At 45.3% G+C, this 136,704-nt stretch overlaps 10 protein-coding genes, 2 long non-coding RNA genes and 1 pseudogene across 22 annotated transcripts; 9 read left to right on the top strand and 4 right to left on the bottom strand.

Moving 5' to 3' along the window:
* The first annotated feature begins 11,491 nt into the window (after positions 1-11,491).
* Positions 11,492-13,868, top strand: LOC112936386 (uncharacterized). Of its 7 annotated transcripts, XR_010735069.1 has the most exons (6): positions 11,519-11,778; positions 12,090-12,174; positions 12,506-12,573; positions 12,684-12,893; positions 12,968-13,034; positions 13,326-13,868. It is a non-coding gene; the product is annotated as an uncharacterized lncRNA (long non-coding RNA). The 7 variants fall into 7 exon arrangements; XR_010735063.1 differs by lacking the exon at positions 13,326-13,868 and having other exon boundaries at positions 11,492-11,778; positions 13,009-13,262; XR_010735068.1 differs by lacking the exon at positions 13,326-13,868 and having other exon boundaries at positions 12,514-12,609; positions 13,009-13,262.
* Positions 13,869-17,515: 3,647 nt separating this feature from the next.
* On the bottom strand, positions 17,516-20,159 carry LOC4347213 (PHD finger protein PERSISTENT TAPETAL CELL 1-like). The gene is made up of 3 exons (NM_001422775.1): positions 19,567-20,159; positions 19,186-19,492; positions 17,516-19,084 (listed from the first exon to the last, which is right to left on the bottom strand). Exons 1-3 carry the CDS (start codon positions 19,874-19,876, stop codon positions 17,662-17,664), a joined length of 2,040 nt encoding a protein of 679 aa, NP_001409704.1. The 5' UTR covers positions 19,877-20,159; the 3' UTR covers positions 17,516-17,661.
* A 970-nt stretch (positions 20,160-21,129) lies between these two features.
* LOC9269015 (uncharacterized) lies at positions 21,130-24,842 on the bottom strand. 2 transcript variants are annotated; one of them, NR_186494.1, is made up of 11 exons: positions 24,516-24,842; positions 24,336-24,423; positions 23,527-23,676; positions 23,251-23,382; positions 22,843-22,947; positions 22,714-22,752; positions 22,554-22,624; positions 22,272-22,331; positions 22,082-22,146; positions 21,657-21,747; positions 21,130-21,577 (listed from the first exon to the last, which is right to left on the bottom strand). NR_186494.1 is itself a non-coding variant. In NM_001422777.1 (11 exons), exons 1-11 carry the CDS (start codon positions 24,763-24,765, stop codon positions 21,533-21,535), a joined length of 1,140 nt encoding a protein of 379 aa, NP_001409706.1. In that variant the 5' UTR covers positions 24,766-24,842; the 3' UTR covers positions 21,130-21,532. The 2 variants fall into 2 exon arrangements, 1 of the variants encoding a protein (NP_001409706.1); NM_001422777.1 differs by having other exon boundaries at positions 22,554-22,628; positions 22,843-22,987.
* Positions 24,843-38,233: 13,391 nt separating this feature from the next.
* Positions 38,234-40,336, bottom strand: LOC9266552 (uncharacterized). The gene is made up of 4 exons (XM_015755820.3): positions 39,995-40,336; positions 39,840-39,913; positions 39,615-39,753; positions 38,234-39,038 (listed from the first exon to the last, which is right to left on the bottom strand). Exons 1-4 carry the CDS (start codon positions 40,233-40,235, stop codon positions 38,455-38,457), a joined length of 1,038 nt encoding a protein of 345 aa, XP_015611306.1. The 5' UTR covers positions 40,236-40,336; the 3' UTR covers positions 38,234-38,454.
* Positions 40,337-46,490: 6,154 nt separating this feature from the next.
* On the bottom strand, positions 46,491-51,773 carry LOC4347211 (probable potassium transporter 17). 2 transcript variants are annotated; one of them, NM_001422774.1, is made up of 8 exons: positions 51,259-51,773; positions 49,593-49,815; positions 48,841-49,083; positions 48,706-48,756; positions 48,346-48,606; positions 48,200-48,252; positions 47,756-48,125; positions 46,491-47,665 (listed from the first exon to the last, which is right to left on the bottom strand). In NM_001422774.1, exons 1-8 carry the CDS (start codon positions 51,334-51,336, stop codon positions 46,821-46,823), a joined length of 2,124 nt encoding a protein of 707 aa, NP_001409703.1. In that variant the 5' UTR covers positions 51,337-51,773; the 3' UTR covers positions 46,491-46,820. The 2 variants fall into 2 exon arrangements, with proteins under 2 accessions (NP_001409703.1, NP_001409702.1); NM_001422773.1 differs by lacking the exon at positions 51,259-51,773 and having other exon boundaries at positions 49,593-49,973.
* Positions 51,774-54,974: 3,201 nt separating this feature from the next.
* Positions 54,975-57,770, top strand: LOC4347210 (F-box only protein 8). 3 transcript variants are annotated; one of them, XR_010735187.1, is made up of 3 exons: positions 54,975-55,222; positions 55,649-57,401; positions 57,524-57,770. XR_010735187.1 is itself a non-coding variant. In XM_015795878.3 (2 exons), exon 2 carries the CDS (start codon positions 55,714-55,716, stop codon positions 56,854-56,856), a length of 1,143 nt encoding a protein of 380 aa, XP_015651364.1. In that variant the 5' UTR covers positions 54,975-55,222; positions 55,649-55,713; the 3' UTR covers positions 56,857-57,062. The 3 variants fall into 3 exon arrangements, 2 of the variants coding, with proteins under 2 accessions (XP_015651364.1, XP_066160465.1); XM_015795878.3 differs by lacking the exon at positions 57,524-57,770 and having other exon boundaries at positions 55,649-57,062; XM_066304368.1 differs by lacking the exon at positions 57,524-57,770 and having other exon boundaries at positions 55,359-57,062.
* A 4,787-nt stretch (positions 57,771-62,557) lies between these two features.
* Positions 62,558-64,943, top strand: LOC4347209 (uncharacterized). Its single transcript, XM_015755900.3, has 2 exons — positions 62,558-63,925; positions 64,488-64,943. The coding sequence occupies exon 1, from the start codon at positions 62,717-62,719 to the stop codon at positions 63,446-63,448; it is 732 nt and encodes a 243-aa protein (XP_015611386.1). The 5' UTR covers positions 62,558-62,716; the 3' UTR covers positions 63,449-63,925; positions 64,488-64,943.
* A 2,016-nt stretch (positions 64,944-66,959) lies between these two features.
* Positions 66,960-68,408, top strand: LOC107278889 (uncharacterized). Its single transcript, XR_001539798.3, has 2 exons — positions 66,960-67,765; positions 67,871-68,408. It is a non-coding gene; the product is annotated as an uncharacterized lncRNA (long non-coding RNA).
* Positions 68,409-70,427: 2,019 nt separating this feature from the next.
* LOC107278544 (protein QUIRKY-like) lies at positions 70,428-72,046 on the top strand (annotated as a pseudogene).
* A 4,037-nt stretch (positions 72,047-76,083) lies between these two features.
* On the top strand, positions 76,084-77,878 carry LOC107278055 (putative F-box protein At3g23260). The gene is made up of 2 exons (XM_015755862.3): positions 76,084-76,206; positions 76,580-77,878. Exon 2 carries the CDS (start codon positions 76,597-76,599, stop codon positions 77,710-77,712), a length of 1,116 nt encoding a protein of 371 aa, XP_015611348.1. The 5' UTR covers positions 76,084-76,206; positions 76,580-76,596; the 3' UTR covers positions 77,713-77,878.
* A 7,426-nt stretch (positions 77,879-85,304) lies between these two features.
* Positions 85,305-87,590, top strand: LOC4347208 (cytochrome P450 76M5-like). Its single transcript, XM_015755562.3, has 2 exons — positions 85,305-86,202; positions 86,632-87,590. Exons 1-2 carry the CDS (start codon positions 85,309-85,311, stop codon positions 87,253-87,255), a joined length of 1,518 nt encoding a protein of 505 aa, XP_015611048.1. The 5' UTR covers positions 85,305-85,308; the 3' UTR covers positions 87,256-87,590.
* Positions 87,591-92,411: 4,821 nt separating this feature from the next.
* LOC4347207 (cytochrome P450 76M5-like) lies at positions 92,412-95,201 on the top strand. The gene is made up of 2 exons (XM_015755175.3): positions 92,412-93,373; positions 94,328-95,201. The coding sequence occupies exons 1-2, from the start codon at positions 92,465-92,467 to the stop codon at positions 94,949-94,951; spliced, it is 1,533 nt and encodes a 510-aa protein (XP_015610661.1). The 5' UTR covers positions 92,412-92,464; the 3' UTR covers positions 94,952-95,201.
* A 34,716-nt stretch (positions 95,202-129,917) lies between these two features.
* Positions 129,918-131,839, top strand: LOC4347205 (homeobox-leucine zipper protein HOX11-like). The gene is made up of 4 exons (NM_001422772.1): positions 129,918-130,404; positions 130,489-130,829; positions 130,937-131,016; positions 131,120-131,839. The coding sequence occupies exons 1-4, from the start codon at positions 130,143-130,145 to the stop codon at positions 131,523-131,525; spliced, it is 1,089 nt and encodes a 362-aa protein (NP_001409701.1). The 5' UTR covers positions 129,918-130,142; the 3' UTR covers positions 131,526-131,839.
* The last annotated feature ends 4,865 nt before the right edge of the window (positions 131,840-136,704 follow it).

Here is a 136,704-nt window from a genome sequence, read left to right as displayed (position 1 = left end):
AGCAACAGCAGCTCGACGACGGCCTCCTCGACCCGTCCACACCGGTGCGGTCCAGCATCAGAGAAGGGAGAAGAGCTCAAGCCTGTCCCGTACCTCTCCGCGCCGCCGAACTGGGGAAGAAAGTCGCTGGTGGGAGGAAGAGAGAAAGGGTGGTGCGCCGCTGTGGGAGAGGACGAAGAAGGATGGGGGAGAGAGAGAGGGGGGGGGGGTCTCCACGCTGCCAGCCTGGGGCGGAGGGAGATAAGGGGGGTGGTGTGACTCGCCGCTACTCCGCTGTGGGAGGCTGTGAGAGTGTCATCCGAGTGAGAGATTGTGGGAGAGAGAAAGGGGAAGGGGTTTATATTCTTTTATGGATTTTAGGATGTTCATTGTAAACTTTAGGCTTTTATACAGATTGATAAAAAGTACGAGAACTGAAATTAAAATTGACATGGACTGAAATATAAAATTAAATACACTCGTAAAGCTACTTGTATTGGAGAATATAGATTTTGGACTTGTAATCCTAACTTATGTGGTATTCTGAGACTTCTCGTATAAGAATGACGCACCGTGAACGCCCTCCCAATTTACTAGCGCGCATCCCGCGAGACGGTAGGGGATCGATCGATAGTCCACCGCGCGCTCGCGACAGTACGGCCTGCGTATATATGTCCATTCTTTTCACGACTGGGCTTATGGCTACAGTTGGGTGGTGAGCACGTGGTGCACGTATCACTCTTGATCAGGCTAGGTTATCTATATATCCGTGATCAAGTTGCCGTTTAGACGTCAATCAAATGGAGTACTACAAGTCTACAACCAGTAAAAACACACCAGTAGTAGTACCAGGACATGCTGCGTGTAGGGCACAGCATCTTGCAAAAGCTGATGCATCGGTGAAAGCTTTTGCAGCACACGGTAGGTGAGCTCTTTCCTCTTTTATCCCCCAGCGACTGCCCCGCCCGCTGAGCCCCCTTTTGTCACCACTCCATCCGCTCGCGCGCGCGCCGCGAGACCGGGTAAAAGCGTATTGGTTTTTCGTTCGCTTTAACTTTTTTTTTTCTCCTTCACTAGTCAGTCAGTCACTCTGCTGTTTCGCTTGCCAATGCAATGCGTCGTCTCCTCTGGCCTGGCCTCCTCTCATTCATGTCTCTGACCTGACGCAGTGACGCGCCGGGGCCTCTCCTCGGTTGGACTCATCTCTCTCTCTCTGAACGATCCCTGCATATCATTCACCGCTCGCTTGGACTCACGTGAAGGGTGAGACAGCTACACGTGCCGCACTCACTGGGACACGCTCGAGTGGGTGGCGGGCCATCCTTTCCCAATCTCCTCTCCCCCCAGCTAATTTGTCTCGCTCTCGTGTTGCAAAGGTGGCAGCGTTTCACTCACTCTCTCTGTCAGTACGAGTACGAGTGTGTGTGTGTGTGTGGAGATGGCCGGGAATCAGACGTGAAAAGCGACGGGCTCTCCTCTCTCCGATGGCAACGTTCGCTGCGCGCGGTCTCCTCTGCCGTCGGCACGTGCTGGTACGTCGCCATAGGATTCGCCCAGTCGTCGTCGCGCGCGAGCGAGCGCGGTAGCCGAAGTGCCCGAAAAGCGATGGCGGCCGCGACGTTTTTTAGCCGGACGCAACGCAAGCCAGTAGTTCGCCTGATTGAAGACTGCCTGCCTGCCTCGCGTGCATTAATTCGACTGATGCGAGAACCAGTTGTGTGTCGCATGGCTAGCTTCTCGTTGAGATCAGTGAACAGCGATCAGTTGCTAGTACTGCTTAGAGATTCTCTCCGATGATATGACTATACATAGGGACGGATCCAGCGTGGGTGCTGGGAGGATTTAAGTCCCCCTACTGATCCGCCGGATCACCATTGGTAGAAGGAGAGATGAAGGAGGAAGAAAAGGGAGAATATAAAGAGTAGAAGTACTGAAGAAAGGAAGAATGAGATAAGTCCCCTCTTCAATCTGATTTCGGATCCGCCCCTGCACACACATAGAACAACACACTCAGGGGAACCAGGTCGGATTTGGAGTTCAGGTTTTACGATGATCTGGTCTGGCTAGCTTGGCCTCTGGTTTAGACGAACCTTGAGAATGCCGCGACCTTGGATTGATTTGGCCTCTGGCAACTGACCATGCATTTGCATGCATGACTGCTGAAATGTCAAGAGCATGCATGGACAACTGGCCCTAGAATTCAGGCCCCGTGTCAGGTCTCAACTCTACTCTCTTGTAAGCGCATACCAGCTCTGCGATGCCTATGTACTCTAGCCACAAACTATGCATCAACCAAAACACATCTATCACATGCATAGATTTTTGTTGGACGATCTGAATTTCATGTCCCTCTCCTGCCGGAAAGAGAAAACCACAGCTGCTAGCTGCTAGCAGCTGATCGATGCATGAGTGCCGGAACCACCACATTGATCATGCACAGTCTTCACAGTAGTAGAGGCGACCGATCATTGAGCAACATATATATCGATCGCGCCCACACTGAAACATGAGTGCAAAGGCAGGGAACAGAGTGGCATGCATCAGCTGCTGCTGCTACTACTACTACATAAAGCTATCGTCGCACTCGCACCTTTTATCACGATTGGTTCGTTTTCTTTCTCCAGAACATGGACCATATATGCATGAATTGAAGAAGAAAAACATTCATGCATCATGCACGTATGATTTCCTAGAATCAGAAGCCAATTCATGGGGTAGCTTTTGGTATGGCGTCAAAGATTCTTTCTTTCTTTCTTTCTCTGTGTTGTGTGCTACTCCTACGTGTTCTGTTCCAATTTCAACAGTCTACTCCTACTAAGCTTTACACGTATACTATTTCAGAGAGCTGACGTCTGTCGATCTCAGTTTACCGTGGTGCTAGCTTCTTGTACAGTATTGTATAGGTATACGTAGGTATAGTGAACTAGACACTAGATGGAGATACGCACAATCTCTTGAACTGTTGCAAGATCCATCCATCCAGCTATACGCTCCAGGGAAAAGACAACCTGTGGAGATTATGGGTACCCCATACCCACATGGCATGGTTATCCAACTAGTTATAGGGGATAACTTATATCTATGAAATATGTAACAGATCATGACTTGGGTATTACGTTTCTTTGTATATTATGGAACGGCCTAAAGTCCTGGTTTGATAAGATTGTAAAGTAGATTTAGGAAACCGATACCGTCTTGGTTAAGGTTTCTATCTTGTAACCCTGCCCCCCAACCTATATAAGGAGGGCAGGGAGCCCCCTCTAGGGGCATGAGACAACTAGATCGTCACATCTATAATACACCCGGCGGATTCAAATCCCCAAACAGGAGTAGGGTATTACCTCTCATCGAGAGGGCCTGAACCTGTCTAAATCCTTTGTTTCCACATCCATCCACTTTTAGGTCTCGTGCGCTACCCCGTTTTATTATTGCCGAATTCATGTTTCGACAGTTGGCGCGCCAGGTAGGGGTGCGTCGAGTTTCCCGTCGACGAGTGCGATGGAACTAATCTCCGGCGTCGCCGGATTCGTCAAGCATGTTCTTTTTGTCTCGGATTCAGTCCAGCCAAAGGGATTAGTCTCGGCGATTTCATCGATTTAATCTTTAATATCACTGGCTTTGCCGTTTCAGTAGTCAGATTGTTTTCTAACGGCAGATTAATTTCCTGTTATTCTCTTGATTTTGCATGCCGACTGAGATCAAGATCAATGGCTGTCATCTCGGTATGTCTGCCCAACACCTCGGGATCCCCAATGCACCATGTACAGAGGCCGATGTAATCCGACACGGGAGTGGCGCGGAACAATAGGCAGTGCTTACAGCTCGCACACGATCGAGATAGCCAGCCACCAGATCCACATGCATGTGTTGACCAATCGACATGCAAAATTTGATCATCCAGGACACCTCGTCGGAATCATGCATCAATTAATTCATCAAGCATGCTTTTATGTTCCAGACATACATACGCGGGCTTATATATATATATTTATGCTTGTGGTACTAATCAGATTAATCTGTTAATTGATCTATTTCGTATGTATCGGACCGGTTGATTCTGCTGCTGCCGACTAGTGTCCTCGCCTACACGGTTGGTTGGTCACACCAACGTGGTTAGGCATTCATGTCTTCACCAACCGGTTGGACTTCGCCACCGCCGACTGGTGTTTCCGCCTGCATGGCCGGCTTATTATGCCGCCGTTGTCGGGTGTCTACGACTTCACCGCCGGCCTGCCTTCGCCACCGCCGACTGGTGTCTCCGCCTACACGGCTGGCCTATTATGCCGCCGTTGTTGGGCATCCACGTCTTCACCGACCGGCTTGCCTTCGTCGCCGCCGACTGGTGTTTCCGCCTGCACGGCCGGCCTATTATATGCTGCCGTTGTTGGGCGTCCGTCGACTGGTGTCCTCACCTATACGGTTGGTTGGTCACACCACCGTACATGGGCGTCTACGTCTTCACCGACCGGCTGGCCTTCGCCGCCGCCGACTGGTGTTTCCGCCTGCACGGCTGGCCTATTATGCCGCCGCTTTTGGGCGTCTATGACTTCATCGCCGGCCTGCCTCTGCCGCCACTGACTGGTGTTTTCGCCTATACGGTTGGCGGACTTCGCCACCATTAATGGGCTTCATCATCTACACCACTGGCTTGGTTCCACTGGCGCCGACTGGTGTTTTTGTCACCATTGATGGATTGCTTCGTTCCCACATCGGCTACTTTTGCTGTCACCGAGGGAATACGACAAAGCTAAGTCATCATTTATTTTATTCTTTATATGATATTTTGCCTTTTCCTTTGCCTCACTACATCAACTGGTTCGCCGTTGACTAATGAGTCGGGGGCTACAGATGTTATATCATATTTTTTAAACAATTTTCATAATATTTATCTTGATTGCTTGCGACATATTCTTAGTACAAAAGTGCCTATCGAGTTATGGAGTTCCATCTTCCTATGCTTTCCGTTTGGTTTGCCAATGGATAGTTGCCTTTAGGCCGATTCCTAGCACCCGGGGGCTCGTTGGATGGACCGAGTAACGCAAGGTGCTAAGTATTATTCGGAATAAATCAAAAGCATAGAGATAAGATAATTTATTTTCTGCTCTTAATAATTGCAAAAGTACCTGAGTAGTAAACTCCGATCCGTGAAACTTTGTTCCATTAATGACGAACTCATGTCACTCATATGCATGTTTGGGAAGTGCTTAGGCCGACTCCCAGTGCTTGGTGGCTATGACTAGTCGGGCAGAGTGTTTAAACGTAATGAGTCATCTGCTCGGGGAAATCAAAATTAACAAGAGAAGAAATACGTATTTATAAACTGCTTGAATTTTTTTCGAGTATTATATTTACATCAGATACTACTCATCCTATATGTTTGTTCTGCAGGATCCAAATCCAGATATGCATAAAAGGGATTCATGGCTTTAAGCTTATCTCTTACGCTCCAGGAATGGATCAGTCAGAACATCACCACCGGCTCGCCGTCGTCGCCGCCGACTGGTGTCTTCGCCTATACGGTTGGTTGGTCACAACACCGTTGTCAGGCGTCTACATTTTCACCGCCGGTTTGCTTTCGCCGCCGCCGACTGGTGTCACCGTCTACACGGCTGGCCTATTATGCCGCTGTTGTTGGGCGTCTACCTCTTCACCGACTGGCCGCCTCGTCCGCCGCCGACTAGTGTTTCCGCCTGCACGCTGGCCTATTATGCCACCGTTGTTGGGCGTCTACGTCTTCACCGACCGGCCGCCTCGTCCGCCTCCGACTGGTGTTTCTGCCTGCACGCTGGCCTATTATGCCACCGTTGATGGGCGTCTACGTCTTCACCGACCGGCTTGCCTTCGCCGCCGCCGACTGGTGTCTCCGTCTGCACGGCTGGCCTATTATGCCGTCGTTGTTGGGCGTCTACGACTCCACCACCGGCCTGCCTCCATCGCCGCCGACTGGTGTTTCCGCCTGCACGCTGGCCTATTATGCCACCGTTGATGGGCGTCTACGTCTTCACCGACCGGCTTGCCTTCGCCGCCGCCGACTGGTGTCTCCGTCTGCACGGCTGGCCTATTATGCCGTCGTTGTTGGGCGTCTACGACTCCACCACCGGCCTGCCTCCATCGCCGCCGACTGGTGTTTCCGCCTGCACGGCTGGTCTATTATGCCGCCGTTGTTGGGCATCTACATCTTAATCGCCGGTCGTCTCGTCTGTTGCTGACTAGTGCCCTTACCTCTACGTCTGGTTTATACAGCTACCACTACTGATGGACATCATCATCTTCTGTCGCCGACTGATTATGCCGCCGCCGACTGGTGCTTTTATCTTCACAACTGCGCGTCTTCACTACCGGTTTGCTTCTGTTGCCGCCGACTTGTGTTCACTTCATTACGGCAATACAACTTTGTCATCATGGTGGAGCGACTTCATCTTTATTATCTTCGGCACCGGCAAACTCTATTGTTGCTACTTCGCAAGTTTTACTACTTCACCAACCACGACGTCTTTGTGAACCTCGACATCTCGGCATGCAATGCCATGTTATTTTACTACAACAAGTGGCTCTCCAATATTCAGGATTTCTACTTGGACATCTTCAACACATATCTTCAATCAAGCAATGACTATTCGACGACAAGAAGCTACAGTTCTCGACTCTATGTTCAGTTGTTTCCCAACTAATCAAAGAGTCGGGGGCTACACAAATACAAGGCTCAAAATTTGACAAATTTTATGTCAAGCTGAAGAAATCAATTCATCAACCCACGAGTCAACTCCAGGAGTCATTATCTTCATCTTTGCTTCGGAGCAGACATTCTACTTCAACAACTTCAAATATTTCGGTTTAGACGAGTTGGGCAACAACATCAACTCTCCTCCAAGTGAAGCATCTACAACAGTTATAACATTAATTTGATGGATTATTGTCACTGACATCATCACCAGCACCTCTGCTTCATCGACCCTGACATCTCTGCTGTTGCTAATGGATGATTATGTTTTCGCCGACTTATTATTTCACCTTCACGGTTGACCTACTATGCAAATGCTGATGAGCGTCTTTGTCATTATCATTGGTTGCTACACTGCTATTGGCTGGATCACCGACATCGTCATCTTCATCATGTCGGTTGCGTTTGTCGTCGTCAAGTATTTTCTTCATCTTCATGATTGGTGGATTTCGTCATCGCCTTTGATTTGCCTCGTCTGTCACCGACTGATTATTTCGCTGCCATAGCTACACAACTTTATCGCTGAGCGCCTTCATATTCATTGCTGGCTGATCTGACTGCTGCCGACTGGTTTCTTCGCCTCCACGGCTGTGCAACTTCATCACTTTTGATTGGTATCACTATCTTCACTACCACCAATATTTTTGCCACCTCTGCTGGGCAATATTATCTCTGTATTGGTCGTCTTGTCTCTATGCCAATTGCGTTAGCTACCATCAATGAACAATTGTGACTACGTGCTCAGGGGCTTACTAGCTCAAACACAAGTATCATACCTTCAATTTGGACTTGCTCTGGATACATGCAATATGGATTCATGATCATGGGTCTATTTTCTATGTTTAAAGACTGGACTATTTATTATTCCCCATAAGGGTTACAACCGAATACTTGCGCCAGTCGGGATTTAATTATTATATTTATTTTGGAGTATCCTATAAGGGATAATCACTCAGATCAGAAGCGATTGATATGAGCTACACTTGGTCTATATCACCCGTTCCAAATTTATTACTCGGAAGCATGTTACATGCGTCATCCTTTAAAGGGTGTCGAAGGCATATTTTTTGGCCTAGGCCTAATATGTCTGCAGCCCATATTTTCAGGTGTGGCATGTCACGTTCTTTTAGGGACTTAGGCACTTTTTGCTTAGGCCAAAGTGCGCGTGATCAAGTGCCCAATACCTTAAAATCCTTTTATACCGCAGTTACTCAACTTTTTAGGAGTTGGTACAATGCATCTTAAAAGGTGTCAAACAGTAAAGCTTTATATAGCTGGCCCGCTGACTTTTTTATATAGTCATGGTGCTGTTTGGGTTTTTAAGCAATTGATTGGATACAATATCATTGCTTTTTGCCACGTAAGTGTGCATTTTTATTGACCAATATTATGGCTTAGGCTGATTATATATTGTGGTCATTTTTCAGGCGGTTGGTAAATCCTTTATGAGTTTATTTACTCGGATTTTATACCACATATGCCATATATTTCCAGGTGTGGTGGAACCATGTGTCTTCTAGGGACTTAAGCACATATGTTAAAGCAGTGTGCGCATGGCGTATGCCCAATACTTTGGAAATTTCTTTATTCACAACATACAAGCTTCTTTATAGCTATTTTGCTATGTGAATTTTCAATGATGTAGCCAACTTTAGGTTACACTCATCATATTTTACAAAGCAGTCGGTATATCACTTGGATCATATTATTCAGGGATTCACACCGCATATGCTACATATTAATATTAAGTCGCTTGGTTGACTACAATTATCGAAACCACTCGGTGCATCTAGTCGATGCACCTGACTTTATTTTTTCAGCCCTCCACAGTCTTCTGATTTAGAAAAAGTACTCGGGAGATCATGGCGAAGATAATTGAAGCACTCGGCTTTGGAGTAATCTAGTTCGAGAGAAGATTATCTTTCTGACTGTGAAGGTCTCAGGGGCTACTGTGGAGATTATGGGTACCCCATACCCACATGGCATGGTTATCCAACTAGTTATAGGGGATAACTTATATCTATGAAATATGTAACAGATTATGACTTGGGTATTACGTTTCTTTGTATATTATGGAACGGCCTAAAGTCCTGGTTTGATAAGATTGTAAAGTAGATTTAGGAAACCGATACCGTCTTGGTTAAGGTTTCTATCTTGTAACCCTGCCCCCCAACCTATATAAGGAGGGCAGGGAGCCCCCTCTAGGGGCATGAGACAACTAGATCGTCACATCTATAATACACCCGGCGGATTCAAATCCCCAAACAGGAGTAGGGTATTACCTCTCATCGAGAGGGCCTGAACCTGTCTAAATCCTTTGTCTCCACATCCATCCACTTTTAGGTCTCGTGCGCTACCCCGTTTTATTATTGCCGAATTCATGTTTCGACACAACCTATCGCTATACTATGCATTTTAGGGGCTTTTTAGGGGGTATTTAGATTAAGGGTGTAAAGTTTTGGCGTGTTACATCAGATATTATATAGGGTGTCGGATAGGGTGTTTGGACACTAATAAAAAAACTAATTACAGAATCCGTTAGTAAACTGCGAGACGAATTTATTAAGCCTAATTAATCCATCATTAGCAAATATTCACTACTACAAAAAGACAAATATGTGTCGCCACTATAGGTGCCGGCACACCAAAAACCGGCACCTATAATGCCTTCCCCGCCCACGCGCCCACCCCCACGCACCACATATTCAAAAACCGGCACCTTTATGTTCAAATAGGTGCTGGTTTTTAAATAAAACCGGCACCTAAAACCTATGTCGGAGAAAGGTGCTAGTTCTAGACCCAAAACCGGCACCTTTTATATTCAATAGGTGCCGGTTTTTGGTCTAGAACCGGCACCTTTGTTCCGAAAGTGCTTTTCATGCCTCACACAAAGGTACCGGTTTTTTGGTCGAGAACCGGCACCTTTCTTCCAATAGTGCTTTTCATGTCCCACACAAAGGTGCCGGTTTTTGATCTAGAACCGGCACCTTTCCTCTAATAGTGCTTTTCATGTCCCACATAAAGGTGCCTTTTGGGAAGACAATTCTTTTTAGGGATAATTCTTTTTATCTCTTTTATGTCCATTGTTGGATGAAATGCTAAATTTGTGTTAATGTTTTCTTCCATCTACGTCATGGTTGTTAGTCAAATTAATGCTAGTCAAACTATGTTAAGGCCACGAAAATATCTATTGATAGCTTGATTTATTTCAAATTTATGTTAGGGTGCCCATCGATCCGCTAGAGGAGGTGGAAGCGGTTTTGCTCGATTTTTCTTAGGTTTTGGTTGAAGATTGAAGCCTACAAGGTAAATATTCATTATTTCTCACCCCGATTCACACCCGCTCGTTGAATTGAATTGCCATGTGGTAATACATGTAAAATGCACTAGTCATTTGTATGGATCCATTAGCCATTTGTAGATCTGTTCTCGGGTGTTATACTAAATTTGAATTAAGGTGATGTGGTTGTGTGCAAAAACCTCAATTTTATCGTAGGGTAAAATGGTCCTTCCTCGTTGTTTTTATTCTAATGTGCTGGTAAATTATGAAATCTTCATTGTTTTTTCCTTCACGGTTTGTAATAAACGATAATAATCGCAGGTACCCATTGGATATAATAGATCTAGAATGGATAACTACATCGGATCGTGACTATGTGGAGTATTTCAGGGGAGTAACGGCTCTCGTTGCTGCGGCCACCAGCACAAACTTAGTCGATGCACCGGAATATATTTGGTGTCCATGCCATGATTGCAAGAAAGACAGACAACTTCCGGCTCAACGGGTTCATTCACATCTCCTTACAAGGGGTTTTATGGACAACTTCCTTAGCGAGGAGGAGCAAGGTGAGGGAAGTGCTGGCAACTGTCATGGGCATGATGCGGATGTCGGCTGCGAGGAGGAGGAGGACCAAACATGTGTCGATCAGATGCTGCGTGACGGGGAGAGATTTGACACTGATGATAGGGAATATCACAAGTTCACAACTAGGGTGAAGGACTCCAAAACTCCAGTTTACAATGGATGTAAGACGGAGCACAGCAAGCTCCAAGTGGTCCTATCGCTGCTTCACCTGAAGGTGAGCAACGGATGTTCCGATAAGAGCTTCACTGAGTTGCTAGAGCTCTTGAAAGAAATTCTTCCTACGGACAATATCTTCCCACAACGAGCGCAATCTTCTGCCCCTCCCCCTCGGGACCAAGCCGCGAAGAAATTAGCTCCTAGGAAAAGAAAAACCAACTAGCTAGATTTATGTAAAAAAATGTATTTAATTAGTGTTTATGCATGAACTATGGAAGTGCACTTTATGTGTAATGCATTTGAATATTTATTATTATTATGGATTATATTTTATATTTTCTATTACAGGCTAGATATCTTGAGGACGAGAAACCCTTAAAATCATATGCTTACCCCATGTTGGAGGTAAAAAACAATCGCATTTATATTTTTGCACTTACGAATTCTTAGATATTGTAGACTTAGGAATTTTTCACGTACGATATTCGATAAATAAAAGTGGCGCTCGCTGGGCGGACGCCACGTAGGAGAGGAATAGTGCTGGGGTGGATTTTTTTTGCAAAAAAGTCCTTCGATTTTTATGTAACTAGAAAAAATGCCTGTGCGTTGCAACGGGTGAAGTCTATTTTAATCTTATTATTTTTATATGGTTTAGTTAAGATGAAATTCACTATGAGATGTCGCTTGGATATATATGTATATATATTTAGAAAATCATGAGATGCCGTTAGAAGTCCGATCGTCTTAAGGTTGCATGCGAGTTTTTTTAGCAGATTTCTTATATGATTCCTTTTGTTGCCGCCTCCCCCCCCCCCCTCGCGCCGCCGCCTCGCGCTACCACCGTCGGTCGCCGGCCCCCGCCACGACCCCTTCGTCAGCTACCGGATCCGGCGCCGTCCGTCACCACCGCCGTCGAAGAAAGCCCGTAGGCCGCCTGTGTCCTCTTGCCGCCCGATGTGACGAGGAGCTCGGCGGCGCCACACGGAGCTCAACCGATCCGCATCATCCGCGCCGCTTAAAGTGATTATGATTTGTGAATCAACGGATTTGAGATTTGGTAAGTGACCTCTCCCTCTCTCAAGTTCTCCTCAGCTCTTGATGATTTTGTTTGGATCTTTTATGTACTTTCTTCATCCACTAACACATGATGAGTCGAGTAGCTAGTATCTCCATGGCAATAGAACTAAGAAGTTCAAAAAAAATGTATGATCAATAATAGCCTTAACAAAGTGACCTCTAAGCAACAAATCTAATGTCCCAGGGGAAAAATTTTGTGATATTTTGAAGGAAATGCTATAGTGGTTAAATACTTAAATGTTCGCATGTTGAACTGTTAAAAACACTCATAACTTGATGATCTCTTGACAGAACCTAGACAAGGAAGGGCTCTTGGAGCAACTGCTACAGTGAGCTGCTCTACTGGTTAGTTGGTCACTTGGCCGTCACTTGTCAGGTAGTATGCACAACCTTTTGTGGTATATCATCTGCTTTATGTAAATTAGTTTGGCTCATTTTTACTAATGTTATAACTATGTGTGCCGCCTGACGGTGCAGCATTTAAAAGCTAACTTATACAGTGTGCTTTATCTCTGTTATAGCTTACCTCGGTTGTAAGTTCTGAATTTTGAGTGGTGTTGGTTAGAACAATTTATCTGTTGCAATATTAGCTTTTAAATGCTATTATTGATCATACAATATTTTTGAAATGTATTACGATTCATGTAAGTGCCTCCTAACATATGACCTGACATATGTTAGAATAAATCCATCTCTGTGTATATAAGTATCACAGAACTCTCCTGAGCGCGGTGTCTTCCCGGCGACGACAGCGTGGGTGATGACATCTCTCCTGGTGTGTCCCCGAAAATCTTGCGAGGCGTTCGGGGAGGTGCTAGTTACATGTATGTTACAAAATTAAGTTTTGTGATAGCTAATTGATATTGATTTTGTGGGTGGATGCAGCTGCGGCCTCGGTGCCGGTGAAGTGACCGCGCGCGTTGAGGGTGTTGGTGGCGCCGGGCAGCAGTGCCCTTCCTGCGCGGTGGACAAGTGCAAGGAGGTGCTGAGCAGGTGCCACGACTAGCACCGGTGGCACAAGGTGTGTGAGGCGCTCTCCAAGCTGCCCGTCGTTGTCGCCGATTGTGAGATGCTCTTCTGCCAACAGTGCATCAGGTAACCAATAGTTTGTCCAGATAGAAAACTAAATCTTGGTAATTGATCTTCAAGCTAAGTATGTTGGGGATAAGGAGGAGCAGAGGTGGCCTAAATCTGATGGACTTTTTGGCAGTTTGGGAAGCATTTGGGATATGGCAGGTAATTTACACAAGCATGAACCATAAAAGGCAGGGTTTCTCCTACATGATTGCATTAGCTCAAGTATCAAAAGTAATGGTGTAACTGCAATCTAAGTCTTACTGAGGCATATATGTGTGTTGCACTTATCAATTAACGTGTGACTGGGAGAGATCAACTTTACTGCTTGTTGTTGCATTTACATATCTTTCTGTCTACCTATTTATTATTTGATTTTGTGATTCTTCACATGTATTGGATGAAATTCACCGGCAACCTGCATCACTTTCACTTTCCATTGTCTCTGCCCAGGCTCCAGAATCCGTGGTTAATTCATTACCATGTAAGAGCTACAAAAAGCAGACAGCCCAATACAGTGATGACATGTAACAGTGAGATTCTTACCATTCAAATTTTATCATTTACTTGTTGTCACCTAGGGCCAAAAATAGTTCTGAGTGTCATTGAAGAAAGTCAAGTTCGCCACTACAAATGCATCACACTATTTGGGGGCTAATTATGCCTTCATGATATTATATCTATCATAGCGGGCTATCCTAAAGTTGAAAATCACAGCGAGATTCTATTATATAACAAGTTATTTGTTATTCTTACTGAAACTTGACATGATTTTTTTGGAGTGCATATCATGATGGCACCTGGATATGTGGATAACAAGTTAACAACATGGTGATAAACTATTAGAAGTTGAGGATGCCCTGTGGTGCTCAGCAGGAGCTTTGAGGCTCTATGAGTTACTTAGTAGGTCGCTAACCCTTAATGATATGAATGTGAATTATATACAAATGTATAGAATTTACATTTACAATTTTATGGACTTATGAATTTTAGACTTGTGAATTTATGACCTAAGGATATATGTGCAAATTAATGTTCACAATTTAGACATAGGAATTTTTCGACTTAAAAATTTTAGACTTACAATCTTTTGACTTAGGAATTTTAAACTAGGCATATTTTGAGTTAGGATATATATGAAAATGTTTAGGATTTAAAGATAGGAATTTTTGGATTTACGAATTTTGACTTAGACTTGTAGGTTTTTATATGTTGTGATGAATGGCTTATAGGTTTTTATTTGTTGTGGTGAATGTGAATGTGAATGAATATGCTATATGGATGTGGGGCTGTAGGGATGAATTTAGGTTTATATGGAATTGGGGTTGAATGGATGAATTTACTGCAATTATTTTTTTGACCCAACAAATAGGTGCCGGTTTTTAGGCTTGAACCGGCACTTATATGGTCCTAATAGGTGCCAGTTTTGACCTCAAAACCGGCACCTATTTGACAGCCACGTGGCAATTTGGCTTTGAACCGTCACCTATTAGGACCATATAGGTGCCGGTTTTGAACTTTTGAGTTCAAAACCGGCACCTATTTGACAGCCACGTGGCAATTTGGCTTACAACCGGCACCTATTAGGACCATATAGGTAATAGGTGCCGGTTCTAGAACCGGCACCGATGACAAGTATCATCAGTGCCGCCTCCTTTGTGCCGGTTCGGAAAACCGGCACCTATTAGGGTTTCCGAACCGGCACCTTTTACCCTTTCTATAGTAGTGATTTACTGTAGCATCACATGGTTAAATCATGGAACAATTAGGTTTAAAAGATCCGTTTCGCAAATTAGTCGCAATATGTGCAATTAGTTATTTTTTAGCCTATATTTAATACTTCATGCAGGTGTTCAAACGTTCGATGTGACAGTGTGAAAAATTTGGTGTGGGATCTAAACAGGGCCTTTAGATCCCCTAGCAAAATTTTACACACTGTCACATCGAATTTTTGGATACATGCATAGAGTATTAAATATAAAAAAAATAACTAATCACACAGATTGTGTGTAAATTGTGAGACGAATCTTTTAAGCCTAATTGCGCCATGATTTGACAATGTGGTGCTACAGTAAATATTTACTAATGACGGATTAATTATGCTTAATAAATTTGTCTCGCGGTTTACAGGCGAATTCTATAATTTATTTTATTATTAGACTACGTTTAATATTTTAAATATGTGTCCGTATATCTGATGTGACACGCCAAAATTTTACACCCCTAGATCTAAACACAGCCTTACTTGGAATCCAAGATAAACTCCACAGAAGCTAGCTATACTACACACTGCTATAGGCACAGAAGTGTACTGTACTCTGCCCGATTGAATCAGCCATGGAGCTACAGGTAAAAACTCTACTATAGGCATCAACTATCTCAACAAGAGCCAAAAGATCCTCCAATGGCAACAAGACAGCACAACGTACGTACCCCATCCTAGTTACTAGCAAACCATCGTCCATTACCTCATCGCTTTTGTAGCCTAGTTTAGCTTGGACCGGCTTTGTCCCGTCTGTGCCAGCAACGAGACAAAGACGATCTGCGGCCCCACCTGTCAGTGTCACCTCCGACGGACTAACGTCTACTGTACGGCTACACTACTTCTGGACTCCATGCATGGTCCTCACTCCTCCTAGCTTTGGCTAGCTTAGCTCTAGTGTGTGGTTCAGTGGATAGTGGGCGCCATGGATTATATACTCTGCGAGTGATAGCTCTACGCTGCCCACTCCTCTTCCACCTCGCCGGCCTCCACCGTGTGTAGGGCCCCGGCCGCACCCGGCGCCTCTCCGGCGATATTCCTCCGGCCATAACACGACGAGGAAGACGACCAAGTGGTGGCACGAAGCATTGGTCTGTTGGTGCCGTACTGCCCTAGTTGCAAGCACTCTCCAGTACACACCTCTCGTCAAGAGCTCTGTGAGTGACAGTGATGCTGTGATGGTGTGATACAGGCAAGGCAACACACTCATGCAGTCGGAGAAAATGACTGCAGGTTGTTGTCTTATCTTCTTTTGTGAGGCAGGGTTAATAATGCATGTGGACTGTGGAGGTGGCCAGTAATTAAAATTAATGTTGCTTTTGAATTAGTTAGTAAGAGCTTCAGAGAGTGTCCTGAACTAGGCAAAATGAGAGTGGCAAATGAGCACATTATTAGTCAGAAAACGGAGCAAAAGCAGTTAGTAGCTCCTCTTGCTGGCTTGCTTCCAAGATGCCGTTCTCTAGTCACTTCCACATCGATCTTCCTATCTTCACTCTGTTGCTAGCTTAAGCTACTTGCTCCCTTCCTTTTAGTTGATGAGTCCCTTTTTAGCCGAGCCACCAGACCATGTGCCCCTATCGCCCTCACACCATAGTGGTGGATCACCTCAACATGTCAGAGACAGATTAATGAAACAAAAAGAGACGGGAAAAAGATGGAGAGAGAAACAGGCATCTCATCAGGGTGAGTGAAAGAGCCCTAACAAAGGGGGCCTTCAGTCCTTGCAATGCAAAACTGCAAAAGAACAGAAAGAGAGAGGGGAAAAGAAAAGGCTAGCTAGGTTGTCTCACTAGGGACACAGGACAAATGGAGTCCCTCTACTGGCAGAGAGAGTGACAGTGAGAGAGATAAAAGCAAAACAACTTTCCTCCCTCTCTTTTCATTGCTTCAATGATAAGTCATTTGTTTCTTCTTGCTTTGTTCTTCTTCAGAACAATTCCCACTTCTTTGCTGTTGCAATGGTCAAAGTGTGCAGTATGTCACTATGTACTAGTCCCTTTTTCTACTGAAATTTCTACCTTCTTGCTAATCACTACTCAGCAGCCACTTGGCTTTTGGAAGAGATAAAATGGAGAATGATCTGTTCACTGTTCTAACAGTAAGGAAAGAAAGTGAGGATCTCAAATCTCAAGCATCTGAAAGGTAATTAAGCGTGCAAGCACGATGGGGAGCACATTGTTGCAGGTTCAGTTTAGCTTTTGCGTTGGTGGGCTAAAGCATGTTTCTTGCCATCAAAGCTAGACATGAATCATTCAGGATGTTAGTTGGATGCTTCCAACCAGAAACCATGGCTAGCTTCTCCCTTCTCCCATGGATGCATGCAAACGTGGAGTAGGAATAGGATAGTAGTAGCAGCAGCAGTGTCCACAGTGTAGGGAAGCCCCTTTCCTAAAAGGCCTTTCATGACACCACCAAGTGGGCCCCTCCAAGCAGGCCATGTGAATAGCTCATCTTTTGGTGGTCACTTGCCAGTTTAGTAGCACTGTTACCTGATAGGTACTTAACTTAGTCATTAGACATTAGGTGCAACCCTTAAGCTGGTCATCAAGCCTCTCCTGCTCTAAGCCACTGACATAATAATCACACAGTTGAAGAAAACTATCTTATGAAGATGAGTTGAACTTGGAAGCAATAAAATTCATGGGCACCTCATTTCAGGTAGGTTACATGGTCACGGCCCAGCCCATCATGGTATAGCCGTAATTCACCTCTAGGAGACCCATTTGTTAGAAGATGTTGTCCTGGGCTCCTGGCCTGATTGGGTGATTCTAACCATGGATCCTCCTGGGCTGGAATAAACAAACACCGGCCCACATTAAGTGGGCTCGATGGTTTTTCATATTCTTTTTTTTCTCTTGGGAGGAAAGTTGAGAAGTCTGAATTGATCTGAAGTTCACTTGGTTTTACCTTCGTTTTCATTTTGGTTTTGCCGAGAAAACAAATTGAATTCTCGATCACTTGTACTAGGTAGCATCATATATAGCAGCAGAGGCAGTAGTAGTAGCAGTAGCAGCAGCAGCATCACATCTAACAGTTGAAGGACGGGAACGACACGACGTCGTTGTCGCACCGGCTGCAGAGGAAGACGTGCGGCGCGTCCTCGGTGTCCGCGATCCCGGCGCACCGCGTGTGCTGCCACGCCTCGCAGATGTCGCAGCACGCCATGCGCTCGCCGTCGTCGTCCACCGCGCCGCACGCGCAGTCCACGACGCGCTCGCCGCCGCCGCTCCCCTCGCACACGGCCGCCGCCGCCGCCTCCTCCTTCCTCTCGTGGTCCTCCCCGTTTATCTGCTCGCCCACGCTCCCTTGCACCACGACGGCGCTTCCGACGTCGACCAGCCCGAGCACCGGGAGGCCCTCCTGGTCGGCGCCGACCCCGACGACGGAGTCCGCCGCGAAGCTCCTCAGGCCGAGGTACATCTCGCTGAACACCCTCTGCGCCTCCCACTTCAGCTCGCCCACCGTCGCGTGCGCCGGCAGGGTCACCGTCTCGTACGGTGGAGCTAGCTCCGGGCTCCCGTTGCTCACGAGCAGCGTGCAGCACAGGTTGATGTGGGGATGCCCGAATCCGCCACCGCCATTGCTGCTCGCCGCGGCTTGTCCTTCGTGGTAATCTTTGACGAAGTGCTTGATGTCCAGGACCATCCGCACCGCCACCGGGATCGCGCCGAACGCGCCGCCGGTGAGCGCCTGGCTGGGCTCCTTGAGCACGTGCCGGTACAGGTGCACCAGGTCCCTCATGAGCTGCGCACGCGTGAGCTGGAACCTCACCCTCATCTTGCCCTGCGCCGGCACGCCGCCGCCGGCGGCGACCGCCGGGAGCACGCTGGAGACGTCCTCGAGGCAGTACTCGAGCACCTTGGTCACCGGGTTCATGGTGCGGCGCACGACGTAGTTGCCGACGATGTGGTTGCCGAGGGACTTGAGCACGAAGTCGAGGAGGCCCGTGTCGCCGATGTAGGCGCGCGCCGCGTCGCGCACCTCCTGCCGCGTGACCCACCGCGCCGCCGGCTCGGCGCGGCGGAGCGCGTCCACGACGGCGCGCGCCGCCATGTCGACGCGCTTCGCCGACCACCGGCACGAGGCCTCCGACATGATGCCCCGGTAGTCCATGGCCGTGACGGAGGTGGCCGGCAGGCGGGCGCGCAGCTCGAGCATGAAGCGGAGGAGGTCGCCGAGGCTGAGCAGCTTGTGGCCGCTGATGGCCTGGTACTTGGTGACCACCATGGGGAGCTCCTGGCTGAAGCACGACAGGTGCGGCACCAGCACGCAGAGCGGCATGGAGCCGAGCACGTGCAGCGACTGCCGGTACGACGGCAGCGCGACGCCGTAGCTCGGCCGGCCGTACCTGTACCCCCACCGCCCGAACCACGTCTCGCCGTACGCGACGCCGTGCAGCAGCCTCAGCTCCATGTGGCCCTTCCTCGCCGTGTCCACCAGGCTCACCGTCCTTGCATACACCACACCATGCCCAAGCAAATGTTCTCACACGCAGCCCGACATCGTTGCATTGCTTGCATGCATGCACACGCACATGTATACTACTACTACCTTACGTGCAAGGCTGAGCAAATGCGGTCCCAGAGGTCCATGATCTGGTGGCCGGAGACGAAGTCGGAGCCGCCCTCGAGGCCGTGGAGGGCGACGAGGTGGCCGTAGCCGTTGAGGTGCACGACGCCGTGTAGCAGGTGGCCTCTGCTGGAGGCCGTCGTCGTCGTCCCTTTCGACGACGCTTTCTCCGCGCCACCGCCGCCGCCGTGGTTGATCGCGAAGCACAGGCCGTCGGCTTCCGCCGCCGATTCCCTCCTCGGCAGCAAGAAGTGATACCTCTTGCTGCATATCAGATGCCTCCCCCACCCTACAACACCATGGCATCGATCGGATCAATCCTATGTAAAGGTTGATTGATTAATTGTAGTTTGTTCGACGGACCAATATGGCGGCAGAGGTGGCACTGGCGGTGCGGCGAGGCGGCGACCTCCTCCTCGACGACGAAGAGCCTCACGACGGTGGGGGGGTGGCGGTGCAGCTCGAGCTGGAACGACCAGCACTTGGTCTCGCCGTGGACGCCGGCCTCCAGGTGCGCGAAGCCGAGCAGCGTCCTCACGTTGTCCCTGAAGCCGCCGGCGCCGGCGAAGTTCGCCGGGTAGCCGGGCTGGCAGAAGGCCTCGAACCGGAACAGCATCTCGCCGCGCTTCCGCCGCCGCGAGCTCCCCAGGCTGATCACCATCTTAGGCGCCATGGCCGGCCGGCCGGACGGCGAGCTAGCTAGTTGCTGCCAATCAACGTCGCCGAGAAGCTAGGCAGCTAGCTAGGAGACCATGTCGCCGTGCAGCGCTGCGATTTTAAGGTTAGCATTTGGAGGTCTCATTGGGCTTCTCACGCGTTAAGTGCCCGCGATTTAGAAAGCTTCGGCGATCTGGTGAAGGAATGTAAACAATGGGCCACCCTTCTAGACATGTCGCACACGATCACAAATTGGGTCCTCTCATCTGGGAATTTTGCGCAAAGGCACCTAGTGCATTTGGTACTTAAAAGGTACCAGGAGATGCCACATTTTGCAGTGTTACCACTTAGTATCTCTCTAGTGTTGAGGACCAGGAGGTATCACAAATTAACACTTAAGATTATGATACCTCCAAATACATAAGGACTGTAAAATTAATCAATCACCAATTGCACTAGCTATCTGAATTGTTACACAATCTAGTACTACATCCATTTCAGGTTATAAGAATTTCTAGTATTGCCCACATTCATATAGATGTTTAACGAATCTAGACACATTTATATACATTCATATAGATGTTAACGAATCTAGACACATTTATATAAATGTGTCTAGATTCGTTAACATCTATATGAATGTAGGCAATGAAGTCTTATAACCTGAAACGGAGGAAGTAGATATTAAGGGGTTGTTTGGTTCACTACCACAATTTGCCTCATCATGCCACAACTCAAGTTAGCCAGGTTTGACTTAGTTAGGCATTCGTTTGGTTGGTGCCACACTTTTAACAAGATTCCTTCACCATGATGTGGGTCCTACATGTCATTGGCACATAAAAGTGTGGCAAGTTTACTCTCCTATGGCTAAAGTGTGGCTTTAATTTTGTTGGCCACATGTTAGACATGTTAGCTAAATGAAGTATGGCAAGTTTTGGTAATGTGAGTATACCATACTTGTTGCGATTTTGAATAATGATATCTAGCCTGTACTGATAAATTAGTTGCTAGTGTTTTGATAAGGGGAATAAGCAGGGTGCAACATGCAAATTATGCCCTGGTGTTTACACGTAAGCATATCTGTAACATATGGCTGGGATAAGCATGGACTAATGTCAATGAAGTATGCCTTGCCTAACTGAATGTTAGGGGGGCAATAGTTTAAGATCAGGGGAACCGTTTTGTTGCATAATTAACTGGAGCAGAATGGAATGCATGGTCTACAACTTCGGGCCCTCGTGGAAGTGTGAAGTGGATGTATATTCATTCACAACTACCGCGTTTAGAGAGTAGGTGGCCCTAATGGTCATTGTGAGCTATTTCTTAAATACAATTACACCATTCTATAGTGGCAGTAAATTAATTTTTCCTGGAATGTATAACAAGCTCTCACTTAAGCAGCAGCCTTAAACCTTGGAGAATTCAAAAGCATAGATGATTTGTGTGTCATCTGTACCATCTATCCTACCTAGCATCTATCAATTGTTCTGTCATCTAACTTCTATGCATTTACATCAGCTGCACAACTTCTGTGAAAGTATGAACTTACTGTCCTCGAGTCCTCTTGGGAGAATTGCGCCAGCACTCAACCAAAAATGTTCTGCATGATCAGAATGTACACTATGGGCCCAGAATGCCCTGTTAGTCCAGACCAGAAATGTCCCACTGTTGATTATTCTTCATGAGATTCTATGTAAGATGTCCTAGTCAGCCGAATCTGTTAGAAAGGCTAAGATGTGAACTCAATGGATGGACAGTGAGTTACTGGACGAAAAACTGAACAATCAGAAGCTCACCTGAGCAAAAGCATAGATTGCCTGCACAATTCTAGCATAGTCTGTCCCAAGCATTTGGATCACAATGTCAGCCAAGAGTGTCCCCCACATTCTATGCAGCAAGAAGTTGTAGAACAGAAGAGTCAGTAACTGATTTATAGTCTGCTCAAAATTCAACACAACAAAGCATTTGAAGAAGCTTATTGTGAATGAATCATTACTTAAAAAGTAGATCTGACAAACAGTAAACTCAGAACAGCAAGTTGAAGTAGCAAAACATGAATACATCATGCACCCAAAAATAAATTAACCATAAGAACCTACTATTGACCAAAAAGGAAAAGAGGTCAAATTTTTTATAGAAACATGCGGAAACCTGATAGTGTATTATTGATTTAAAAAAATACAGCAACAAACAGATTCCAGATATATTAGCAGAAACATACATTGGTCCAAGAAACGTCATGACACTCCTAAGACCAACATATCTAGATGCTGCACGTGCCAAACCCTGCATGCATACATTCAAGAGGATTATTCAAACGACCATCTAAAATGTGCAGTTTTTCAGATAATACTGGGAGCATAATATACCAATTATGCATGGAAGTAGCTGCTGACAGATGAGAATGTTACCTGCCTAGCTGCAAGCAAACCAGCTCGAGACTCCAGATTAACAGCAGCTAATCGTCCACCCTGCAGATGGCAAACCTCAGTACTCCCAAAGGATATTTATTATAACAATTAAAAAAATAGTTACAGCTTGTGTATATGATCTGTGTATCAAGCTATGCTACTGCATTTTTCAGGTGGGGCCAGAACATGAGTATATCTATTATTCTGTTAAAAGAATTATGAGATGAGCAAATAATAAAATCAGGAAAAATTGCTTACAGATATCAACTAAAATACATATACCTGCTTTAGAAGTTCTTTCTTTATCTCATATTTACCAGCCTCCATGAGCAGCTTTCCAGATAGTCTCTTGGCTAACTACCATGATGATAAGTCCATTAATGTCTAATGATGCTGTAAGAAAAAGTAAAATCAATCTAACTTCATAAAACAGTATACCTACCGATTCATAGATCATTTTCAGAGTCAATGCACTACCACCCTTCAAGGAAAAAAAACTGAATTAGTCAAAAGAAAAAGAAAAACTGGAGGGATACAAAGGAAAATAATAATAAAGAGGATCACAAAGAACCTTCAAGAATGCACTTTCTAGTCCTTTTGCTCCAATCTTCCAAGCAGAATCAGTAAGCACCATCCACTTGTTAACTCCAAGGCTAGAGTTGTCTTTTGGAGATTTCTGTTTATTCCACGGAAATAAATCTGAGCCTTTCTGACGGCTGAATGCATGACAATTAAAAATGTTAATGTTCAAGAGTCAAGACCACTAGTGTTCTAAAGAGAGTAGCAGACTGCAGACTTGTGAAAGGATTCACAGATAGAGAGTGAATACTTCATGGTGACAATGACATCAAAGAAAATTGTTCAAAAAATGAAATGGCAGTTGCATGCGATGATGACTACATGATTTATTTAGGGAAGCACTGTTTTCCGGAAGGGTATTTTGTTTGCAGATACATTTCTCCATCCATATTTTAAGTACCTCGAATATTCATCTAGCAGGTGAAGAAATATTTCTGCCTCAAGGTCTGCCGTGCATAATTTACTAGAGCAGCGAACACCAAGTTCTCTTCTCACTCCAAGTAAGACATTCCTGTATGATGGTCGAGATCCCCTATGAAATACAAGTTTAAAGGTGCAAATGTTCAGTTAAAACTTCAATAAATAGATGAACTAAAGCTGGCTGACTAACAGAAAAGTCAATCCAATCAAAGGCTACTTCTATTTGAGACAGAAAACAAAAGGCTACTTGACTGACCTTATGATTGAGCGGGCATCGGCAGCAAGATACAGGAACCTCGACTCTAATTTTGAGATGAAAATATCTCTCTCCTCAATATCATCCAAAGCATCGACATAATCTGAATTGGGTCTTTTTGCAATTGATTTTAGCAGTGGGCTAAAATAGCTGCATAGAAAACAAATTTACTTGATTGCAAGGTGAAATATTGGAATAGTATTGGTAAATATTCCTTCACAGATACTATGGCTCTCACATTACAAACTCAGTAGGTCAGTAGGTGAGTCTAACTGAGTTACTGAATCAGTGAGCAAAGCAAATAAAAAATCAAGAGAAAAGGAAGTTCTTACAAATTGGTAACTCCATGCTCAACACGTCAGATACAATAACAGATGTATTTCATCATAGGTACAGTAAAGTTTACCTCTTAATCTTAGATAAATTTGCAGGCTTGGGTTTGGCCATCTGTGGCTCATAACTATTATTCAGAAGCTAATTAAATGTTTCATGCCACATATTTACAGGCAGCAAAATAGCAGTGGCAAGATATTTCACAAATTTGTTGTACTTACAAAGGTTTGGGCGCTGCAAATTTGCATGACAGGCAAATCATAAAACATTGCTATTTACTGTCAGTGGCATAATTACAGAAGGTAGCAACGGAATACCCAATAGAACAGCAAGTATTAATTCGCATTTCACAACATACCCCACAACTAACCGCGAATAGGAATTTTATCGAAATTATTTCAGAACCAACCAATCCACACACCCAATTATTTATTTCAGTACCACAAAGCATTAGAACTACCAGCAAGAAATCGAACCTGGTACCGTATAGGATCTCCTCGAACTCCATCAGCTCCTCGTCGGTGGCGAGCTCGAGCACCATCCTTAGCTCCGGGTCAGACATGCCTTCAGAATCAAACAAACAACTGCCTGTCACTACTTCAACCCGGCAACCCCAACCTCGCACCAAAGCACCAGTTCCGTTACACCGGGCATACCTCCTGCCGCGGTCTTCGCGGAGGGAGAAGCGGAGGCGCGGGGAAGGAGAAGGGGCCGGAGAGCTCGAACCCCATGGGCGCCGCGGCGGCGGGCAGTGGCAGCGACCACCGCGGGAGCGCGACGGTCGCCGAAGCGGGACGAGGCTGGGGCCGGCCGTGCCGCGGGTGAGAGGGGAAGTGGGGACCGTGAGGCGGCGGCGGCGGCGGCGGCGAGGAACGGGAAGGGTTTAGCCGCTGCGGCGGCGGCCATTGGCGGGCGGCGGCCGAGATCGCCGGTGGATGGCGCCCCAGAGGCCCAGACCGTGACGAGATATTGTGGATCGCCCTGAGAAAAATCGCGTGGCTGTCTTTGCCTATTTCTTTCCCCCGTTTTTCGGTTAAACCCTTTATTTAACTTTGGTGATAAAATGAGAAATGCTGCAATACTATATAGAGAGATTTTTGGTAGTTCTGATGAATTTGTGAAAGTGAAAGTACGATTAGAGGTCTGAGGTATAGAAAATAGAGTTCAAAATATCCATGGTTGTAATATTGGCTAGTCTAGAGTGCCCATCTCTCTTTAAAAAAAAAAGCAGTCTAGAGACAAGGTTAAAAGATAGAGTGGGTCTAGCTAGAAATCTAGCTTCAATGACCATGGTTCCATTGGTACCTATAGAAAAGATGAACAGGTTTTGGACTTTCATATCCATGGATATAGATTAAAAGCTTGTGAATACTTTCAATACAATGACGAGACTCGAGAATGAAATTTTGGGATAGAGCTCAAGCTTTGCTCTTGACATTTAACTGGGTGCCAGAGAATGGATGAATAGCTTCAAATTCAATTGCTCTTATTTATCTACCTTCGATGAGAGAAACAAGATGACCGTCCAACAAGGCTTCATGATCATTGTTATGTGCAGATCTAAAGGTGTTCTAAGATTGCATATCAGGTGTACAATTGGAAGGTAGAGTTGTCAGACTCTGTCCTATAGACAAATAAGCTCTACCCAGTGTCGCTCACTGTATATTTTTATCTTTATTGACAATACTGGAGCAATCTATATCAAGTTCATCTAGAAAAAACAAAAAAGCCAAACCAAGACCACTACTCACTTTGCTTATGTGTTAGTGTTATCCTCTCTGTGGTACCCTTTAAGGGAATGTGTCCCATGGATAGTTTCAGCAAATGCCATAAGTAGTATTTGAGTGAATAGCTTAAAGTCTATATGTAATGCTATATAAGCAATTTCCACTTATATTAAGAAGTGTGGCACGTACATATTAAAAAATAGTAAGAGAATGAAAGGGAGGCCGGTACCTAAAGGGTGCTAAACGATAAAAATAAAGCTTTGCATTTAGACAATAAGGAGAGGGACGCGTTGCAAACAACCTACTATTTCATTCCTTCCATATTGCTCGAGTGATTGAGATGTTTAATGTGGTCGTGTCTTCTCATTCCTTCCATGTTCCTTGGATGAACATGGAACACATAGTTTGGTAAAGGACTTAAGAAATCGCATGAGGACGAATTAGTCATTAAAGTCCAAATACAACTATGACATCTATATTTGGCATGCAAGAAGGCTTATAAATCGTGTTATCTAGCACAAGAGCTTGTCTTTAGTTCAGAATATGCTTAAGATGTCGCATTTTTATGCTTGCATTTCTCTTGCAGTAAGTAATGTAGAAATTCAACTTTGCCAGAGGCAAATTATTTAGGGAAAAAAGCATTGTCAGTGACGGACCAAGTATTTGTTCCATTCCCATACGTACCGCCAAGATTCATTTGTCCTCTCTATAATGTGCTATAATGTGCTAGAGATATGATCGTCCTCTATTGTGAAAGAAGCTAGAGTCCATGCTAACTCCCTCAACTCACTGTGTGATCAAGTCTAATTTCGCATCCTTAATCACAAAATCAAATATTAAGACTACCTCAACTAGTAAAACTAGTGTATTTTGCCTCCTGGAGTGGTTTTGATGGTGATTTTCTCCTACGTGACGCTTGCGTGACATTGCCATCAACGGATTTATTTGATGTGCCCTATGGTTTTCTTTTCTTTTAAGGTTGAATTGCCACGTGAATATCATATCAGCATGTGTTGATCAAGTCAACATACCCATTAGACAAATAATACCACATAAGTATCAATTAGAAAAAAAAATCCACCGACCAAAATACTCGAAGAGGCAAAATGAGCCGATTTTGATAGTTAAAGGTAACCTCTTCTGTATTAGGTTTTGTTACCGTTGAGAAATGCCAACTAGAATCGGCCCATAGTTTAGGGAGGCAAATAGACTTTTTTTTTTATTTTCTCTATGAAATGATAGTGTTTGGACTTGTCATAAGTTAACTGGTAAAAGAAATTGGGCCAGAGTAGCCTCAGTTTTGCTTCATCGATGGGCTTGAGTAGCCCAGCTAGGCCCAACAGAACTAAATCCGATGCCCAACCAGATGTTCAAGATTAGTTTGTTTTAGGCCTTATAAGATTGTTTTTTATCATGTCATGAAAAGAAGGATTTTGCTAGCTAGAAATGATTGAGTTTGTAAGCTTGTTTTTTTAGATTAGAGGAAAAATAAACACAGCCAGAGAATTTTTTTTTTTCACGAACGCGCAAAATAATTATACATCATTACATTAAAAGAACAACGTGCCAGCCGGGCGGCCTTCGCAAGAAGGTGAGAAAAACTTGCAAGCAGCAGCAACGAAAAAGTACCAATTCCGAGCTGAACCAAATTTGAATTGGTGTTGCATGGTGGGTACAGGCAGAAAAACAGGTTGTTCATTCAAGGGTGAATAGCCAATACGGTCTATGAAGTTTTGCTTCAGGCTCAATTTAGTCTTTGATGTTTAAAATTGTCCAAAAAAATCCTCTAAATTAATCATTTGGATTAATATAGTTCTTAGACCCATAAAAAAAATGCCATGTGAGTATACCAAGTCATTCTCACATACAACGGTATGAATGAAATGACCATTCTACCCTTATGTACCATATAGAAAAGAAAGAAAAGACAAACGAAAAAAAAGGCCAGGCCCAGCAATGTTGTGGATGGGTGGCCGACAAAGGAATTTACACGATCAGTGCTGGGCTGCAGCAATCGTAAGTGAAAATTCTAAAACGATCATACATGTCTGAACCATTTCTTCTTCTTTTTTCTTTCTTTTCTATATGGTATATAAGGGTAGAATAGTTATTTCGTTCATACAACTGCATGCGAGGATGACTTGGCATGCTCACGTGGCAGTTTTTTGGGTCCAAGGACTATATTAACCCAAATGATTAATTTAGAGGACTCGTTTGGACGATTTGAAACCTCAAGAACTAAACTAAACTGAAGTTTCAGTGAAACTTCAGTGACCGTATTAGCTATTTGCCCTTCATTCAAGCTTCCATGTCCATTTCTTCCTTGTCCAACAAACTCTTGGGATACAATTCTCACATGCAAAAATCAAGCCATCCGAACTAGTTTAGCCCTTCATGAGCCATTTCCAATTTTCCTCATAGTTGCATGCACAAATCTTACATGTGTAACTTTTTTTTGGGAGAGAGACTTACATGTGTAACTATTGTACTTTTCACATGAAGTGCAAAAGTTGTCCTTACAAATTAAAAAAAATAACATTTGCCTATAGAAAAAGATTCATGACGTGCATTTCAAAAGTTAGGACCATATTCGCTGATAAAAAGTTGGAAGGCCTATGTGTCTCCTTCAGTTGATTCAAGCACGGCCATCTGGGTTGCTGCTGTGTCTTGTTGAAGTTGCACTACTACTTTTGTCTGGGCACGTCTTGATGTCATTGATCCAGAAGACACAAAAGGAGAAAAGGGTGAACGGATCGGTCTTGTAAAGGGTACAGATATTGCCGGTCAATGTCCTAGCTATCCCTCAGCAATTCACATTGGTCATGAAGTTCTACACTCTCCGGACATGTTTGCCTAATGGGATTGAGACATTATATCTTGGGGCAATTGCTTATTTAACCCTATTTTAAAAGCTAACTACTAATTTAACCCTGTTTTTCAAAATCGAATAGGAAAGATGACCCTATTCCGTTAAGACGAGTTAACACCGTTAACTAAGTGGTAAAATGACGAAAATGCCCCTAATACATCCATCTATCCTCTACCACTCATTCTTATCCACTCTCTCTCTACTTTCTCTCTCTCGCTCTCTCACCAGAGCACTGCCGAGAAGCGGCGGCTCGGTGGCACGATGCGGAAGAGCGGCGGCAGCTCGGCGACGAGGCGGCCCTCCGCCGGCGGCGGCGGCGGCTGCGGAGGAGCAGCGGCTCGGCGACGCGGAGGGGCGGCGGGAGGAGCGGCTGCTCGGCGGCGCGACGCGGAGGACTGCTGCTGGTAGCGGATGCGGAGGGCTGCGGACGAGCGGCGGCGGCTCGACGACGAGGCGGCCCTCCGCTAGTGGCGGAGGAGCGGCGAATGCAGAGGAGCGGCAGCTTAGTGATGAGGAGGGGCGGTGGGAGGAGCGGCGGCTCGATGGCGCGATGCAAAGGGCCGCCGCTGGCGGCGGATGCGGAGGGCTGCGGAGAAGCGGTGGCGGCTCGGCGACGAGGTGGCCCTCCGCTGGCGGTGGCTGCGATGGAGCGGCAGCTCGGCGACGAGGAGCGCCGCTAGCGGCTCGACGACGTGGAAGACGACCGACGACGGCGGCGCCGGCACGGATCCCCCCACGGTCGCCGCCGCTGTTTCCTCCGCACCACACGGTCGCTGCCGCTCCCTCCCTCCACAGGCCGGCGTCGCCGCTCCTCCCTCCGCGAGCCAGCGCCATGCGGATCCCCTCCCTCCCTCCACGAGCCGCCGCCGCCGCCGCACCTCGCGGTCGCCGCCACTCTCCCTCCACGAGCCACCGCCACCACCAGCACTCAGAGAGAGAGACGGAATACGGGGAGAGACGTAGATATGGATAGGGTTTGGTCGAGGGTATTTTGGTCATTACGAAAAATAATTGTATTTCTTTCTCTTTTTTTAAATGAAAACTTAACAATGTTAAAAAAACAGGGCCAAACGGAGTGTTCGTTTTTAAAATGTAGGGTCAAATAAACAAACTAGAAAATGTAGGGTTATATTGGTAGTTAGGCTTCAAAACAGGGTCAAATAAGCAATTGTCCCTTATATCTTCAAAACAGGTTTAGGATGCGGTCGATTTAGTCTGAGGGCTCTACACTTTATTTTAAGAACATGCTTTTTGAACCATTAAACAATGTGTTTCGTGTAAAATGTTTATATATAAAAGTTTATGAAAAAAATAAAAAAACTATTTTATTAAATTTATAATAATATATACTTAATTAATTATATACTATCTCCGTTTCAAGTTATAAAACTTTCTATCATTGCCCATATTCACATATATATTAATGAATCTAGGCACACATATATGTCTAGATTTATATATGAATGTGGGCAATGCTAAAAAGTCTTATAATATGAAACGAAGGAAGTGCATTATTTCTCGTCCATGATCAGCCCACCAGCTGCGGCAGAATCGAAGGAAGCCTTAATATGAACTGTCCATTCTTCCCATTGTATTTAATTTGTTCTAACCCTCCATCCATTTCTGTTTCCATTCCATCCATTTTTTTCCCAATCCGGCTCCTTAATTATAGGGAGCTGCTTTTCCGTCAAAAATAATTATAGGGAGCTGCTATCCATCCATTTTCGTTTTCCAATCCGGCTCCTTAATTATAGGGAGCTGCTATTCAAACATGCGTTTTAAGTAAGCATGCAAGTTAATATGATATATATCCTTAGAAAAAGGATTATGAATAATGCGAGATTCAGCCCCACGGGTGATAGTAGTAGGTGGAAAAAAAAGAGGAAAAGCTGTTGTAATTAATCTCCACTCCTCCAACATTCTGGCAACACCTGCATCCTGTTCTCCCTCCCCTTCGTCTCAGCACTCAGCACTCAGCAGCAGATGCAGAAAAAAAGAGAGAAAGCAACAAGGCTCCCCTGGCCTGACTCCAACCACCTTATACACAATCTACAAACGAGGACAGGACGAGAGCAACGTGAAAAAACTGTGGGCAATCCTGTACACGGTACCACACACATTTGATTTGACACATTAGCTACAGTGATCACCACGGCGTCGCTGGCCATGCAAAGGAGCCCTGAGCCCTTGAGCCCATGCATGCCCATGAAGGCAGCCTCTACAGTAGTAGACGCTAGCATCGTGACGCACAGTGTTTGATCAGCTATGCTAGCTGCTCACACTCAGCGGAGCATGCAGCGGGTCAGCTCTCTCGCGCGCGGCTAGCAGACTTCACTGTGCACAAGCGTCTCAGACTTGCAGTGTCGCGCTTGGTTTCTACAGTTGGTGGCGCCGCAGCGTCGTCGAGCTTAGCTAAGAGCAAGACTAATAATACAGCCGATCTATTGACTATAAGATTCTTTATAGCATTTTCTTAGCCTACCCATATACTAATAGTTAGCTCTTTACAATTAATACATAGTCTACTTATCTTTTTCAAAGAGTTTCTTGATTCTTGTGTTCAAGCCGACTATAAGTTTACAGCATGCTTCTTCTCTCTCTCCTCTCTTCTCTCCTCCATCTTAGTATTTAGCCGGTTTATAGCCTATCATTATACTTTATACTTGCTCGACCGCGACAATCATTGTACCAAAAAAAAAAGCACCAAAAAAGCATGTGCTGATCACACTGGCTAGCTGCGACGCGCGGGCGCGAGTGATTTTCTGATTTCCTGAGGAGATATATAGTAGGTAGATCTATCGATTGATCTGATCGACCAAAGCCTGGGCAGAGGGTGAGCTAGGGCCACTGCTAATTGTCTCAGGCAGCAGCTGCAGCTGCAGCAGCAGCAGCAGCAGCAGCAGCAGCTGGCCTTCCAGTTCCAGAGTGTCAGCCGGTTTGCAGCATGCATGCACGAACGTAGTACTGGTTTCTGTACTAGCTAGGCGCCTGGGCCGGCCATGCTGCTCCCCCTCTCCCCCTCGCCATCGTCGCCGTCGGCCGTGCTGGCCCGGCCCTATGTCCACTACCGCCGTCGTTAGCAGTGATCGCCTCGTGATCGATTGACGTACGCCATGAAAAGAACCAGCGATGTTTGAGTTTATAGGAGGATGAGACACGTTAATTTCGTAAGGATTTGTTCGCTCGTCGCGGGGGGGTCCAAGCGTACAGGGAAACGGCCGAGCCGGTCCGGGAAAGGACCTTTACGGCCTTTACGGCCGTGCAACCGCGTGCCCCCGCGGCCCCAGGTTTCCCAAATCGCAGTAACCGCGGTAACCGTAAAAAACCGTATAAAACTGTGCAAAATTTATTAAAAATTTAAATTATTTTTTTAAATTTATTTAAATTTAAAGAGGTTACCGCGGTATTTATATTACCGTACCTCCACGGTAAGCCCGGTTACCGACGGTAAGTCGATAAAATCCACCCCCAACGGACGGACGGATCGTGCAGTCGCGCGCGCCCTCTCGTCGACCGCTTTTTCTTGGGTTTGCTTCTGCGCCTCTGCCTGTGCGCGATCGCGCGCGCGCGCGTGGGTGGTGTTGCAATCATGCGCGCGGGCGCCCCAACCTACGCGACGGCGAGCCGCGAGCGAAGGGGAGGAGGAGACGCGTGCGTGCGTGGGTGGGTGGGTGCGCCGTGACCACCGCTGCACCCAGCATCCGTCGATCCGCGCGCGCGGGCGACGGCAGCGAGCGAGCTGCTTCTCTGCGGCGCATTGTGCCGTGCGTGGGCCGTGGCTGACACGACCCATCGACAGTGTATAGGAGGAGGGGGGAAAGGAAAGGCGAGGCGAAAGGGGTTTTGCAACAGGGAGAGGAGCCCCACCAATATATGCTCGCCGTCCGTCGCGATCGCCCGTGCGGCCGTGAACTGTACGTCCCTTTGTCGTCGATGGGAGTTCTCACATGTTCCACGCGTTCGATTGATCACAGAAAAGGAAAACATGTTGACCTAGCCACCTAGGCCTGTTCCGAGATGGGCTTCGGGCTGGGCTGGGCTGGGCTGGGTTGGGCTTTTTGAAGCCCGATAATAAGCCAAGCCCCTGATAGGCTAGAAAATGGCATGGGCCGCAAATGTATGTCATTCTTTTATCTGTGAAAAAAAAATTCCGGTCACATATAATATTTGAGGTTCAGTAAAATGTTTGATCAAACTTTTTTAAACTTGGACCACCAATAATTTCTTAAATTCTTGGTTCAGAAAATGGTATGCGCAGATTTAGTTTATGAGGCTTGATGTAAATTCAAGAGTGGTGGGCCAACTACCACAGAATGGAACAATAATATTGAACAATTGAGCTTTAATCATACAGCTAGTGTAAGCAAGCATAAAACAACTTTTTTAAGCCACTACAAGTTCTAAGAAAGAAGAAAAAAAAATAGACCACTAAGGTCCTGTTTGGAGGAGCTTATATATAACAGCTACAGGCCTACAACTTCTCGTAGCATCTTGGGCTCTCCAAATTCACTCAAATTTTAAGAATCAATAGTTGTAGAATCTAGAAAATGAATTACCTGTGTAAGTTGAAAAGCTGGGAAACCTAACCTTTCTCGCTAGCTACTCACCATGTAGTTCTAAGAATATCTCGCCCCTAAACATGACCTAATATTAAACTTAAGCACAATAAGTGTAAGGAAACATAAAACAACCATTTTTATTGTAAGAGCTACTACATTTTTTTAAATAAGAGTTACTACAAGTTCTCAAGAAAGAAGAAAAAAATAGCAGAGTACATGTTATTTAATTGGTTATGTTTCTTGTGGTAGGATATGCTCACGTACTCGGGTTTAAATTCTAAACATAGCATGAGTATTCATATTTAGGCTAACTATTTTTTTCGTAGTGGGCTATGTACCCAACAAAATACTTGTGGTGAATTTGTCAATCTTAATATATATATATATATATATATATATATATATATATATATATATATATATATATATATATATATATATATATATATATATATATATATATATATATATATATATATATATATATATATATATATATATATATATATATATATATATATCATCCCAATCTTTTAGAGATGCTCAAAGTGATAAGGTATACACACGTGTATACACACGTATATATATATATATATATATATATATATATATATATATATATATATATATATATATATATATATATATATATATATATATATATATATATATATATATATATATATATATATATATATATATATCATCCCAATCTTTTAGAGATGCTCAAAGTGATAAGGTATACACACGTGTATCCATAAAGGTGGGTGTGCATGTGTTTGTATTTTGTTTTTAAAAATATAAAAAAAATCACTTAATTGTACTCACAATCCCCTAAAAAGTTACAAAAATACCACTTGATTATATTTCGGGCATTTTGCTTTTGCAGGATCAAAAATCAGGGCATTTATACCACGCCTCCTTGTCAAGGTTCAAACTATTACCTCATGACATGGACCACCTGGTCCGTCCGATCGATGATGAATCGATCGACCGCCTTCCTCTGTGCGCGTGGGTACGTGCACCGCATGCACCGCACTACTTGTGCAGGGTACTCCTGTTCCCCGCGAGCAATGATGCATTTTTAATTTCTCGCTCAACGATATTGTTGAATGTTGTTGTTTGATCGCGTACGTCGCATTCATATGCGTGCCGCCCTGAGCACCAGAAAAAGTTTCGCCATGATAAATTGAGAATCCATGGCGATCACACCAGCTGATTGATCTCTCGATCTGCAAAGTAAAATGAAAAAAGTGAACAGATCTGTCCATCTGTGGGCATCCATCTGCAATATTGCTCTCGATTGATCGATCGGTGAAATTACTTCGTCGTCGCCACCAAACTGAGTAGGCTGCGTCGCAAATGTTGTCACGAGAAGTAAATACACGTGCAAGCAAGCAAGCGACGCTGCAACAGTGGCCTCCACCAATGCATGTTGTGATATGATGATTGGCCAATGTATCCAATTCGTCCACCCATATGTTGCCGCGATCCAATCTGTACCCTGTACGTACGGCCGCAGACGCATTCATAGTTCGCATGAACCATACCGGCCAAACCGACCCACTACCTAATTCCATGCAAACATATGCAGCCAGGCCAATCCTATACAATTCGATCTCCTCCTCTCCTGTCTGCATACTTGCCGCCATTTCGTTGTGAGTTCATGCCATTGATGACTGATCGATCGAGAGCTGTTAGTGTGTCCATGCACTACACATTTCTCCTTGCATGCGTTTCAGAAAAATACAACTTTTAAACACTAAATTTAGATATAGCTTTTAAAAGATGAGTTGATTTGGTAGTTTCGAAGAGAAGAAACAAAAAACTGTTGACTCGCGACGGCTAGCTCTCGTGTGTCTGTCACCGGTTGACACTTGACAGCCACTGCCTGCTGCTTCCCTGAAAGATTTTGACCTCTGTCATTTCTTCGTTTCTTCTCCTCCTCCTTGTCTGCTTGCCGTGGGAAGCTTGTAGGCAATGATTGACACACGCCGTTTCAAAGCGCAGTAGCTAGGCATCGATCAGATCATCCGTGTTGAGATGAAAAAAAGTAATCATGTTTTGACTTGCGTGCGAAAGATGGGAGCCAAGGCCAGAGATGATAGGATAATATAGTGGCCTATCTGATTATCTCTGATCAACAGATTTGCTGCTAGATTGTTTTGTACCCTGCATTTATATTGTGATATGCTACCTCTGTTTTTTAATAGATGACGCTGTTAACTTTTTCTCACATGTTTGACCATTCGTCTTATTCAAAAATTTTATGCAAATGTATAAGATATAAATCACACTTAAAGGACTATGAGTGATAAAACAATTCATAACAAAATAAATTATAATTACGTAAATTTTTTGAATAAGACGAATGGTCAAACATGTGAGAAAAAGTCAACGGCGTCATCTATTAAAAATAGAGGGAGTATATTGAGGCGTACCACCGCTGCATTGCATTTGCAAATTATTTTGTATGCACATGCATGCGTCGTTTAGAAACGGTACAAATTTCTGGCCTGCTGATGACGCTAGTGACCGACCTGTCAGAGGCAGTAATACATGTGTAGTATGCATGCATGCAATGCACTGAATATATTTTAACTTGCATTTTTTCTTTTTTTTCCCTCCCTTTGGTGTGCCATGCATATGATGTCAGTGTCACCATCTTTCAAAACCGAAACAGTCTACGGTTGTGTTGGATCGAACCTAAAAGGCAAATCCGTATGATTTTTAGGTGCATGCACTGATTGGCGTGTCAGTTCTAGCTGGCCTGGGCTTCTTTCTTTAGAAGCATGGGACGGAGTAGCTGTTAGCCCCATGCATGTAACAATGTTGAATTAATTTCAAAGCTTGAACCAGACGTTCATGATTTGCATTTCGGAATTTAATTCACTCGTTACATGCATATGGAGCAGTTTCACCTATATAAAAGCACTAGATAACATGCTGTAATTAGCTCTCCTGCAGATACCTCAGTACCTCACCAAGGTTTTAACCACAAATTGCAGCATCTTTCTTGCCAAATTGATCTCTTACTACCTTTAAACGTTTTAGATTCATCACTCTCGATCAGTTCAAAATCAAAGCCATTTTCATCTAATTTTTTGTCACTTAGAAATTGGGGGGAATACAAGGTTTCAAATAGAACTTGAGGCAATTTTCAACTGAACACTTGACAGTTTCAAATCAAAACCGAGCGAAAATCCAGGGGTAACTGAAGTGACTCGTGCGGTTTAATTAGCAAAGTTGGTTGGTTTGCATTGTATATGCATATAGTTTTTTTTTTTCTCTTTCAGCAAGAAAGACCAATTTGTAGGCGCATCACTAACTAGTACAAGTGTGTACTTGTGTGCGTGCTCTACCAAACATAGGGACCAAATCATAACTCATAATGTTCTCCACGCCACTGACCTACCATTCACACACGAGATCACGAGTCCCTTAATTGTTTTTGCTGGAGGGAATTAACACAAGAAGGTGTCTTGGCTAGGTGGAGTTCACGAGTACCTTAATAGCAATTCATAGTAGTACAAATATTTTGAGTTTAGAACCAATGCCATTCAAAAAATTACATGCACATATACTTCAATTTTCAAATTTACTTCCAGAAAGAAAAAAAATGTTGAGGAAAAAAATTCATGTTGACAAGTAGTTTTGACCACGAAAGGTAAAATTATTCAACTCACATGGATTTAAGAATTTCAGATAAAATAAAGCCTCCAACAATTTTCCACTGGGCAATTATCTCCTTTCACCTTGCCTTGCTTGCACCCTTTAATTCAAGCAGACACACGCCTGACCTAACATGTGTAACTACTGCCCCCACAAGTATTTACAGAGATTTTGATGTCATGAATTTGACAACCACGAACAGCTTTGACCACAGCTGCTCATGAGCTCACTCCATTCATGCTACCTGACGTCCAAATATTTTTGACAGAAACCGTCTGAAACGTACTACTACTACTAGTCTGCAGAATTCCATGAACTAACACATTATGCAGAATATACTCACGCTGTGTTGACTTGCTCTGCATTTTTCATCATCATCACCACCATCATTCGTTCCAAGTTCTTGTGTATCGCGTCCTTATTCTGCATCAGAGCTATCCGGCCAGCCAGCCACTCGATCGATCTACATCTGAATGACAGAACGGGATACAGAATCACTCACCTCTCTCTGTTTCTCTCTTATGCAGGCTAGCTCTCTGTTTCAAGGTTGAGTATTTTTGCCGTATGGTCTACAGTGTCCAGCAGCCACGCTTTGCTTTGCTTTTGTGTGGCCACAATGATGAAGCCATTGCACTTTGCTTTAGTTTCAGCGAGCACCAGATGCTCGATCCCCTTGCTCCTTTATTTTTCTTTCCTCAACCAAATTCATCTTACTCTTCTCTTTCTTTAATCCTTCTCCTCACCTTAAGCTTTGGTGATTTTGTTCTGTCCTGCTCTACCCTGTCTTTACTCCCTTCGTATATTCTCTTTGCCGAGCAGTGTTTGAAACAAAAGAACAAGAGGCACATACATCCATACATGTACATGAGCCATTTGTATGCGTGGACCTGATACGGTTCACATGCAGGGATGAGGCAGGCTAGCTTTTTTGCAATGCAACAATCTCCATATACATCGATCTCACCTCGCCAGAAATAATTGCAGTAGTGGTTGAGTCCAAAATAAATAAAAAAAGAACATCTTGTCTCTGTGTCTCTGTGTGAGCCATGGCTGGAATGAAGAGGAGAGGAGGCAGGGCCACGCTGGTGGTGCAGACAAAAGGAAAGCCAGCAGCTTTCAGCTTTCTGGAATTTTAAGCAGCCGTAACACCACCTGTTTGTCTATGGGGATAGGAGCACAAGAACAGGAGGCACCAGACAGCTTTGTCCGCTGGTGCTTATTCCCTCCGTTTCAGGTTAGAAAACGTTTTGATTTTGATAAAAGTCAAACTATTTCAAATTTAACTAAATTTATACATAAATATAGTAATATTTATAATACCAAATTAGTTTTATTAAATCAATAATTGAATATATTTTCATAATAAATTTGTGTTGAGTTGAAAATATTATTATTTTTCTCTACAAACTTGAAAAAAATTGAAGCATTTTAACTTTGACCAAAATCAAAACGTCTCTTATAACCTAAAACGGAGGGAATATTAGCTTCGCGGTAGCGATCCAATGGAAATGCCTTTCCCATTGGAGGCCCTGAACCAAAGATGAGAATTTTATGCAAAAAAAAAAAAAGATTGAGATTTTTATTTCTGGCTCGATATATATAATCGGGCACATGTAATTTACACGGCATGGGAATCAATTAATTAAGCTCGATCGGGGAGGGGGAGTAGGAAGTAGCTAGCTAGAGAGTGTTCTAGCCAGTTTGATTGCTACCTAAGCTAGGCTAATCTACATCGTCTTCGTCTTCGTCGTCAGCTAATCATCGTGTTCTAGCCTCTGGTTCGTATGATGGTGATGGTGCCGCGTCCCGGGGTGTGCAGCCTGGTGAAGCCGGCGACGGCCTTGCCGGAGAGCCCCGGCTTGTCCGCCGACACGCGCGGCGCGCACGCGAACTCGCCGACGGGGTGGCGCACCGGCCGCGACGGCCGCATCAGGATCCGCGCGTTGATGTCCGCCAGCGTCGCGCCGCCGTCCAGCCCGTCCGGCTTCAGCACCGCGAACGGGCGCAGCACCCTGCACGCCGGCGCCGCCGCCGCCGCCGCCGACTTCTCCGGCGTCGGCGTCTCCGCCTCCCTTCGCCGCTTGCTGCTGCTCTGTCTGCAGTACTCCGCCTCCGCCGCCGCGTCCTCCGCCGGCGCGGCGCGCTTCAGCGACGAGGAGGAGGAGCAGCGAGGTGGGGCCCGCGCGACACCTGGCGCGGCCGGAGTGGCCTGCGGCTGGGCCCCACTAACCTCACTGACCTGTGGGTCCGCCTGGCAGTTGGAGGATGAGCTGCTGAGTAGTGGCTCTGCCACGCCTTTCTCTGGCAATGTGGGACCCGTCGAGAAAATCGAGCCCAGGAGATCATCGTCGTCTGCAAGCAAAAGATGACAAGACACCACTTATTAATAATCTACTCCTACTCAAGTATAGTAAACTAATCACCTACTACTAATCACGTAAAGGCTCAACGTTAACAAGAGCAGTAACGAAGAAGATTAGCAGAATCTGGGTAGTGTCTAACCACGTAAAACCCAGATCTGTCTTTACTTGAAAAGAAGCGCCACTGACAGTTCCTAACAAGGTCAGACGCATCATGCCATCAAATGCATCCTCTGCTATAATACTATATACTCATAACTCATCACTATTCTATACACTACTATAATCTAATGATGCATCGATCATGCACAAATCATGGGGGTCGTGACAACAACTACGTGCTGCTAATCTTCCCCGCGGGTCCCATCGCCATTGACAGAATCACAATTTGATGACACAAAAAATATTACTATACGACTTCGTGTTCTGTCCTTTGGTGGTGCGAGGTCATGGAGGACCTAAAAAACGCAGAGGATTGCTGCTGCTCTGCGCGTGTCGTGGCAAAAGCTGGTGGTTTTGTAGGCGAAAAAAGGCGTAAAAGATTTTAATTTCAAACTCTTCTTCTCACCGTAGAAGAAGTTGGAGTTGGAGTTGGTGGTGGTTGCAGTGGCAGTGGTGCTGCTCGTCTTCTCCTGCAGGATGCAGCTGGAATTGAAGGCGACCTGTTGTTGTTGTTGCTGCTGGTCGCTGCTTGCGTCCCAGAAATTCTGCAGGAGAAGCAGATTAGCGTAGGCCCTCACGAAAATCTGCAAGAAACTGTTGCCTTTGCTCTTGTCTCGTGCGAGATTACTACCAGGAGAAGGTCGTCGAGCTCCTCCGGCAATGCCACCGCGTCCTGCTGCGGCGGCGCCGGCGGCGACTCCATGTCTGCACTCCAAGCCGGTGCACGGATTAATTCACCAATTCGAAGGCTTGAACATAGGTAAAGAAAGCGAGCAGGGCACGTACAGAGTGGGAAGAGGCCGTGGACGTCGGCGGCGAGGACGCCGAGGCAGCCGGCGGCGAACGGCGGCTCCCAACCGAGCAGGAAGCAATCGCCGCCGCCGCCGCCGCTGGCGCCGCTGCTGCTGCCGCTGCTGGTGGTGGCGTCCCAGCTGCTGCTTCTCGCTGCCTCCATCGCGTGGAAAGGCCAGGACACTCCCTGCAGCTGCAGCAGCTGCAGCTCCCTTTCTTGGGCTGCTGCCTCCATGGCGTTGCAGTGCAGCAGAGCAGAGTGAGTTGCCGAGTAGGATGAGTGAGGAGTCGAGTGGAGTGAGGAGAGACGAGACGAGACGATAGAGTGGGCGAGGCCTGCTGCTTAAATAGGAGGGCTTTTCGAAGAGTCCTCAAAAGCGAAAGCGCCCGAGCTGCAGGCCCGCGTGTCAAGTCCACCCCTACACCCTAGTTTATACTTGTTCCTATTTGGAAACCGACTTTTCTTCTTCTAAATTCCAATTGGGATAAAACCTTTTTACTATGATTATTGAACGGAAAAAAGTATAAATTACCCCCTAACTATTGTGATAGTATGAATCCCCCCTCCCCGCGAACCACAAAACAGACATATTAAACCTCAATCTATTGAAACCGGATAAATTACCCCCCTCACTTAATCTGGAGCGGTTTTGATCCTACGTGACATACATGTGGCACTAACGTGAAAATTCAATCAGCAAAAAATAAAAATAAAGAAAATATAGGGCCCACAAGTCATATTTCTATCTGTGTGTGCTGTTGGCGTTGGAACTTGAACGCGAGCGGCTACACGCGCGGCTTTGGTCTGCGGTGGGCGTGGCAAGGATTGGAACTGGTCGGTGGCGAGCGGCGACGGGCACAGCTGGGCGAGGGGTGGCGGGAGTGGCAGGGAGGGGGAATCGCTCGTCGGCGAGCGGAGAGCGGCGACGGGCGCGGCTGGGCGAGCGGTGGCGGGAGCGGCAGGGAGGGGGAATCGCTCGTCGGCGAGCGGAGAGCTACGACGGGCGCAGCTGGGCGAGCGGTGGCGGGAGCGGCAGGGAGGGGGAATCGGTTGTCGAGCGAGCGATGGCGCTCATCGGCTCGTGCGGCTCTTGGACGGTGCGACGCGATTGCGCGAGATTTTGGCACCGGCCGCCGCCTTAGCCACCGCCCGTTGCGCCGCCTAGCCGCTGCCCGCCCGCGCGCAGATAAGTCGCCGTCGGCTTGCTACCCGCCGCCCACCGCGCGCCCGGTCGGCCACGCCTCCGTCGCCGATTGCAGCAGTCCTCGGTCTCCCTCCACCACCCCCAACTGGCTCCCACCCCCGGTCACCGCCGCCCTCAGCTCGCCTCCGGTGGTGGAGATGGAGGTGAGGGGAGGGAGAAGAGAGAGAGTTGGGAAAGAGAGAGAGAGATAGAGATGGTGAAAAAACTACCATGTGGGGCCCGTCTTTTAAAAAAAATGTTGACTGGACTGCCACGTAGAATCAAAACCACCGGCGATTGAGCCAAGGGGGTTATTTATCCGGTTTGTATATTTGGGGTGAAAAATGTATGATTTTTAGATTTAGAGGTGTAATTCGATCTGAAAAACTGTACTCTGTGCAATACCACAACTATGGTTGACCTGTATTTTTGTGTGATTGTAGAGGCTCGATGAGTTCCCATTAAAATAAAACAATGCAAGTAAACCATTTCTATTATCAAAGAGAATGTGATACCAGTGGATCCAAGAGTTTCTTTAGCATTGGTATTTCTAACAAGGGATGCCGCGATTATTCCACTGCTATTCTAAATTTTAACAAAGCAATTGGTATCTGTTTTGCACATCGATTTCGTTAAAAAAAAAAGTTGCACACCGAATAGCCTAGGCAGCCACCCGACATTTGGAGAAAACTGTGATTATGCCATCACATAAAATTGGACTACCTAAAAACTACTCCCTCCATCTACTTTTTGATAGTAATATCTTATCTTGACACAATGACCAAAGATAAGTAATTTTACTTATCATCCATTTAAGCATGCTACTAGTTATTTCTCGTAAACAAGCGATTCATTAATATTTACATTTCTCGATGCTCATGTAGCCAATCTTGTGTGGAAGAATAGAGAGTCACGCATTAAATCCGAGAAAGTCATTAAGAGGATAGATGGTTGGATTGAAATATGTCTATCAAAAGTAATTTTTTCAGATTTAGAAATATGCCTATCAAAAGTAGATGGAGGGAGTATCATTCAAATGGGCTTCGTTAAAATACCACACAACTAGGATGGCTTCGTCGAAATATCATCTGGGACAATATTGCCCCTAGCACTTCTCCTCCAAGTGTTGGAGGAGCTCACCGGCGGAATGTGAGCATGTGGAAGACCGAGACGAGGCATGTGGCAGAGAAGGTGGCGTTGCCGATGAGGCAGCGGATGTGCAGGGTCAGGGCCTTGTGCTGATACGCGAAGTAGAACCCGTTAAGGGGTCGGTTTTAACTCGGGGACTTGCGACTTGTGAGCTCCTCGACTTGCAAAATCATCTCGGATGGCATTCTGACGAAGCCATCCTGGTTCAGAGCGACATTTTAACGAATCCTATTTAACTGATGGTATTTCAACAAAATTAGTTTTTCTTTATCGGATCTGAAGTTACCATTTTTTTTTAAAAAAGAAGAAATCTGCCGTTGGTTTTATCATGGCTACTTGTGCAATTGTGTATGTGCGATATGTGCGTCTTTCTGCGTTTGATATGGGGCGACTTGCTGGGGTGTGAGGTCAGTGAGCTTAAGATAAGAGTGGAAACCGAAAAGAGTTACAGGCGAGCAGATGCCGAGAGTACAAAGTCCAAATGAAGCAACGAAAGCAAAAGATAGAGGTGGTTGGTTGGTTACGGCCGCTTTCTCGTGATTCGTTATGTTCGTCTTCTCCTGCTTTGCTTTCTCTTGCTCCTCCTTCCTTGATCTCCTTTCTTTTATGCTTCTTCTACTTCAACCTCTGCTTTCTTTTCTCCCTCCCTCTCTCTCTCTCTCTCTCTTTTGATAGGATCCTCGTCCCCTTTTGTTTTTCGTGCCGATACGATCGATTTGTTGCTTGTTCTTCATGGGAATCGCTGTTTGTAGTACGTAAGTACTGCAGGTTGTAGTGAACTTATACTACTACTAGTAGTGATCATAATTCGAAAATTGTCGGCAGCTAGGTCTATGGGATTAGGGGCTTTTGTTTTTTTGTTTAGTCAACTTTAACACTTTTAGTTCACTCCTGTCACGTGGTTTGGATCGTTTTCGTTTGGACTTTTTGGCTCAAGGTCTGGATTGATTTATGTTACTGCTCTGTATATGAGATGTGGCAAATTGAGGAGAGGTTTTGGTTCTATCCGAGTTGGTGTTTTGTGATGCCTGCTGTTGCAAGTAGGTCAAAGCTACTAGCTGTTGCTTGGTGAGGTCACTAGCTGAAACTGCTGTAGTGTATGGCTAGCTTGGTCCTGGGACTGGATGTGCCAGTATGCATAATAAGTCCAGAATACCTGCAACCCCCCCAAAAAAAAAAGATGATAACGGTTTTTCATTTGGCTAGCTGCTTGAGGAGTTCAGTGTTTTTTTTTTAGTTCATCCCTTTTATGATTAACTAGGACCTATACTCGCCTACCTGTGTCATATGTCCATCACAAGTCACAAAGATTGGTGCTTTAGGGATTTACAGTTTGACAAGGAGTAAAGATGTTTTAATGGGATATTACAATTTCTAAAAATTTCCTCTCTTTTCTTTTTCCACATCTACACATGCTGCGAAACTGTGGCATGAACTTGTCAAAGAAAAAAACATTGGGAGTACTTATAGACCACTAGCCAGCAGCATATTGACTTAAACAACACTCTGCAAATATTTTACTAAGCACCATGAGGAATGTGCTTCATCAGTGCCACCCCATAACATACTCACCTCAGTTGAGTACTCCACAATTATCTTTTTTTTTTTTTTTTACTTTTACCACCAGCTGACTCTGTTAAAAAAAAACATTTTTGCAGTACATACTTCAAACCAAAAACCTGAGGTCAATCATTCACACTAAACTGCTAGTACATAAATTTGGTTCCAACACTATTTTACCCACTACCCCACAGAAGCTCCTCCTTTTTCCAAAGGGCCCCAAGTGTTACTATTAGGAGCTAGGGGTTTGGTGTGCAATTGAACAATGTTAATTGTACACTTGATCACCGTTACTTTTTTCAGGGTGGTGGGCAGAATTATTGCACCCCATCATGTGACTAAGGCGAGACAAATCCAAGCAGAAAAGGGCTCCACATAATAGAACCAAAGGCAAGTGTCACTCCAAATTTTGGGAGCCCCTGAAATAGAAGAGAAGAAACCCAATCAAAAGCAGAAGAGTTACTAATGTCTTACCGGCCCCGGAGTCGTCGGGTCAACGAAGAAGAGGCAAAGATTCTCCGTCATAATGCGTGCTGGCTGATGGCGCGCAACCGTGCATGCGTGTATGTGTGGGCTTGCTCTGTTTCTGAAGATTCTGAATATTTGTGGTGTTTTGCTTTGCTCACTGTAACATTTTTATTTTTGTTAGCTTCTGGGACTCTTACTGGAAAATGGAATGAGCCAAACAGTTGCAATGTTTATGATGTTTACCTTTCACAGTTCTGATGTTTGGATTTGTAAGGTTTTGTAGTAGGCAGGATTCATGTTTACAACGAAAGCCAGCCTAGAACCGTGAAATTTCGAGGTCTCGACGCAGAAGGATAATATGGCTGTGTTTATTCACACTAAAATTGGAGGTTTGGTTGAAATTTGAACGATGTGAAGGAAAAATTAAAAGTTTGTGTGTGCAGGAAAGTTCTGATGTGATGGAAAAGTTGGAAGTTTGAAGAAAAACTTCTGAACTAAACACGGTGTATATTCTAACCGGAATTTCGAATGGTCTTCAAGAATTTAAATTTGAAACAGTAAATTTGCTCGAAATGAAATCCGACAAACTTTGATTGAAATTGTCAAAAACAGTCATGTACACACCTTCAGGGGTCAATCGGAAAGGTGAACCTTGGTGGTAGCTAGTAAAATGTGGTAGAAAAACTCTTGGAATCAAGTGAATTTTGAATAGGGGGAAAAAGTGTCAACGTCTAGCTCAGGAACTATCTGTAGCGGTTGGTGGTGTCAATGTCCGGATTGCAGTTGTCTCGGCCTCAAAATGTTCTGGAACGAGACACTACGCTAACGTCCTCGGTTAGGAAGAGGAGAATGGTCCACTGTACTGGTTCTTGGATCAGTCTGCTACCACCTGCACTGCATCTACCATCTCCCAGCAGCAAATCAAGGGAGCAGCTACAGTATCTTTTTTTAATTTTTAATCTCTTCCATCTTCTCCTTTTGAAAAAGGAGCTACAGCGAGAGCAATGTTGCAAACATTGAAAAAGATGCACGAATTGCAGGCAGTATCTCTTCTCCTTTCTCGCTTTACCGTCACTTTTGGAGCCTGATTTTCCATCAATCACGCCATCTAGGGCTTCCTTGCTGCTATTGCATCTGTCGGTGTTTTTCCTCGCTAGACATTTCTTACCATATGGTTGCTTATTTACAGTTTCCAGTAAAAGACAGAGTTAGTCGGTAAACAAATTTTAAATTTCAAAACTTAATTTTAGAATTAATTTTGATTTTTTTACTATAGATTGTTTTTTAGCACTTGCTTTTATGTCACTAACAATACATATAAAAGTTTTATGCATAAAGTATTTTTTGACTGCTAGTAACAAACGTTATGGTTTATAATTAGTACCTATGAATATTTTAAGTAGAACATGAGAACTGTGATGGGATGATGGCGCTGCAGTGCTGCACAAGTTAATTATGCAGATTAATCAACCAGTTTTTTTAAACAAGATTAATTAACCAGGTCTGGCTGTCCATCTACACTCTTGTTTGATTCTTAACTAACATTGTCAATTTGTCATAACTCATAATTCACTTTAAACGAATGTGGCTTGCCACACTTTTTGTCCTATAAATTATAAGCAACACTTATAGCAAAGTTAGACAAAGAATTTAATTGATGACATGTGAGGTAAAGTGTTAAGAAAGTGTGACTTACCACAACTATGACAATAAATCAAATATAAAACTAAGAAGGACGTGTTAGTCTAAAATGTGATGCGATAAGGTGAAGCGTTGAACCAAACCCCCTAAAGCTGTTGCATGCCTACAAAAGCCTAGGGTGGTAAAAAAAATTACCTGGTGCAACAACGATTAGACGGCAAAGGGACAATCTCTAAGGCTAGATTAGCAGTTACTGTATCCTAGAACAACTGATGGGATGTAAATTGTCCTCATGACACAAAACAGAAGACCACTTTTTGCACACCACTATTTTAGTTTGAATCACCCAACCAAAAAGCACTGCTGCTGCTGAGGAACGGACAAGCAAACAAGGTGAGTGAGTACCACTCAAGGAAAGGAAGGCACATCCACAAAATGTACCGTCGAGTAAATTCTGGAATTGACGAGGTAAAACCTCAGCATTTCCACTGTACAAAATTTCAGCACTTCCACGTTGAGTTCGTCTTGGAAGCTATATTTGTACGCACTGAACTGAACTTGAAGATCAAATATGAGAGATACAGACTTCAAATTTGTGAAAGTTGACGCGATTCCTTCTTCAGTTTTTAGAAGATGCAACATGCGAACCATGTCAGTACGACGTGCTGAATTTTTCTATACGTATAATGTATACAGTTTACATAACGCAGTAACACAATTTCCTGATCTTACACTTCTAACCGTCTGATTCCTAGTTCCAATCGATCAACATCGTAAGGCAACAGACAACACTAGTGATTCAATCGATCAACAGCTCATCAGACCTTGTACAGCATGCCGATCTCAACTCGCTGTTGCAGAGGCATCCCAAGAACCGGCAGAGCCGACCGGCAGATCCCATGCAAGAACTCATAGAATCCGAGCATGATCTTATCAAACCAGCCGGCGTCCTCGCCGACGTAGAACCTCATCTTGCCCCGGACGTGCACCACGCCGGCCAACCTCGCCGCCTCCAGCTGCGCCATCTCTTCCTCCGGTGACCGGCGGCCATCAGTGTCCATCTGGATGTGCCATTGCAGGCAGCTCGTGACCTGCGCGGCGAGGTCGTCGCCGCCCTCGAGGCTGAGGTTGTCGGCGTAGCCGTACTGAACGGTGCAGCCGTACACCCCGTTTGGTCCAAGCCTGTTTATCAGGATCCTTTTGCTTTGATCAACTTTGGCGACGAGCAGGGACCTCAGGGTGACAAAAATTGTGACCGTGTGCAGTGAGCTCATGTTCTTGATGTAATGGCTGAGGATTGGAGTTAGCCCGTCCTGTATGTTGCTGTAGAAGAAGCAGAGGCCAGGGACCCTCTGAACCTCAGGCCTTGCCAAGAGCTCGCCGAGGTGCTCCAAGCTCACTTTGTTTGTCATCTCGTACTCAAATTTCCTTTGCCGACCGTAGTACCAGCCGAACATGATCATTGCAAGGGTTATGGAAACCGCGAAAGGAAGCCAACCTCCTTCAGGGATCTTGGTGAAAACTGCACTGACATAGGCCCCTTCCATGATGAAGAAGGGGACGAAGTACAGCCCAGCAAGCACAAGTGGTGTTCTCCATATGATGATCATCACAAGGGTGAGTAGGACTGTAGTTATGAGCATGACCATGATGACCACAACACCTGCAAAAATAATGTACATTGAGGTACTGAATCTTCTTATACAAAATAATTTTGTATTGACAAGTCGAGAATTTTGTAGAACTTGCTTACCGAAAGCATTCCCTATAGCCTTGCCACCACCAAATCCTAGTATAACACCGACACACAGTACCATGAGAATGTAATTGATTTCTGGGGAGTAAACCTCGCCTTCTTTGTGTTGCGACGTGTGCACCACTTTAACACGAGGGAAGTAATCCAGGACAACTGATTGCTTGATGACAGAGAATGTCGCGGATATTAAGGATTGGCTCGCAACAATTGCTGCTAGTGTTGCAACGACAAACATTGGCCAGTAAACGGGACGAGGAACAAATTTATAGAAACCATCACCAAAGTCATTGACATTGTTTATAAGGTATGCTGTTTGCCCAGCATAAGTGAGCACCAAAGAAGGATATATGCTAGACAGAAATGCTATCTGAAAAAAAAAAGATCAACTGTAAGAAATTATATCGTGTATAAATTGCAGATGGACGTCTCAATGAAACTAACCTGAATAGCCTTTTTGCTGAAGTGCCCAAGATCTGCGAACATAGCTTCAGCACCTGTGTATGTGCAGGAGGTTGAACTTTACACCTATCATCATTGGTAGGAGAAAAGAAAATACTCAAAGTTGATAATGCTGGTATGGAATGTACCTGTGATGCATAAAACAGTCCCACCAAGCAGTTGCCAACCTTGCCTTTTATTTCTCAGGAAGAAATGAACAATATAATACGGTGAAATGGCTTTGAAGATGCCAGGATAGTAATGTACAATACTGTATAAGCCGATAATTGGAGTGGTGAAAGTCCATGCTGCCATGATTGGAGAAAACAGAAAGCTCACTTTTGAAGTCCCATACTTTTGCAATAAGAATAAGCCAATGAGAATTGCTGCAGAAAGGGCCTCCACAACAGCTGGAAGAAACAAAAAAGAAAAGAAAGGATGAATGTCAAAAGGTTAGTATTAGAAAGATTTTTCATTGTTCATTAGCTACAATGTTCCTGAGGCCTTACGTTTGCTAACAGTAGGAAATGGCCCTCTTATCCCATCAATTGCTGATAGTACTGTAAAGGGGTAAAGAAATACTGTCAGGTCTCACTATGATCACAAGAATGGTTAGATTGGCATGTAATTTATAAATAGCAAACCTGAAATAGCAGGAGTAAGTATGCCATCTCCAATGAGCATGCACATCCCAAGTACTGCTACGAATAACAAAACTCTTCTTGCAGTTATGCTCTGTTCAAAGAACTTTCCCAGCCTACTAGGCCTTCTGGCTATTGCAGACTGACTGTGAAGCAGTGGATCTTCTTCTGCATACACCCTTTTGGAAGGAAGGATGCCTATATCAGCATGCCTACACAACAAAGAATACATGGCAAATGTACCACCTGCAGAAAGTATACTTTTAAGCAACAATACATATCGATACATTGCAAAAAAGAATTTCAGACCTATCCATAAAATAAAGATTGCCTTCCAAAGAAAATACAGTATGTTCCATCTCTATCAGACTTACAATTCAGCTTATCAAGTGCTGTCTGAAGAAAGAAAAATCTAGAGATATTTTCCCAGTAAGGCAGTAATAAAACTAAATGAATGTTAAAAGATTGATGCATGCTGCCTCCATACGGGAATAATGAGTACTATTGAGAAACACCCTATGTCTGATAAAAAAACACACCCTATGCACACTATAGATCGAAGAGGCATGCATAGCCCCAAACATACATATCTTTCATCAACATATCTTCTTTTTTTTTGTAATGAATCATCCTTTTTTTTATGAATATTTTTCTTGTCCAAATGCTATTGCTTAATTCAACAATTATCTGGAAAGGTAGCCACTCAAAAATGAAGAATAGAGAGAGGAAAGGTAGCAGTAGAATTGGTTAGTTACCTTCACCATGATCATCAGCATTGAGAGCTATGCATACATACTTGACCACACCAATTAAAGTAAGAGTCCAAAACATTATGCTGTATATCCCCAGGTAGTCAGCTTCTGTGGGAGATGACAAGTTCATAGAGGGATAAACGTAGAGGGGAGAAGTGACGAGGCCACCAAAAACAACACCAAGAGTCTTGTAAGCAAGGAATAGATCCTTCCAAACATTGCTATCCTGCTCAGAGTTGAGAGAAAACATTAATATAAACTGTAAAACACAAAGATGATACTTCAAGTTTCTATTTGGAACACAACGAAGAAGAGCGATGAACCACATTTATCATATAAATGCAACTGATCAGACCTACTCATAGCAAGTCAATGCAGTCAAGCAAAACACAAATTACATAATAAAATTTAAGATTTATTATGCTGATGGGTACTGTGGGACTGGTCCCGTTGACCACGTGGTAATGCATACAGGTCTTCTTGGTTCACATCTGATTACATTGGATACTTGTAGGGATGTGGAAACAGAGCCTGATGATGCAAGCATTCGTGACATCATCATCAGGGGGGGGGGGGGGGGTGAGCATCCCTTCTGATACTTATATGGTCAGATATCTTAAAACATTAAATAATCAGCAGCAGAATGATCAGATACATCCAAATTCAAAGGAAGGGGACAATCTGGTTACTTAATCACCTGAAGATCTTTTTAAAAACTTCACTTAAAATGCAAAATAATATTCTAATCAAGCTTGCATGCAGCTCCTTCATATCCACTGCAGCTACCGTGTTTCATTCACAATAACACTTTTCAGTTTTTGGATAGCTATGCAAAAGGATGCAGCTAACTGAACAAACAATACTATTAATACATTCACCATGTTCTGCATTGAAGATAGGGGGAGGGGGTGAGTGAATGTGAAATTATCATCCACAAAAAAAAAGGATACAAGAAAAAGGAAAATATTCCCCTATTCCACACCAAGACAAAATATATTAGTCATTTTTCCAAAGAAACAAACAACACATGCCTCGCGTTATATCTATCTGTTTGGACTATTCTGAAGTACCACTACCACATATCCAGTATTCGAAAATAAACGAAACAAAATCAGTATTAATTTCTCAGTTGTCACCAAAGCCGGCCAGAAAAGGCTGGGAAAAGAAGAGCACGAGCTTAGAGAAAAATGAGACACGAAGCTATCATCAGTCGTTTGCAGCAGCAGCAGCCAAAGTCAGAATTTCCAACACCCTCGGCTCTACAGCATGGGGCGACAAGTCGAACGCAACGATGTCATACAAAATAAAATCTACACCATCTCTAGTTCTCTACATGAGCACATGTCTGCATCACATTGACCAACTAAACCATAAACATGCTTGATCATTCGTACAGTAATATTGTAATAAGATGCATGTTCTTCCATGCAAATATCTTATTCTCTTGTCAGAAACTCGCAATAAACAGCACGAGTGTTCTGTTCAGGCCTTAAACCTGCAGACAATGGAGCGAGTTCCATGGCAAGAAAGCGCACAGGAATCACGAGACGTATTGGGTGAACCGCAACAAATTACCATATATGATTAGAAGAACTTAAGAACTCGATAAAAGAACATTGCTGCACATGAAAGAGAAAAGGGTGGGGGTTTTCCCCACGGGGACACTCACATCGGTCTCCCTGCCGGCCGCCGGACCGCCGCCTTCGCCGTCGCTGCGGGGTCGGATTGACCCCGCCTCGAGATCCATGTGGGCCGCCTCCCCCCGCGCTTGTCACGGGGCCTGGAGCACGCAGGAAGCCGCACTGAGGAGGAGCGAGGAACAACAAGGTTGGAGAGGGGGGAGGCTACGCCACGCGGCGGCGCGCGACGCGGCCGAGAAGCGAGGCGAGTGGGCGTGGCGTGGCGTGCGTGCGGCCGCCCGAGAGAGGCCGAGACCGTGTGGCAGGCAGCTAGGGCGTTGCGTTGCGGGCGGAGGTTGGCCTGGCCGGCCTTCGTGTGACCCCCCGCGGTAGAAGACGTCGTCGCCGACTCGCCGCCGCCGCCGCCGCCGGTAGCCCAGGCGCTCGCGTCGCGGTGCTCGAGTGTCAGGGCGGTGCGCGTGCGGCGCCTCTCGTTCGTTCCGAGCTTATGTGAGCGGGCCGTACAGACCAGCCGGACCGGAACGAGGCTCTGGCTCGTGCGGATATGACAATCGGGCCCGCTACAAAAGTAAGTCGTTAGTATACCGATCCGTTTCATATTATTGTCCCGATCCGTATCCTGTAACTATCGAGTCAAAACGATACCAATCCCGCTACCCTAATTTTTATAGGCCCTGTTTAGTTCTAAAGTTTTTTTTAAACTTTTAACTTTCCATCACATTAAACATTTCATACACACACAACTTTTCTATTACCTCGTACCAATTTTAACCAAACTTTTACTAAACACAGCCATAGTATCTCGATCCCACTGTGTCTTCATTACCGCATGATTCTACAAACCGTACAGACCAGCCGGACCGGAACGAGACTCTGGTTCACGTCAGTATGTCACGTTCGGCTTATGTTTAGTTGGGCCTGAACGGGCCCGCGGCTCACATGCGGCCTGTATTTAGGAAGGCTGGAACAGGGCTGCGATTCACGTGGGCCGGAATGGGGGCCCGCGTTGTTGGACGAGGGCACGAGGCTTTACGTGTTTTCCAATGGAATAAGTTCATCCTAGGTCCCTTAGCTTCTCAACAAATCCGTCGTCCTTTAACAGGAAAACTAGATACAAAACTGGTGCAATATAGGTCTCATGGCGATTTGGACGGCTGTTTTAGCTAACATGGTGCCTATATGGCTAATTTAACTCTGTCTTCATCTGACGCGGCGCTTACATGGCTATTCAATATGGAAAAATAATAAAACCCATAGTACCCATGTGTCAGTTTCGTACACATAATAATAATAAATGTTGGGACTCACATGGCCCCACCTGTCATTCTCAATCCCCTCCTCTTGTTTCTCCTCTCTCTCTCTCCACTCCCCTCTCTTCATCTCTCTCCCCTCTGCATCCTCATCTCGCGGAGATGAGGATGGAGTGGCGGCGGCGGCAGCCGGGGGGAGGGGATGAGGAGGCGGCCGCTCAGCGCGGCTTCCCCTTATTTCTCAGCGGCGTGCGGGCGGACGGTGCTTGGGGCAGACGGAGCTCGGTGCGGGGGAGGCGGCCACTCGGCGCGGCTTACTCCCCTTCCTCTCGGCGCGTGCGGGCGGACGGAGCTCGGCACGGTTTCCCCCCTCCATCTCGGTGGCGTGCGCGTAGGGAGGACTAGGGCAGCAGCTTCTCCCACCTGCACCGCCGGCCAGCTCCTCCGCGGCTGCTGCCTCCCGCCCACCCAGATCCCGCGCCGACGATGGACGCCTGCCGCCGGCTACAGGGACCTCTCATCCGTCCTTGACCGCCGCCGGCTACAGGGACCTCTCCTCCGTCCTTGACCGCCGCCGTGACCTCGATCCCACCAAATCCTCCTCCATCGAGAGAAGAGAGATGAAGAGTGAGAGAGAAAAGAGAGTATGAGTATATAACAGGTGGGTCCTACATTTTTAATAAATAGAATGATGAATGGACTGCCACGCGTATGCCACGTAGACCAAAACCACCGCGGATTGAGTCGAGGAGGATAATTCATCCTGTTTGTATAGTTGGAGATAAAGAATGTCCGATTTTATAGTTCAGGGGACAATTCGGTTGACCGCGATAGTTCAGGAGATAATTCATACTTTTTCCAACTTAAAAACAACGAGGTAGGGACATCAAGCGAACTTTTTCTATTTCCCAATTCGACTATATTTTGCAAGAGGTGGTTTCTCCTCCGGAAAAAGTACACCCAAGGTCCCTCAACTTGTCATCGAGATACAGTATCATCCTCAAACCGCAAAACCAGATATCCCGCGTCCCTTAACTAATCAAAACCGGACACAAAAGGTCCCTCGGTGGTTTTTATCCCGGTTTTATCCCACGTGTCTGTTGAATCAGCATGAGACCCACGTGGGCCCCACATGTCAGGGTAATCCACGTCATCACCCTCCCTCTTTCTCCTCTTCTCTTCTTCTGGGTGAGGCAAAGCGGCGGGTGCAGAGGGGCCGAAGCCAGCAGGCGAGGCAGGAGAGAGGAGGGCGCGGCTGCGCGACGGTGGCCGGTGCCCGGCGGCGGCGGCTGCAGCGGAAACACAGCGACGCGGCGGCCCCGACGGCTATGTCATCAACTGCGTGCCGACGCACCTGCAGCCGGCGTTCGACCACCCGAAGCTGCGAGGACAGAAGCCCGAGGTGACCGAGCAGTCGGCGGTGCGGCGGCGGCGGCGGCGGCGGCGGCGGAGCAGGAGGAGGAGGCCGTGTTCCCACAGGCATGGACGGACAGCGGCGAGTTGTGCACTCGTGCCCGGAGAGGACGGTCCCGGTGCGGCGGACGACGAGGCGCGACGTGCTGAGGTCAAGCTCCGCCATCCGGTTCGGGATGAAGCAGCCATGCGCCGCCGGCATCGTCCGCCGCGACTCCACCAGCGACGGCCACGAGGTCAGTCAGTCAACTCGCCGGTCTGAATAAGTTACTACATGCTGAAATGATCGAGTAGGAGTATAGTATACGTTGTGCTGCACAGCTGGTGCAGTAGCAATGGGCAATGGCAACAATGGCGATGGCGAGTTGGCAACGAACTGAATTAAGAGTGTAATTAATTAGCTGAGATTATTCATGAGCTGATGAAAACGATGATGCAGCATGCGATGGGGTACGTGATGGGGGATCAGTTCTACGGGGTGAAGGCGAGCCTGAACGTGTGGTCGGCGAGGGTGGCGACAGCGGCGTAGTTCAGTCTCTGGCTCCTTCGGCAACGACCTCAACACAGACGTGGGCGACGACGAGTTTCACGGCGATGAGCTGACTCGGGAAGCTGGGGCAGGGCGGCTAGGGGGAAACCCGCGGGCGTCGGCGGCTTTGGCGGCGCTGGCGAGGTGGCCTCCGACCGTGTCTGTCGCCGCCCTCCTCTCGCCGGCCGAAGCCTGCCGGCCTCTGCACCTGCAGCCGCCCGCCGAAGACTGCGTGCCGACGCACCTGCAGCCGGCCGCCGTCGCGCTGCCGCCCTCCTCTCGCCCGCCTCACCTGCCGGCCTCTGCACCGCCGCTTTGCCTCGCCCATAAAGAGACAAGAGGAGAAAGAGGGAAGGTGATGATGTGGATCACGCTGACATGTGGGGCTCACGTGGGTCCCATACTGACTCAGCCACCACGTAGGACAAAACCGGTGATAAAACCTATTATGACTGGTTTTGTATAGTTAATGGACCCCGTATATCTGGTTTTGCGGTTTCGAGGACGTGACAAGTTGAGGGACCTTCGGTGTACCTTTTCCTTTCTCCTCCTCGAGAATCCCCAAATCTCGCTCGCTATTCACGCGACCACGCAAACCGACCTTCCTCCGTCGCTCGGCCAGCGGCCGGCGCCGGCGCGCGGGGTCCACCTGAGGCGGCCATCCCCTTCCCAGGCTCTCAAGCCAGGAATCCGCTCGCCGTGCGACTTAGGCGGAGTTACGAGAGGGCGCTCCCTGCCGTCGCGAACCACCATCGCCGGCGCGGGCGGCGCCGAAGGGGGCCGCGGCCAAGACGGCGGCCGGTGAGTTCTCTAATAGCAGATAAAGTTTATCTGCACCGTTCTAGTTCATAAGTTTTTGTTAATTTCATGTTTGCCTCAGCAAGATTCAGTTTTTCTCCCTTGGTAACAGTTGCTAGCTTTTTCTGTATTGTCCTAGTTCCTCTGCAGCTTTACTTGACCGAAAGAGATAAAGATAAAAGGTTTATTTTGTGAATTGTGAAGAAACCGCCGCTGCCTGGCAACTCCGAACAGGATTTAGAATCGGGTTGAGGAATTACTAGTCCCAATCGGATCGAAGTTCGGATGCCTAGCTCGATTTGCATGGCCAATACTTCCTTTATAAGTGGGGAAAAGCTCTCCCCTCGGTGACCAGACTATATATATATATATTTAATAACTCCTTTTTAAGTGCAAAGTCATAACCTATCTCCTCGTCATCTTCTGCAGATCAGCTTGAGAGATTGTTGTCATGGCAGCGAAACAATCTGGTGACTACTCGGCCGCGAAAGGTGATGCGCATTGTTATCAACTCTTGGTCGAGGTTCATGCCCCATTACATCCCTGATGATGTGATGTTCAACATCCTGTCATGGCTGCCATCCAAGTCTCTCATCCGATTTAAGTCTGTGTGCAAGGCTTGGCATGCCATGATATCCAGCCCGTGTTTCACTGATGCTCACCTTGAGTGTTCCAAGAGAAACCCATCGATACTCATGGTCCCTGGTGCTTATGAGAAGCAGGAGGACGGTGAGAATATCGCCTTCATGATGGTCCTCTATAAGTACCATGGAGGTAAAACAATGGAACTGGTCCATATGCAGAACTTTCCGCTAGGCATTGGTGTATGGACTCGCCCTGTGCACTGTAATGGTTTACTCCTCATTCCCACCATGAACCTCGAAATGATGATCTGTAACCCTTCAACAAGACAGATTGTTTTCCTACCAAAAGTCAGTGGCAACATTTGCACAGGCACAAGGGCTGGATTTGGGTTTGATCCTCACAGCAACAAATACAAGGTGGCTAGATCTTTCTATCAAAGGGATAGTGAAACACAAGAATTAGTCTGCAAGTTTGAAGTGCTTACTCTGGGCACTAATGCATGGAGGCAAACTGAAGATCCACCATATCCAATTGATGCTTTAACTCCAGTCCATGTGAAAGGCGCCATCTACTGGATAGTGTGTAGTTCACTTTGCCCAGATCCACCTAATGCATTCCTCCGATTCTGTTTGACTGATGAGAAGTTCAGTTTGTTTCCGTGTCCTCCATCCAATGTAAAGTCTGTCCGTTTCACAGAGGTGGAGGGTGAACTGTGTTGTGCTTGCTTTTTCAGTGAGACGCTAGCGCTGGAGATTTGGAACTGCAGTGGTGGGCAGAACCTTGAATGGACTCGACGCTATGTTATACAGATTCCACCTGATGTTGTTATGAAGTACCCTGTAGAAAGACCCCCTTTAATTGTTTTTCGTGAAAAAATGTTGCTGCTGGCATTCAAAAAGGTCTACAGGTATGATATCGAAACCTGTAGAATAGTAGAATTAGCTTCAAAGGTTTCAGACTTCACCTGCTATGAACCATATTTGGAGAAGGAAGCAAGGGATTTGCATCTATTTAATTATGCTGAGAGTCTAGTTCCAATTAGAGAATTTTGAGAAGTTACTTCTGTCTGTTAGTGTGAGCTTCTCCACAACTTGTAATGATCCAAGGTAGGGAGAAGTTTGTTTTTTTTGGTTGCAAGTGTCAGCCAAGGTTCATTTTCATTGAATTCATCTGTGCTACTATTTTACTGTAACAATCAATTTTTCTTTCTAGCGGTATTGACCATGAAACGCAATAAGTATCATGTGAATTGTCCTCAGTTATGTTGCTCAGAATAACTCCTATGCATTTTGCCACTTACATATGTGATATGTTCTTTTCTTGTTTTAATTAACATTTTATATTAGCAAATATATTCTTACTAATGCCATATTTTCATTGTTGTTTATTAATATGTTCTATCATCTGAGGAGATCATCAAAAAATAATCTGGTCCATCTGAAACTAGTACTCCCAACAGAGCTAGTGCTTTTTAAGAGGGAGAAGAAAGCGGGCTACAGATATGTGATTCAGCGCTGCAAGTGAATGATCCCAATCTTTGCTCTTGCACCATTGCTCAAACTTGTGCCATGTTTTTTTTATCAAGGAGTTTCAATCGGTCAGTCACTTGTGATTCTTTTTACAGATTACATTTGTTGCACTTGCTGAAGATTAAGGTATCTGTTGTTGCTTGCTGGTTCTCGTGCTATTGTTCTCTACTGTTTTTGCTGAATTCTTCAGCTGGTGCTGCTGTTGATGTGCTGTTGTCGAGGCCACGATCAGGAGTTCGTGACCGTGATTTCGCAGAGGGAGAGACGGAAATAAAATTCAGTTGGTGGTTTCGTAGAGGGCCCACTTTTAATTTTAGAAAGTCAATTTTAGACAATCTCCTGGAGGGATCAATATTTTAGCACATCAAATTTTGTTTAGCATTCCCATAAAAATAGTTTTGGGAATGAAATATTGGGATACTCTTGGTGATCTTGGTGATGCTCTAATTCCCACGGCAGCCAGCCTAAACGTCGCCGTGCAGTGTGCGGACGCGGCCTGTGCCACCTCCGTACCATGCGTATCCAATTCTCGGTTTATTCGGGAAAACCGAACAAGAAAGCTGAACACTTTCATATACTATGGATGTGTTTAGTTCTTTGGTGTAAAGTTTTTGAAGTATACGGACACATATTTTTGGGTGTAAAGTTTTTGAAGTATACGGACACACATTTGAAGTATTAAATATAAACTAATAATAAAATAAATTACAGATTCTGCATGTAAACTGCGAGATGAATTTATTAAACCTAATCAATCCGTTATTAGCAAATTTTTACTATAGCATCACATTGTCAAACCATGGCGTAATTAAACTCAAAAGATTCGTTTCGCAATTTACATGCAAACTGTGCAATTGGTTTTTTCCCATATTTAATGTCCCATATATGTGTCTAAACATTTGATATGATGTTTTTGACCAAAATTTTTTGAGATCTAAACAAGGCCTATAACTATTGGCCGTGTACATCCATCTTGCTGTAGTGGTCGGGTTTTATATAAATCTTTTATCTATAAAAAAAATGATACTCATTGCTAGCACATGTATTTAAAGAGTTCTACACAACAATGGATGTAGAACATATTGTGATAATTAGTTGACCACGCAATGAATCTTTTGCCAGAAGCAAATCAGAATATTAAGATGATATGGGTCTCGTGACTCATTTCTCAAAGCTGTTCCATGGAAACTGAATTGAAAATTACACATCAACCTATATGAACATCATTAAAGATCGCTTTCTTTGTTAACTTTACCAACATCTGAAAGCCATTTTTTCAATATCCAATTGATTTGAAGCCATTTCTAGATAGAGATTAGAGGAACGCTCGGCAGAGTCCAGCGGAACTCATGATACAAAAATCAAGAAGCCACCAAGTCGTTTGTTTTCATAGTTCATGCATCATAGCACAGCTATCTGGATTCGAGTCCCAGAAAGTAAACCGGTGTGGATGTATGGCTACCAGGAACTCCACAGTGACTGGTCGATGATAAGCAGGTACTCCATCCGTCCTAAAATATAAGCATTTTTAAATCTCGCCACAATCTTCGAGATGTTACTTTGACTAACAATATCTATAAAAATAAAATATTTTAAATAAAAAGAGTTGTATATTATAATAGTTTGATTAATGATAAATCTAGTAACATCAATTTTACATGATTGATCTTTTTTATTTTATTGCTATTAACAGGCAAAGTTAAAAATAGTTGACTTGACACTATGCTAAAAATGTTTATATTTTGGGACGGAGGGAGTACAAAATACAAATCCACGCAGTGAACGGAGCTAATAGCTGAACCATCGAGGCTCAAACTGTCAAACACAGGTACCAAAACAAAGCATTGGTGCAAACTCAGCATAGTAGTACTTTGCCAGATGAAAAATCTGATAACAAGACATAGTTTTATAAACACAATCGTAAGTTACAACAATACAAAGAGTGCACTCTAAACCATAGCAAGGAACAATCCTTCTTAAGCATCTAAAGCTAGCATAGTGTCTATTTTCTAGTTTTTTTAATAGATAATGGATAAAAGCCAGCCTTTGCTTCTATTTTCTAGTTGCTTGCCAACCAAAATGTAACAACAATCTAAAGACATCATGTTCACCTCCTTGATAGAGGAAGGTGAGACACACCAGACACCTTGACAACTTTGAATTGGACACCAAGAATATCTCCCACAGCATGACCCTTGCGACCAAATCCAGCAATCTAATACCTTGTCCTGGATAATGACAAAATAAATAAGGGATGGAGCAGGCATTTAAGAAAATACAGGATGAAAAATGTACATTATCCTCGATGAAGTTGAGGCAACAATCATTGGACACAAAGGCAACAATCTTCTCCACACTCATGGATGGCAGAATTAGTCCACTTAGCTTCAATACCACTGCAACAGATCCATCAAAATCTCATTAGATTAAGCTCACAGAGGTATTGAAGTGGTATTGAAGGGGTGATTCATTGAATAATATAAATAATAATTGTTTGTATGCTACCAAGCATAACCTCCCAGATCAAAATATTTTGATTACACAGCAACAACAGATTGGTATCAGTGATAATTGAACTCATGCAAAACGTACTCATTAATGTGGTGAAAAGGATGCAGAAAATACACAATTGAAAACATGGAACACAATTTCATTACTGCCACAAAAGAGAGTAAGTTGATTATGAACTGCTATAGTGAACCAGGATAGAATAAATGATCAATAACTACAGGGAGCAGAGTATGGTAATCAAGCAACAGTAGTCCAATTATGGTATGTTTTCACTCACAAGCGGGTGTAGTAAGCTTTTCAGTGTGAAGAAGCAGATTTCACAGAGCTTCATTGTCAAGGACCATGCACCATCAGCATTCTCAACGAGCTGATGAATAGATTGTGTGGCATTGTAGGGTCCACCACAACGTCAGAAACCTTCGGTGAGGGAAAAACTAAGTGTCAACATCACTATCTGGGTACTCCTTCCTGAGTACGGTGCCAATACCAGAATGGCAGAATCATTTCATCCTCCCAGATGAAATGAAATCCTTTGGTAAATAAAATACATACATTGCACACTGTTTGTATCCAGTTGTTAGTCAACCCAGGAATTAGAACAGGAAAAAAAGATTATGCACACAGCTCTTTTCAAAATTTTAAGGGTAGCCGATACATATATACTACCAAACAGAACACATCAGGTTGAATCGTGCCACTTTGCTTGACACGAAGTGAACCACTTAACCACTGATGTGACAACAATTTACTCAACAGTTATATATCAGTACACAACATATTTTTTTTTCTAATGTATCCTAGCAAATACTATCAAAGGGTTGCAGTAGAACAAACGATAAGTTGACTTCAAAGCCAAACTTGAATTACACCAATTAACCAACAAGTTTCCATATCCATAGAACAGTAGTACCATTCCAGCTCTAGCTAGCATTATTAAGTGTAACCAACAACCAACAAAGACCTCCAAGTAAGGCAGCGCAAAGTATATCAAAGTAGAGCTCCACATTTGCTGGTAAGCAAGACAACAAGCCAATCATATCAGCAAGCAAACTCAGAAATGACAAACTAAATGCACATTTTCCATCGGCAGTTGTAACCCGGCATAAAATAGCAGGTCAAACATCATCTCACACAATGAACGCTAACGCTAAACCAAAGATAAAAATAGGGTGTGGAACAAAAAGATCTACATGTTTAGGAGGACACACTATCTCCTACAGGTAAAAAATGCCCAGATCTACGAGTAAAGAACCCTACAATTGCACCAAAGACCCAAATTCTCACCATTCCCAAGAAGATGGGAGCATACCTTGGAGGCAATCGCAGTTTTCGACCTCCTTGCGGACGACGTGCATGGAATCGATGAGCTCGGCGCCCTCGTTGTAGACGTGTAGTGCTCAGACAGCCCAGTTGATTCCACCCGCAACAGATTGGTGGAAGACGAAGTTGTCGGGGTTGAACCGTGGAAGCCGGAAGATCTGGCTGTAGGCCGCCCAGCCGCCGATCAATGACACCGTCGAGAAATCGTAGAACCTACTGAGGTTCCTAGTCGCTGCGCAGCGGCGGCTGCTGAGGTCAAGCGCGCTGACGAAACGGAAGAAGTCGGAGACGCCCGTCTCCGCCACGGAATCGGCGATGAGCTCCTGGAACTCCTGCCTCGTTTCTGACCCCGGCTCGATGACGTCTTCAATCAAAGACGTTGGACATCAGGTTCATCACGGAGCCGAAAACGGCGAGCCTGACGCGGACTGGGCGCCCAGAGAGCGCACCGATCGAGGTGGTCGACGAGCTCCTAGATGCCGCGGCTAGCGCCGAGCCGCCGGCAAGTAAAGAGCAGTCTGCTTGTCAAGGTGCGCCATGTGCATCACTGCTTCCACAGCAGGCTAGAGATCGGCAGCCACGCCATTGAGATGGTCTTGGTGGCGGAGGACGTCGGCTTTTGTCCGCCACCCACCGGGAGGAGATTTCGCCGTCCTTCTTCTGGAACGCCTCGTTCCTTCGTGCCCCGCATCCGGAGACAACAGGTCGTCGTGCCGAGCCGCAGCGACATGATGGTTTCCGAGCCTCAACAACTTGGCCCCGATCTGGTTCTTGCATTGGCCTCTCCCGGCCATGGATGTGCAGGATCTCCCTTGCATTTGCTCATTCAGGTTGCGTGCCCTGGGCCAGGATGCGCAGCGGCGAAGGGAGATCTCAACCGGAGGAGGAGGAGGGGGGGTGTGGAAGCGCCGGGGTTCATGGGGATTGGGGAGGCCAGGTGGAAGGAAGATTCCGGATAAGGGGAAGTGGACGAAGGTGGGGACGGCGACGACACATGGAGTACTACTACAGTACTATGTTACTACTACTCTACTAGTACTACCAATCACCGTGTACAAGAATGTGCACATGTTGAACTGTAGTAAAGTACTTCATTTGGTACTGATACTGTACGTGTCAACGAGTTGAGACCCGCTCGGATGAACGCGGTACACGGTTATGTGCAGGCCCGAACAAATTCACTACACGTTAGAACCTGATTATTTTTAACCCGATCGGGCCAGCAGCAGGTTAAAATCTCCCAGGGCAGACTGGTTTCTTCGACCGCACGACACCGCCACGTCGACAACCACCTCAGCATCTGTGGGGGCAGGCTTTCTTCCCCCACACGGCACAGCCACGTGGACAGGAGAACGGAAATCCATTTAAATCCCACAGATCCCCACGCAGACGCACGCCTCGCTATCCCTCGCCGTAGTCCTCGCCGTCGCCGCCGCTCCGAAACCCTCCCCACCGCTTCCGCTCCGCCCCCATCCGACAAATCATCCAAAATTCCTCCTCCAACTCTAAGCCTCGGGACGCATCGACCGCTACAGCGCTATCGGAGCCCCGGATGGCGCCGCCCCCTCCTTCTCCGCCGCCCCCGTCTCCCCCCCCGGCGCCGGCGCCGCCATCTTCACGGTGGGACACGCCGGTGCCGCAGTGGGTGATACTGTGGAGGGTCCCACGAGTATATCCGGCCGACGTGCCCTCCAAGGGATCGGAGTTCTCCCTCGCTCTCGCGGCTCCGCCACGGATCAGCTCCCTCTCCCTCGCGGCGCCACCTCATCTATCCAGTGCCTACCTCACGGCGGCGCCACCGCAGATCTCCGCCCATGGACGCTTCCTCTCCGGCGACCTCGGCCCGTTCGCCCCCTTCGTCCTAGCGGCGGACGCTTCTGGGGTCATCCTCGTGCACGCCTACTCCGCCCGTGTCCTGTTCGACCACAGCGGCAGCGGCAGCAACAGCGGCAGCGGCAGCGGCAGCGGGGGCCCGTTCGTCGCCGGCGACAAGGGTGGTTCCCGCATAGGTCCCTGCCTCTACGTGATTGACACGTTCTCTGCGGCGGCGGATTTCCTGCCCGACCGCAACACCAACCCCGGGCTGACCAACTTCGCTCTTGTCGTGCACAATCACGAAGGGGTCGTCGCGCGTAGTTACTCAGTCATGGAACTGGTTCTCGAGGCTGACAGTAATAAGGCACAGCTTTGGGAATTCAGTTCTGCTTCCGGAGTATGGTCTATGAAGACACTCACATGCCCCATCCACTTACCATGGAACAGTAACATTTCATTCGTTTTTTGAGGGCAAGATTTGGTGGGTCGACTTGTGCCGCGGGTTGCTGTCTTGTGATTTCAGTGCTGAGGGAGAAGAAGAGCTCAGTATGACGCTACTTCCAGATGGCTTGCATGCAGAGGAGGTTGAAACTCTTTCTAGTGTTTGCGTCAGCGAGGGCAAGATCACATACGTGGCTGTATCTGGACATCCTGGGGGATTACCTTCTGAGGGCAATGTTCTCGTCTGGATTTGTACAGTGACTCCTATGTCAGTCATTTGGGACACGATATGCCATGCTCTTGGTCTGCAGAGGGGAGCTCCACCAGTGATCAGTGTGCTTGACCGGCAAGATGCCAGCGTGCTCTACTTCTTTATGCAGCAACACCTAGTGGGATTCCACCTCACAAGAAGACTGGTAAAACATTCTTGCATCTGTGGCCATCAGGGGGGCACTTCTCGAATGGTTCTCTCCATGGGAACCCCTTCCAATTGCTCCAACACAAGGTGATACGAATTTCGAAATTCTACGTTGTTCTTGTTGTTTATTATTTTGCACTTCTTGTTTATTGCTTGGAAGTGCGTTTTGCTGCATTGCGTACACCTCGTGCTCATGTTGTGTTTGTTGCAGTGTACTAGCGTCATTCTCTGCAACTGCAACTGCAATAGGACTCGTATGCAACATTATTTGTACTAGGCACTAGGACTGAGATGGCATAATGGATATTATCTCGTGCATTTTTTTTGTTTTTCTAAAGAAGCTTCCGTTATGTTAAATGTTCACACAAATTGAGAAGTCACTGTATGTCTGTATAATACTGAAACTCCTGCGCAAAGTTGTGGCATGTCGTATTAGTAGTGGCACTCAACTTGCCTTTACTCAAAACTGTGCTAAATTGGAGTACACAGTATGTGATTAGTTCTTGTTTGCTCCTTGTTTGGTTTGTGATTATTAGGATTCAATAGATTTTTATTACTAGTACGCAACATTATCATAAGTCATCTTAGCAACATTAATTTGGGGGGTATGGAAACCAATCACCAGTTCTAATTATGACTTCACCTCCAGCCACTGCAGGGGAAGAAGATAAGGAACAGCATATTGTATATGCTGGGATTACAACAGCGGCCGAAGCAGCCCTGGAGCTGTTTGAGGCTCGAATGGATTCGATCCAAGATGGACCACCGGCTCATGTTGTGGTTCCACCGGTTCATGTTGTGGTTTGTCAAGTGAAGAACGCGGACTCAGGGAGCGGACCCCCGTCCAACACAGAAGACTGACAGCCTTGTCGTCGAACAGTACCGAAGAGTTGTTTGACTCCTCTCCTCTTAGAGTAGTGGCACATTGAGCGATTGCCAATCTCATGAAGTTTGGTTTGTGATGCTAGTCGGTTCGAAGTACTCAAAACATTGAAGCATGCATTATGGATGGAAAACCTTCTAAATTCTCATCTTGTCGACTGAGTAGGTAAATTTTGATTGACTCGATGGTAACTTTAGTTAGGGCGTGCCTTCGGATGATTGATCATACCGTGCCTCATTGGTTCGCAGCCAATCTTAACCAAGCCAAAAACTCCGTTTTGTTTGGTTTGTACCAAAAAAATTGTCTTGCCAAATTACTTTTTTTATTCGTCTTGCCAAATTACCTAGTTTAATGTTAAGATGCAACTTGGATAGCAAACCAAACAAATGCTAGTCATTTGCGAAAAATTTTGGCAATGGCCAATTCTTGCCATTATATTCAACTCGTTGCATTAAATGTGGAGACCACGGTGTTATGGTCTTGTGGAAGGGGTACACGGTATAGACGGATAGACCGGCTTGTCTAGTTGTCTCCCCGATGAACGGTACTAGGTCGGCAGCTTTCCCCGGCTACGTCCGCATGTAGATGTAGTACAGCCGAGGCCGCCGACGAGAAGAGCACCGCGCGCGTACGTCGGTCAGTGGCATCACGATTCACAAACCAACACGACTTCACGCGCGCGTGAAATGGGACCGTCGTATCGCTGAGGCTTGCAATTGGCATTGCGGCCACACTCGATCGTGCTCTCGTCCCCAGACGCGGTGCGCGCCGTCTCCGTTCGGGACAAACGCCGACGCTATGGAGTGTGGAAGTACCTGCACACTACTGCGCAATGCGCACCGTGGTGAGCATCCTGTGCATGTTAGACTCTAAAAACTGATTGTGAACTTAGCCAACATGATCACCTCTTCTAGGAGCAAGTTTAATATTATAGCCAACTACTCGTTTCAAATCATCTATAATCAATTTAGTAGCTAACTCATATAATCTTTATCTATAAACATGCACTACATAATTTATACTTGGTCCCACATGTTATACACACATATATCTTGGAGTCTGTACCGCAATTAGCTATAAATATATAACCCGCTACTTTTCTCTCTTCTCTTTTATCTTCTCGACAGTTGGCTTTAGCTTAGATTAACTATATAGCTGCCTAGATTTTAGCTTAAATTGTTACATGGGTTAACTAACAAAAGTTATACGTGGTTGCAAACCTCAAATTAAAATGATGAAATGATGTGATACTGAATCATCCATATACTAAATATATTGTTGTATTTATATTTAGGAAAAAGTACGAATTACCTCCGGACTATCGTAGTCGTCCGAATTACTCCCTGAACCACAAAACCAAACATTATTCACCCCCAACTACGTAAACCGGACAAATTACCCTCCTCGACCCAATCCGCGGTGGTTTTGGTCTACGTGGCAGTCAAGTCAACAATTTATTTATTAAAAAATAGGTGGCCCGTCTGTCAGTCTCTCTCTCTTTTATCTCTCACTCTCTCTCTCCACCTGAGGACGGTATAGTTGGCCATAAGGCCCGAGGCCCGAAGGCCCGGCCCACGGCACGCCTTTTTGGCCCGGCCCAAGCACGGCACGGCCCGACTTGGGTCGGGCCCGTGCTGGCCCGGCCCGACCGTCGGGCCGTGCCTGGGCCTCCCCACCGGCACGCTGGGCTGGCCCAGCACGGTCGGGCCGGCCCGGCACGATGGGCCGGCAGGCCAGGCCCGGTACATAAAGTATGGGGACTAAAAATAGACATATAAACGTAACTGTCTAAAGAATAGGGACCTTAAATAGACTTATTTTAGCTATTTATATACCCCAGCCCAAAGAAGAGGGAGGTAAAATAGACTTTTTGTAGCTGTACATATGTCACAGCCCAATAGGAGGGAGGAAATTTAGACTTATTCTGAGGAAAAGCACGACGGCCCATCGTGCCTTCGGGCCGGCCCGGCACGGCCCGAGGCGTGTTGGGCCGTGCCTGGGCCGTTAGTGCGGCACGTGGGCTGGCACGGCACGGCCCGGTGCATCGGTCGGGCCGTGCCGGCCCGACAAGCCTCGGCCCAGGCACTGCCGGGCCTGGGCCGTGCCGTGCCGGGCGGCCCACATGGCCAACTATAGAGGACGGCGATGGCGGAGGCAGCGGCGCGCGGAGGAGGCGGCGGCGGCGGCGGAGGAGGCGAGGGGGCAGAGAGGCGAGCGCGGCGGAGAGGCGAGCGGTGGGGGCGGAGGCAGCGAGTGCGCGGAGGAGGCGGCGGAGGAGGCGAGGGGGCGGAGAGGCGAGCGGTGGGGGCGGAGGCCGCGAGCGCGCGGAGGAGGCAGCGGCGAGGCGAGGCGGCGGCGGCGGCGGCGAGGGGGCGGAGAGGCGAGCGCCGCGGCGAGGCGAGCGGCGGGGGTGGAGGCGGCGGCGGCGAGGCAGGGCGGCGCAGGGGCGGGCGCGAGCGGCCGCTGGGTGCTCTCTCTCTCTCTCTCCAGTCGCTCTCTCTCCCCGGATGCCGCCCAGCCACAGCGAGCGCCACCGTCGTCCGGGGCAGCGCGTAGTCCGCGCCGCGGAACATAGTCGCCTCACTCTCCGCGACGACCCTCGCCGCCCCCATGGGCCTCTCCCCCGCCGAGGGGAAGCCGGCCTGGACAGACGAACGGTCCGCGGCAGGCAGGCGGCAGGCGGCGCGAGACAAGGGGAAGGAGGAGCCCGTCACCCTGCCTCCGCTCCCTCCGGCTGCCGTCCTCGGATCCTCGCCTGCCGCCCGCACCCGCCTCCGCCCTCGCCGGCGGCCGTCGTCGGCTCCTCACCCGCCGCCTGCGGCCGCCTCCACGTCCGCCCTCCGCCCTCGGCCGCATACTCAGAACTCGGAACTCACCAGTGCATGCACTTGTTCGATCTGCTTGATTCACATGCTCCTTGCTCAATTTGGGTTCCATTAGTTGATCAAACACCTGAGAAATTTATGGATTTACTAACGAATTCGTATGATCTTTTGTGAATTGTGATAATGTTCTTTCGATCAGGAAGCTGGCAATGCATTAAGGTTCGTAATCCATTTCATAATATTGTTTCGTACGATGATCGTGTTGTTCTTGCTGAGAAATCGAGATGGATGAAGCTGACATGGGCCATTCTTGGTGGCGTGCAGATGCCGGCGTTCATGGGATGCGAGAGCGTCGAGATCGAGGTCGGCTTCTCGACAGCGCCGGCGGAGAACTACGGCGGCGGCGGCGGCGGCTTGCAGGCGAGCGTGGAGCAGGTCTTCTCCGAGGACTTCTTCCAGCCCGGCCGACGGCGCCTCCACGTCGCTGCTCCGCACGCTGACGCCCATGATGGCCTCGTCGTCCGCCACGCCATCGCCTCGAGAACTCGCGGCGCAAGTGGCGACGACGACGACGTCGTCGTCCTGGCTCCATCCGCGCCCGCCGGCGCCGCACCACTTGTCGCCGTTCTCTCGCCACGGCGGCGTCGGCGGCCTCCACTTCCCGAGCGCCGAGGCCCGCCGATTGCTAGAGAGAGAGAGAGGCAGAGAAGGAGAGAAAAAAAAAAGATGACAGGTGGGCCCACCGGTTTTATTTGTTTTTGCTGACTGTATCGCCACGTGTGTGCCACGTAGGCTGAAAACCGCTTAGAATCGAGTTAGGGTGATAATTTATCTGGTTTTAAGAGTTTGGGTGTTAAATGTCCGGTATTGTAGTTTATGAGGGTAAATCGTACTACCGCAATAGTTCAGGGGGTAATTCGTACTAATAGTCTAATGATCTAATTTAAAATTAGTGATCGTCCATATATTAGTAGACAGATACGTCTAAAACCACATCAACAATCATAATTTCTATAATTATAAAAGAAGTGATTAGACATATCTTACGTAATTGCGCATATATAATATAAACAAGAGACGATTGGGTATATCTTCCTCTTCCACTAATTGCTATGATATGCATGATGCTGACCACACATTTCACTCTACAGCATTATCCATCGAGCCGCAAGTGAGCTCTCTCATCTGATAGATGGCACCCCTAATCCCTAATCTTGGCTTCGCCCTTGGCTGGCTTATACGGAGTAGTTTCATGAAGCCATTGAATTCACATTGATCTGGTATTATTTTTATTTCTTTTCATTATTCTTTAGAGCAGGTACCATAATAGACTATAAGTCAGCTAGAAGCTTATGTGTGGAGGAGATAAGAGAGGAGAGAGAAGATAAGCGGACTGCAGATTTGTAACCAGTTACAGCACGAACTCTAAAAAACCATATATGTATGGGGGTGTTTGGGAGAGAGTAGGGACTTATTGTTTTGTGAGAGGGATTAAAGTTTAGTCCCTAGTTTCCAAACACCCCCTATGACATGTGGGACCAATGATTAGGCACAAGAACCAAGAAAATTTATGAGAGAGACATGTGGACCATATATTTATAGTTAAGAGCTAACCTCTATATGAGTTGGCTAAAAATTAGACTGTAAAGATCTATGCAGTCAACGGTTGGCTATATTAGCCCTTACTAGCGTCTGACAACTGACATCGATCAGGCTCTCATCTTAGTGTTTTCTGGGTTTACCAACAGATAATTCAACGGCATATGCTGATATCCAGCCCCGAAATCAAATACTCCCAGCCCAGGTGCCCAACGCGATTGAAAAAAGGGTTGATTGAATCCATGTCATTATAATTTTATAGGTATTAGAGATATGCCATTGCATACCTCTTCAGTGCATTTTTTATTTCTTTGGGACCAAAATGCCCTTTCGTCTTCTTCTCTCGCTAGCACCGCTGTCTTTCCGCCGGCGACGTCGCCGCCGAGCGTGGACCCCGGCCGGCTCCCGTGGGGTTGTATCGGTAGATGGGGAGGAGGAGGGACGCCATCGCGCCGGCGGCAAAGCTGCGGAGGTTGTCGGGCTAGCCGCGGCTATCGGGGACAATGGAGCTCGGCGAGGAAGCACGGGGACGATGGAGCTCCGCCGGCATTCCTGCCGCCGCGCCACTCACTCCCCCGCTCCTGTTGCTCGCGCCGCTGGCTGCGCAGCTGCTGTCGCTCGCCGCGTCGCGTTGCTGCTGCTGCTGCCACCGCGGCTGCCGCCGCCGCCGGGCCGCGCCGCTGCTGCGGCCGCCGCTCGCCGTCGGGCCTGCTCCTGCTGCTGCCGCACGCCGCGTCGCGTTGCTGCTGCTGCTGCCACCGCGGCCGCCGCCGCCGCCGGGCCACGCCACGCCTCTGCTGCTGCCGCCGCTCTCCACCGCGTCGCGCAGGGCCGCGCTGCTCGTGCTGCTGCTCGTGTTGCCGCCGCCGCCGGGCCACGCCGCGCGGCTGCTGCCGCCGCTATGCTCGCCGCCGCTGCCGCCGACGCACCGCTGAGACCTGAGAAGGAAGAGAGGAGGAAGGAGAAAGGGGAAGAAGGAAGAAGAGGGAAAAGGGGCATTTTGGTCCAATTATTTTTAGAAATGCATCCAAGGGATAAGGAGTGACATCTTTTCAATGTGTGAAATTATAATGGCATATTTTCAAATAGTAAATAGTAATGGTATATTTTAAAACCGACAAATTTTTAATGACATGTATCTAATTAATCCTTGAAAAAATTAGACACTCCTGTCCAACAGGCACTCTCTCCCTTCTCTCTCTGTGTTTCTCTTCCTCTCCACTTCGTCCGTTTCCAAGGACGGGATCTGGAGCGGCGGCGGCGGCGGCGGGGGGCAAGCTAAGGCCCGGAGCGGCGACGGCGGTGGGGAGCGCGTCCGGAGCACCTCCGGCGGCGGCACGGCGTACGAGCCCGGCATTGTGACAGACGACATCATGGTGGCGATGTGGATCAGGCGACATCAGAGGCGTGGAACCTGCGCGCGTCGGTGATCGAGGCGCATGACCTGCGGGTGCCGGCGCCGTCGCCTGGGCTGCCGTTCGATGTGCGTGTCAAGATAAAGATCGGGTTCCAGTCGGCGAGGACGCAGCGGTCGGTGGCGAGCACGAGCAGCGGCTCGGCGTTCGCCTGGGAGTGGGAGGAGGACCTCATGTTCGTCGTGTCCGAGCCGCTCGACGAGAGCCTAATCGTGCTCGTCAAGGACCGCACCATGATCAAGGAGCCAGCTCGTCGGGGGGCACGTCCGACATCGGCATTGCTCCCGGCGGTCCGGGCGGTGGCCCGCCGGGGTTCTACTCCGGCCGGCTTCACCTCCGACACTGCCTAGAAGGAGGCGGCGCACGTGTGCAGCGAGTACCGGCCGACGGCGAAGCAGCAGTGGAAGCCGCCGGTGGGCGTGCTGGAGCTCGGCATCATCGGGGCGTGTGGGCTGCTGTCGACGAAGACGAAGGGCGGCGCCAAATACTCGACGGACGCCTACTGCGTGGCCAAGTACGGCAAGAAGTGGGTGCGGAAGCGCACCGTCACCGACAGTCCGACAGCCTCAACCCGCGGTGGAACGAGCAGTGCACGTGGCAGGTGTACGACCCGTGCACGGTGCTCACGGTGGCGGGTGTTCGCCGACGACGGAGATGAGCGGCAGGACTACCGCATCCGGAAGGTGCGGGTGCACGTGTGCAGAGTTACGAGACGGCGTTGACGGGGGTGCAGATACACGGCGTCGTACCCGCTGCTCGTAATCCTCGATGTAAAGTGCCTTGATGATGTGATTAAACTCTTGTACTAGTATCTGGAATAGAAATTTGATTCTGTTGATTAAGCATACTATGTGCCATGCGCAATGTGTTGTTTAGCCAGACAGCTTGATTATTTCTGTGCGTCTAATTGAATTCACTAGATCAGAATGAAAAGGAATTTTATTTCTGCGCGTCGTACCCGCTGCTCGTGCTGCTCCGCTCGCCGCTCGGGGCTCAAGAAGATGGAGGAGGTGCAGCTCGCCGTGCGGTTCTCGTCGCCGGCGCACCTACACCTCGTCGCTGCTGCCGCAGATGCACTACCTCCGCCCGATCGGCGTCGCGCAGCAGGAGACGCTCCGGGCCGCCACCGTGCGCCTCGTCGCCGCGAGGCTGGAGCGCTCCGAGACGCCGCTGGGGCGGGAGGTGGTGCGCCACATGCTAGACGTCGACGCTCACACGTGGAGCGTGCGCCGCGCCAAGGGGAATTGGTTCCGCATCTTGGGGGTGCTCACCTGGGCCGTCGGGCTTGCCCGGTGGCGCAGCTCGTCCACCACCGTGCTCGTACACGTCCTCTACCAGTCTACCTCGTCCTCGTCTGGTATCCGGAGCTGGTCGTGCCCACGGCGTCGCTGTACGCCTGTACGTCTTCCTCATCGGCATATGGTAGTACAGGTTCCGGTCGCGTGACCCCGCCGGCATGGACACAGAGCCCAACGGGAGAATTTAACTATTTGCTACTGTTAGGTTTGTCAATTATCTAAATACCCCTCTTAGATTTACACTTAATTTTTTGCCATTGAAGAGAGACAACTTTTTTTTTGCCACTTTTGCATGTGGCATACCAACGAGGATGTCCTGTCATCTTCTTCCTCCTTCACCTACTCTCTATCTTCTCTTCCCCTTCTCTCTCACCTCCGGCCATCTTCGTCAGTGGTGAGAGGATGATTAGTTGGGGGGGGGGGGAGGGGATCGATGCGATGGTGGGGACATCGGTGGCGAAGCAATTAGCGAGGGGTTGATGAGGAGACCGCTAGAGAAGGCCGTGGTGGCGGGGTCACGACGATGGTGTTCGCCGCGGCGGGGGTGGTACTTCTCGTGTGCGGCACGTCGCTATGCTGCTCAGCGCTGGCAGCGGCCAAGAAACTCCTCAGCGGCAGGGTCTCCATCGAGGAGCTGTGCGGTGGCGATGACGAGGAGTGAGACCTGTTCGACGGGGAGTGGGTGTGGGAGGCATGCCCCTTCCTCAAAGTCGGCTTTTGCTGCTCCAAGAACGGCCGCCCCGACGACTCCATAGCGCTGGCGCCCCTCCCGCTGCGATCTCCCCAGGTTGGTTGCTTCCTCTTCTTCGATCAATTTCTACTTCTTCCTCTCATCTACTATCATGCTTGCATTAATTCCATTGTTGGATTGGGGTGGCTTAGTTTGGAGGTTTAGATAGAAATCGATTCTAAATGTCTACTTTCTGCGAGCTTGAGGAAGACCTATGCAGAAACATCTTCACTGAGATCTCTTGGTGCAATCCAAACATCTAGAACATTGCAGAGATGGTGATTGATGACGGGGCAGCCTCGTTGGCGTGCCACGTATGCAAAAGTGGCAAAAAATTAAGAAATTGTTTCTCTCTAATGGAAAAAAAATTAAGTGCAAATTTAAGAGGGGTATTTGAATAATTGACAAACCTAAAAGTGGCAAATAGTTAAATTCCCCGAGCCCGGCGACCTAGAGGAGGAGTTCAACACCGTGCCGCCGTTGTCGCTTGGGCCCTCGCCCCTCCGCCGCTGCCGCAGCTCTAGATCCTGCCCCCTGGAGATGGCTAGAGAGAAGAGAAACAGAGAGGGAAGGTAGAGAGAGGGAGGAGGAAGAAGGATAGAGAGGGGATGACATATTGGCCCATATGTTAATGGGCGCACAATTTTTTTAATGATGAATGGGGTCATATATGTTTTTGATTCTAGTGCCACATAAGCGTCACATCAACACCATAGACCAGATCAATGCTGTCACGTAGGCGAAACCACTCTTCAAAACCACGAATGGAGTAAAATTACACCGGTTTTAATAGTTGGGGGGGTCGAGATATCCGTTATTGCGGTTTAAGAACACAGATTCAGTCACTAGTTAAGGGAGTCAAAGTGGACTTATTGCAATATCTGCAGAGGTCCACTAGAGCATGTGTGTGCATGCATGCAAGGGCCCATGCTTAAACTATTTCTTTTGTTATAAAGTATTTATTTTTATCTGATTATAATATTATATTTACCACAATTAATTTTTTAATAAAATGTTACATGATTATATTCTGACAAAAAATATGTGCTGCAATTAAACCTTTGTGTTGCATTCAATTTTTTTTCAACTAGCAAAATGCCCGTATATTACAACGGGTAAATACAATTTTAATTATACATATGTATATTCTGAGTATTCCTCATTAATAAGTAGTCAACACAACAACATTTCAAACACGGTGAATGTGTATGGAGCATAAAGTCCCTTCAGATCGATTGATGTATGCTAGAAAATTGAATCATCTATTGTGCAACGAAGATGCTCGATGTATAGCCGGGTCTCTTTCAACCACCTTCCTCACCAAGCTATCAATCACAAGGAAGTCTAGGTTTCCAAGCAACCACCTAGGATTAGCAAGTCTCCAAGCGACCCCAATGTCCAAGCTTAGACGACGAGCCCCGGTCCACCAGTGAAGCTTGTTCTACCATGCAACCTCCTAGAAGATAGCTCGGATTCCACTAAATTACCTCTTTCCTTGTGGAGGTGAGGAAAACCTTCACAAACTTCCCGCAACTCACCACACACTTGGGGGCTCACCGGGCGACGCCTTGCCGTCTAGGAGGCTTAACCTCCAAGAGTAACAAACACAATGAAAACTTGCTTGCTATGAACTCAAGTGCTCAAAGATTTGAGTAAAGCTCACTAGCTCTCAACTTATGTTCTTAAACTCTCTCTCAACCCCAAATCCCTTCTCTTCTCAAATCCTCTTCTCTAATCTCACTCACAAAGAGTTCTACCACAAAGGTAGGATATTGGGGAGTGGCTCTTTGGTTTTGGATGGTTCTAATCTTGCCCAAAGTCAGCAACCATGGATAGAGGGGGTGGAGGGATTTAAATACCCGAGCTCTTCAAAAACTAGTCGTTACATACAACTTTGCACAGTCCTAGAGTATCCGGGTCCCATGCCCGGAGTCTCCTGGACGCCCTAAAACCTAGCCGTTAGGCTCAGGTTAGTATAGGCCCGGAGTCTCCTGGATTTGGCCCGAGTCTCCAGGAAGCCCTTTCGGGTGCCCGAGGTTCAATTTTGGAGCCTCCTGGAAGCCTCGGCATGAACAGGCCTGGAGTCTCCTGGCCACCTAACAACACCAGAGGAAAAAACCATAACTTCTTACTTCGGAGCCCGATTTCAACAAACTTAGGCTTTATGGAAAGCTTATTGAAAGGGCTACCCGACCCCACCAAGAACAAATTCTAAAACCACTCATAGGATAGGCTAAAACTTGGGTCTCTCTCAAGTAGCACTTGCATAGGTTACTTTAAGCACCGAGACATAAACAAACACATCAACGTTGCATTCCTCATAATAGTACGAGATTCATATACCCAATTGCAAATAGAAAAGCTATACCAATAGGAATACCTTCACACCATTCTCTTTCTTCACTTCGAGGGTTGTCAACATCAAAGTCGTTTCACCATTGGGACATTCTCATACAACTCAACAAGCACATTAGTCCCAGATCAATTATACCTTTGCCTTGATCAATGCCCTTCTTGATTATCAACGAATCAAATATTCTTGATCTTTGGCTTTGCATCTTCCATTTCTCAAATGATTGATACAGATAATCCATAGTTTCAAATGGCCTCGCACGATCCGTCACGACAATGTCTTCACTCGCCCTTCTCCACCGGATTTGGTTCATCGGTGCCAAGTCCCTTGCTTGCCCTTCACCAATGCATGGTCCATCGTAGCCGAGCTTCCCTTGCGCTTCACCGTCTTGCCATAGTTAGCCACTTCATACCTAGATCTTCAATCTCTTCTCTTTGGTTCTCATCAACCGATAAACTCCATCTTCTAGCTTCTCACACCATTTTCATTTTCATCTCAATCTTCAATCATGGTATTTATCTTCTTCAACATGTCCATCAACTCATGATGGGATCTCACCAAGCATTCTCATCATCGGCATTTGACTCTTGTTGATTCCCGATATGTGAGGTATCATCTTTCTTGTCATCAATCCACAATCCGATCACTTGATCCTCGCATATGAGTCGTCAACCTTTTTGCTTGATGCCGGAACATAACTATCATCACAAACTCATACAAAGGTTAGTTCCAACAACCATTGTCATTAATCACCAAAACACCAACACAATGTTAGGAGCACGGGGTTGGCGAGAGCTTGGGCGGATCGGGTGAGGAGAAAGGAGAAGAGAGGAAGGAGATAATGAGGATGACATGTGGGCCTTCAAGGATGATTTTGTAATTTGGTGACAAGGTGAGGGACCTCTTTTGTACTTTTTCCTTTTACTTACGAGCTGTCGAGCTGCCTATAATTACGTGGGCCTAAACGAGACTTGGGCTCACGTGAGGCCCATAAGTGGGTGGGCCGGAATGGGACTGCGATTCGTGTGCGAGCCATATTCAGGTGGACCGAAAAGGTAGGCCGGGTTGTCGGACGACAGTACGACACTCACGTAATTTCTTCTTCTTCTACTCGGTTTCTCTTACTCTTGTGAAGAAAAGGGAAAAAAAATCCCAATCTCGATTGCTATTCGCGCAACGCAACCACGCGAGGGACCCTCCTCCGTCGCTCAGCCAAGCCACCCTCGCCGGCGGGATCCACTTCCGCCGGCGCCGAAGTACAGCCGGTGAGTTCTCTGAAACCAGTGAAGTTTTTCTGTATGGCTCTCGCTGATAATTTTGGGTCAGTTTCATCTCTGCATCAACATGGTTATATTTTCTGAATTTGTTGGTAGCTTTAAGGTTAGGTTTCGCTGCAGATCTTGCCCGAAAGAGAGAAAAAGTTTATTTTTTGTGAAAGAAAACCGCCGCCACCTGACAAGTTCGAACCGAATTTAGTTTCTCATCACTTTACTAGCCCGAGTAGAATTTTAAGTTCAGGTGTACATAATCCGATTTGCACAGAGAATTCTCCTGTTATATATGTTGCTGCAGTCTGCAGAGGCAGACCCCCATAACTAAACTAATAACCAATCATCTTGACGCTCTCATCTCCTGCAGTTTCAGGGATTCTTGTCATGGAGATGATGAAAAGATGCTCAGACATTCAGGTATCATCTACTCGGCCGCGAAAGGCGATGCGCATTGCTATCAACTCCTGGTCGACGATCTTGCTCCGTTACATCCCTGAAGATGTGCTGTTCAAAATCCTCTCATGGCTGCCATCCAAATCTCTCATCCGATTCAGGTCGGTGTGCAAGGCTTGGCACGCCACGATATCCAGCTCCCGTTTCGTCAATGCTCATCTCGAGTGCTCCAAGCAGAGGCCATCACTGCTCGTGATCCCTGGCTCTTTCGAGATGAAGAAGAACGGTGAGAATATTGCCTTCCTGATGAGCCTGTATAAATACCAGGATCCTAATATAATGCATCTGCAGGATTTTCCTCGAGGTATCCGTAAATGGATTCGACCGGTGCACTGCGATGGTTTGCTCCTCATTTCTACCAGGAAGCACAAGATGATGATCTGCAATCCATCGACAAGAGAGATTGTTTCCCTGCCAGAAGGGAGCCATAGCCTATGTGGCGGCATGGGGCTCGGATTTGGGTTTGATCCTCACAGCAACAAGTACAAGGTGGCTAGAGCTTTCTACCAAAGGGATTATCCGACAACAAGACAGGTCTGCAAGTTTGAAGTGCTTACTCTGGGCACTGATGCATGGAGGCAAACTGAAGATCCACCATACCCAATTGACAGGTTAACTCCAGTTCATGTGAAAGGAGCCATCTACTGGAAGGTTTGTCGTACGCCGCTTTGCCCGTATCCACCCAAAACATTTCTCAGATTCTGTTTGACTGATGAGAAGTTCAGTCTGTTTCCATGTCCTCCATGCAGTGCAAAGCCTTACTGTTTCACAGAAGTAGAGGGTGAATTGTGTTGTGCTTGTTTTTACAGTTGGACACTGGAACTGGAGATTTGGACCTGTAGTGTTGGGCAAAACCCTGAATGGACTCTATGCTGTACTGTACAGATTACACCTGATCTTGTTATGAATCACTTTGTAGAAATACCTCCTTTGGTTGTTTTCCATAGAAGAAAGCTGCTGCTGGCATCCAACAAGGTCTACCGGTATGACATCGAAACATGTAAACTGGAGAAAATAGCTTCAACATTTGAAGACTTCACGTGCTGAAAATAGCTTCAACACCCGAGGAATGGTGTGTACCAAACATTTTTGAAGAAGGCAGTGATGGATCTTCACCTGTTTAATTATGCTGATAGTCTAGTTGCGGTTAGTAAATTTTGAGAAGCTACTTCTTTGTGTAACAATTAGTTTGCATCTATAAATCTAGTTAATTATACTGAATAGGATCTACGCTACTATTTAAGAATTAAGCGTAACGGTTAATTTGGCATTCCAGTCATAAATCTCAGGTTTGCAGAAATGGAGGCTCATTCTGCAATCTGCAGCAGCACCAGCAGCAGCTCTCGTCACAGCCCTTCTTGCTGTTGCTACACTTATGAGCTGCAACTTTAAAGGTGCAGACAGTTAGATATACTGTGTTGTCTTGATACATAGTAAGTGATTTTTTTCTCTGAAGATGTACTCTAATTTGCAATGTTGTTCTGATTACGAAGATGACATTCTGTACACACAAAAGGCTGGCATGGAAGAAGTTCAATGATGTGATGCGCAGAGCTGGGATTCGATCCTTATCAACTCTTAGTTCTTTTCATTAATTAAACTGCATTTATGTGTGCTCCTTTTCCTTCCTTGGATCAGAAATATTTGACCGTTAGGGCAAGGTTTAATCAAACATTTAAAACTTTGACCATTAATTTTATATTAGAAATAAATTTATAAAAGCTAATAAGCTTATGATATTATAATAGTAATTTCAAGACATATACCATTTTTCTTGTTTTTAAACTAAAGCATTTGAGAAACTGTTGGTGATAAAAAAAAGTTTGACCAAATCTTAGTAGTGTCACAAAAAATTGACCGGAGGGAATACTTGCACTGACACTATCCTAATTTGCCTGCAGAAATGTTTGCTACAAACAATCTGGCCGGCGCTGTCGGATCAACTGTATTCAGAGTTATCTGAATTTATAATTGCGGCTTCGATATATTAACTTTTGTTTTCTTTCTTTGGTACATGCACAGATGTGATGGTTTGTGGTTAACTGCAAGTATTATTTGCGAAATTGGCACTTCTGACTGAAAACTTAAGCCGTCCTTGCAGACTCAGCAGATGGAGAAGTTATAAGAGCAGACCTTGCATTGCCTACCTGGAGCAATGATGCTCAAGTAGGAGGTGGTCGTCGTGATTCCTAGTGCATTTTGAAGCTTTCATGGCTTGTATATAAAATTGGGGCGCTTACTGCAACAAAAAGGAGAACCCTTTTCATTTCAGGGTAAGTATATATGGTTCAGAAGAAGGCAAGTTCAACCATAGAAAACTGTCATGCTACATCAATCTCTCTTTGTCAACTTGCTCAAAATAAATGTACAACCTACAACTTGTGCAAATATACAATTCATCAATGTTTGATGATCGAACCTTCCAAACAAGTAACGTGCGATTCTGCAAATATATATAACTCCGGTGTATAACTTGGATAGCAAAACCGTACATGACAAGATCAAAACACATTCTTGGATCTTGTGTGAGACTATTAGTAGAGTCCCAGCAGGGGTCTTCTGTAGGATTCAATCTACACCTTAAATTGATATTATCCTTTGTTCTGATTATCATACCAGTATAAACTTCTCAATCTAAATTTAAATATTTTAGTTTTTCAATGATGACCATGCTTTGATATCAAGATTATTTTACTTCTTGTTTTATCTTAGAGAAATACTTCCTTCGTCCCTAAAAGACAGTAGTTGTAGCAAGTAAAAGACATATTATGTAGGAGGTTAAAAGAATATTATGTCCTTCATTTATCGATGAGAAAACGAGGAGAATGAGGGAATGCTACTAGCTCAATGATTAAAATGAGAAGGAAAAAAGATGAAGGGAGTACTATTGGTTCAATTGTTAAAATGAGAAGAAAAGGATGAAGTAGTATTAAAGGACATTTAGTGGACCTGCTCTAAAGAAATGAAAAAAAAGGCTAAACTATACGCTTTTAGGAATGGAAGGAGTACTAGTAAATAGTGAGATAATTCAAGAGTTACCGTTAGAAATTACTGTTCATTCTACCTCCTCCATTCAAAAATGCGTATTAGCTTTCAAAAAACTTCTTTTACTATTCATTCTGCTTCCTCCATTCAAAATGTGTATTAGCTTACAAAAAATTTCTTTTACCGTTCATTCTACTTCCTCCAATCAAATATATGTATTTGCTTTCAAAATGCTTCTTTGTCTAATTTAGAAGGGAGTTCCACTACCAACATGTGTAATTAACTCAATTGTTAGAATAGCTTCCATTGAGTATTTGCACCTATTGTTTACTTTGTTTTCTAGTTTGAAAACCATTTGTTTTCTCAAAACACGGGAATGGCTAGGATTGGCCTTTTCTAAGTTATAGGTTTATTTGAATTTGGAAGTTACCACTCATGTTTCCATACCAAGGCTCAATACAGTCAAGTTTGTAGTGTCTACCGAGTTCGCCATCCACTGACTATCAACTTAACCTTTTTAGCACTGTGGCCATGTCCTACATGGTGACCAAGTACGAGGACCATTGTATGATCTTGAAGCTTAATGCCAAGCACATCGTGAGTTACACGTTGGCACACGAGGTTCATTTCATGGAGAACAACATATCACGATGCTCATCTATTGGTTTGGCGGCCCAAACTGAGAGATGTACTTCACTCTACTAGTTTGGTGGCCCAAACTCAGAGACGTACTTCACCTTCACCCAGTATAGTCAAGGAGAGGAAGAACTGCCGGTGTAGCGGCTGACATATAATGTCATCGATCTCCATCATGAGGTGGTCGCTAAACCCGCTGCTTTTTATAAATTATGTTTATAACTAGAAAAAGTGCTTGTGCGTTACAACGTGGTGAAGTCTCACATGTACCGGTGTGCTGCGTTCGCCATCTACTCACGAGCCTAGCTAGTTGGAGGGGTCGAAATCGCCGCCGATCAGGGTACGTACATGTGTTTCCATCTGTTCTACGAACATGGAGTTGGGTACGTAAACAGAAGATGCGAAATGCACGTACGGTGAGGCTGGGGGTTGGTGTTGGTAATGTAGATTAGATGGGCCTAGAGGGCTTCAGAACACCATCAACGATCAACAGCCGTGATTAATCGATTTACTTAATGAATAGTCAGATCTTTCTGATTAACGTGATAATTCCTAGAAAGTGCTTCTAGCCGGATTAGTATAGGTATAGATCCTAATGAAAGCAAACATCCGTTTCGCCTGAATAAAAAATCACGTAGCATGTGAATGATGACGACAGATGAAAATTTTTTCGGAAGTCTTACGTATTTTTAATTAGGTATAGATATTGTAATAATAACTTATTAATTAAACACTTGATAGGTTCGAATGCAAATTATATTAAGATCATAGGGAAATCTATGGAGTTGTAAAAGGTTTAAGCGAAATAGTTGCTTCAGTGAGGCAAAAGGGGGCCATGGCCCCCCTCTAGAGGTCCTTTAATTTTGCTACTTTAGTATTAACCAAATATCAAAATAGCACATACTAATTTTTTACATTGGTCCCCTCAAAGCTATAGATCAAGCCTCTCAATTTAAGATTCAAGCCATATATCCTAGGATGTCATGCCTACAGCAAAAAAAAACAATGCTAATAAATTCCTGCACCATTCCCTATTTTTATCATGTTTGTGTATTTTCCAAGGTTATACATAAAAAGCTCATACATTGTCCATGCCACCAAACTACAAATCTGCTTTTTATCTTAACCACATAAGTATGAATTATATAGTAGACAAATCTGCTTTTTGAAGAAGAACTTTGTAACTAGCTACCCAATCAAAACCAATTAAACTATAGACAATCAGTCCATGCATATCAATCTGAAGGGAGATGTGTGAGATCTTAATAAGAACATATGCAACTAGAATATCATTTTTTTAAAAAAAAATTCGATCGAAGCAAGGGGGTGTAATATTTTATCGCTTAAATTTTTCAGTAATGAACATTCATCTACGCAATAGCATAGGGTAGAGTTGAGTACATTCCAACAACCTTTTCTTGGTAGAACATTATACACTTAGTGTTTATAATTGGGGCACTGATTGACATTCTACATTTCATAAAAAAATTATAGCTACATACATTCAACCCAAAGAATTGGGCAGATCGTGTCACTTGTTTATGAAAACGATAGATGAACTAAAATTAATATCAACTTCTCATATTCGGCAACACTTAAATTAGTGAAATCTCAGTTGGAATTGTTAGTTGAATAACATTCATTTTCTGGCCTAGATTAAAGAAAATGGTGATGAAGATAAGTGCAACAACTATCGACAGTCCTGAAGAAGATTTTAGAGCAAGGTCTTCTTATTTTTCAAGGGGCAGAGCTTCACGTAGATTTAGTTGGGCCTTCCGCTCGACAAAATTTCTTAAGCTCATAAGATAAAACAATTATGAGGCTGTATTCTAAACTCCCCTTTCCCAAATTATATCTCCTCATTTTCCATGCACATGACTGCTAAACGGTGTGTGTTTTGCAAAAAGAAATTCTGTAGGAAAGTTGCTTTAAAAATTATATTAATCCATTTTTAAAGTTTGTTTTAGCTAATACTTAATTAATCATGCGCTAATCCGTCGCTTCGTTTTGCGTGCCAGGGGTGAAGGTTCCCAACCCTCACTCATGAACCCAGGAGTGATTTTCATATTTTTCCGTTAAGAAAAAAACAATTATTTAGGGGCATTTTTTTGTAAGGTGGGAGCATGTTTTTATAATATATTTATTTGGTGTTGAAAATATCGTTATACTTTTCCACATACTTGATCAAAATTGAAGTGTTTGACTTAGGACGAAATGAAACACCTTATATTTTGAAACAGACCGAATAGTGCACTTATGCAACTATTGGGTGAAATCTATTTTCAAAATTAATTAATGATCATTCCCCTATCACTTTTATTACATTTTGAAGCTTTTGTGATGTCGACGAGCTGTACCCGTCTACTGTATTTATATAGTATGTGAGACATCGGTACTAAGGTATACGCGAGATTGCAGTAAAGTAAGTGGGAGACATGGATTTTTATACATATTCGGACCCCCCTACTAACAAGTAATAGCTCTACTCCTGTTGGCCGAAGCCAGTGTTGCTATTATATAATCAATCTCCCACAAATACAATGGGGAGGAGACCTAATCTAGTCTATGTCAGTGTAGCGGCATAAGGCTCAAATAGGTGGTCTACGGGTATCTATTGTCAACTTCCTCGAACAGGCCAGAACATCAGCGAGATTGGAGGTTGCAATAAATCCCTCTTGTTGACTTTTGCGGTGCTCATTCGATTGTATTGGCCTCGTCTGGGTTCGTCTTAGCGTTTGTTGATGTATCTTTGCTTGTCCCCTCTCTCCTGGGAGTCATGTATTTATACCCTCTGATGCCCCTTATCCAAGTAGAACTACGAAGGCAGGTATGGATATTGTCAGGGTTATGGATACCACATACCTAATAGTAGTTGACTAAATCTCGGCAAGACCCACCACATACCATGTCTTATACGAAAACAACCTTCGGATATAGGAGGAGTTCCGCATAAGGAAGGATGACCAGAGTTCTACATGGAAACGACTAGGACTACTCGGATTGTATCCATACTGGTTTCCCTAGTTCTACTTGGACAAGGAGACACCTATGGGTATAGATACAAGGTCCCCTAGGAAGAGAAGGGACACACCCACCATAGAAGACACGAAACAATAGATCAAGACAGAAGATCAACATACAAGCCAATATACGCCAAGACAAGACGCCAGATATCGACTTCAGAGATAGGCATGGCTAGTCCCCTACGGTGCCTATGGCTACCGTCAGGAGAGATATAGCGCTGTCTCTGACCTCGCTGGGCACGGATTCGAGGAGGAAGGCTGCCATGTTGTCGACTACAAGTCAGCACTTCAGACCGCCAAGTCTACAACAGATAGATAGTCTACCCCAAATATTGTACTGGTGTAATTATGGTGAATAAGAGCAACGACCGGCTTCGGCCAACAGGATGTAGGGCTATTACCTGACAATTCAGGGGCCCGAACCTTTATAAAAATCATCGTCTCCATCTCTTTTACTACAATCTCGCATATATTCTAGTATCAAAGATCCCCATACTATGCAAATACCGGAATCGCGACATCAAACGTCGACGTCGACAGATACGATCCCGAGTAGACCTTTTAGGGACTGAATCTGAATAGGACTTTGTTTATCTTTTCTTATCTAAGACTTTTTCTATACATAAGAGGATTTATTCTGTATAGGACTTGATATTATGGTGGGCCCCACCAAGTTTAGTACACATGTATTGGGTATCCCATATATAGAACACTGACACATGATTTATATATACTCCCTCCATCAACAAATATAAGGGAATATGTATTTCTTTTAGAGATCAAAGACAAAAATAAAAGATTATGATGCACCTCACTGGATGAAGAGTGGTTGGGGATGGAAGGGTGTTGGCGCTAAGATGTGATGAAAATTGAATGAGTGATGATCGATGGTACAAGTAGAACTCCAAAGTCCCTTAGAGCATCTTCAGCAATTCTCCAATATCCTCCCCATCCCAAAATACTGCCACTGCTGAGAATTTGTGTGCTCTACCAGTCCCCCAATAACCCCCCCACAAATTTCCAATAATTATTGGCAATAACCAGTAATCCACCCTAGTTCTCCTAAAATAGAGGGGTGAAGGATATCCCTAAATAATCCACCCCCAATCCCAATTACCATGCGAGGTGTCCGATTCCATGCTCATCCCGAGCTCTACCACCTTGCCACTGCCCCTCACACCAACACTCGAAGGAGCTCCGCTACGCTACCCCGCCATCACCGCCACGATGGAGCCGTCGTGTGCCCACAACATTTCCCCAACATCGTCATGGTTGCAAGGCCTGCTCTAGCATTGGAGAGTCGACTCTGCCGCGTTTCCACCGCAGAGCTCCGTTTGCTTTGAGTACGTGCATGCATGTGTTTTCCTCCCGCCTGGAGTAGCTCTGCCGCCACCATCCTAGCTTCGCCGATTGGAGGAGCTTTGTCGGTCGGCCCACCACCACCACCTCACCACCATCGTCCCAATGTCTACTAGATCTGGCCGTGAAGGAGAGATAGAAAAGAGTGATAGATCATATGGTATTGGGTCACTAACAAATGAGGCCATATGTCTGGTGGTATATTGGGGATGGGGTATTGTGGAAGTGCAAAAGCAACTTCCGCCAATAATCCTGAAGTAATATTAAGGAGGCTCTGGGGATGGACTATTAGGAGACTACTGAATATGTTCTTACATTAGTTAATAAATGGTGAGATGTAAATCTCTTATATTTATGGATGAAGCGAGTCAAATACTAGCGAGTAAGAGTGAGCGAGAGGGAGGGGGCAACACATTTCGGAAGTATGAGTGGCTGGGCATGATCAAGTTGAACCATAGAGAACTGCCATCCTGCATCTGCATCAATCTCTCTCAGACTTTCTCAAGTTACTCAAAACAAATGACTACTTGCAACTTTTGCAAATATACAATTCAGTGTTTGACGATCGAACCTTGCAGAACAAGTAGCAACAGGCTACATAACAAGACCGAAATTCGTTCTCAGATCTTTGTGTGCACTAATGGAGTTGACGACGATCTCGCCAGTGTTCCTGATCTCACTTCTTGGCGTTCCATTGCTGTACCTGCTATGGAGCAAGGCAAGCAAGTCCCCCTCCGGCGCGCCTGCTGCACCGCCGCCTCCGCCGGGCCCGACGCCGTTCCCGGTCATCGGCAACATCCCCGACCTCCTCCGTGGCGGCGAGCTGCACCGCGCGCTCACCGGCTTAGCGGCGTCGTACGGCCCCGTCATGTCGCTGAGGCTCGGCATGGCGAGCACCGTCGTGCTCTCGTCCCCGGACGTGGCGCACGAGGCGCTCCACAAGAAGGACGGCGCCATCTCCTCCCGGTGGGTGCCGGACAACGCCAACGTGCTCGGCCACCAGGACGTCTCCATGGCGTGGCTGCCGAGCTCCAGCCCGCTGTGGAAGCACATGCGCACCTTGGCGAGCACCCTGCTGTTCACCTCCCGGCGTCTCGGCGCCAGCCGCGGCATCCGGGAGCGCAAGGCCCGGGAGCTCGTCGACTACCTCGGCGCGCGCTCGGGGCGCCCCGTCCGCGTCGGCCTCGCCGTGTTCGGCTCCGTGCTCAACTTCATGTCCAACGTCTTCTTCTCCGAGGACGTCGTCGAGCTGGGGTCGGAGACCGGGCAGGAGTTCCAGCAGCTCATCGCCGACTCCGTGGCGGAGACGGCCAAGCCCAACATCTCCGACTTCTTCCCATTCCTCAGCGCGCTCGACCTCAGCCGTCGCCGCCGCGCGGCGGCCAAGAACCTCAAGAAGTTCTACGATTTCTTCGACGATGTCATTGACCGGCGGCTGAGCAGCGGCGAGAAACCCGGCGACCTGCTCGACTCGCTTCTGGAGCTCCACGCCAAGTCACAGCTCGAGCGCCCACTGATTCGAGCTCTCATGACGGTATCTCATATTCTTTAATTAGGCCCCGTTTAGTACCCAAAAGTTTTTTCCAAAAATATCATATCGAATTTTTAAATACATGCATGGAGCATTAAATATAGATTAAAAGAAAAAAAAATATACAGTTAGAGGAAAATCGCGAGACGAATCTTTTGAGCTTAATTAGTCTATGATTAGCTATAAGTGCTACAATAATCAATATATGCTAATGATGGATTAATTAGTCTCAAAAGATTTGTCTCGCGGTTTTCCAGGTGAGTTATGAAATTAGTTTTTTCATTTTTGTCCAAAAACTCCATCCGACATCTGATCAAACATATGATATGATACTTAAAAATTTTCATTTCGCGGCCCTTAGTTAAAATAATTTGACTCGATGTGAGAATTAAAAATGCTCATGATTAGACTTGATGTGAATAATTTAATCAGGATTTGTTCATCGCTGGGAGCCACACGACGACGACCACGGTGGAGTGGGCGATGGCCGAGCTGCTCCGCAACCCGAGCAAGATGGCGAAGGCGCGCGCCGAGCTCGGGGAGGCGTTCGGGCGCGGCGCCGTCGAGGAAGGCGAGCTCGCGAGGCTCCCCTACCTCAACGCCGTGATCAAGGAGACGCTGCGGCTGCACCCGCCGGCGCCGCTGCTGCTGCCGCACCGGGTGTCGTCGGACTCGGAGCCGGCCGGCGGCGTGACGCTCGGCGGCTACTCGGTGCCCAGCGGCGCCCGCGTGCTGATCAACGCGTGGGCGATCGGGAGGGACCCCGCGGCGTGGTCGCCGGAGCCGGATGCGTTCTCGCCGGAGAGGTTCTTGGGCAGGGAGGCGGACTACTGGGGGAGGACGCTCGAGTTCATCCCGTTCGGGTCCGGCCGGAGGGCGTGCCCCGGGATACCGCTGGCCGTGGCGGTGGTGCCCATGGTGGTGGCGGCGATGGTGCACTCGCTGGAGTGGAGGCTGCCGGAGGGGATGGCGCCTGGCGACGTCGACGTCGGCGACCGGTTCGGCGCCGTGCTTGAGCTCGCTACCCCTCTTTGGGCCGTGCCGGTTAAGGTTTAGGAAGGCCCAAGGCCTACAAAATTTGATGGGCCTGAATACCGGCCCATCTATATGAGTGGGCTGGGATTTAGGCCCATCCGAACAAGGCCGTTAGGGTATTTCATTTCTGTTCATCTATCGTGTTTATATTTGTTAGTTTCCTTTGTTAGTCGATCGTTTATGTCTGTTCGGTATTTTAGGATGGATAATGATATCAACCAAGGTGTAAAATGTTCATGTAAACGAGCCGGCCTGCCAGCCCACTGCCCACAACCCATGAGCCCAACTCCTCTCGAACTGAAAATCATTGGTTGTTGACTACTACTAATAAACAAATGAGTACCAAGATTTGTGCATATCTGCAAGGTGCTTGTACACTCGATACCAATTTATCCACTAATCACGGAGAGATCATGGTGGGTTGCATTATACTAAGAGACGAGATGTGTATGTTTCATCTTAAAAGATAACAGAATGATCAGGTTTTCACATTGGTCATATATCACAAACTCAGCCTCTCAAATGGTGCTTTGTGCACTAGACACTCATCCCATAATTAACTAACAAACACCATCCAAATCTCCTAATCTTTTATTCACCTCAAAGTGGTTTATCCTGTAGGGTCGCACTCCTATTTATCCACTTACCCTCTATACACAATTTACTGTCTCTTTCTGACTTCTGATTCCTGAAACGGCCTGAATATTTTTGCACCACTGATTGAGACATCAAAGCAGCCGCCCTTCCATTTGTCTACTGCAACTGGCATCATCACCGAATCTGATCGGCGAAGGCGTCAGAGATTGCTCGCAAACGCGCAAATCTGGGAACGAACACCACATTCAGGGCGGCGATCGAGCTCATATTATATTGTGATCTCTGAATTTTTGCTACGAGGAGTCAAACAAAGTTGTTGCATTGGACGGCGTCAGCAGATGAGGGCCAATCCGTTCGATCATTCGGCCATCATATCCAATCACAAGCACACAACTAGGAAACACACTGATGGGCAGTTGGAGAGAAACAATATTCTTGAGCTTTTTTTTTTCTTTAGAACAATATTCTTGAGCTGAAAGGTCAAAAGCTAGCCTTCATGAAAGATGAAGAAGCACTAGATTGGAGTAGTTTTAAACTCAAAGCATGCATGCCATCTGCATCAGATATTGTATAGTTTAGGATAGCATGGATCTCGAGGATTATATGTTAGTGGGGGAAAAAAACTTTGTTTATTATTTGTGTGAAATGTGGCAAATTATTCGCGTAATTTGGTGCAAAGAGTTTATGAAAATGGCGTAATTGTAGTTCTAGAATACCAATCATGTTACTACTATTTGTTAGGACAAGGAAACAAAATCCAGTAAATGGATAAAAAAAAAGGAACGACAAGGAAACTCATTTGTTTGGTGTACGTTTACATTCTTCCATGTGCAAAGATATAGTGTGTGTGCTCGTACTTATGCTACTTAGATAAGGGCAGGGGCGAAGCCATGATTTGAGATTAGGGGTGTCGGGAGATATGGGTCCGGGGGTATGCGAAGTGTGGGGAATCTACCTTCCCATCCTGCCGTGTGTCCCTACAGCCCGGTCCTACCCCCGCAGTCCGTGAACCGCAGGAGCGGCCGGGGGGGTCAGGGCCTCGGGGTGCCACGTCATGCCCCTCGGGCCCTTGCGCCGCTTTGTCCCGAGGCCCTCGCCCAGCCGCCATTTGGCGGGGGAGCGAGCGAGGAGGGGGCCCAGGCTGAGCCTCCTTTAATGTGCGCAACGCCCCAACTGCCCCCTGTCGCATTTAATGCAGTGAGACAGACGTGCGGCGTGCTAAGCTGATGCGCCATAATCAAGAATGACCGGTCTGTAACCGGTCTGACGCCGGTCACATCTGATTGGACCGACAACCGTGCTCCCACGTCGCGTCTGCTTCCGGCGGAGTGGAGGTAGGTATGACCTGTCCCATCGGAGGGTCATTCGGACGGCGGCCACCACAAGTCTTCACCCATTAATGAGGGAATGACAGGGCTATCCCCCGTGTCATGCGAGGGACGGCGCTGGGCCCCACTCAAGGACAAGCTGTTGCTTAGCTTCCAGGCGAAGGCACGGGTCGAGTTCCGGTCAAGATAGGGTGGGTCCCCACCCGAAAGAAGAGTAGGTAGAGACGGTGCATGTGGTATCCCCTTGAGATATAAAAGGAGGACCTTACCCACCGAGAAGGGGGACGAGACTCAGTAGGCCTGAACTCTAGGAGAAGAAGAGCGAGAGTGCTCTCCAGACTTTAGGATCTCTCGTAACACTCCACCATAATCCCAAACACAAGAGTAGGGTATTACGCTTCTCAGCGGCCCGAACCTGTATAATTCGATTGTGTGCGAGCTAGCTAGGGGCCTTAGGGACGGATACGTGGTTTCTAGAGGCGAGTTTCTTCCCCCGGCCGAACTCACGAAAGGGGGGTCTCACGATCTCCCGCTATAGAGGGCCATCCCTCGACAAGGGGGTGTAAGGTGAAGATAAACTATAAGACCGAATAACTAATATTGATAGCAAAGGAGGTCAAATAGTCACCATCAATAACAAGCAATGTATAAAGTAGTCCTTTAAGAAAAACTTGAATTTTAGCTCTTTAATAATATCATTGAAAGTTTAAAACTAGTCTTTATTGCTAAATTCTTTTAATGTAAACTATTGAATAATCTCACAAATAAGTATCATCTATTTTACTTTGAAAAAGATGAGAAATCACAAACTAATTTTGTAGATCATGTTTCTTGCTAATATTTTTAGACTTGCTAACTAACTAAATTGATAATACTTTCAAGCTACACAAAACAAACTAGATAAATACTTACCCTAGCTAACCTTAATATAGAGTAAAAACATGGGGGTGTAGTGTTTGTAGTGTTTGGATAGGGGGGTGTTGGCACCCTTTGGCACCCCCCTAGCTGCACCACTGGATAAGGGCAGTCCCAGTACAAGATACTACCGACAGTGTATATATTCTTCATGACACCTAGAAACTAGTATAAGGTCCAACTTTTCCCATATATATACTGGTACAATATGCAAATTTAATACCACTACTCTTAAGCAAGATATTATGTAGAAACTAAGTCTTATACAAGATCTAAAAGATATAAAAGAACTTCCAGTTGAAAACTTACCTACTTGTCCAATATTCATAAGCTGTAGGATTTAAGCACAAATGGATGGAGTGCATGAACCTATATATAACTTCATCACCACACCTTCGGTTCTTCTCCGATGCACTGTCTTTTGGATCCTTAGGGCTAGGGGGAAAAACTGCGTCATGTAAAAAAATATAGTTTATATTATGAAGATAATAACTTATGATTTAGTAAGGCTGGTTGGGTAACGGATATATAAAATGCAACCGGGTGAAAATGGTACGATAATTTCTGATCAGTACCAAGACTGTTTCATAAAAATAATACTGTTTCCAACCATTTTCGTTTCTAATCATATATAAATTTAGTTTTTCCAATTTCTCTTAGCATTGTATTAAAGTTATCACTAAATAGTTAAATTTGTAAAAATGAAAATTTTCAGAACATAGCAAGACAGTTTCTATAACAGTACTATAAAACTGATATCTTTTCCGACTGTTTTCATCTCTTGCTATAGTTGTATACATAATATTATCCTTATGAGCTGAAGTAGTGAGTGATCTCAGTATGTCCACACACCACAAATAAAATCTCTCCCAAAGATCGTGCTCCCTATCATGAATCCACGGCAGATCCCATAAGGTCCATCAGAGATTCTCTAGAGTTTAGAAACATAAGCTTCGATACCAGTTTTTATAACCCAATAATCTCCATATTGCATATATATATTGGACTGTATGGACCCTCGTATCATGGCCTACGTAACCTAAAGACTTACTCCCTTCATCCAAAAAAAAAAATCGAATCTAGTATTAGATGTGACATATTTCAGTACGTACAACGAATCTGGACAAAGGCATGTCCAGATTCGTTGTACTAGGATGTGTCACATTCGGTACTAGATTGGTTTTTTAGGACGGAGGGAGTATCTGATGGGCACCAATCAAGCCAGGACTCGGGAACATTGTAAAATTTAGGTAGTGTAAGACAATACACTGGATATTAGCTATTCTTATAGCGAATTTTAATAGACGACCATGGCAAACTCCAATGCGAAGCTGCCAACCTAGCATGCAGGGTGGAGGCTCCGCAACTGCTGATGGGTGATACTTTTTAATGTTGTGTTACTGTATCAACAATATCTTAGAGCAGGTACAATAGCATGCTATTAGTCAGCTATAAACATATTTTAATGAGATAAACGATGAGAAAGAAGAGCAGCGGGCTACAGATCTGTAGCCAGCTGCAGTACAGACTCCAACAATACACACTATATGTATGACGGGTGGGACCATATATTAATAGTATAGTAAACAAGTATTATATAAATTGGCTATTAGATTAGTTATAGATGGATTGAAGCTAATAGTGGGCTGTACTATTAGACTCGCTCTTATGTGAGACACCTTGTTTTAATCTAATGCTCTCAAACGAAACTGATTCCACAAACTTTGGCAAAGTGTACTGTTATGCTGCAAACGAGATCCTCTGTGGACTGTGCCACTACTGACAGGCGTACATGTCGGCGACTCCTATATGCTGCTCCTCTAATCCTCTTAGTGGTTGAAGCTTGGCACACGTTAGCTGTAACAGTCTTGTTAATTGGTTGTACCCCTAGAAGAGTTCTCTTCAATCTGGGGATGGATTATTGTCTCTGGAGGGAACATCCTTCCATTTTGTGCATGCCATCCAAAAAATCATTAAAAAAATAGTAAAATAGATTAATATGTGATATGTCATCTACCGACATATAAGTTTAAATTCAACCAATACAATTAGGAAAAAAAACAACAAATTAAACTAAAAATAACATATTCTATTTAAAGTCAATTTCGTTATTTTCGTCTCTTCTCATATAAGTTGAACATGAATTTGTATGCTCGTGCAATGTTATATCACATATTGATCGATCTTATTATTATTTTTAAATTTTTTTATGGCTTTTTAGGTGACATGCAAGAACGACCTTGTCTTCTCTCTTCCTTACTCTTCATGGAACGTAGGCCAGTGTTTGTCGCTGGCCCCGCAGAAAAGAGCGTTTCACGCCATTATATATACAAGGCCATACGGCTTTGTCTGCTTAACGAGCAGCAATATCATCCGAAGAGAACGAAAAAATGGAAGCTTCAACCATCCTATGGCTCCTCTACGTCTCGCTCGCCTCTTGCCTCCTCTACAAAGTCTTCGTTTCCACTAAGAACGGCCACCCCAAGATCGCCGCGCGGCGGCCGCCGGGCCCGACCCCCGTCCTCCTCCTCGGCAACGTGTTCGACCTCCGGGGCGAGCTGCACCTCGCGCTGGCGAGGCTCGCCGAGGAGCACGGCCCCGTGATGTCGCTCAAGCTCGGCACGGCCACCGCCGTGGTCGCCTCCTCCGCCGCGGCGGCGCGCGACGCCCTGCAGAGGTACGACCACGTCCTCGCGGCGCGGGCGGTGTGCGACGCCGCCCGCGCGCTCGGCACCCACGAGCGGTCCATCGTATGGCTCCCCGGGAGCAGCGCGCTGTGGAAGCGCCTCCGCGCTGTGTGCACCAACCACCTCTTCTCCGCGCGCGGGCTCGACGCGACGCGCGCCGTGCGGGAGGCGAAGGTGAGGGAGCTGGTCGAGCACCTCCGAGGGCACGCCGCCGGCGCCGGCGAGGAGGAGGCGGCGGCCGTGGACGTCGGGCGCGTCGTGTTCTCGGCGGTCATCAACCTCGTCTCCAACGTGCTCTTCTCCGAGGACGTCGCCGACCTGAGCTCCGACCGGGCGCAGGAGCTGGAGATGCTCGTCAGGGACACGGTCGAGGAGGCCACCAAGCCGAACCTGTCCGACCTCTTCCCCGTGCTCGCCGCGCTGGACCTGCAGGGCCGCCGCCGGCGAACCGCCGTGCATATCAGGAAGTTCCATGACTTCTTCGACGAGATCATCAGCCGCCGTCAGAACGCCGGCGGCGAAGGCGAAAGGAAGGAGGATTTCTTGGACGTGCTACTTCAGCTTCACTCAGCTGATCAGCTCAGCCTTGACACTATCAAGACCTTTCTTGGGGTAAGCGTATAAGCTTAATCCATTAGAGCGAGCGTCCTCACAGTAGTGCTCACTGACATATGGGCCCCACAGACCCTCGGGTCCATATGTCAGTGAGCAGTACTGATCTGGATTGAATCCCATTAGCTCACTGAATACTGAATACTAGTGCAACGTCATTGAAAATTTTATCCATTCAAAATTCTACATCTTCAGACTTTTGGACTAGTTAGAACTATTGCTATCCAAATTTCCGGTTCTGAAATTTCTTAGCAGCGATCAAATCTTCTGTCTACATCTTCAGACTTTTGGACTAGTTAGAACTATTACTATCCAAACTTCCGGTTCTGAAATTTCTTAGCAGCGATCAAATCTTCTATAGATCTATTGACCTTGACAGCAGTATGGAGGAGCTGATCAATTTTGACCGAACTGGCGTTGTTTACTTTTCGAACAGTACAAAGTATGATCCACAAATTGCAAAACCACTTGTTAATTTATTCAACGGATGCATGCATGCATATGTACAATTTGCTTATTCCAGTCAACCTAAAAAAGCCTCAACCTGAGTAAGGATAAAACATCACCTAATACAACGAATTTAGATAAGTGTATTCATTGTCACCCTAGATGATGTCTTATTCTTGTCGATGTTAGAGTTTTTTTTTAACAGTGATGTTTTGTTTGGCAAATGAGATTGGGAAATAATATCCGACCCTTCAAAGAGCAGTATTACATTCTAGCCATTCATTCTTCACACCTCATTTAATCCTAGCTATTTATCCATTTCCTTTTCCCAATCCCACCTTTCATATATCATTTGTCAAACACACCCATATCCCATTTGCCAATCACACCCTGAGAGTATGTATATGTTCCTAAGTCAAAGCTGTCAGATTTTTATTTTTTTTTAATAAAAATTTGAAGTTGGCAAGCAGTAGTAACTAGTAACACGTTTTGGTACGTGGCCTGCAGGATCTGTTCACCGCCGGGACAGACACGAACTCGATCACGGTGGAGTGGGCGATGGCGGAGCTGCTCCGGCACCCGGCGGCGATGTCGAGGGCGCGCGCCGAGCTGCGCGACGCGCTGGGCGCGAAGCCGCACCCGGACGAGTCGGACATCGGCAGGCTGCCGTACCTGAGCGCCGTGGTGATGGAGACCATGCGGCTGCACCCGCCGAGCCCGCTGCTGATGCCGCACGAGGCCGTCGCCGACGGCGCCGCGGTCGGCGGCTACGCGGTGCCCAGGGGCACTAAGGTGATCGTCAACGTGTGGTCCATCATGCGCGACCCGGCGTCGTGGCCTCGCCCGGAGGAGTTCGAGCCGGAGCGCTTCGTCGCGGCCGGCGGGTCGTTCCGCGGCGGCGAGATGCTGGAGTTCATGCCGTTCGGGGCGGGGAGGAGGGCGTGCCCGGGGACGCCGATGGCGACGAGGGTGGTGACGCTGGTGTTGGCGTCGCTGCTCCACGCGTTCGAGTGGCGGCTCCCCGGCGGGATGCGGCCGTGCGACGTCGACGTCAGGGGCCGGTTCGGCACGTCGCTCAACATGGTCACGCCGCTCAAGGCCGTGCCGGTGCCGGTGCCAGCGCGCCCGTGATGCGATTCTGCCCGTGTCGGTTAAGAGGCAGATCGATCGATCCAGCTGGGGGTGATTTAGAATTGCTTCGTCCACCTCAAAATATAAATGATTTTAGATGAATGAAATATACTACCTCCGTTTTAGGTTATAAAACTTTTTAATATTGTCCACATTCATATAGATGTTAATGAATCTAGGCACCTATATATGAATGTAGACAATGCTAGAAAATCTTATAATATAAAACAGATAAAGTATTTTAGTACTACGTACAAATCTCAAATCAGACCAGTAGTTTATCCATTCAAAGTTTGATGAATGATGGTGATAGAGTGGGTGACAAAGTTACAAGGCTAAAATGGAACCTGTGTCCTGTCACAAATGGAACAAAACTTGTCGGGCCACATGAAGTTGAAGCCTATGGTGATTGATTGGGTATGTATGTTGTGTTTATATGGTTAAATAAACAAACTTAAGCCAAAAAGGGTGATGTCGATCGATATTGCGAAATTTGTTTGTGCGTACCAGACTCAGGGGTCCATTTGACAAAGTACACCTTTTGGACTTCAATCCATTTTATTGGACCATTTTAACTCCATCAGCAAATGTTGAAAACAAATTTAAGTCCTGATTTTTTTTAACAAAACATTATTTGACTCAACAATTAGGAAAAAAAATTTCTACATAATATAATAAAACAAACAATGGTAGTTGTCACAATAATAGTAGAGCACTACTACAAGATGCTCGATCCAAAGCAAAAGAAAATCAAGGATGTTTCATCATTTGTTAAAATTTTTCAACTCATATCAAACATTTGAAATACGTACAACATTCAGAAAATATTAATTGCAACACTAACAATCCGTTACATAGGGTCCCAATGGCTAAACATCGAAGGGAAAAATCAATTTGAAATATCAATAGAGTCAAATAGTAGTTGAAACAATTTGTTTCTTGCACATGTTTAAGAATTGAAACATTTTTTATAAGAATATGGAAACGAGAAGAGTGAGCAAGATATATGATGTAGTATGGCTAACCAATGATAGCCATCCTAGCAGTTTCATATCATTATGTAGTATATGATTGCCATTTACACCTAATATGAAGACAACATTTAATCCATCATTTCCTCACTCGTCTAGTGATGTGCCTTTAGTTAGAAAAATTACATGTGTGCTTCTATGTTTTTATCGATCTCATAGATTGCTATGTTTTAAAACTCTATTAAGGAGATTTTTTTTCTTGTTTATGCTGAATTGAAGACTATTTGAGTTTCCTAGAATATAATTACATGCATGATTTTAGGTTCAACATATGACAACGCTAAATTATTTCCTTTTAGTAGCGAAAGGAAGGATTGTCATTCAGTGGATATTCCAACAAAGCTGTAAATTGGAGGTAACTTTGCAGATGTTCAACTCACATAAATATGTGAAGGGCTCTAGATCGATTGCATTGAAATTTGTCATTTTGTTTTATTGTTGAAAACTTGTTGTTACTTTTGTTCTGGTTTTTCCACTATTTGTCGAATGACTGTAATAACATGACAGTTGGGTTTTGTGCATCTTTGACACAACAACCAAGTTTTACATTATCCTAAAAAAATGTATAAGATGGTGCCTCGACATATCAATTATGACAATTCTATAAATAGTTTGATTTTGGATTCAAGATACAAGAAATTGGTGTTTTAGGTCATACACAACATCTGCAGTGTTCTATCAAGGGTAGCAAGTAAGATTATCTATTTGGAATTTTAGATTTGTAGCACAATTGTGTATAATGGAGAGTATTATTTTATACAAATAGTTTTTTCTTGTTACATAGTACTGATATTTTCCTTGTATGCTTAGTTTTCATTATTTCCTCCATCTGAATCGTTATCACCGTCTTCTTCATCATCTGTCTCCATGTCGAGGTCAACATTATATTCTTCCCAACTCCCAAGGGTCATACAACATTTTTCTCGGCCTTGCATTTGCTCGAGCATATTTGTTGTAATTTTCTGGTACGTTTGTTCTTTCTTCTTGCAAAGCTCGAATACTTCAATGACGCTCAGTATTTTCTTCATTAGGTTGCTATCGAACTTGTTATCCAACTTAACAATATGAAGACATATATAAGAAAAATGCATAAGCTTTTGAAGTGGTCAATCTTCACAAATCAAAAGTGCACCCTGCAATTTTGCAAGAAATTTGTGTTGTGAACACATATAGTTAATCTAATGTCCAATCAAGGATAAACTTCTAATTATAATTTTGAGTTCATAGCAGAAGTGTATATATAGTACATAGATACTCCTTCTAGTTATAAATATATATTTGACGTTTACAACAAGATTTAGTCAAGCTTTTGAAACCTCAACTATTGTTGTTTATTAAAATAAACTTATGAAACTAAATAAGTTCATGATGCCATGATAGTACTTTTTAAGCCAATTATATGCATACTATATCTTTTTCATTTTAAATTAAGCATGTTCAGTTGTCATCACTATTTCCTTCTCGTTACCCTCCATATCCTCCTTGTTGTCTTCATAATTAATTTTGTGTGTATGCACTAAAATTGTTCTGGCATTTGACATTATTTCACGATACATCTGTGAGCGATTTTTTATAAGGACACTACTCCTGTCAGTAAATTGTTGTCCATAAACTTCTATTAATTAACTGCATAATGTGTGGCCACCACAAGTATGATAAGGTTTATAAAAAAATATGGACGACATGTGGTCATAAGGAGTAAAGTGACCAACAACGTAAAGTTTAATGTTTGACATGACAACCTTTTGATAGCAAATCAAATATGGTTTTATTGTCAGCGTTGTTTGGAAGTAAAAATATATATTAATTTGACTGCAAAATAGATAATACTATGTAGTAAGAGCATCACCAACAGTCTAACTATATGATTCCCAAAACTAATTTTGAAGGATTTTAGTCCAAAAATCAGCTCCAACAGATCCCCTACTCTCCTACCCGAGTTTTGGAGTTCCGTTCCCCCGGTTCCTCGCTCCGTTTATATGCGGGCGTGAAAGTCGCTCCCAATCACGCAATCCCGCCTCTCTCCTTCGTTCCCGCGCGTGGGAGATAGCGATCTTTCTGCATGTGAAAGAAAAAAAACGGAATTTTCTCTTGGTAGTTTAACAGAAGGGCCCACTTTTAAGTTTTGGGGATTGAATTTAGGCTATCTGTTGGAGGGAGGAGTTTTTTCACTTCCTATTTTCAGTTTAGGAAACTCAAAAACAATTTTTTAGGAGAAAATTATAGATAATCTGTTAGTGATGCTCTAATCCATTCCGAAAAATCAAATAAAATATTTTCTATAGAATAAAAACCGAAAGTTTACAGGAAAGAAAATCAAAACATAGTAATCATCGATGGAATCGAAAGTTCAAAACCCATAAGATAAACGTCCAAGCACTGCTGGCCAATGTCCTCAGCTGCCGTCGCTAGTCACCACGTACTCACTAGCTACCTGCTTCAGTTGGCAAGTAGCTCGACGAGACGAACAAACTATACTCCTACGGCGCCAGCGCCGGTGCCGGTGCCGGCGACGATGAGTTAGTACTGCTCTCACCGCCCGATGACGATCCTCCGGTTGCATCCTCACCGGAGGTTGGCACGGCCATCCTCTTCTTCTTCGTCGCACCGTTCAGGATTGGCCTACTACTACTAGCCGATGCAGAAGCCATCGCCGTGGAGGCCACCTGATCTTTCCGGCCTCCTCCTCCTGCCACCGTCTTGGTCGACACGACGGCGGTCTCGGACTCGGCGGCGCTAGCTTTGAGCAGTTTCTTCTTCAGCTGCCGCCACCTTCGCAAGCATTCGCGGCTCTCGGTGATGTGCTTCAGGCACATGCGGTAGCCGGGTGTGCGTCCTCCCTACAACGCCGTCTGGTCGTCGATGAACCGCGTCTGTATCTTGTGCACTTCCGACGTTCCTCTGTCGGCAGCAAGACGACCGCCGGCTGTTCTTCATCGGCAGCACTACCAGATCAAAGATTTGCATAAGAGCATGGACATTAGTAGGGGTAAAAATTAATCAACCATATATTAGTACGAGAAGTATGTGTGTGTAGCGGAGTTCTCGGTACCAGCAACTGTGATCATTGATATACTCAAATTAAACAATTTGGCTCTAGCAAATGATTACTGATATATATATATGTATAATCAAATACTAGTACACTTTTTTTAGAACATATAATCAAATGCATGATCAGATTATTGGTGAGAGATCATATATACATTGTTGTGTTGTGCATGTGCCTTGTAGAGATATATATATATATATATATATATATATATATATATATATATATATATATATATATATATATATATATATATATATATATATATATATATATATATATATATATATATATATATATATATATATATATATATATATATATATATATATATATATATATATATATATATATATATATGTAACGTAATTATGAACTAGATAGCTTTGTCGAATATTCATAACATTTTCTCCAAGTTCGTTGTATTATTCTAAAATACATCAATCGTGAGAACATAATATAAGTATATAACTAGTAGCGTTATTAACTAAACAATGTATTTTTTCGCTGGTAGTACTTTTTCTCTGGGCTAATAAATTTGCAACTAGTAGCTAGTACTGTAAAAATTGAACAACACATGTATAGGCACAAGACCGTGTATATGAAAAAGAGTTGAAATCTTCTAATAATTTAAGACACGTAATCATGCATGATCGGTGCACTTGCCGAAGTGAAATATATTCTAGGTTTACCTTGACAATGTACTGTACGTAAGTCTCTGTGTCTACGAAATGGACATTGCTAGCTAGTGCAAAAAAATTAAAACAAAACATACATGTATAATGCAAGATCATAGAAAACAGGACAGATAGATATACTCACATAACCAAATATATATGTATTATCCACAAAAAAACATAATCAAAATATGTTTGGTTAAATGCGTGAAGTGTGTCTGCCACACTTGTCTAGCTGTGCATCTTTTTTTACGTTACACAAAGTTAACCATGAACCAATTAATATAATATCTACTAATCGTGTCTTTATTTCCTATATATTTCCTTCATCTAATCTAAAAATATAGTTATTCATGCCTTCAAAAGTTTAAAAAAGAGGCATCCTTACCTCTTCTCTACCAAGGCATTGTCAGCCTGCTTGATTACATTCTTGCCCTCAGCCTCCTTCCCCGCGTTTACAGGTACCTGCATTTAAGATTCAATTTCCACATGAGAGAGATGTATATATAAAAACCAAATTTAACATATGAACTAACGTAAAGATCAAATAATTAATTTGAGTGTGGGCTAATCTACATGAACTTCAAATTAATTTAAACAAGATAAATGTGTCTTCTACACAATTTCAGATCTATATTTATATCTGTTCTTTTTCTAAGAGAAATGTGTCTCCCACACAATTTCAGATCTATATTTGTATCTGTTTTTTCTAAGAGAATTTCTTATATGCCACTAAAACTTGTTGGTTTTCTTATATGTCATTTGAAGTTGGTTCCAATTTAATATTGGTTAAAATTTACACACCCTCTCGTACCACTACCATCTGTCATGTGTCATGTGTCTGTCTTCCTCTATATCCATTTTGCAAAATCATATAGATGCAAAGGAACACAACGAAAATGCCATGAAAAGTTCGGAGCTTTCCATCCAGCTAGCTGCTCTGTCTGTCTTACCTTGCTGTTGACCGGTGTTGACCGCGGTATGCAACTACAGTTTTGGAGGGCGTCCGTATACTCGGTATTTGGAAGGTGTGATTAGCCAATTATTTCCTATATCTTATCTACTGGTATAAAAGTACGGATCCACCATTTGAAGTGAAACTCGATGGCTAGATTTCTCTAGTTTGTTATATTACACATGGCGGCTTAGAAGCGTTTGCAGGAGTGCTAGTCAGCTTAGAAGTGTGATAGAATATTTAATGGACTTTTAGTATATAATAATAGAAGATTTCCACGTGAGAGAAGTTTATATGAAATCCAAATTTAACATAAAATGAATAAGAAAATAAAGTTCTCCATTCGTTTCATATTATAAGTTATTTTGGATTTGTTGTAAGTCAAATATCTCTTCAAGTTTGATCAAGTAATATAGCAATATCTACAACACCAGATTAGTCTCATTAAATCCATCATTGATTACATTTTTATAGTAAATTTATTTTGTGTTGAAATTATTGCCATATATTATTTTATTAACTTGGTCAAATATTAAGAGCTTTGATTTAAAACAAACCCAAAGTGACTTACCATATGAAACGGAGGAAGTAATTAATTTGAGTGTAGGCTAATCTACATGAACTTCAAATTAATTTCAACAAGATGAATGAAAAAAAAATCAGATCTATATTTGATTTTCAGCGGTAATACAGATCTATATCATCAACTAATAGTTAGTCAACTACTTTATCTTAGGATTCATAAATATTTACAAAAGAGGTAAACCAAAAGCAAAGCATAACAAAATTAAAAAAAAAGAAGAAGAAGAATCTAGGAGATCTTTTTCACAAACAAGAGAAGAAAAAAAAAGGATTAACCAATGAACTTGCAGCAGTGCAGTTAGCCTTGGGACTCACTGGATCTGGGCTGGGCTCCTTGTTCAGATCAAAGTCCCTCACCTTCCTCTTTCCCTGCGTTGTGATGTCTCTCCCGGTTAGCAAAAGCAAACACAATAGCATATAGAGAGGAGTAGATGTATGATTCATCCAAAAAGGCTTATCAGGAGCGTGAGGATCTTGGATTACCTGGTTCGAGGACTCCATCTTCATCCTCTCCCGGTGTGAAATGGTAACTACCAAGAGACGACCTGAGGAAATGAGACAAGAAGGAGATTGATATGGGAGTACAATGTGGGGGTTTAGGGGGGGTTTATATGGGGAAATTTACATGGAGGTGGTGATGAGGCGCTGAACAACGTTTAGTTCCAGCTGTTTGGTGATGAGAACGATCGAGTGAACGGCATAAACAGGAAGGTTTCCAATGTTTCCTTTGTAGCCTTTTCTGCCTCTCGTTGCAAATCTCAACAAATTAGAATCAATTTTGTTTCTCAATTTATTAGAAATATATTGAAGTATCCCACACAAATATTAAAATAAAGGAATGTTACCGAATAAAAGAAATATTCAAGGTTTTGTTTAACTTGGCAGCTTTGTTAATTGCAGTATGGCGTGTGTACTGAAAAATTATCTAATACGTTGTCTGACAAGCAGAAACATATTGCGAAAGTTGAAGGAGCCACCACATTCGCTTTCAAACACGAGTTTAATATGTATTACGTAAAGAACCAGAAAAAAGACGTGTTAGTTAGGTTTTAATTTTGACGATATAGTTTCATTGGATACATTGCAAATGTTGTGTGGGAGTAACACACAGTCTCTATCTTTGTTATTATGGCGGGAGTTAGACGATATAGTTTCATTTGCTACATTGCAAATGTGGTGTGGGAGTAACATATGATCTCTATCTTTTTTAATATGCCGAGAGTTAGACGGATTGAATGTAGTAGGCATACTAATTGCACACTTGGTCTTTTCCGTTTTTAGTATGGCGGGAATTTCATGATTAGACAGTAAATGCGCCAATGATGTATGGGATGTCTTTCTTCTCGAGTTTGACACGCGGGAGCAATATGGATTAAATATTAGATGCACTTTATTTATTGTTGAAAATATTGTGATTTTCTATGGTCTATGTATATATATTCATTAATATTAACATAGGAATAACCAACTATTTCTTTATTGTTTCTGTAATGCATATTACAACAATTAAATTGTTTGTGAAAAAAATTCCAGTTCGTTTCATTTAAAAGATTTTCGTAACATCAGGCCAAAGGTGACCAAATCAAATTAGTTAAATTTAAAAAACATGGAGCAAATAGAACAAAGAGAGCAAATTTGACGACGTCCAAATTAAAAATCTCCTAGGAGTTGCTCTTGTTCAACAACTTTAGAATCTTTTTAAATTTTTTGTATGGTGTAATGTTGAAACAATTTATTTGGAGTATTATTATATTCATATTCATGATTTTTAGAGCAATATGAATAATATTAATATTAATCTCGCAGCCGTTACAAATTCGGAGGACGGAAAGACCAAGTTCCTTTTAAGACGACAATGTTAGAGTGGACTCATAAAACTATGAAATTAACAGATATAACAGTATGCTATTTTATCACTATGAAATTAAATAAAAAATATTACAGCCAGCAGGTGACCTGTTTTTTCTCTGTCGTACAGGTGCTACAATTAAGATTAATTGCAGTCAACCTAACATTACATATTTAGACAAAACTTCTATCCCAAAATATTACAATTTTTTTTAAAAAAAATAGACTTATCCTAATACAACGAATCTAGACAAAACATCCGTCCAGCTTCATAGTGACCCATCCTTGTACTCTCTTTGTCTCTAAATATTTGACGTCGTTGACGTTTTTTAACATGTTTGACTGTTCATCTTATTAAAAAAAATTAAGTAATTATTAATTCTTTTTCCTATTATTTGATTCATTGTTAAATATACTTTTATGTATGTATATAGTTTTACATATTTAAAAAAAAGTTGAATATGACGAACGGTCGAACATGTTTAAAAAAATTAACGGTGTCGAATATTTAGAAACGGAGGAAGTAATATTTTAGCACGGAGGTACGGCGTTTTTAGCTCAACTGGAAAGGAGCTGCTAGGAGTGATGCGCCGGTCTAGGTTCAATTACACATGAACCCGGGTTACCTCACCATGTTGTTAAAAATAGTACGGAGTAGTAGTAGTACCGTAGCCAATCCTAAAATGTAAAAATCCATGCTGGCTATACCTCGGAAAGAAATGGAAATGATCTGGATTTTCTGCTGCATATGACCTGGGGTTTAATTCCTTCCGTTCTGAGATTAACCGGGACGCGATTTCTAAATTTGGACTTGATCGTGCACGCGAGGACACGTTCAGACTGACACTGCTCTAATTCGTTTGGGCTAGGACGAAACCATGGACCAATATTCGGCCTTTGGGCCTTGCAAATTACACTGCTTCTCGACAATGGAGCCTTTCAAACGAAAAGGCCCATCTAAAATTGTACATTTTGTGATTCGAGAAAATGGGCTTACAGACTCGGAAGTTTAGGGGAATAAGTTCACCCGTCATCCCTCAACTTTACTTTACGCCGAGTCTATTTGAGGTTCCCTAACCGCAATATCAGAAATGTTTACCGCTAAACCATGTAAAACCGTCTAAAAAAGGTCCCGAGGTAGTATAGCCGGCGCGTTTCGCTGACGTGGCATCCTAGTCAGCAAAATAAGTAAAATAAAAATGTGGGGCCTACATGTAAGTGAGAGAAAATGGTGTGGCCCCACATTTCTCCTTTCTTTTCTTTTTCTCTTCTCTTCTCTCCCGATTCTCTCAAGTGGGCACGACGGTAGAGGGGAGAGAGGTGGCCGGCAGTGGAGCGGGGACGGCGGGAGAGGGGGAGAGAGCCGGCCGGCGTGACGGCAGCGGCGGGAGAAAAGGAGAGGAGGCGGCCAGCGTGACAGCGAGCTCGGATGGTGCAACGGTAGCGGCGAGAGAGGAGGTGGTCGGCGCGATGGCGAGCTCTGCGGCGAAGAGGAGCAATGTGTAGTAGGAGAGAGGAGAGGAGTGGCGCGCGGCACGGCAGCGGGGGAGAGGAGCGGCACGGCTTTCGACTCCTCCCTCTCCGAGAGCTCGCCGACCTCCTCGTTGTCTCCCTCTCCACTCGCGCTTGCCGGCATTACACCCTGCTCACCGGCCTCCCCATATCCTTCCTCTCCGCCGCCAAACTCGTTATCGCGCCAGTCGCCACCTTTCTTCCTCTCTAGCCGCCGTCGTCGCGACGACCGCCTCTCTCTCCCTCTCTCCCGCCGCCTCCATCCCAGCTCCGCCGCCGGCTGGGTCTCTCCCCCTCTTCCGCCGTGGCGCAATCTGGCAGCAAACCACCAGCCCGCCGCCCCGCTGCCGTGCTCGCCCGCCGCCGCTCTGCCGCTGCCCCCTACTTGCTTCGCCTTTCGCTCGCTTCCGATGAAGGGGAGGAGCACGAATAGGATGGTGTTGCTCTGCCCACCCGCCGCCGTGCTCGCCCCCCCCCCCCCCCATCGCCGCTCCACCCACCGGCCACCGGCCTCCCTCACTGAAGAAGAGAAGAGAAGGAGAAGAAAAAAATGTGCAGCGGGCATGTGGGCCCCACATACTTTTTTATTTTTATTTTTTACTGACTAGGATGTCATGTCAGCGAAACCACCCATATATATATATATATATATATATATATATATATATATATATATATATATATATATATATATATATATATATATATATATATATACTGCCATAGGATCTTGAGTGTTTGTGTAAGTTTAGAGGTATACGTTTCTGGCTTTGTGGTTAAGGGATCTCAAAAATCTCGTTGTTAAGTTGAGGGACCTCTGGTGAACTTATTCCAAGTTTAGGAAGCTAATTTCATGGGCCTCAGTAGATGGAATTCACTGCGTTACAAACGGTAGCTAGAAAACATAAGCTGTTTGTTTGATCGAAAACTCGAAATTTCTGCATTTCCGAAGTACTAGCAGAAAACGAAAAACTTGCACGCTGGACATCAAGGTACTGGAAAAGCAGTAAATAATGGAAAGCGACCGGTGTTTAGTCGAAATAAACGTTCGTCTTTTTCACACATTCGCTCAACTGCGGTGCACCGTGCGAAGCCCCGTCACTCTCTGCGCTTAACTTTGTCTCAAAATTTCTCTGTCGCCCACCGATCACGACTAATCGCAAAATTCGCGGCGAAAGCCCAATCGCCATGATCTCCTCCATGATTACTCGCTAAGCATTGTGGATTTACTCCAGATTCGCGATCTCCTCGTCCATGACAATGTCATCATCATGATCATGATCATGATCAGCAGCGTTAGGTGCAGAAGAAAGTGACAAGGCCTTTCTCGCTTGTCTTTCCTCTCCATTTTCATTCCGTGGCTAAGAAAAAAAACATCATCAAAGCATCGCGATTCGCAACCTAATAACCGGACAGACCGGCGAAACACACAAGTACATTGGCGCAGGGCGTCTTGCTGAGCTTTTGCTTGCACCCAACCATACATGGCACGCTGGGGTCCTGGGACATTTCTCGCAGATGAGTGGGACGTTTTCGCAGATGAGTGAGATGATGGAACAGTAGTTTGGTTGTTGTTTTTTTTTTCTTTCTCTTCCTCTGCTTTTGCCTACAAGGCTTTGAACAGCGTACTGGCTGCCTGTCCGACTCAGAGCAAAAGGCCGGGCAAAGCTACCAGACTTGTGCTGTTGCATAGCGTAAAAGATAACCCTGTGGACCTGTGGTCGATCAGCAGAACCGCCATGGTTGTTCATCCAGACTTTTGGATGACATGTACATTATGCACAGTAATCAGTAATGTGACAACTGACAAGCAGGTGGTTGAAGTATGCCAAGAAAATTTTACATATTTTTTTTTGCATGTAATAAGTACCGTTTATAAGCATGGGAAGCATGCAAACAGAAATCGAAAATCAGAAAAGAAGCTAGATTTAAGTACGTACTTTCTAATATGGAAAATTCAGATGTCGATGAAAAAAAATACAGAGCTACATTCTTTACACTAAAGAACTGTATTACAGAACCTTTTAATTTCAACTGGTACATAAGCCCTATTCCTTTTCCATAAAAAGGAAAAGTTTGAATAGAGGGGTGGAAAAGTGCAGGCATGAATCTTTTCGCAGAGCACCTTCAACAATCATACTACTACAATTTCTTTTCAGCATGCTGTCTCGGCCATGTCACAACTACAATTCTACTCCCATTATCTTTGAGAGCGCCGGACAGCCTTGTGCATGCCTACCCTTATCTAGTTAGAACTAGTCTCTTTTTTACACTATAAATGAAAAAAGGCCGTGAATGCAGCGCCACTGCATGCCCTGTGTGGTGCTCCACTTAACACAAGAGCTTTACCATACCATTACCTCTTTGGTCAAAGCTAAGTGCAAGTCAGAAGGGAGAAAAAGGTGTCAACTTTTGCTCTAAGTTTTTGCTTCTCGTTTTTCCTTTCCTCTGCCACTGCCTTTTAATTTCCCCTTTCCTGCGAGATCCAGATGATTGCTTCGCTGCACGCTCGTCTGTACTACTACTCCCTCCCAATCCTTGTGCGTTTGACCCTTGTAGTAATCATTCCTCCCTCATTGTTTAACCAAACCGCCTTGTTTCAAGGCCGTTTTTCATTGGCGCCATGATTTGGTTAGCGCCATCCTGACAACCCTGTAGCTCTTTACGAGCACCAAATCATCGCATGTGAACATCCCATGCAGACTACGATTAGCTCCACGCAATCAGTAGCATGCAGACGCTTTCGTCGTCGCCTCCCCGTCCGGGCCGCCCGCCGTCCTCGCCGGCATAATTAGGGCCATCATTGTGCGTGGGAAGAGCCCGTGATCCGGCACGCGGCCGGTGGATCGGGGCTCGGATCAGGTGCTGCTCCTGCGATAGCTCACGCAGTCACGCTCACGCGCTGAACCGATCGAGTGCTACCGCTAGCCATAGCTCGTCATGACGCGGCACGGCGCATGCATGGGGGTGGTTTCATTGCGTTGTGTGCGCGCGTACGCGCGGGGCCGGGGCTTTGGGCCATCGGATTCTCCTCCCATCCCCCTCCCCCCCGCCGCGCCGCGTGAGATTGCAGCGGAATCGTGGGGAAAAACACGCCGATTCATCGCGAAAACACGGCGTTCCGCTCGGTGCGCGGCATCGCGTCGCGCGGGGAACCAAAACCAACCAGTTAGGCCAGTCACAATGGCTAGTGTCATTGCACGGCTACCCAAAATATTATACCATCTTCTCTCAAATGAAATCTTTTATGAAACAATCCCCACAGTGGAGGGGTTTCACTTTGACGTTTCCAAGACTAAGCAAAGCATTTAATTGATACAAGTTGCTGGGATCATTTGTACCCAAAATCCGGCGCGGCGCGGGAGAATGCAGAGGTCGCACGGCGGAGGCGGACGCAAGAGATCCGGTGAATGAAACGAATCGGCCTCAACGGGGGTTTCACTCTGTTACCGAGGACTTGGAAACGACGCTGACGAGTTTCACCAGGATGAAACTCTTTCCTTCTCTCTCATCCCCATTTCATGCAAATAATCATTTTTTATTCAGTCTTACCCCTATTAAATGTGCATGACACACCAGTGAAACCCCCATTGTGACTGGCCTTATAAAACCGGGCGGACCAGGCCCAATCACCGGGAAATTATTGCGTGGTTACTCGACCGTACTAATGATTGCGCCTGGCGTGGTGTCGGGCCGAGGGGCGACACGCGGGGCCGCCCAGGGACGGTGGAGGTGGGAGTGGGCAGTGGCTCGGCTCGTCGTCCTGGGCCACGGGCGCACACGCACAGCTTTGGTTCGTTTTGTTTTGGATTCGTTCGGATTCCTCTCCCTGCAAATGTCGCACAGCTTTGGGTTCGTGCTAACATTCAGTAACCTACGAAGCCTGACCTGAGACACCGGTTTGACCGACGACAGAGACATTGCACGTATATGGAATTTTTACATTTAGCCCTTTTAAAAAAATTATTTTACAAAAAGACATTAAAAAACTTTATATTCCATAAATAGACCCATTTTCAGTGGCAGGGTTATTGACACCACACTCACACTGTTACAGAAGTAAGTCAGCGATGTGAAGAGGGGCAGTGCCAATGACACCGGTACTGTGAACCTATTTGTAAGAAAATAATATGGTAGTTAGAGATAAGAGTCAAATACAAATTATAGAGATAAGATATATCCTAGAGATAGAATCCTAGAGATAAGATAGAGTCCTAGAGATAGAATCCTAAAGATAAATCTACTCTTATTTGTATTGTACTCCAAGTCTCTATCCCCTATGTACTCCTATATATACCCCATGAGAGGGTCGATCCAATATATCAGAAAATACCAAAATACAGCGTATTAGATTTTCTACATGGTATCAGAGCCGTAGACAAACGTCGATCGATCCTCGGTTCCAGCTAGGTTCCATCCGCGCTGCCCCAGGGAGATGAGATCAATTTCTCCCTGGGGCACCGCACCGCATTAGCTAGCTAGCCTCTCCAATCATTTACAGATTAGTTTACCGCATATCATTAGATGCGTTTTCTAATAATTAGTTTTAGATCTATTAGCTAGCCACAGAAAACCATATGATCGTCAGGAGCAATGCGGCAGGTGTTACAGGAGCAGACAACGTCAACAAGCATCATACCATCCGGCCTCATCCATGGATCGATCTGCATCGCCGCTGCCGACTCGTCTACATAGATGGACACCTCGCGTCCTCTGACAGATTAATCTGCAAGACGCTTCATCGACGACATCGACCGTGTCCTCTACGACGGCAACGACCGCGTCACCGACAACGGCATCGATCACGTCATGTACGACTACAACGACTGCATCAACCCGGCATCACTATTGTGATGACCGCTATACGGCGCAGAAGGACCAACCAAAGTGGTGGCCTCATTGCCAACGACGTCCTCTGACATATGCAAGAGGTCCCTAATGGCATCCTCTGACATCTACAAGGTGCAAGATGCTAACAATTACAGTTTTTGTCTTCACACCATGGCGTAAATTTTTTTTTTTCGCCTTTGGCTATATGCGGCTACACCGACAACCACAGTTACTTCATGATCGGCTACATTGACGAACGTCTACAACAAAAATCATTGACGAAAACTCCAGTCCAAGCGTCCGTGTCATCGCTATCGTCCATGACACTCCCGCTATGACTGCGGGAGGGAATAGAGGAGAGTCAAGGGACGACACAGAAGGGGACGCAGGCACCAGGTGGAGGACCGTCCATCAGAGATGCAGTCGATGATGGTGAGTCAAAGAAAGATGAAGAAATAGAAGATTTCAAATCCAGTCGCAATCGTTCGCTTCGCTCCCGTTACGACTGAGGGGGAATGTTAGAAGTATAATATGGTAGTTAGAGATAAGAGTCAAATACAAATTATAGAGATAAGATATATCCTAGAGATAGAATCCTAGAGATAAGATAGAGTCCTAGAGATAGAATCCTAAAGATAAATCTACTCTTATTTGTATTGTACTCCAAGTCTCTATCCCCTATGTACTCCTATATATACCCCATGAGAGGGTCGATCCAATATATCAGAAAATACCAAAATACAGCGTATTAGATTTTCTACATATATAACATTTTAACCCTTTTCAAAAAAGTTATAAATAGATCTTTGGCGTCAATGTTATTGATTTTATTCCCATTCACATTCAGTTAGCTTTGGCAGAGGGTGAGGTGTCGGCCTCAAGCTTCATTGGCTCCGAGGCATTAGTCCTCGGCGTCAAGATCACTGGTGCTGAGAAAACAGTCCATTATTTGAATAAGTTTTTTATGGCTTCATTTGTAAGATAAGTTTATTTTAAGAAGACTAAAATGTAAAGAGTAAATTTCACAATGCTATAGATATTTTGACTAAACCATCGTAAAAACTATAGATTTAAATTTGTGTATCACATAATTTTAGATTTAGCACAAAACTACATATTTAAAATATTGTATCACAAAACTATAGATTCATTAATGAGGTTATCAAAGAACTATAATTTTTTAGTTTATATTCATAACATGTTGGGGTTGTAAAAGTTGTAACTCTATGATAAAACCGATACTAAATTTATAGTTTTGTGATAGATTGATAACGTACATGTAGTTTCTTAAAATTTACTCAAATGTAAAATATCCGTTTTGCACGTATACTACCTAGTTCGGTTAAGCGAATCGCGGTTTGGACTATCCACACCCCGCGGATCAACGCCACCGTTATTATCCACGCTAGTACTAGTCGCGGTAGATTGTACGGATGATTACAGACTAGCGGCACTAGTACTAGCGCACGGCAACAGCAGTACTCTCCGCTTCATAATTCCCGACGGATTCAGGGGATCTCCTCTCCGCGGCGCCTGCGTCGACCTTTGACCTTTGCCATAACGAGCGCTCCTGACCGGATCATGAGGACAATTATCACCGGATGAAGAGGACAGTTACCGTAGCAACGCCCGGCGTATTTACGCGCTGCATCCGCCATTACTCCGTCCGTCGCGCGCGCACCGACACACGCATGCATTCACGCCCCGCCCCCCCCCCCTCCTCCCCCTCCCGCAGCAAGCCCCGTGCCACCAGTACAACATCAACTATTCCCCCACATTAACCGAGCACACGTATACGTACGAAAACAAATCCCTTCACACCTCACAGTAGTACTAGTTGTAGAAGTACTATTGCTGCTTCCTCAGAGGAGACTCCTATTGCCCAGCGTGCTGATAGGGGCGCCCATGTGCCGACGACGACCCCCCGGCCGGCTTGTTCTCTCAAATCTCAATCACTGGCCGTCTCTTCTGTTGCACATCAATCATGTAAAAGCTGATTGCAACGGCTGCTTGGTTCTCTGGTAATATAGGAGTACTAGAGAAACAACTGAACCACACGGAGAAAAAGACACGGGCGAGAAACGATCGATCCACTCTCCCATGAGGATGCACTCGATCTTCATGAGCAGCTATAGCTAGACACCGCTGAGAGCTGTACCATCCGTCATCGTATGGTCATAGCGTTGCTTTGTTGTTGTTGCCGGAGGCGTCCACTGTTGCTTTGCCGTATGGTCAGAAAGGCTTTGCGAAAGGCCATCTCTCTCTTTTGTGTTTTGCGCTCCGAAAACGGCCAGTTCTTCAGGTCCCGTGACGTGAGATCGGATCGAGAAGAGGATGTGTGTGTGCGTGCGTGCGTCAAGGCTGCAAGGATACGCCGAGAGACTTGGGGGAAAGATTCTGCCATTTTGCACGACGGTACCGTCAAGGCGTGTCAACATTTTCACACCAAAAAGCATGGCCTAAACTCGCTTAATTAAACGCCTTCCATTATTATGGCCATGTATGGCGTCACGTCACGCGATAAATTTGGGGCTATTTGGATGCCCACCTTAATTTACCATAGTTTTTTAATCAAAGTTGTGGCAAGATGCAAATTGTGTGGCTCAAATTTTGATGGCCACACTTGTGGCAAACTTTGGCTAAGAAAAGTGTCTATGACTAGTTGGACCAAAAGAATAGAAAGTGTGGCATGCCAAAGTTATAGAAACAAACCAAACACTAACCACATTTGGTCAAACTAACATACCTCAACTGTGGCAAAATGTGGCACCAACCAAACAGGCCCAAGTCTCAGCGGTTTTGATTGATTTCCTACCCACTGCTACCTCGTGTGATCGACAGTAGTCATATACTGTTGGTGCTTGGTACGGAGAACTCGATCATATGGAGTACAGTACGACTAGAGTAGTTTTTGCTTGTAACGATTGACCACTCGTCTTATTCAAAATTTTTTGAAATTATTATTTATTTTATTTGTGACTTACCTTATTATCTACAGTACTTTAAGCACAACTTTACGTTTTTTATATTTGCAAAAAAATTTGAATAAGACGAGTGGTCAAACGTTACAATTAAAAACTCAAAATCCCTTGTATTGTGAACGGAGGGAGTACCCTCGAACGACTGCATATGTTGGTCGAAGTGAGAAGTCGTGTACACGTTTTCTCCTTTTCGCGCGATCGCAGGGGCAGCACAAGACTTCCATGAATCCATTATCCATGTGTACGTTAGAATACGTGGGAATATACTGATCCTAGCTAATAGTCAAGTGATAAGCTGGCATTGCGAAGCAGCCCTAAAGACTATTTACAAACACATGATACAAAAAATGTAGGATTCGAGTGTTTTGTCACCTTAAATCCTAAGTATGAAAAACACGGAAAATTATATGAATTAATGACTATTGGATAAAGCGAAAAAAAAAACGCAAGAATTAGTATAGACAGATAGACAAACATTTTTTTTTTCCGGGAGGTTAAACTCATGTTGAAAATCCTTCAAAACACCTATGATTTGAGACGAACTTAAGGAATTCCAAAGTAATTTTGCGTCCCTTTGTTCCAAATGATTATATAGCTAGGAATCCTTTCCCTACGAATATAAACCTTTGAAATTCATCCAAAATTCATTTGTAACGAAGGAGTCCTAAACATATCATACTCAGCATGCCCTGCTTCAAGTTAGTAGTTCAGGCCCTATTTGAAATGCATGGATGGTAAAACATATGAAGAGAAAAAATACATGGTGGTAGAAATGCATGTGCAAAATGGAGTATTAGAAAACATAGGAATAAACCATTTGGAATGACCATTTTAAATTATAGAAATTGGATGAGAAAAATAGACTCAAAAATAAGAAGTTGAAGGTACGACAAACTTTTCTTAAAAATTATGTATGCATTATGCTATTCCTCTGAAATTTTTACATGGATTTGGAAATCTCCCATCCTTGGTTTCAAAGAACTCAAATAGAAAAAATTTCTATAGGAATGGAATCATGTAAATTCATTCACAAATCCTTGGTTTCAAAGGAGAACTCGATGGATGAAACAACAAATTCCTACTGAAGAAAAAAGTTAAGGGCCCCTTTGAATCGTAGGAATGAAAAAACAGAGAAATAGAAAAAACACAGGATTCTGACAGGAATACAATTGTAAAACAAAGGATTGCAAAACACAGTAAAACATAGGAATGGCCGTTTGATTGGACCAAAGGAAAAACGCAGGAATCAGATGAGAGAGATAGACTCAGAGGAAATGTTCCAATAGGTTAGACCTCTTGCAAACTTTCCTCCAAAATGTGTGTAGGATTACCCATTTCATAGGAATTTTAAAGGATTGTATATGATTCAATCCTTTGTTTCAAAGGTCTTCATAGGATTTTTTTTCTATAGGATTAAAATCCTTCAAAATTCCTACATTTTTTTCTACAGATCAAAGGGACCTAAAAGGGCAATATCACAGAATTTTTTTTAAAAAATGTTCGATTTCCCTACTTGAACATCAGTGCGTGTCCTACTGTACTTCAGCATTTCGAAGCAAAAGAGGGCATACAGTTTGGTACAGTAGCCTTTCACATGATTGGAGAGGTGAATGCCCATTTGTCCCCACCACCGTCGGCTTTTGCTTTTGCGATTGGCATGCCCCCCGCACGCAGCAGCAGGCGCGGCGCACCGCAGGGCAGCAGCCGCAGCAGTACACAGTCACCCTGTCCTCGGTAACCGGACGGCGACGAGTCGTCGACGACGGCGAGCCCTGTGCCCCGATCGATGGATGGAACGGCGAGCGAATCGCGCCCAAAAGATCTTGCCAATCAAAGCAACCCGACGGGACCGCGCCCCCCCCCCCCCCCCCCCCGGGTTCACATCGTCTGCCGTTTTGGCTGACGGCAAACATTACCGTTGCATTCATCCCTGCCACATATCTTTTTATCAACGGATGCATGCAGTGGTTCCACCATTTATGATTAATTAGGGACTACTAATCAGCAGAATCACTTATTTCTCTTTCAAAGAAAATCAGCAAATAGAATCTCAGGGGCAAATCGCGCGAGAACAAAAGTAGAGCTGAGGGAAAGCTCATGCTTTTTGACGCCAAGAAAATGGATCGACTGACAGAAGCAGAGCAGAGCAGAGCAAAATACTACAGCTAAGCAAGCTTCTGTTATACTAAGAAGCTATTCAAATACTTGAACAATAGTATATGTCTTATAAAATATTTAAGTATTCATTTGACAAAAATAGCATTGCTGCACTACTACTATATCCCAGATAGAGTATTTTTCATCCAAAAACTAGCAGCGAAATGAAGCTACTGATGAAATTCTTCATAATACAACTCTCATCCATCTGATAAAAGATTTTGTTGTTCTGGTTCTGCTGTTCCTGGGTGAATAGACATTTGGTGTCGATCCATATTCTTGGCGCCAAAAAGCAGGAGCTGTCCCTCTGCTCTGCTTTTGTTCTCGCGCGCTTTGCCGCTGAGATTCTATTTGCTGATTTTTTGGAAAGAGAAATAAGTGATTCTATATGCTTTTGTTGACAGAAGGATGTGTGGCAGGGATGAAGGCAACGGCAATGTTTGCCGTCAGCCAAAACGCCGTCAGCCAAAACGGCAGACGATGTGAAACCCACCCCCCCCCCCCTCTTCCCCCCTCTCTGCCGGTGTGCGTAGTGCATCACCCCGTGCGATCGATCGATGGCACGACGAGCCGAGCCGCCGGGTGCGGAGAGCCGGAGACCGTGCGCTGGGGTGGGGGCGACGCGTCTCGGTGCCCGTGCCCCTCATGCGTCACCTGTGCTCCCTAGCTAGGAGTACCACTCGTAGCAGTAGCGTTGGGCCCCTTGGTTATTTCGATCTCCTCCCGATCTCTTCCTCTCTCTAGTCTACGTCGTGTCCGTCTCAGTCTGACTCGGTGTCTAATCGCTGGGCATGAGGGCTCGATTGCTGCATGACTTCAATAATTGCCGCTGCTACTACTACTCCCCCCACCGGTGCGTCGCGTGTGCGTGGCAAGCCCAGCCGTGGAGGGTCCATGCATCGTCGTTCGACATGCTCACAAAGTTGTGGATCCGGATCGTCTGCAGTACCGCAGAGGGGTACTGTTTATGTGAGAGGAACAGTGAATTAATGCCATGAACAGTGTCTCTTTACTGTAGCTACAGGACCTAAAACACTGTTGAGTACTGTTTGGTACTGTGCTGAATTTACTGTAGCGAAAAATCTGATCCTTTCACTCTCGATCGGACGGTCCACAGTGATCTTAATGCGCAGCACTGTTCATCCTCTGCATTAGTACCTCTAATGCAGAGGATCCGAATTCCAAAGTTGTTGGGGGGTTTAGCACCAGTGCGTGTGTGTCCGGTTTTGAGACCACTCCATTCAATTGCATGCATCAATGCGTGTAGAGTGATGGAAGTTTTCGATGAGGTATTGATGAGAATTATGCGCGCCACAGGGGGGCGTGCCAATCAAATACATGTACTCCCTCCGTCTCACGATATAAGCGATTTTAAGTTTTTTCTTCTAATATTTGACCACTCGTCTTATTCAAATTCTTTTTACAAATATAAAAAACGAAAAGTTATGCTTAAAATACTGTAGATAATAAAGTAAGTCACAAATAAAATAAATAATAATTTTAAAATTTTTTGAATAAGACGAGTAGTCAAACATTACAAGAAAAACTCAAAATCCCTTATATTATGGGACAAAGGGAATATAATTAAAGTGCCTGGTTTATGTACTAATGTTACTATACGAAAACATAAATTTCGTTGCAAGCAGCAAGCGCAAGTACCGGATACTCATAAGAGCAGGTACAATACCAAGCTATAAGCTAGCTATAACCACATATCGAGAATAAAAGAGAAGAGAGAGTAGAAAACGGACTACAAATTTGTAGCCGGCTACAACAAAGACTCCAAGACGTTATGTGTGTATGAGATGTGGGACCGGGTATTAATGTCGTACTATATTTTTTATAGATAACTATTATATGAATGGACTATTAGATTAACTATAGATGATTTATATCCAGCAGTTGGCTATACTATTGAACTTGCTCTAATGCAGAGGACGTAGTACCCGTTAGAGCACCCGCAATGGTAAAGTAAGGTGCTATCTATAAAACATGTACATCTCAGCAATAGACTAAATTAATAGTAAACCACTTCAATGGTATGTCTACATGGGTATCTATAGCTCTCTAATCAATTGCCTCGTTTTTTTCTATAGACTATCTCCAGATTAGTAGATAGCTTTGCTCTCTCTCTTCATTTAATCTCTTCCAAGTAGGAAAATATGCTGACATGGATATCTTGTAGAGAGCCTATAGATAACCATTGCGGGTGCCCTTAGTAGTAGTGGCGTTATTTCGCTGCAGCGTGGGATCGCCTGCGTGCGTGTATACGTATACGAGCGTCGTACTGTGCAAGCGAGATGAAGATCGTGCCTCCATTAACGGCTCGTACTGTGTCGTGCAGCCGTACAGGTACACCGAACTGGCTGTGACCTGACCTCTGAGGCTGCGTTCTTTCTTCTTCTCAACAGTGATTACGGAAAACGGAGCGATCCATTAGCACATGATTAATTAAGTATCTGCTATTCTTTTTTAAAAAAATGGACTAATATGATTTTTTTAAGTAACTTTCGTATAGAAACTTTTTACAGAAAAATGCACCGTTTAGTAGTTTGAAAAGCGTGCTAACGGAAAACGAGGAGGACTATCCTGAAAAGAACGCAGCCTGAGTGCTCGCACTGTAGAGTGCCTCCGTCTTAAAAAAAAAAGATAAACCCTGATTTCCGTGTCCAATTTTGACTGTCCGTTTTATATCCGTTTTATATGAACTTTATTTATAATTCGTATTTTTATTGTTGTTAGATGATAAAACATAATTAATATTTTATGCGTAACTTGTCTTTTTAATTTTTTTCATAATTTTTTTAAATAAGACGGACGGTCAAACATTGGGCACGGAAACTAGTGTTTATCCCTTTTTTTTTTTTTTTGACGGAGGGAGTAGTAGGCTCACCGTGAACGCGTGAGCCACACCAGCTCGAAAAATGAAGCCGCGGGTTTACCATGACGCGAGGCTGGGGCTCGACAACAAACAGTGGCGCGTGCAGGCGGCCCGTCGGACAGGAGCAAAACAGACGGAAGCTTTGCAAGCGCGCCAGCAATCCAGCATGCAGCCCCGGCCGTAAGCTGGCTGCTGCTGGTGGCAGCATCGCAGCAAGGCAGGCGTAGTGGGATGCGCCCCGCCGCGCGCGCGACGCGATGCCCCGCGATTAATGCCCACGGCGCGTGTGCCGTCGCGCCCCAACAATAAATTCTCGGTGGCCGACGACGGAGAGGGGGGGCGGGGCGCAGCGCAGCGCAGGCGGGGTCGACGCATTTACCGCGCCGCGGCCGCGGCACGTGACGCCGTCCTGTAGCGCGCGCGCGACGGCCGGGGGCGCGGGCGCGGCCGTACCAGCATGTGCACGTGGTGGTCGTGGTCGCGCGCGCGCGCCCTCTCGAACGGTGGCCCCTGCGGCTGGGTAGCGACACGGTATGGAGGGAGTTCAGGACGGCTTGGGGGTGATTTTGCAGCGCGCCGCCTGTGCGTCGCACATGGAGTCCGCGGCCGCTGCCAGTGTATGCTGGTTCGGGACAGCACGGGGAGGTGGGGCGTCCATATAGTCCATACGTGCGCGACAGGGAACGTAGGAGTACGTACGTACGAGACGGGAAGCAACGACAAAAATACGAGGGAGGATGTGAGACGTGAGTAGGTGACCCTTTTGGGCGTGCCCACAGTACGGCGCAGCTTCTCCGTAAAAGAATGATCTGGTAATGTACATGTAGCTTAATTAATGAGGCTTAGTTAAGCCTTGAGCCAACCCAACCTAAAAGCCCAGTCCAAGCCCAACCTGACTCAAACATGGCCCACACCCAAATTTTGGAATGTTCAACATGAGGTAAACTATATACTCCCTAAAAAAAGAGTATATATCTACATAACATTCAAAAGTTTTATGACGAAAAACATTTAAATAGTATAATTACACTATAACTAATATGTAACAATAATATAACTCCTATGTAACTGCCGCAAAAACATACAACACGTACAGAAAACACACGATTTTTTCCCTACACTTCTACAGCACGAATCTTGATGCTTATCCGATGATCCACATTTCAAAAGTTTCATACCTGATTTTTCTGTCGACAATTTACAAAACCGTAAAAAAAAACACGTGGTATACTCTCTTGGTCCTAAAAACAAGTCATTTTGGCCACTACCCAGTTTAACTTTTAACCCCCTAGTTACAATTGTAGTTGCGCTAGCACGAAAAAGTAGTTGGAGTGGCTGATTCAGTATCACCACCACTAAAGCCTTTTAAAGTAGCATAGATAAGAATTGTGGTAGCTCATTCAATTTATACCACCAGTTCGATTTTTTTTCTTCACCTTGTCTTCATCATCTCCAATGGTTCCTGCTCTATTGTTGTCTTCCAAGCCTACTCTAATCTGGTGGGGTTGGCTAAAAGTGTGTTCTTTTCTCTCCTTTTCCAATTTCTACTCTCTCGTTTTCAATGCACATGTTTCTTTAACTACTAAAATGATATGTTATTTGCAAAATAAATATAAGAAAGTTGTTTTTAAAAATCATATTAGCATATTTTTCAAGTTATTTAATCGAGTACTTAACTAATCACACGTTAATATGTCACTCTATTTTCGTGCCAGAATGGATGAGTTTCCAACTATCACCTTAGAACATAGCCTAAGAGTTTGGTGCACTAGCGAAGGGGACCTAGGACGAAAGTGGCATGCTAAGAGTATTGAAATTTTGAGTAATCCAAATATAATAAATACTAAAATCCATTAAGAAATTACTGATGTCCTGCATGTGTACTCCCTCCGTCCCAAAAACCTAATCTAGGAGCGGATATGACCCCTCTTAGTACAACGGATCTAGACGAAGGGTTGTCCAGATTCGTTGTACTAGGAGGGGTCGCATCCTGTCACGCCCAGAAATTCACGAACCAGAATTTCTAAGCTGAATGTGCATTAAATCCCTGTCTAGGACCAGCCAGGGTATACGAACGACAATTGTTGACATACAGATCCACGTCTTACAAAAATATAAAAGATTACAGATGCAGCGAAAAAAGATAAAAGCGAGCTAAACTTGGAAGCTTGACTTCTGCAGTGGGGCGACTCCACTCCACAGGCAATCCTTGACGGCAGCGACGAAACCAACTTCGACAAGACAGCTCCCACAAGGAAGATCTTCAGCTCTGGTGTGGGGGAAAAGAGAGCAAGACTGAGTACTACCCACTGTACTCAGCAAGTCATACCGGAAGAGGAGGTATGATACAGGATATATCCAAAGGAGGCTAAGGGCATAAAGCAGGCATTTAAAAGCAGAAGTTGAAAGCAGTAAAACAATTGTAGTAGATTAAGCAAGATTAACTAATCACTGTCCAACGCTACACCACGTTACAACAGGCCCAACCAACCACCTGAACTATACCAGTTCATTAAGCTAAACTAGGGGTGAGACTAATCACGGTGAATCTGGTGGATCGCCCATAACTGCGGGCAGGGCTATTCGAATAGTTTTACTCTGGCCAGAGGTGTACAACTGTACCCACAAGACACGATTCCATACATGTCGCCATGCCCCGAAGTATCACCATGATACTGCAAAGGGGGAAATCGTGATAAGACCCTCCGCATAACCCTCCCCTAACCATCCACACCACGCTAAGGTTTCACCCCATCCCTCAAAAGGCAGTGAGCGGTCCCCTCTTGCGCCGCGGTGAATCCGACAGCTGGACAACCGGACACTCCGGCCGACCCAACTCCATCACGCCCACCCTCGCCACCGGTGCCTAGGAAAGGGTCGAGCTATACTTCAGATCAAGCAGTTACCCACTCCCGCTTGTGGTAAGCACGGTAAGTCTCTCAGGGTTTCCCGTGAACTGGTCCTTAATTGCTATGAGTGCGACCAGCAAAACCATGCACCCACAGCCCACCATTTAGTGTATTTCCTAAACCAACATCTAATCATTTTGATACCCAAGTTATCAATGGCATATGGTAAACAATATATGGCTGAATAATAGGACCTATCCCACATGATATTGTAAAAGAATGCAACATTTAATAGAAATGCGGGATATTTGTAAATTGGGTACAATATGATCAATTGTATTGCATGACTTGCCTTGCTCTCGCAGTGATGAGACCACAGCAACGTCTTCGAGGAACCGCGGATCGACGAAACGGCCGAAATCTACGCGACAAACAAATCACACAAGCAAAACACACTATAAGACTACTGAAACAGAGAACAAAAATATTTTCAATAGATTCTAGGGATTTTTATGAATTTACTGAGACTTGAATGGACTTAATCGGAGCTCGGATGAATTACTTATGAATTTTAGAAGATAAACTATGTTTTTACTACTAAAGAAAAATCCTTAATCAATTTTATTGCGCAATATTACCCAGGGCTGACGTCAGCGAGGGGGGAGGCGGCGCCGACAGGTGGGCCCCGCTTGTCAGCGGTACAAGGGGAGAGGGAGGGGGTGCCGACATACGGGCCCCACCGGCTGCAGCTCAAAAAGGGGAAGGGAGAGGGAGGCGCCGGCCGGGCTCGGCTTGGCCTCAAGGCCGACCGGCCGACCAAAGCGAGGCGGCAGCGAGGCACGGCCACCGACGGCGATGACCGGCGGCGCGGGAAGCGGCGGCGACGGCCGAAAGGCGGCGGCGCATGGCCGGAGCAGCGGCGTGGCTCGGCACTCACGGGAAGGGGGAGGAAAGGATGGGGAGGGAGGCCCCACCAGTGACACGGCGGCCGAAGCGGAAGGCGAAGGCGGCGACGACGACCCGGCGAGAGGAGGGGCGGACGAGCGGTGGCGACACCTAGAGGAGGGGAGGAGAGGAGTTAGGGATGGAGAGGACGACCGCGATGACCAAAGTGGCCGGCCGGAGATGGATGAAAATGGAGAGCTCACCGGCGAGCGAGGGAAACGGGGCTTCGGGGTGATCGGCGGCAGCCAAGCGGCGGCCGAGGAGCGGGCGGCACTGACGAGCACGACGGCGGCGGTGGCGTGGCGTGGCGGCGGCTCTAGCGGCGGCGGTGCGCGGCCGGAGATGGGCGGCGGCGGCGGAGCTCGGGTGTGGCAATGCGGCGGCGGTAGAGAGCGCGGGAATGGGGGAAACGAGAGAGGGGGCTCGGGAGAGTGCTTTTATGGGCGAGGGAGGGGAGGACGTGGCCGGGGATGGCCCCTATTGCGCCGGCGACGTGGGGTAGTGGGGAGGAAGAGAGAGAGAGAGGAGAGACGGGATTCAAACCGAATCCCGGCCTCTAAACGGGCGCGCGCGGGAGAGGTGGAGGAGGTGGGCGGTGACGTGGGTGCAAGGTGCGGGCGGAGTGGGGGTGCGGATAAGGCGGGAAACGGCGGCGGCGTGGGGAGGTGGGGCGCCGGCGTGGGCGGCGGGAGGTTAGGGACGACCGACAGGTGGGGCCCACCTGTCGGCGCCCGAGAGAGAGAGGGAGGGAGGGAGGACTTCGGGGAGGGGAAGGGAAGGAGGGGGCTGGCCCAGCAAGGAGGGCGCGCGGGAGGGAGGTTGGGCCGACGGCCCAACAAGGAAAAAGAAGGGAAAGAAATGTAGAAAAAGAAAAAGACTTTTCCTGGAATTAAATATTGCACTTGCTCATTTTTAATTGGTTAAAATTACTTTTAAGGCTCTGAAAATTCCACTAAAAATCTTGTTAATGTATTGTGACATGTGAAACCCAAGAAAAATCCCACAATGCCATTTCCAATTATTAATTGTATTTATTACTTAGGGATTTAGCTCTAGGTTAATTAAAACAATTTCTTCGGATGATTTATTAAACAATTTTTTTAAAAAAACAACGGAAAGGGGAAACTTCAAGGCGTGAAACATCCCCTCTTAGGTTATGTTTTTTTGGATGAAGGGAGTACTAATTAATAAGGGAATTGACATATACTAGCATAACACATTTAGAACATAGGAGCATCCCTAATAAGTACTCTCTTATATTATAAGTCTCGTTTTGATTTTTTAACTTCTTTAAATCTAACCAAATCCATAAAAAAAATTGGCATCATTTATAACATCAAATTAGTTTCATTAAATAAAACATTAAATATATTTTTATAATATATTTATTTTGTGTTGAAAATATTACTAATTTTTTCTATAAATTTTGTCAAACTAAAAAAAATATATCTATCTATTATATACTAAAAGTCCATTAAACTTCCTACAAACGCTCTCAAGCCGCCACGTGAGACTCCTACAAACGCTCCTAGGCCGTCACGTGGCTCTATCTAATTTGACCGTTGATTTTTACTTAAATTGGTGGACCCAATATTTTAGACCATTAGATTATATTTTCACTTAAATTGGTGGACTCGACATTTCAGGTAGGTTATTAGATTAGATGTATTTTATTTTAAAGAAACTAATTATTTCGTTACTCTGATACGTACGTACATGGGAGAAACAAGAAAAAAAACCACTCACGGAATTACTATAAAATCAATAAGAAAGAACCATACGTACTTGGTAAAATTGATGATATTTAGAATATGTTTTTCTATTATTTAAAGATATAAAATATTTTACTCTATAAATTTACGTAAATACCACCATTGATTCTCATTTAAATTGGTAGACTGTCACGCCCAGAAATTCACGAACCAGAATTTCTAAGCTGAATGTGTATTAAACCCCTGTTCAGGACCAGCCAGGGTACACAAACGACAATTGTTGACATACAGATCCACGTCTTACAAAAATATAAAAGATTACAAATGCAGCGGAAAAGATAAAACAAGCTAGACTTGGAAACTTGACTTCTGCAGTGGGGCGACTCCACTCCACAGGCAATCCTTGACAGCAGCGACGAAACCAACTTCGACAAGACAGCTCCCACTATGAAGATCTTTAGCTCTGGTGTGGGGGAAAGAGAGCAAGATTGAGTACTACCCACTGTACTCAGCAAGACATACCGGAAGAGGAGGTATAATGCAAGATATAACCAAAGGAGGCTAAAGGTTCTTTTGCATTAAGCTAGCATTTAAAAGCAATAGTTGAAAGCAGTAAAACAGTTGTAGTAATTAATCAGTATTAACCAATCACTGTCCAACGCTACACCACGTTGAGACAGGCCCAAACCACCACCTGAACTAACCAGTTCATTAGCTAACTAGGGGTGAGACTAATCACGGTGAATCTGGTCGACCGCCCATAACCGCGGGCACGGCTATTCGAATAGTTTTACTCTGATCAGAGGTGTACAACTGTACCCACAAGACACAGCCCCACGACACGTTCCCGTGCGCCGACATGCCACCACGACATACCGGAAAGAGGCTGTGATAGGACCCTTCGCATAACCCCCCTCTAACCGATCGCACCACACCTTAGGGTTCGCCCCTGTCCCCAGCAGGCAACGGGCAGCCCCCCTTTCATGCTGCGGTGAATCCGGAAGCCGATCAACCGGACACCCCGGCCGACCCAACTCCATCACGCCCACCCTCGCCTGGGTACGTCGGCTAGAGGAAAGCTACACTATAAGCCCAGCCGTTGCCCACGCTGGCTTGTGGTAAGTACGGTAAGTTCTTCCAGGGCATCCCGCGAACCGGTCCTTAATCGCCATGGGCACGACTAACAAAACCATGCACCCACAGCCCACCATGTAGTGTATTTTAATTAACCAACACCATTACGGTGGCACTAAACCAAAGCTATGCCAATAATCAAAGTCTATGCTTTAATGTGATCCCCTTTGTGTACTAGTTGAACTAAGCATGGCTAAGCATTTCCTAAACCAACATCTAGTCATTTTAGTACCCGAGTTATCAATGGCATAAGGTAACTAATATATGGCTGAGTAGTAGGATTCATCCCACATGATATTGTAAAACAATGCAATATTTAATAGAAATGCGGGACATTTGTAAATTGGGTACAATATGATCAATTGTAATGCATGACTTGCCTTGCTCTCGTACTGATGAGACCACAGCAACGACTTCGAGGAACCGCGGATCGACGAAACGGCCGAAATCTACGCGACAAACAAAGCACACAAGCAAAACATGTTATAAGACTACTGAAACAGGAAACAAAACCATTTTTAATGGATTCTATACATTTTTATGAATTTACTAAGACTTGAATGGACTTAATCGGAGCTCGGATGAATTAGTTATGATTTTTAGAAGATTATCTATGTTTTTACTATAAAAGAAAAACTCTTAATCAATTTATTGCGCAATAACTCATCCCAGGACTGACGTCAGCACAAGGGGGGCGGCGCCGACATGCGGGCCCCACGGGTCAGCGGCTCGAGAGAGAGTGAGGGAGGGACGCAGGCACGTGGGCCCCACTGGCAGTGGCACAAGGCGGGAGGGGTTGCGGCTGGCAGGCGGGCCCCACCGGCCGTGGCTCCAAAAGGGGGGGGGGGGGGTGGCACCTGGCTCGGCTCGGCTCCGAGCCGACCGGCCGGCCATGGGGTGGCGGCGCGCGCGGAGCTGGCGGCGGGACATGGTTACCGGCGGCGGAGCGGGAGTCGGAGGCGACGGCTGGAAGCGGCGGCGGGGGAGGCGGCGGCGGCCGACGCGGAAGGCGGCGGCGTCGGCCGAAGGCGACGGCGAGTGCGTGGAGAGGGGCGGCGCAAACGAGAGAGATGGGAAAAGGGAGGAGAGGGGATCCTCACCGGCGAGCACGGCGGCCGGCGCGAAGGACGAAGGCGGCGGCGATGACCCGACGAGCGTAGGGGCAGACGGGCGGCGGTTGCACCTACGGAGGAAAATGGAGAGGAATTAGGGGTTGGGAGGAAGCTCACGGCGGCTAGCGTGGCCGGTCGGAGATGGGAAGGGCGGCGAAACTCACCGGCGCACGGAGAGAGAGGTGTTCCGGCGGCGGGATTGGATGGGGATGCGGCTGCCGGGGTAGCTTTGGCGGCGGCGAAGCTAACGGCGGCGGCGGATTGGCTCGGCGGCGGCTCTAGCGGTGGCGGCGTGCGGCCAGAGCACGGCGGCGAGCGGCGGCGCTAGAGGAGATCGGCGCGAGCGCGGTAGAGGGCGTGCGAGAGCGTGGCGAAAAGGGGAAAAGGGAGAGGGGGACGCGGGGAAGCTTTATAGGGGCTCGGGAGGGGCGGACACGGCCGGGAAGCCCCCCGATTTGGCTGGCGACGTGGGGGAGGGAGAGAAAGAGAGAGAGAGAGACGGATTCAAAACCGAATCCCGCCCTCTCTGGCCGCGCGCGCGGGGCGGGAAGGCGTGGGGAAGGTGGCGGCGACGTGGGCGCGGCGACGTGGGGCGAGTGGAGGAGGTGGGGTGCCGGCGGTGCGGGCGGTTGGAGCTCCGGCTCCAACGGCCGGAGGTAGGAGACGACCGACAGGTGGTCCCCACCTGTCGGCGCCCGAAGAGAGAGGGAAGGAGGGAGGACTTCGGGGAGGGGAGGAGAAGCGGGCCGGCGCGGGAAGGAATGGGCCGGCGGCCCAAGAAAAAGGAAAAAGGAGGGAAAATGAAAGATAAAAAGGAAAAAGGATTTTCCTAGGGATTTAATATTGCACTTTGCTTATTTTTATTGGTTAAAATTATTTACAAGTCTCTGAAAATTCCACTAAAATTCCTGTTAGCATATTTTGACATGTAGAATCCAAGAAAAATTCCACATGTTGATTCTGATTATTATTTGCATTTATTAATTTGAGGAATTAGCTCTAGGTTAAATTGAACAATTTCTTCGGACGATTTATTTTACAAATTTTAAAGCTGGAAAGGGGAACTTCAGGGCGTGACACAGACCAAATCGATATTTTAGAATATTAGATTAGATGTATCCATTATAAACTAAAAGTCCATTAAACTTCCTAAAAATGCCATCTAACCATCAGTTTCCACTTAAATGGGTAGATCCATCGGATATACTTTTAGGAAAATCGTAAGCCACCATGTTTTATGTCTTAAACAGTAGATAAAATAACAGAAAATGTGAGAAAATAATGGTTCATCGGTTTCACTTAAATCATTTAGATAAAATCGAAAAAACCACCCCTCCACTTCGCCCTCCCCCACACATACGCACAACACGACATTACTCATCCCATCCCTTATCGGCTTGAGCTCTCCACTCTACCCATTCCTGTTTATATAGTGAGAAAAAATAAACAATATTAAAACATGCATAAATTCAAAGCTACACATCTTATTTCTAATCTAAATATTGTTCTATTTATAATTAAACCAAAGATTTAAAGATCCATGAGGCCTATATTTTGAACTGGTATAAAATATAAAATAAAGCAAGTAATAGAATATGTCAATAGGGACTCAATTGAACTATTTAGAGAAAACGTAATAAGTTCGCAAAAAAATTGGTTCTTGCATTCACTAAAATTGGACCAACCATCGCATGTTCCATTTTCGTAATAATTTTAAAATGCTTAGACATTAATGGCCCTACATCTTTCCTATATATTACACATATAAACCGCACAAAGGTTCGCAGTATATAGTTCATTGAAAAGTTATATTTGTTACTATTAAATTGAAAATTTTGGATTCATGCTAACTAGGTATGTTCTTTTGAAAAATATAGTATAGATCACACAAATCACATGGAAGCGAGGTATATGACATGCCTTTATAAATTTATATATAAGTATGTAACAACTTGCATCAACTTAAACCGACTAGAAGGAGAACTACTTGATGGTACAAATAAAACCTATTTATTATCAATAATAGTTCTTTAGAATTTGTTAAAAAAGCAAGTAAACATTCTATTAAAAAATAACAAAACAACTTATTTCTAATTTACACTTCATTTGTTAGACACGTTTTCCAAACAAACTGAATCGAACTTCTTTCTATATAATAAAGAGATCGTAGATAATTATTTATACATATGTATTAAATATTATATATTTTAAAACCTAAAAAATATCTTGGAAAAATTATCAAAGCAAAATGCCAATGAACAACAGATGCCTCACCTGATGTGTTCTGTTAAAAAGAAACTTGCCCGCGCAAATACGCGGGCTAACTTCCTAGTTTGATTAAAAAAAGTTAAAACGACTTATAATATAAAACGTAGAGAGATCAGCTACTACATTCGTCAAAAATATGAAGGATATTAATTGCTCATGTACTACTATCCATCACCAATTTGATATCCCTGTAGATACTATCGATGGCATTGCTAGAAAAATCCATCCATTATCATACACATGCTCAAGTATGTATTATTGCTACATTGGATCCCTAGCATCTCATGATACAAATAGAAACTAACCATACTCCTAGTATATACTACTGCCATCATCAATTTTTGCTTTTGGACATCAAAACCATACTCAATCCTCGAAAAATTGCAAGGAATGGAAAAAAAAAAACCTAAAGGCAACCGAAGATGGAGCACACAAGTGCTCCCCACTCGTTTTTTGGGCGCGTGCCGAACGAAGAGGCGTTGTAGCTGCATAATTCCTAGCTAGCTCGTCGTAGGAACACCAAAGTTGGGGCCGGCCGGTCACTTTTGCGGTGGAAGGAACCCCTGGGTACTACTAGTACGCGATACAAACACGGATGATTGCGTCCTTATGCGTTTTTTCGCATGCACTTCGACGGATCGATCGATCGATGGATCACACACACATCAACCCCAACCGCAGGCCATCATCACCGGCATCATGGCAGTAGGAGGCCTCGACACCTCGATCGCTCAGTCGTTCGCTCGCCTGCTCCTCTCATCTCTGTACGTAGCCCAGCCGCGGCAGCAGCCGCCATCATGCCGCATGATTGCAGCGAGACAACGGCCCATCGACTCTGTCCCCATTGCCGCACATACTATCAAACAGGATTGCTCGATCGATCGATCGATCGATCGATCTACGACTACTACTACCACTGTCAGCAGCATGCTCGCAGCGGTGGTCGTAGTAGTTGTAGGCACAACCTGCATGCCCACAACAATGATGATGATGGCGGATGGCCGGAGTGCATATGCGTTGGCCTGCAGTGCAGTGAAGCCCGGTGGATGAGGAATTGATGATGGCCGTAATCATGCCTGCATGCAGAGGAGAAGGGAATTCTCCCATTCCTGGTCAGTTTCACATGCTTCCGCACTGGGCTTCTACAGGTGTGACAGTGTCTTTTGCTCGTTCCATGGAATTATACAATCTAATTAGCATCATTAGTCTTCATGCAGGCCAAGAGAATAAAAAATACACGCAAATCCAACGTGCTACTGTACGTACTAGTACTCTCCCCGTCTCATTTTAAGTGCAGCTATGTTTTTCCGTGTCTAACTTTGATCGTCTGTTTTATTTTAATTTTATTTAAAAAAATTAAAAACATAAGTCACGAGTAAAGTATTATTCATGTTTTATCATCTCATAGCAACAAAAATACTAATTATAAAAAATTTTCAAATAAGACGGATGATCTAAGTTGGACACAAAAACTCATGGTTGTACTTACAATGTGATGGAGAAAGTAATATGCTGCACGACTAATCATTCTGTCTTTCTTTCAATTTTTCCCCCTAAGAGAGTGTCATTATGCGTGTAATGCATCATGCGCTATATTTACTATACTCTCTCCTAGCCTCCTGATAAACTTAGGCTGTGTTTAGTTCGTACTGAAGTTTGAAAATTTGGTTAAAATTAGAACGATGTGATTAAAAAGTTGTGTGTATGAAATGCCTCCTGATAAACTTAGGCTGTGTTTAGTTCGTACTGAAGTTTGAAAATTTGGTTGAAATTAGAACGATGTGATTAAAAAGTTGTGTGTATGAAATGCTTGCTGTGATGAAAAAGTTAAAAGTTTGAAAAATAAAACTTTGGAACTAAACAGGGCCTTAGCATATAATCTATTTTATTTAAAAAAATACTCCTAATGGCAGCACATAGCGCTTGTCTCATTCTGAAACAAGAAACGCTGGACATAATCAAACTAGTTGTCTGAACTCCAAAAATACTCCTACCAAACACTAGTCTCCACTACATTACCACTAGTACTCACTCCCAAACAAAGACACAATCCCAAGGTCACAAAAAAAACCCGAGAAAAATCCACGCAAAAATCCTGGAGGATTCAACAACAGCAGCAGCAGCCATTCTTTTATCTTTTTAAAATATAAAATATGTTTATAGCTGACCTATAGCTTGCTATCGTAACTGCTCTTATCCCATCCATGAGCGGCTGCTGCGTGGCCAGCTTTCTGCTAAAGATTGCGGGTGCTATTTTTAAAAGGGGAAAGATTACGTAACCCCAGTGATGATTACGGTAATTATTGTCGCCTGCCTGCTACTAGTACTCCACTGTACTACCAATCCATCCATCCAAACCCTTTTTTTTCACGTAGCCCCCCGGCGAATCCGCGAATTGCAGCTCGCCGTGTCGCCGGCCGACCGGGGCTTTTTCCTTTCCTCCGGGTCACGTGCGGCCTCGTCAACCGGTCAAACCCCGCCATTATCACGCAGCCACATACGCGCCGGAGGGAAGCGAGCGAGAGAGGTGTGAAGTGTGAGGTGGTCAGGTCGTCTTCTTCCTTCGCTGCTGCTATAAAACCTCGCGGCGGCTTGCGCGATTACGAGGTTTTCCATTGCTGTGTGTGAGTGAGGTGAGTGAGTGAGTGACGGATTGTTGGGAGAGATGGAGCTGGGGTTGAGCTTGGGGGAGGCTATGGCGGATGCTGGGAGGGAGCTGGTTCTTGGGCTTGGGATGGGGAGGAGGGAGGAGGCGGCGGAGGCGGGGAGGAGGGATCATGAGGTGAGGAGGGAGCTGGAGTTCGGGTCGATGTCGAGCAGGTGCGGTGGTTCTTCGCCGGAGCCGACGGTGCGGCTCACGCTTCTGCCCATGGTGCCCGGCCTTGGCCTCCCATGGCCGCCGCCGCCGCCGCCGTCGTCCGAGAGCAGTGAGTGCGGCGATGGTGGATGGGTTTTTTTGGTGGTGGTGTTGAGATGGGTTGGTTGATGCGATCTGTGTGGTTGGGTGGCAGGGCATTTGGAGGCGTCGACGCGGGGATTCGACGTGAACCGCCCGCCGTCGTCCGGCGGCGGCGGCGGCGGCGGCGGCGCGGAGGAGGAGCAGGACGACGTGGCCGGGGCGGCACTCTCGTCGTCCCCCAACAACAGCGCCGGATCCTTCCCGATGGATGACTTCTCCGGGCACGGCCTCGGCGGCAACGACGCGGCCCCTGGCGGTGGCGGCGGCGACCGCTCGTGCTCCCGCGCCAGCGACGAGGACGACGGCGGCTCCGCGCGCAAGAAGCTCCGCCTCTCCAAGGAGCAGTCCGCGTTCCTCGAGGAGAGCTTCAAGGAGCACAGCACCCTAAACCCCGTAAGCTTCTCTTCCTCTCATCGATCGAACACCATGGCGTCGTCGTCGTCGTCGTCGTCGTCTCGCTCTCCTAACGTTGCGTCTCGGTTGCGTTGTGTCGCGAGCAGAAGCAGAAGCTGGCGCTGGCGAAGCAGCTCAACCTCCGGCCGCGCCAGGTGGAGGTGTGGTTCCAGAACCGCCGCGCCAGGTGCGTGCACGCACACGCTCGCCGCGCACGACGACATGAATTTCCTTCTCCCTTCTCGCGAGGATCTCTAACAATTTTCGGCTGCCGCGTCGTGCTCGTGCAGGACGAAGCTGAAGCAGACGGAGGTGGACTGCGAGTACCTGAAGCGGTGCTGCGAGACGCTGACGGAGGAGAACCGGCGGCTGCAGAAGGAGCTCGCCGAGCTCCGGGCGCTCAAGACGGTGCACCCCTTCTACATGCACCTCCCGGCGACGACACTCTCCATGTGCCCCTCCTGCGAGCGCGTCGCCTCCAACTCCGCCCCGGCCACCGCCTCCTCCGCCGCAACATCGTCGACGGCCGCGCCGCCCGCGGCACCCTCATCCGGCGGCATTGCGGCCACCTCCTCCTCCGCCGCCGCCGCCGCGGCGCCGGACCACAGGCCGTCGTCGTTCGCCGCGCTGTTCTCGTCGCCGCGTGGCTTCCCGCTATCCGTAGCCCCGCAGGCGCAGCCGCCGACGAGCTCGTGACTCTTCCAACTCTCCGGCGACGGCGAGGGGCCTGTTTGTAAATTCGCTCACTTTTCTTTTATCGTTTTTTTTTGTTTTGCTCCTTTGGTTCTTTGGGATTTTTTGTGGCTTGCCAAGTGGTTTAGCGAGAATCCGAGGGGGCAGCGCGTCTGGCCGTCCGATTGGGACACGTCGACGGCGCACGATGCTTAAAGAAAAAAAATGTTGCAATAGAGCTTATTAACCTTTATAATTTCTGCGATTTTTTGTTTTCTATCAACACCATGGTTTAAATTTTACGGGTCTCTTGCAAACCAAGAGAAAATTATGCATTATTCTTGGGTGTCCTGCCATGTCCATTTGTTATAGACTTGCTACGAAATCAAATGAATTTAGGCCTCTTTGAAATACTAGATAGGAAAAACCACAGGAATAAAAAGAAAGTAAGAATTGAAATAGTATGTTTTTCTAATCCTACAGAAAATGAGAGGATGAGCTCTTTGATTGCACCACATAAACCTAAGATGTCTAACACTTTGCTTTTTTTTTTTTATGAAATTGACCATAGTAATGAAATCCTATGAAAATTTTTCTATCATCTATCTATGAATCAAAAGGACTCTATCGGATAAATTATTAGGAAAAATGAATCCTCCATTTCAAAGGAACCTTAACAGATAATACTGTCTCTCCTGCATTAGTGTATTTTTGGTACTGAAGCGAAATGTAGGAATCAAGCAAGAATGTGGGAGAGCACCGACGGTGACAGTTATTGTCCACCGCGCATAATACGAACAGTAGACATACAGTACTAACTACGTACGGACTACAACGTTGTAATGGTGGTCCCCTCTCACATCGCCCGTAGGCCGTTGTGTCGCACAGCCACCCTCAAAACACTTCTACAGATGAAAATGTGTTGGGGTTAACCCAAACAGGAGGTTAAGAAAAAAAAATAGAGCAAGTATAATAAGGTTAGCTTCAACAGCGGAAAAAGGTTCAAGCTTCTCTCCGCATAAAAAAAAAACTAACCTAAGAGGGTATGTGTTTTCTCTTAGTACAACAAATTTAGACAAATAACTGTCTAAATCGTTCTACTAGGAGGAGTTTTTGGGACGGAGGGATCTAAATCGTTCTACTGGGAGGAGTTTTTGGGACGGAGGGAGTAGAGTAGAAGAGTTCAAGCACTTTTCGTTCTACTAGGAGGAGTTTTTGGGATGGAGGGAGTAGAGTAGAAGAGTTCAAGCACTTTTCATCGATGTTTCAAATACCGGTTTTAGGGAAAAAAATACTGATCCATCTGGCTGAAATGGACAAGAAAAAAAGAAATCACTTTGCTCAAACTATTTTACCACAGCACTTACCTTTTAAAGGCTCATTTTACTTCCTAACAATATTTCTTTTTTTTTCTCTCTCTCAATTCAACTCTCTATTTTACAGTTTGGTAGGATGATGATACATGTATTATAACTTATGTCTCAACACTTTATAGAACCTTTTATGACTGTTTGCATGGGCTCAAAGCATCTACTCACTCTGTCCCAAAATATAAGTATTTTTTATTTTGACACAGTCTTCGAGATGCTACTTTGATCAACAATATCTATAAAAATAAAATATTGTAAATAAAAGGAGTTGTATATTATGATGGTTTAATGATAGTTTGATTAATGATAAATCTAGTAACATCAATTTTACATGATTGATATTTTTTATTTTTTTTATTAATAGTCAAAGTTAAAAATAGTTGACTTGACACTATGCTAAAAGTGCTTATATTTTAGGACGGAGGAAGTAAGATTGATTTAGGGTATGTTCGGAACCCTGTGTTCCCAACTCTCCCTTCTCTTTTTCCGCGCGCACGCTTTTCAAATTGCTAAACGGTGTATTTTTTGCAAAATGTTTCTATACGAAAGTTGCTTTAAAAAATCATATTGATCCATTTTTTAGCAAATACTTAATTAATCATGCGCTAATGGACCGCTCCGTTTTCTATGCTAACTACTTGTGTTGGGAGCACAAGGTTCCGAACACAGCCTTAAACACAAAAGGTCAAACAAGCAATCATGAAAAACTATAAAAATATTTTTTATAACTTTGTTAATGGTGCCATATATAGTTCTACATATTTGCCCTTAAAAGATAACTTATACAAAGATACTACTAAAAGAAGGAGAGAATTGTTTCAGAGTAAAATTGACCAATTCTAATAGTTTCGGAGTGAAATGAGAAAACAAACGATTTAAGATTAAGAGCAAGTTTAATAGTATACCCTACTACTGCTTCAATTCATCTATAGCCGATCTAATAGCTAATTCATACAATAGTTGCTTACTATACTATTAATATATGGAATCACCTGTCATATACATATTGTGTCTTAGAGTCCGTGCTGCAGCTGGCTACAGATCTGTAGCCCGCTGCTATTCTCTCTTATTTTTTATCTCATTAAAATATGTTTATAGCTGGCTAATAGTCTGCTATTGTACATGCTCTAATTGACCCGATGAAATAGCTCGAGGAAGTAAAATGGACTTTTCAAATAAAAAAAGGAATTCGTTCGAAAAAAACACTAAAAGCAAAGCGATGATGACTGATAAAAGTTTCAATCTAAAATTTGGACTAAAAAAACCTGTGATAACTGACCTTAGCTGCTTTGGCTATTTTTTCATCCTACAGTCCTACACCATCCATCTACCCCTAATGGCGGATACTTGGCCTTGGATTAGGGAGATGGCCATCAAGAGCAGGTACAATAGTAGGCTATAAGCCAGCTATAAACATATTTTAAAGAGATAAAAGAAGAGAGAGAAGAGCAGGGGACTACAGATTTATAGCCAGCTGCAGCACGGACTCCAAAACGTAATATGTGTATAACAGGTGGGACCATGTATTAATAGTACAGTAAATAAATATTGTATAAATTAGCTATTACATTGGCTATAGATAATTTTAAACTTTCTCTAAGGGCGTACAGTACCTTCCGTCTGTTACTACTATTGCTGATAAGAATTCAGACTCCGGCGAGAAAGAACGAACCGGTCAAAAGCAACGATGGCCATATATAGGAGTCAAATGTCACAGGATATGAGCCGGAGATTGAGCTCTCGGAGTCCATGTCACGCATGACTCAGAGGCCGGAGAAACGGCACCCGAGTCCATGTCATGACCGAGAGGGCATCGCCGCATAGCGATGAATGCCAAATCATTTACTCGATCGATCGATCGATCCCAAGTCCATCGAGCGATCGATGAGATGAGCTGAAATCGCGTGGTCGTCGCTCCATCAATGCCGCTCGGAAATGCTGGCCGGCTGAGCTGACCGGTAGGCATGCATGCACACTCACAATCTCACATCGCCCATCACGAGGTGACCAAAGGAAGAGATGATGAACAAAGGCTGTGTTTAGTTGGGGAAAAGAAAATTTTTGGGTGTCACATCAGACGTTTGACCGGATGTCGGAAGGGGTTTTTGGACACGAATGAAAAAACTAATTTCAGAACTCGCCTGGAAACCGCGAGACGAATCTTTTGAGTCTACTTAAGCCGTCATTAGCACATGTGGGTTACTGTAGCACTTATGGCTAATCATGGCCTAATTAGGCTCAAAAGATTCGTCTCGCGATTTATAGCTAAACTGTGCAATTGGTTTTTCTTTTTGTCCACATTTAATGCTCCATGCATGTGTCCAAAGATTCGATGTGATAGGTGAAGGGGAAAATTTTTGGGAACTAAACTAGCCCAAAGGCCCAAGACTTGTTTAATTTTCAGCTCCCCAATTTATTGCCAGTGTTGCTTACGGCCGAGGGAAGCGAGAGAGAGAGAGATGACATCGGACTAAGATTGGACTAATCGAGACCCCTCGACTTGATACTGCGAGTCTAGCCGATCATCATCGTAAGAACGTATGCTTAGTCCGAGTTTAGTTCCAATTTTTTTTCAAACTTCCTACACACGTAAACTTTCAATTTTTTCGTCACATCGTTCTAATTTCAACTAAACTTCTAATTTTGACGTGAACTAAACACGCCCAAATACCTTACCATGCAATCCCAGATAAAATTTAAAATCTTTATTGTATTCTATATTCCAGTATTGATTATGAACACTATTTTAAAAAATGCACATACAAGTCGGTACTATAGATACAAGAACAACTAAAACCGACACTCTTTTTCCCCTTCAAAAGATGAAAAAAACCGGCACCTTTAATACACTAAACTACCGTAAAAATGCAGTTTGAGAGTTGCCCACTAAACCTTTTTAATAGTGCTTATTTTTTTTTCTTCTCGTTTTTAGCCATTGAACTTAATAATACTCACTCATAGTTTTTCTTTTCACCATATTAATAAGAGGCATTTGCAAATTTGCCACTTGTTTTTTCAATTTTGCAAGGATGCCACTCGAATGACAGTTCCAGTGGTATTTTTGTAATTTTTTAGTGGCAGTTTTGAAATAATGATTAAAAGCAGTTGTAAATTTGCAATTGCCCCTATTAATAAAGGGCAAGTTAGTCTTTTAATATGCCGCTTAATATATGTCTTTAACTAGATAAAAAAACTATGCTCTTTTAAAGACAAGGGACTATGTTTAAGTTTTAACCATAAAATATACTCACTCATTTCCAAATTAATCATCATATAATAGAATCCAAAAATTCTCAAATTGATCATCATATAACCGCATGGACACAAATTTCATCGAAATACAATTAATTTAGCATGGAAAAATATGTACATGCTAGGGTGTAATTAGCATGGTATTTTAATCGATGCATGCATTGTAGGAGAATGTATACATAGTATCTTGATTTATGCGATTTAAATTATTCTTGGTCTTGGTGTATAAACATATATGATAATTATTTTGGGATGGAGAGAGTATTTAGGGGCCGTTTAGATTGTAGCCAAAATAAACATACCAAAATTTTGGCAAGTTGGCAATATTACTAAAATTTTAGTAGGATTTCTTATGTATTTACCAAAATTTAGCAACAAACTAAACGTAGTTATTTTTTTAATAATTTTATAAAATAACGGTATGGTTGAAAATGATATTAATATGAAGAGCCCCTTAATTACTTCGTTTATTTTTCTGGGGTTATCCACAAGTCATTGATGTGCGTGGTTCAGAAATGATGATGAATCGGTATCGGTCGAACAGTGCGTAGATTTTGTTCAATTCTACGAGGGATGATAAA

Source organism: Oryza sativa, chromosome 9 (assembly GCF_034140825.1).
Source record: "Oryza sativa Japonica Group chromosome 9, ASM3414082v1".
NCBI classification, from domain to species: Eukaryota; Viridiplantae; Streptophyta; class Magnoliopsida; order Poales; family Poaceae; genus Oryza; species Oryza sativa.
Note: the sequence above shows the minus strand (reverse complement) of the source record. Positions and strands in the feature narration are given on the sequence as shown.

What these genes read in the sequence shown, in the direction of transcription:
- LOC9269015 (NM_001422777.1), bottom strand. Translation starts at nt 24,765, where the DNA reads ATGGCCGCCGCCGCAGCGGCTAAACCCTTCCCGTTCCTCGCCGCCGCC. An exon ending in TAGAAAGTGCATTCTTGAAG is followed by an intron (nt 22,753 to 22,842) that starts GTTCTTTGTGAT and finishes TTTTCCTTGAAG; the next exon opens with GGTGGTAGTGCATTGACTCT. An exon ending in TGAAAATGATCTATGAATCG is followed by an intron (nt 22,629 to 22,713) that starts GTAGGTATACTG and finishes TCATCATGGTAG; the next exon opens with TTAGCCAAGAGACTATCTGG.
- LOC107278055 (XM_015755862.3), top strand. Translation starts at nt 76,597, where the DNA reads ATGGAGATGATGAAAAGATGCTCAGACATTCAGGTATCATCTACTCGG.
- LOC9266552 (XM_015755820.3), bottom strand. Translation starts at nt 40,235, where the DNA reads ATGGAGGCAGCAGCCCAAGAAAGGGAGCTGCAGCTGCTGCAGCTGCAG. An exon ending in AGCTCGACGACCTTCTCCTG is followed by an intron (nt 39,754 to 39,839) that starts GTAGTAATCTCG and finishes CTTCTCCTGCAG; the next exon opens with AATTTCTGGGACGCAAGCAG. An exon ending in CAACTCCAACTTCTTCTACG is followed by an intron (nt 39,039 to 39,614) that starts GTGAGAAGAAGA and finishes TTTTGCTTGCAG; the next exon opens with ACGACGATGATCTCCTGGGC.
- LOC4347209 (XM_015755900.3), top strand. Translation starts at nt 62,717, where the DNA reads ATGGCGCCGCCCCCTCCTTCTCCGCCGCCCCCGTCTCCCCCCCCGGCG.
- LOC4347205 (NM_001422772.1), top strand. Translation starts at nt 130,143, where the DNA reads ATGGAGCTGGGGTTGAGCTTGGGGGAGGCTATGGCGGATGCTGGGAGG. An exon ending in GCCGCCGTCGTCCGAGAGCA is followed by an intron (nt 130,405 to 130,488) that starts GTGAGTGCGGCG and finishes GTTGGGTGGCAG; the next exon opens with GGCATTTGGAGGCGTCGACG. An exon ending in TTCCAGAACCGCCGCGCCAG is followed by an intron (nt 131,017 to 131,119) that starts GTGCGTGCACGC and finishes GTGCTCGTGCAG; the next exon opens with GACGAAGCTGAAGCAGACGG.
- LOC4347210 (XM_015795878.3), top strand. Translation starts at nt 55,714, where the DNA reads ATGCGCATTGTTATCAACTCTTGGTCGAGGTTCATGCCCCATTACATC.
- LOC4347213 (NM_001422775.1), bottom strand. Translation starts at nt 19,876, where the DNA reads ATGGCGCCTAAGATGGTGATCAGCCTGGGGAGCTCGCGGCGGCGGAAG. An exon ending in CCACCTCTGCCGCCATATTG is followed by an intron (nt 19,493 to 19,566) that starts GTCCGTCGAACA and finishes ATGGTGTTGTAG; the next exon opens with GGTGGGGGAGGCATCTGATA. An exon ending in TGCTCAGCCTTGCACGTAAG is followed by an intron (nt 19,085 to 19,185) that starts GTAGTAGTAGTA and finishes GGTGTATGCAAG; the next exon opens with GACGGTGAGCCTGGTGGACA.
- LOC4347208 (XM_015755562.3), top strand. Translation starts at nt 85,309, where the DNA reads ATGGAGTTGACGACGATCTCGCCAGTGTTCCTGATCTCACTTCTTGGC. An exon ending in TGATTCGAGCTCTCATGACG is followed by an intron (nt 86,203 to 86,631) that starts GTATCTCATATT and finishes TAATTTAATCAG; the next exon opens with GATTTGTTCATCGCTGGGAG.
- LOC4347207 (XM_015755175.3), top strand. Translation starts at nt 92,465, where the DNA reads ATGGAAGCTTCAACCATCCTATGGCTCCTCTACGTCTCGCTCGCCTCT. An exon ending in CTATCAAGACCTTTCTTGGG is followed by an intron (nt 93,374 to 94,327) that starts GTAAGCGTATAA and finishes CGTGGCCTGCAG; the next exon opens with GATCTGTTCACCGCCGGGAC.
- LOC4347211 (NM_001422773.1), bottom strand. Translation starts at nt 49,917, where the DNA reads ATGTGGTTCATCGCTCTTCTTCGTTGTGTTCCAAATAGAAACTTGAAG. An exon ending in GACTGTTTTATGCATCACAG is followed by an intron (nt 48,253 to 48,345) that starts GTACATTCCATA and finishes GCACATACACAG; the next exon opens with GTGCTGAAGCTATGTTCGCA. An exon ending in TCAGCAAAAAGGCTATTCAG is followed by an intron (nt 48,126 to 48,199) that starts GTTAGTTTCATT and finishes TTTTTTTTTCAG; the next exon opens with ATAGCATTTCTGTCTAGCAT.